We start from the raw sequence: 144,179 nt of genomic DNA on the forward strand, positions 1-144,179 counted from the left end.
GGGCCCTATTCTCAGTCCCTTCCTCGCAGACACTGTGGGCTGCCAGAGTTGCTGAGCCAATCTCCTCAGGCGCTCGGGGCGGGATGGGACATGGGGCAGGTTCTCCAGTGACCCCTCGGCGACACTCAAGGAGCAACTCGAATGGGCTTTGCAGGACATTGAGGCTTTCTCAGCAAAAGCGGGGTTTCCTGCGAGGAGGGGCTAGCGAGGGAGGAAACGGGGTGGCCCTTGGGGTCCCAGCACTGCCCGAGAGGCTCCTGTCTCTTCTCAGGAGAGGGGGCCAGAGAGGGGACAAAAGGCTGAGGAAACCTTAGCACCTGGGGAGGCTTTTGAAGAAAAGGGCTCAGCTCCCTCCACGCTCCCTCGGCACTGCCAGCCTCCCCCGGGGACAGACTGTTCCAGGGCAGCTGCCCGAGGGAAATATTCAATCCCAACAGGCTTTGTCCTTGTTCTTTGCAGACCCCCAGGGAGCACCCTTCCTCAGCCCCGCTCCATACCCTGCTGATGGCAGCCGTGAAGGGTCTGACAACACCCACCCTGCAGAGATTTAGAGCCGCAGAGGAAGAGCTGAGGGCCATCGTATCTCTCCACGGAGACAAGATGGAGAGAGTAAGAGACTCCCGCAATGGGGCAGGGGGATGCTGCGCAGAGAGGGGGATGGGAGAAGTTCCTCTCCTCGGAAACCATTCCTGGGACACTGGCATGGGATTGGAAGGTTGGCTCAGCCCCTTGCCATTCATCGCTTGGCCACGGGGATAGGTGACATTCAAGCCCTTCTCCAAAGACCGCCTGCCCGTGGCGCGGAAGTGCAGATTTATTCCCTTCCTGGGCTTTGGCTTTCCTGGAAACTCTGAGACTAATCAATGAACAGAATCCTCAGCCTGAACTTCCTCCCCAACTTGCCTGTTCCTCGGGTTTCCTGCAGGTCATCCCTGTCTCTGCCCGAGTTCCTTCTTTCCAACAGGTCCCAGCGGGAAGTTAACAAATGGCCCCTCAATCAGCAGATTGATTTGTGCAGGGCTCTAACTCCTGCTAGCAGAACAGGTCAACAGAATCCAGCCACCCGCCTTGTAGCTCCTGCTCCTTATTCGAGAGAGGAAAGAGCAATGACCATTTCCTCACGGAAGAGTCCTAGGGGGTGGCTTGTCCCTTTAGGGTCTGTCTCCCTGTGTTGCAAACTCTGCAGCAGGAGCCTGAAAGCCTGGCCTGATGGACTTGGGCTCCCAGGGCTGGCACTGAGGGGCCAAAACAGCAATGCAGACTCTTCTGGGCTGGGGCTGGAACTTGATCTCTGAAGCCTGGGGAGGAGGGTGGCTTCAGAGCCTGGGCTACAGCCCAAGTCACCTTGTCTACACTGCTCTTCTAAGTGCCATAGCATGAACCCGAGGTTAGAGACCCGGCTTCAAGATTTGTCGCGGAAGATTTTAAAATCCCACAGTGTGGAGGTTCTCCTTAGGGCTGGGGCCGGGAGCTGGCTAGCCCCACCCAACTAGCCCTGCTTCCCATCTCTGCCATGGGCTCTGGGATACATCAGTAGAACCAGCTGGGTCTGGAGCAGTGCTTCTCAACCTGTGGCCCGCTCAGCACAGAGCTGCGCCCCTTTGGGACATCCTCAGGGACAAACAGGTCGGATTGGATGTGCCCCACCATGGAACCTAGGTTGAGAACCACTGGTCTGGAGGAACGGATTGTGCAAGAAAGAGCTAAAAGGAAGTTGCAGAGATGGAGGAAAGGCTCCTGGAGGGAAGCCCTTGAGAGCAGGGCTGAGAGCCGTTTGCTACGGCAGGGAAGGCCCTGGGACATCAGGGGAGTTAGGACTGTGCCCACTCTAAGGTTTTGTGCGTGTTTTTGAGCTTGAAGGTGCTAACCCAGACCTCAGGAAGACTGGGGTTCCTGGACTTGTCAAAGTCTCTTAGGGAGCAGCCAAGATGGGCAACCGAGGTCAGAGGAGGCTTGCAGGGCTGCCAGGAGGGCTTCCCTGGGAGGAGGCCACTCATTGATAAATCCATCCCTCAACTTTCTGGCATTCTTCCAGGTTGGAGACGTTGTGGGAGGGATCTTAATCTGGCTCGACAACAGCTGTGATCCCAGAGCCAGAAGAGCAGTGCTCAGGGCCATGGCCTTGCTGGCTCGCTCCCACCCCCAGGACGTGGTTCTAACCTGTGTGGCTCACACGCTCTCATCGCACAGGTAGGGAGCTGCTTTGTTATCTCCTCAGTCCAGTAGTTCTCTTCCTGCTCCTACTGACAGGCCACAGGCCGGGAGGGGTCCATGGGGCTCACACACTTGGAGGGAGTCTCCTGCTGTGCAGAGAGCTGTCCACGCTTACTAAGAGGAGATGGCCAGGCCCAGCCACTGAGGAGCCAACCCCTCCTCCTACACTCCCCGGGATGGAGACATGCCACTTTTCTGGAGAATTCCAGCATTGTCCTGATTTCTATGGGTCACCCCACTTCCTCTCAGATCCAGCACAGGGCCAATCAATGATTTGGGGGCTCACTCAACATCCCCGGCTCATGAGGTCTGGCTGCTCCTTACTGCAGAAGAGAAGGCAGAGATGGAAAAGGCCCACGAGGCCCATCTGTCTATCCCCTGGAGACCAGTGCAGGATTCTTATCTGTCGTCAGACCCCCCACTTATTCCATGGCTGAGGAATTGGTGACAAAATGCACTCATCCTTATGGAGCTGTGGGGCAGAGGTCAATCTCTTAAGACAGACATTTCCAGCCCTTATTGATGCAAAAGAAAAGAAAAGAAAATCAACAAAAAAATCATCCCCACGTGACCAGAGCCTAAATGCAGTGCAGCGAGCAGACAGCCAGCATTAATAGCTCTGAGAGGGGGGAGTGCCTCTTTCCACCTCAATAGATTGTTAACTTTCAGTCCTGCTAGTTATTGCTGGTCACTTTGAAGAGTCAGCCAGCTGAGGGGTTTGTAACACAACCCCCATGTGCCTTGGGGCCATGAAACCCAGCTGAACCCTAGCCAGAGGTCAAAAGTCCAGCTTTCCTTGGCATCTTCTGCAATGCAGTTCTGCACTGACCTGAGCGAAATTTGTGTCACACTGCAGAGCAAATTGAAGAGCAGCAGGAAAGAAATGGAACTTCTTACCCAATTCAGTTATCAGAGGAATAGAGTGTTGGTTTTAAGATTTCTTTGAGTGTTTGATTTGTAAACCTTTCTGAATTTCAGAATCAGGTCTGAATTTCTTGGAACAGCCACAGTGCTTTCCAGGGGCTGTGCTCAGAAGTCACAGAAACTCGGCAGCATTGGCACAGAAATTCAGTCAAGCCTCCTGAAGACCTTGCTTCCAGGCCATTTGCTCTTGAGTTGTCCAACCTAGTTCTCAATGTCCTAGGGCTTGACCACCACCTCCGACCTTCCTCACCAAACTTGGAAGTCAAATGACTGGAAGTCTTTTGGATCCATCTGCAGTCTTCCTCTGCAGATGCCTGCGGGGACCAGCAGGACTTAGATCCGCAAGAATGGAGGAGGGGGATTTCAGTCCTACTTTCCTTCCATCTCTGTCACATTGGGCTTTACAATCTCCTCTTCCAAGCTCTTGAATCTTCTCAGATCAGGGCATGTGCTGACTCACTCTCTGACCCTGTCCACCACACTGCAGTAGAATTGAGCTGCTAAGAGACACTTGGCCAAACGCTGGGTCTTAGTTAGACCCCCAAACAGCCAGAGTAACTCCAGTGATGTCAGGCAAGTTTCTCGGGACTGACCCAAGTGTAACAGAGCAGAATTTTGCACAGTCTGCGGGTCACAGTTTGGTGGTCATTCTGCGGTCAGGACATGGTCACTGTCTTGGAAAGAGTGGGTTAGCTTTAGAAACAAGAACCCATGAGGGGAAAAGAATAAATAGAACTTTCTCTGAAGGGACTTGCCCTGCCTTAGCCTCCCTGCACCAGTGGCTGTCTCCTCTGGTATTCCAAGCCGCTCCCTGGGGAGGGCAAGAGATGGCCAAGCAGGAAAGCTCTGACGTGTGTTTCTGAATTTGCAGATGTGCCATTGAATTGTGGAAGGCCTTGGGTGAAGAACCACAGCTCACCAGGGAGGTGCTGCAGCAGCTGCTGGACAAGCTCCAGCAGAGACGCCGGGAGGAGAAGAGCAGCCATGTGTCTCTGGCTGTAAGTGAGATTTGAGATGTCACCTTGCGAACCCGCCAGAGGCACAGGGAATATGGTGCATCTGTGTGTGTGTGCGAGTTTCACCTCTTCTTAGCTTCAGGCCATGGCTCCACCACACATTGAAGCCGACCTAACTTAAATGGGCAGACAGCCGCCACAGCGATTCCAACCCTGGTGTGTGTCCGCACTTTGCTGCTTGTGTCGGCAGTGCACGTCCTCACCAGAAGGGCTTGTCTTGATTGTAGGGTCAGGGTGGGGCATTGTGGGAAGGCTCCTGAAAGCCAGTTGACGAAAGCGATGTGGTGTCTGCACTGACGCTGCATCGACCTAACTGCATCGACCTGGACTCTCTGCCACTTGTGGAGGTGGAGTTACGAATTTGGCACCAAGGGGCAGTTCTGACAACGGGAAGGAAATTCCATCCTTAGGGGGATGCAGAGTGAGCGGCCTTGCGTTGACCTAACTCTGGAGTGTAGACCAGGCCTTAGTGTGTCCTCGCCACTTCCAATCAAACCAAAGAGGTGTCAGTAAAGTTTCCCCCAGGTCAAAGTTACACATCTGAAGTGGTTTATCTGCTGGTACCCTGGCTCAATTGTCTTCTGCTCCAGATGGCCCTTTAGTGAGCAGGTGCAGTTCAGGTGTCTCTTGGAAGTCTCCAGCTTTCTGGCTCTGTAAACTGTGGCTAGAAATCTTCCCAACATGGCATCCTGAGAAGTCCAGTACTTTTGACTGGGCCAGAAACACTGGGCCTAGGAGAATGGATCTCCTCAGGATGGTTTCAGCCCTTCCAGTCATGGCTGGAAAGCCAAAGCACAGGCTCTGCACCAGAAAAAGAAATAATGGGGAATAACGTCATCCAGACTCTTCTCATCTTTCCATCCTGCTTCCGTTCCAGGAATGGGGGAAGGTTCAGGAGCCTCCAAATGTCACCACCCCTCTCAGAAGCCAATACTGTTTTGTAATACGCTGGAGAGGAAAGGAGACATGACAAAAGGACAACAGCGAATGGCAATAGGGGCAGGTGGCAGATTGGGAGAGCTGAGTGAAATTCTTTCCCCCCTCCAGGCAATGAAGACCATTTATGAGCTCCTTTTCCTACGGGGATACCGAGAAGCCATCCTGCAAATGTATCCCCAGCTGCTCATTCTCTGCGTCAGGCAAGTGCAGTACGTGCTGGATCTGCACTTGCCTGGGACCTACATGGCCAGGCAGACATCCAGCCCCGAGGAGGGATCCAGCTGCCTCAGCCCCCTAAGGTAATGACTGAAAGGAAAAGGAAGAACAGATTTGTTCGGCTAAACACATGGGGGCTGTTCATGGCCATCAGTTGTTCGGGTGCTGTCGTTAGCCCAGGCTCAGTTGGGAGCAGGTCTCTCTTGAGGGAAAAGGGTTGAGAGCCGTGCATTCTTGTGAGTCACACTCGCTCATCTGACGCCATCCACAGGCCAGGTGCTTTTCCTACACACTCAGGCAGCAGCCATGTTTGTGCATCCATCCACGTCTGCCACCCGCCAAAGGGTCAGTGCTTTCCTCAGTGCCTGCCGAGCAAACCCGTGGGCCTCTCTCCCCGAACGTGGATAGAGTCACACCGGCAGCACATGGGGACAGGCACCGCAGGACGTCAGCCTCACAGGCAGACAGGAGGAAGAGGGACCAGTTCATCTGGTTCTGTGGGCACAGTTAGGGGCTTCCATCTGCACGGGAAAGAGAGAGCGCCAGAAGACACCTCAGGTGGCGTAAACTGATCGAGCTTTGCTCGATTCCACCAACAAAGGATCTGGACCCACATGCCCGCTTGAGTCCTGTTACCTGTCAAAGTAAAGAATCAAGTATTCAACCATCGTGAGTGATGACACCAATCTTCTGAAGAAGCTACAGGGTCCCTAACTGGTTCCAAACTCAGTGAAACTGCAGTGTAGACAGGGTATCACACTGGATCGATCCTTGGGGAGGCTAGCTACTGCTGAGCATGCTGGGTGTCTCAGGACTTGTGCAGATTTGCCATGCTTGGGGCTGATCTCATTGTTTGACACTCTTTTTTGTTTGTTTGTTTGTTTGTTTTTGTCTTTAGCACCTCAGTGGAGGCTGTGAAGACGCTTTTCTCCATGCCCGGCTACTGGAAGGAATTTGCCAGCATCCAGTTTCATCGGGGTTGGGACATGATAGCCTCCCGATATCACTACTCGCAGGGGGTTGGCCTGATTGCAAGGTAGGAGCTCAAAGTTTCCTCTTCTTTGGGTCTCTCTTGGGAATGGGATTTCCGTGTGAAATATTCCTCAGTTCTAGGCTGCCAGCTCAGCCCAGCAACTTGAGCTGAACGCTCTCTCCCCCTTGAGAATCAAAAGGGACTTTCTGTTCCATGTTCCAGAGCCATGATCGAGTTTGAGAACCCTCAGCTCCCTGCAGTTTTCAGAGAGGCAATCACCATCGTCCAGAGTGGGAAGGAGGAGGAGCAGAGAACTATCGCCCTGGCTTTCTGCACTGAGGTGAGATTCATGAGTTGACAGGCAGAAGTGGGCTTTCTGGAGAGCAGCTCAGGACAGTAAGCTCTGGGCTACATTGTCAGCAGCTTAGCAGCCCTACCGCCAGCTAGCTCCTCTCCGCACATGGATGGTTGCGGGGCATGGCAAAGAGAGGGAGGGAGAGACAGGGTGAGATTGCTCCTGGCTGGATGTGCCTAGATGGGGTTATGGGACAAGAAGCCATGTTTCTCCAGTGCCCCAAGGCCATGCTTCTCTCCTCACCTTTTCCTGGGGTTCTGCTTTTCTTCTGCCCCACGGCTCTCTCCATGGCACTCAATGAGGTCTGGAGATTCCCCTTTCCCTGGGGGCTTATTTGTGACTTGTGCATTAGTCTAAATTTGGGGAAGGAACCAACTGAAACAGCAGCAATTGGCTCCCTACTCACCAGAGACTTTGCATAGGAGGAAGTGGCCCTTTGGGAAAGACGACTGTCCAGGGAACAGACCCCACAATAAGACCTCTGCTCCTCAACCTGATCTTCATTTGGCTCTTGCCAGTTTCTCCAGAGTCCTTCCATTGACACCATCCTGACAAGATCAGTCCTCCAGGCACAGCTCATGGACTGGACCAAAGATGCAAATTCCATCATACGGAGGCTCAGTCTGCGAGGCCTTGGCAGTATTGTGTTCCAGCCAGAAAAGGTGAGAGCCGGGGATTGCCCAGGGGACCCAGGAAGCCAATGTCCATCAAATAGCTCAGAAATGAGAGGGAGAGCCACACACAAGCCTTCTTGTTTAAAAGACAGCCCTCAAATGGTGGAGGTGCTTTCGGAGCAAATCAAGGCATGCCGTGCTCCCTGCTCCCGTGAACTGAGCCCTGATTGCAGATGGGATGCAATGGGGGAGGCGGGGTGAGCAAAGACAAAGGTGACAGTGAGCAACTGGCACAGAGTGACAGGAGAATGACTTTCTGCCCCGTTGGGGGGCTGTGCCCTCCGTGGTTTCTCGTCGGTGGCAGTGGTCCAGCATGTGCTCCAGGCTGTCACCTGGGAAAGTAATGAGCTGCCTTCTTCATTCCGGCAGGTGCAATTCTTACGGGCCCAGCTGCCAGCAATCCTCGCCGTCTTTTGTGACAGGGATGGAGGGCGTGTCCTGGAGGCCATGCATAAAGCTGCAGACATCATCCACCTCCTCAACAGGGAGGGGCTTGGCTCCATCTCCCAGGATATTGCAGTCAGCCTTCGCCCCTTCATTGATGATGTAAGGCTTGGAACCCCCTCAAAGAAGCCCACTCCCCCCCTCCACCTGTCTCTGATGCCCTTGTCTCTCTCTCCCCATCCCCTTCCTCCCGCCCCTCAGGCCTGCCATGGAGCCTCCAAGGAGTGCCCCCGCCATGGGTGGGGAATCTCCTGCTGAGCCACCTCCCTGTCAGAGCTCTTCTCTCCAAAGCTCAAGCTCAGTGCCATGCTCCCAGCCCCTGCTGCAGCCTGGCCTGGGGGAGAGGGGGCCTGGCCCTGGGCAGATGACCAGCTGTCTGGAGAACACAGGCTCCCAAAGAGGTGGAGATTCTCAGCAGGAAAGAGGTGGGTCGGGAATGGCCCGGCTCTCAGGGGCACCCAAGAGCAAAAGAAATGCTGTCTTTTGGAGCAGCCAGTCCCTGCCAGGCTCCAGCAGCTGCTTCTCCCCTTCCCCACACCAGTCTCCAGCAGCCTTCCTGCCCTCTCCCCTCATCTTCTCGGGTTCTAGGATCCTGTGCTCTCCAGACAGAAACTGCCTCTGGGACACCCTGGGCTGCACTGTCCCGCACAGGGTCTCAGGCCCTGCACAAGATGTCTATGGCGCTGGCCTGGTGGCCTCCCTGCTCCCGCCAGCCAAGGTAGTTCACACAGGGGGAACCGGAGCAGCGTGCGCATTACCACTCAGTGGCGTTATGCTCTGATGCTGCCTGGCTGTAACCGGGGGTCCCCACCCCCTGTGTGTCATTGCCAGGAGAAGGGCAGTGTGCGCTCAGCTGCCATTGTGCTGCTTGGCTAGGTGGTGAGCAGGGTGCAGGACCCCGACAAACCCTTGGTGCAGCAGGAAATCATCCACTGCTTGCTCCCCCTGCTGCTGCATCTTGAAGACCAGGAAGAGAGTGTGAAACTGGTAAGTGCCACGGTCATTATTGCCTTAAGAGCAAAGAGCCAGTATCCCCTGGGGCCCTCACTCCATTCATCGCCAGAGCCCCTTGCCCAAGGGGACTCTTCTCCTCCCTGCTTCACTCCATGCTGGAGCTAAGTGCCTCATCCATCCTCACAGCACACAGCACAATTGGGAAGAAAAGCCTTCTTCTGGGAAAGAGGAGGGGCATAGCGTAGCGGGGCCGGGAGGACTGCTGCTGGCCCCGGCATGGCCCAGGGCCTGCGTCCCCCTGAAGTGCGGGGCCCCCCAAAGCACGGGGCCCTGGGCAACCGCCCCAAACCATCCAAAGGACAGGACAGCTCTGGCTCTCTCCAGCCAACTCTCCCTTTCCTCTCCTCAGCACACTCCTGTGGAGAACAAATTACAGGAATCTCCACTGGCAGGAAAAGCAGGAGAACAAGGGACGGGGAAGGTTCCATGTCCCCCAGACTATCCCTCTCTCAGGGAGAACCCTCTTGGTCTCCTCTCCTCTTGCAGTCATGTAAACTGACGCTCTTCCGCTGCGCAGTCTTCCTCAGGTGGGCTCATTTGAAGACGCTCTTCCGCAGCATGGCCTGGGATGGCTCCTCACAGCTCTTGAAGTGTGTCTGGGTCTGCTTGGTAGGTGAATTCCTTGTGCCTTGAGAGTGCTGAATGGCAACTTGAGGAAGACCTTTCTAACCCCACCCTGAGTACCTATCCGCTTCGGTTGGGCTGCAGGACTCCATTCCAGGCTCTCTGCTGGCTCACTTCGGCAGGAGTTACAATCAGTTCACATTGTTGACATTTTTCTCCACAATTCTCCGACCTTCAAACTTTTGTCTTTTCAAATGAAAGCTGAGGTTCTGGAGAACACAATAGGAACTTCAGAGGGGTGCTGCTCTGGTGTATGGGTTCATATTGGCGGTTGCCATGGCCTGGCTATATGCTTTGGCTTTTCTGGACTATTCGCTGTGGAAAGAACATGTCATTTCTATATTGTGCATTTCTTCCTTCTTTCTTCCTAGATGCAGAACAACGAGAGCCACATCCCCAAATTCCTGTTCCAGGCCTTACAGTACCTGGAAAGCTCACAGACAACAATAAGACATTCAGCAGCCCGATTCATTGGTAAGCAGAGCAAATTCACTTGATCTTTTCTCAATGCTTCCTTCAGAGCCCTTTTCTGGACGGCTGCTCTGTTCCCTCCAACAGCACCAGAATCCTAAAATGGGGTGTGTGTGTGTGTGTGTGTGTGAGAATTAACATGTATTCCAAGATGAAGGGAGCAACTTAGCTGAATCAACTGCACCAACTTCTCCCACCCACAACAACTCTTTGGCTGTGCCTAGGGGAAACCAGCAGGATGTGAATTCAATCTCCTTTGGAAATCAGCCTCTCAGTAACTTCTGGGCATCTGATGCTTTCTCGAACGTGCTTTGTGAACAGATGTAAGGAATGTCTGGAATTTCCCAAGGGTGTCTTGGGGGAATGGCTGCATCATTAGAAGTTTTCAGCGAAGGATCTGAAAAGCCATGAGACCCATTGTATTCATTGTATGTCTAGGAAATACTATCCACCATTACTGCGATTTGTTGTCTGAAACAGTGAATGAAGATGGCATTTCCCGCCTGTATGAAGGTAAGGAAATACCTCTGTGTGTTTGGGCCTCTGTGGGAAGCACAGGGGTGCAGCACAGGGCCTGAACACAGCTTTGCATGTGTCCCTCTCAGTCTAAGGACAGCGCTGAAGGAAGAAGGGTGGTCATGCGAGCTTTCATCAAGGTCCCACAATCTGTGCACGGGAGCAGGGGAATTCCATCCCTAGCTCCTAGTGTAGACGTAGCCTTAGAGCTGTGTGGGGAGACTGTCTTCATCAAGGTCAGAAAGTCTCTAAAGGAAGGCCTGACCGAATTGAAAAGGGCTCTTGTTATTCAGGATGATGATGATGATGACGATTCCCCTCTGTAGGGAAAGATTCATCACCTGCCCTCCCTGGAATGGAGCGATTGCAGGCCAGGGACCTTCACTCCGAGATTGGTTATCAGCTCCTAGGAAATCCCATGAGGGCACATGGGTAACACTTTTCCCTGTGAGCTCTTCAGGAATGAAGGCACAGGGCCACAAAGGATTTCAGGAGACGTAGGAGCCGAAATCCCTTTGTGGATCTCGGCCTAAATGTTGGATGGTTTAACGTGGCTGCCGCTGTCACTTGCCTGTTCCATCCAAAGAACAAGTGCCCCCAACCGTCTGTGTGTATGGGTGTGTGGAGGAGTGTCTGCCAGCAGAGGGGGAAGTTAGGCAAGAATGGGGTCTCCTCTCTGTCCAGGGCTATTTTGGGAGGAGCCGAGTTGTTCTTGTGCCCTTAGAATCTTGGGGAGCGAATAGCAGGGGGCAATGGCCATCGGAAGGGGAGGTTTCCTAGGGGCCAGTCACATCAGCACCATGGGGTTTTCAACCCATTTCCTCTTGGTTTCAGCTTTTCACGAAGTGCCTTTGAAATGGGACAGGACTACGTGGTACATACTCAACAGATATTATAAATATTTGCAGCAGCTTGAAAATCTCGTGTTGGGTTCTGCATTCGACTAGGGAACCGGGACCGACACCGAAGAGCTCTTTGTCCTGCTATGGTAAATACAAAAGACGCTTCTCAACTTTTTGGTGTCCCTAGACTCTGTTTGCCAGAAGCTGGGAATGGGGGACAGGGGACTGATCACTAGATGATTGGCTGTCCCTTCATTCCCTCTGGCATTGGTCACTGTCGGAAGACAGGATACTGGGCTAGATGGACCTTTGCTGTGGCCTTTCTTATGTCCTTATGTTTGGAACCGGGGCTGAACAACAAGGTGGATATCAGCAGATGACCCAAAATTATGTCGATTAGTCAGGCCTAGAGAAGACTTGGAAGAAGTTCAAAGGGATCGAAGAAAGCCATGTCACTGGGCAGCACCATGGCAGATGAAAACCAGCGCTGACCAAGGCAGGGCCATACACAGGAAAGCAGTGAGGTGAACGACTCCTCCGTATCGCTGGTGTCAGAAGCCAAAGCACGGCTGGTTGGGCCCAGTGGTTGGAGCAGTGGCGCTGGGGCCTCGTGCTCAGAGTGGTGGAGGCCGAGCCGAGGGGAGCCAAGGGTTGGAGCCGGAGTCAGGAGTCAAGAGCAGGATTGGAACAGGCTGGGGAATAGAGCAAGGGCCGGATTAATGATCCCCGGCCAATGGGAGCTGCGGGGGAACTTAGCCTACAGGCAAGATCAGCTCCCGGGACAGAGGTTCCCGGTGTGGTGCTCGTCGCGCTGACATGGCTGGCGGGGGGAAAGGAACGGCAGCGTGCGGAGCCGCCTCGCCCCCACCCCAGCCAGGCAGGGGTTTAGTGGCTGCAGCCTGGGCCCCCCTTAGCCCTACTCCTTTCCTGAGTGCACCATTGCCCCACTTCTGCCCCATTCCCACACACTGGTACAGGGCAGAACCCTGGAGCTGATCTGTGAAATCTCTCTCACTAGAAGGAAGTCACTGCAAAGGCAGGACAACCCCACCTTTGGGCACCATGGAGGACATCTCATCCCACTGCACAGAGCCCTATATTCACACAGCTTCTCGCATGTGATTCCCTCACTCATCAAAGCCAGGCGGAGAGAGGAGAAATTCTCCCCGACTCCCTTTTACCATTGCCAGCCCACAGGGGAGCGGAGGTTGCGAGGGGTTGGGTGCTCTCTTTAAGAAATGCCAGCTCTCAGGGAAGTTGCCAATGAGCATCAGCAAAGTGGGGTGGGGTTGTGCCGTGGAAAACTACCCTGCTTGAAGGTTTTGTTCTTCTCATTTGGGTTCCTGCCCTTTCTCCCTCTTCCAGACATCGAGAGGCCAACAGCAGCCAATTGAGCCCACCACCGATCCCATCTCTTGTGAGATGGCAAAGCAGCTTTGCATGGGAAGGAGGAGACAGAAGAGGCCGAGCAGCATGTGCCGGGCTGAACCAGCCACACAGAACCCCATAGTCTAGGTGGAGAAAGCCAAGCCCCTCCCCAGCCCTGCCGGACATGCTCCAACTGGAGCACCAGAGTGTAAGGGAGCAGCTCAGCTCACGCTAGGCAGACCGCTGAAAATGGAGGATGCACACTGTAGGCTCCAGTCCAGAAACAGCTCAAGCCCCTGACTGCAGAGCTCCGAGGCGCCGAGACCCAGCCGCATCCCCGGGGGCCTGCAGACATGCAAGGGAGATCGGAGACTCTGGGAGTTTCCCACGCCGAGAATCCAGAGACCCCCAGCCCATGGCCTAGAGACATCTCCTAGGAAGTAACCTGGGTGAACTAGCCATTGTCATCCCCAGGCTGGATCCCCACTGACTCAATGGCAAACACATTGGCCACGGATGAGGCCCAGGGCGAGGAGCCGGTGGAGTAACGAGGGCCTGGGTCCACCTGCCCTGGCTGCCATCCATCCTTTGGTGGCTGCCCACGTCCCCATTAACCCACTAGACTGCACAGCCCCAAGAGGAAGGGCAACCATCTTGCCTCTGAACTCTCAGCCAAACAGCCCTGCACTGAAGGGCAGCTATACTGACTCCGGCCGTTGGGCCACACAGCATTGAGGGAGAAAGTAACCATATTGTCCATTGCCATCGGGCCACACGGGCGTAAGAGACAGGATAGACATATGGACTCTGAGCGTTGAGCCACACAGCTCCGACAAAGAGGGCAGCCGCACGGACCCTGGTCGCTGGGCTACACAGCCCCGACGGAGAGGACGGCTGCACGGACTCTGGTCGCTGGGCCACACAGCCCTGGACAGAGAGGGCAGCCGCACGGACTCTGGTCGCTGGGCCACACAGCCCCAACGGAGAGGACGGCCGCACGGACTCTGGTCGCTGGGCCACACAGCCCCAATGGAGAGGGCGGCCGCACGGACTGTAGTCGCTGGGCCACACAGCCCTGGACAGAGAGGGCAGCCGCACGGACTCTGGTCGCTGGGCCACACAGCCCCGACGGAGAGGGTGGCCGCATGGACTCTGGTCGCTGGGCCACACACCCCGACGGAGAGGGCGGCCGCACGGACTCTGGTCGCTGGGCCACACAGCCCCGACGGAGAGGGCGGCCGCACGGACTCTGGTCGCTGGGCCACACAGCCCTGGACAGAGAGGGCGGCCGCACGGACTCTGGTCGCTGGGCCACACAGCCCCGACGGAGAGGGTGGCCGCATGGACTCTGGTCGCTGGGCCACACAGCCCCGACGGAGAGGGCGGCCGCACATACTCTGGGCGTTGGGACACAGAACACTGCATGGGAGGGCAGCCATTTTGACACTGGCCATTTGGCCAAACTATCCTGAGGCTTAGGGAAGTTATTTGATGTCAACCATGGGACCTCGCCCCTTCACTCCTCAGACATCGCTCATCTGTCACCATGAGACCGACCCATGACATAAGACTTTTGGGGTCAAGATGCAAACAGGAGTAGAAGCAAGGAGTGCCATGTGACCCCTCTAAGAGATCCTCCCACTCCTTTACCAATCTGGGGGTGTTTTATCTCCATCCACCTGCCTCAGGAATGGATTTGAGCAATTGGGGAATGTTCTGGGGCAGAGTGACCCATTCGGAAGTGGGTCACGTGACCCTCCGAGAGCTCCTCCCACTTGGGGTGGGCCTCAGCCCCTTAGGACCAACCAGAGAGGGGATTTCACCAAACAGGGCAAGTGCCATGGTGGGGTGACCTGCCCGCAAGAGGGGTCCACCACCCCTCCATGAAATCCCCGCACCATCCTCTGCTAATCAGTCAGGGTTTCGCACACACGCTTTAGGCCATCCCAGAAGGAAAACGTAACGATCAGAATAGGCAGTGCCCGAAGGTCTAGGCCAGAAGCCGCCAATCTCTGGAGCTCCATGTTTGCGTGGCTGGCAGCATCGTCCTGGAAGTCGCAACACAACACTGCGGGGAAGAGCCCGTCTCGTTCCAAGGATGTCTTTTGAAGAAACCGTGGCCTAGACCTTCGGGCTATACCTGTTCTGGATTGGTACACATTTCCCTTCTGAGATGGCCTAAGGTGGGAGTGAAACCCTCACCAACTGCTAGAGGGTGGTGTGGGGACGTTTTAGAGGGACCATGGGATCCTGTTGCGGGCAGGTCACTCCACTGCAGCACTTCCCTTCTTTGGTCAAATCCCCTCTCGGGGTGGTCCTACGGGGCTGACGCCCACTTCAATTGGTAGAGGACACAGGGAGGAGTTCTCAGAGGGGATATACAACCCCCTTCTGCGTGGGTCACCCTGCCCTGCAACATCCCCTGATTGGTCAAATCCAGTCTCCGGGTGTGTAAAATGCTGGTTGCCCCTGCCAAATTTTCCTAAAAGAAGGGAAGAAAGGCATGTACCTTTTGGGTTATCTGTCAGGTGGCCATCTTGGACTTGGGAAAAGAATCTGGTGACCTTTAGCCATTTGCTAGATTAGTTTGGGTTGGAAAGCACACTCCCACGCACGGATTGAGTCCGCGTAGATAGGGTCTAACAACCAGGCAGAGACGACGCAAAGAGGGATAGGGAGGGTTTTTAGTTAGGTCTACTCACCCATTCCTGTGTCCATCATGGAGTCCCTCCCTGACGTCCAATGTCAAGAGAGCAGCAGCCGTCCATCGCTGTCCCTGCAAGAGAAGGGAGAGAGAACATCAACATGACCTCCTGGGTGTAATTGTTTGGGAGACTGGAGCACTTCCAGAGTTCAAGTTTTATTAATCCACCCCTTCTCTAGCCTAGCCTAGTCCTTTTCCCTCTCGTAAATAAAGTCTTGTTTGTGTGCTTACCACTGCCTGGCATTATTTTCTTGTGCTACGGCAAGCTCTGACAGACTGGCTTTACAAAGGGGACCATGTGGGAAGAATTGACTGTAAGATTCCCTGCATCTTCTGAATGGGGTTTGGGTTCTGCCCTTTTGAAAGGAAGGAAAAATCCTTCCAGGTGATCCTACGGGGCTGAAACCCACTGTGATTACTTAGTAATCTGTCCTCTTCACTACCATGTTTGTGACCCTCTGTGTCATAGGGAAGTAGCCCATGGCTCATTATGCATCTTTTGATTTAAAATGGACACGTGTGGGGTACAGATGAAGAAGGACAACTTTTCAAGTCCAGTGTGCACAGAAATGGGATGGACACTTCAAGGATTGAATACAATGCTTTGATCTTCCATCTGTTCATTAAACAAAGACAAAGGTGCAGATTTGGGAGGCTCGGCACTGACTTCCCCAGGATCATTCCTCTCCGCGTAATTCCCATGATAAATCTCCTCTCGAGGAAGAGCCTGAGGAAGTGTGATCAGGGGAACTACCCAGAGCACCAGATAAATCAGGGCCCTGCGCTGAGAAAAACCAAGCCTCAGCCAGTTCACATTAATTCAGCTGTCCTCAGCACAGACACCCCTGAAGCACCCGAGGATTACTTGAAAGGCTTTGAGAGGCTTGGCTCTGCAGAGCGAGAGATGAAGCCTATTACTGCAGGGAAATCAATGACAGAGCACTGTCCACACCAGCACTTAGGTCGGTGTAACTTGTCTCACTCAGCTTCTTCACACCCCTGAGTGACATACGTTCTACCGACACAAGGGGGAGTGTAGACGCAGCCTTAGCAGAGAAGCGATTTAGAAAACAGGTTTTGTTTTGGAGGAAATGCAGGAACCCCGGGTTTGTAATAACTCAAAGGAGAGTCCGACCCCACCAGTCACCCTCCCCACTTTGCCCTTGGCCCTGGGATAGTTGTTTTCTCTCAGCCTGTGCCCACTATCATGCCATGTGAAGGGGAAGGAGCCATGCACATGTCTAGGGTGCTTCTGACATCTGAGAGGGGAGAAAGGAAAAAAGAGGCTCAGTCCCACATGCTACTCACACAGGGGGTGGGAACTTTTGTGGTCATTTCAGTCGAGTCAAGGGGCTCCAAAAGAGTCAGAGCTGCTAACGTGACCCTGTCCCTGTTGTTGGGGACACTGGGGCATGGCCACTAGATAACTCGAGGGGATGGAAGACCACGAGTGTCGATGAAGCCCCCTCGCACTAGGCCCAAGTGTCCTTGGCCCCCCCGCCTGGAGGCACTCGCAGCAGTTATGCTGAGGATCTGCAACAATATGTTGCAGAGTCAGACTGCCTGAAACTAAACAAGGCCAAACAGGGCAGATATGGAAGAACAATGCTGAATCAAGCAGCTTTATGTATAGGTTAACAAATGATACAAAAAACAAGGGAACTAGCTGGGAACTGGATTGGCTGGCTATATGGATACTTAGGGCACCTTGCTATTGGATAAGTATGCTGAAGAAAGGATGTATAAAAGCCTGTGTAACTTCCTGCTCTGTGTGCAGGATTTGAGATTCTATTCTCCCTGGACCTTTTTGAAGCTTCAAATAAACTTTTCTGCTTCTCCACCCCGTTGTGATTATTGGGTGACGCACACCGGGTAATGAACCCCTCCCCCCTGCTGTTGTTTTGCCTCTCGGCACTGGGTGCCGGCAACACTGTACAACATTAAACAGGAGAAACAAGGCTGGCAGTTTGGGCTGCTGGACAGAACAAGCCTTCAGGCTGAAAAGCCAACAACCTTTCTCTCCATTTCAGCAAAAAACAGCATTCAACAAACCCCCACAAAAACAGGCACCTGAAAAAGTCCTGCCCCCGACTTCACCTTTCCAAGGTCTTCTCCGCACTCTCTCCCGCCCCGAGTGAGAATCCGACACCTTGACCAACACACCACAGTCAGACCCGAATGCAGCTCTCCCTCTGCAGGCAGGATGGTGGAGAAAAACACAGGTGAAAAAACCCTCCAGGCTCAGCTGCGCACGGAGCCTTGGCAAGGACGTGGTGGAAAGGTGATGCCGGGATCTCTCGCACGGTAAAGGAGACTCGTGCCCGACTCCGACAAACCCTCTAGGAACTCGAAGGAAGCCGCATCCCACAGGCGTTTCCACAGACCAGCCACCAGCCACACACCCAGGCCGGAGGGGCCGGGACACGAGAAGGGGCAGCAGCAAACGCCCCTCGGGGGAGTGCTGGGGCGGGAGCTGCAGCCAGGCCCCTGGACCCGCAGGGAGACGCAGACCCTGACAGCAACCAGCCACGTTTGCCCACGTGTGTGTGTGTGAGACACGTTTGTGTGTGTGTGATGTCTTGTGTGTGTGCTGTGTGTCTTGCAGAGTCTTGTGTTCAGTGTGTGTGTGTGCTGTGTTGTGTTTTGTGTTGTGTGTGGTGTGGTGTGTGTGTGTAGTGTTGTGTGACGTGTGTTGTGTTGTGTGTGTTGAGTTGTGTGCTGTTTTGTGTGTCATGTTGAGTGTGTGTTGTGTGGTTGTGGTGTCGTGAGACGTGTTGTGTGTGATGTGGTGTGTGTCGCACGCACAGACACAACACATTGTACGCCGCACGCACAACACGTCACGTGTAGCACGTCACACACACACGTCACACATCACACGCACAGCATGCTGCGTGTAGCATGCACACACACAAAACATTGCACGTCGCACGCACACACACAACACATCGACTGTTGCACGATGCACATCACACATAGCACGGACACACACAACACGTTGCGCGTCGCAAGCACAGCACGTCGCACCTCACACTCACAAACACGTCTCACACACGCACAACACGACAGACACCACATCACAGAGACAGAAAAAACTACACACATGTCACACATACAGAAACACACACAACACGACACACAACACGTCACATACACAGCACAACACACAAAACGGCACACAACATAACACAGGCAAACAACCTGACAGCCAACACATCACAGACACACACACACACACACAACACGACACACAACACGTCACACACACTCAACACAACACTCTAGACGAGACACAACACACAGAGAATGCGACACACAACACGTCACACACACACAACACGTCACACAACGCGTCTCACACACAACACGTCACACAAGACGTCACACACACACAAACACACAAGACGACACACAACATGACACACGCTTCACACAAAACACGTAACATGACACCACACACACAACACCATACACACACTGAACACGACACAAAATGGCCCACAATACAACACAAACACACATCACACACAACACATCACACACACACCACACCACAAAGACACACACAGTACATCACACACACACACTACACAAAACACGTCTCACACAGCCACACCCACCCACCATGTCACATGTCATCACAAACACACAACCACACACAATCCATACAACACTCTAGACCACACACAACACCCAACCCATCACACACACACACATAACACGACACACACAACATGAGACAAATACACACAAAAACATTTCCCACACACAACACGACACACAACCCCGTCTCACACACACACACACACATAACACAACATGACACAAACAACACAACACACACAGAAACAAATCGCATGTCCCACACAACATGTCACACGTTGCACGGATACACAGAACACATCGCATGCACACATGTATGCAAGTCGCACGACACACACACAGAAACACGTCACAGACAAACACACACGTGACACACAACATGACACACAACACATCACACACACAAACACCTCTCTCACACACACACAAGACGACACAGAACCCGTCTCACACAGACACACACAACACAACATGTAACACACAACATGACACACAACACGTCACACATACAACACAGTGCACGCCGCACATTGTACGGACACAACACAACACATCGCACGTCACATGTTGCACATCACACCTGCACACACAACACATCGCGCATCGCACATCACACACACAACATGTCGAATGTAGGACACACAACACGTCACACATCGCACGCAGACTCAGCACGGCACACGTCGCGCATTGCACGCCATACTTCGAACACACAACACGTCGCGTGTCGCACGTTACACACAAAAACGTTGCATGTCGCACACACATGTTGCACGTCGCACATCGCACACACAACACGTCGCACGTCGCACAAACACAGAATGCGTCACAAACACAACACATCACACACACAAACAGGTCTCTCACACACGCACAACATGAAACACAACACATCACACACACAACACAACACACAACACGTCACACAGACACAAACACACACAACATGACATACATGTCACACACACACCCTCACACGCCACAGGACACAACAAACACACCACACACACACAACACGTCACACACACACAAACACACAACCCGACACACAACACATCACACAGATAGGCACAAACACATACAACATGACACACAACATGACACACCCAAGACTACGCAAAACACATCTCTCACACACACACACACACACACACACCCCATGTCACATGACACCACAAACACAACATCACACACACACTCAACACAGCAAACAAGAAGACGCACATGTGAAGTGTGAGGTGCGATGTCTTCTGTTTCCATGTGCGACGTGCAACATGCAACGTGCAACGTGAGGCGTGTTGTGTGTGTGCGACGTGCAATGTTTTGTGTGTGTGACGTGCGATGTGCTCTGGGTGGGGTCTGTGTGTGTTTCTGCACAAGCTGATTGCGATGTCCGGAGGCCAACAGCAAAGAGGGTTCGGTGTCAGCTTTCTTGCCCTGCCGTCAGTCTGCCACCTGGCTGGGGTGACAGCGGCTGGGGACCCCAGGAGCTGCTGAGAGACGCGGAGGATACCTTGGAAGGGAGAAGACGACGTGAGAATCAGACTCTTCCAGCAACGAGCCACATTTGCCCAGTGCTGACGCTGTCAGGCCTCCGAATTTTGGGCCAGAAACCAACAGCCAAATCGAGCTGGAAAATTGAACCACTTGCAAATGGCCCTTCTAGCGTGTCACCAGACCGTAGGCGACCGTCTGGGGGTGAGCTGTGGGCTCCCGAGAGGTAGAATCCAGGGCCTGCCTCTTCGCTTCCCACGGCCAGGTATTTTCAGCCCCCAACAATTAGGGGAAGAACAGGGAGATGAAAAGCCAAAGAAAGTTTCAAGAGTTCTCCTTCCTGGCTGAGCTGGCTGCGCTGCCCAGGTCACGGATGGTCATTCTGGGGAGGGATGTGGGTCTGGTCCACTTTGAAGGCGGTTGATCTGGGGAAGGATGTTGGTCTCAGATATCTGGAGGATTGGCCCAGAGCCCAGTCCTGTGGGGGCACAGCTGGTGGTCCTCATCCTCCTCTGTCTGCCTCTCTTCTGCCAGAGAAGGCAAGCCAGGCGAGTACCAATAATGATGCTGTCAATAAAATGGAATCAAGTTGTGGATGTTTTTTCTTTTCAAAAATATTTTCACACTTTTCAATTGGCCCCTGGTAGTTCCGATGAGAAATGTGAAGGAGGAGATATTGGAACAGTTCCCTCTTCGTGGGAGCAACAGCTGGCTGGGGTTTTGGCTGCTCAGGCTTTTGTTCCCTGGTTTTACCCACTGGGGTTTCTTTTGCATGGATTTCATGTACCTGTGTGTAAGTTTTTGCCCAAAGGCACCCAGCTGTACAGGTTTTATCTACAATCTTTACAAGTTGAAGTTGCAGACGGAGGGAGCTCCCAGCAATGGCAGCCTTAAGGGGGTGGGCGGCTAGAAGCTGGGGGACTGGATCGGGACCCCCCCAACACGTACTGGTCTCTCTGCCTTGCAGTTTTAGTCCCCCAAGATTAGCCTGATTATCACAACAAAATTTTGTTTCTCCTGCTGCTAACAGCCCACCTTCATCGATTGGTCTCGTTAAGAGTTGCTATGGCAACCCCCATTTTCTCCTCTTCTCTGTATCGATATATCTATATCTATATCTTCCTGCTGTATTTTCCCCAGCATGCATCTGATGAAGTGGGCTTTAGCCCCTGAAAGCTTATGCTCAGATAAATTGGTTAGTCTCTAAGGTGCTACAAGTCCTCCTCATTAGCTTTTCCTGACTGATTATGCTGGGGGCTCTGCCTGGCTCCAGCACTCCAGTCCCTCAGCTACCAAGGCCACTTGGGAACCCTGATCGATTCCAGCTTCAAGGAGTGCTGAGATCCATCTGTCTCTTTCTGTGCCTCTGTCTCTCTCTAGGAATAGCCTCCTGACCCTGCCTCCTGTGATCTGTTATAGTTTGCTAGCCCCCCACCCCACCTCCATGGGTGTTTTTGGCTTCTCCGTGCACTCTGCAGCAACGCTCCTTGTACCCAAGCTAAAGATCCCTGCAGCCCCAAAAATCCTCGGGGGTTTGCTCAGCAAGTGGGTTACTAGCAGAATGGTTGTGGGGTGAAGGTGGGGACACCCCCACACACTCAGTGGTAGTGCAAGGGTTCAAGCAGGCGTTCTTTTTGGGGAGACTAACCCCCATTGCGCTGCCCAGGAGAAGGGGGAAGTGGGAGCCTGCAGCGCCATCTAGCGGCCAAAGGAGATATCGCCAGCTTCTGGACCTGTGTGCGCCCTTGGTTCGGTTCACATGGAAAGCTGTGTCACGCCAGGTTGGGAAAACGGGGTTCTGCTGCACGACATCATCCTCTGGAATGACTCAACCCGATAGGACACCTCCTACGATACACTGCTACGAGTGACGCTCTCAAACAGGTCCCCACAGCTCCCCAGCCTCCCCGCACCGGGAGGCAGGTGTGAGAGGATTGTTCTCCCCAACTGACAGAGGGAGAAACGAAGGCTGAGAAAGGCGAAGGGCCTTGTCTTACATCACACAACCTGTCGGGATAGAGTTGGGAACAGGGCCCGGGTGTCCTGACTTTCAAACTAACCATCATTCTATGATGAGATAACTGGCTCTGTGGATGAGGGGAAAGCAGTGGACGTGTTGTTCCTTGACTTTAGCAAACCTTTTGACACGGTCTCCCACAGTATTCTTGCCAGCAAGTTAAAGAAGTATGGATTGGATGAATGGACTATAAGGTGGATAGAAAGCTGGCTAGATTGTCGGGCGCAACGGGTAGTGATCAATGGCTCCATGTCTAGTTGGCAGCTGGTATCTAGTGAACTGCCCCAAGGGTCGGTCCTGGGGCCAGTTTTGTTCAATATCTTCATTAATGATCTGGAGGATGGTGTGGATTGCACCCTCAGCAAGTTTGCAGATGACACTAAACTGGGAGGAGAGGTAGATACGCTGGAGGGTAGGGATAGGATACAGAGGGCCCTAGACAAATTAGAGGATTGGGCCAAAAGAAATCTGATGAGGTTCAACAAGGACAAGTGCAGAGTCCTGCACTTAGGACAGAAGAATCCCATGCACCACTACAGACTAGGGACCGAATGGTTAGGCAGCAGTTCTGCAGAAAAGGACCTGGGGTTTCAGTGGACGAGGAGCTGGATATGAGTCAACAGTGTGCCCTTGTTGCCAAGAAGGCCAATGGCATTTTGGGATGAATAAGTGGAGGCACTGCCAGCACATCAAGGGACGTGATCGTTCCCCTCTATTTGACATTGGTGAGGCCTCATCTGGAGTATTGTGTCCAGTTTTGGGCCCCACACTACAAGAAGGATGTGGAAAAATTGGAAAGAGTCCAGCGGAGGGCAATAAAAATGATTAGCAGACTGGAGCACATGACTTATGAGGAGAGGCTGAGGGAACTGGGGATGTTTAATCTGCGGAAGAGAAGAATGAGGGGGCATTTGATAGATGTTTTCAACTACCTGAAAGGGGGTTTCAAAGAGGATGGATCTAGACTGTTCTCAGTGGTAGCTGATGACATTACAAGGAGTAATGGTCTCAAGTTGCAGTGGGGGAGGTTGAGGTTGGATATTAGGAAAAACTTTTTCACTGGGAGGGTGGTGAAACACTGGAATGCGTTACCTAGGGAGGTGGTGGAATCTCCTTCCTTAGAAGTTTTTAAGGTCAGGCTTGACAAAACCCTGGCTGGGATGATTTAGTTGGGGATCGGTCCTGCTTTGAGCAGGGGGCTGGACTAGATGACCTCCTGAGGTCCCTTCCAACCCTGATATTCTATGATTCTATGATCAGTCTGGAGTTTCACACACTGAATGATCAGAATAAAGTCACCTGCAATGAGCTACAGACCAACAACCATTCACACTGATTCTTCAGCAAGAGTTTTAGAAGCACGAGAACACCAGCGAGAACCAGGGATGGCTCAGAGACAATCAGCAGCGAGAAGGAGAACAATTCACCAAGCAGATGATTGGTTCTGGCTTATTTGCTGGGCCTTAAACGAGAACAACAAAGTCCTGAATCTCCTCCCTGCCACGAGACCCCCTGCTCAGCCAGTCAGCATGGAGACTCTGGCGGTGGGCTGAGGGTTCCCCAGATGGCCCAGGGATGGCTCAGGTCACCGGTGAGGATCACTCTCAGAGCACGCTTCCTGTCCCATCTCGTTGGGAGGCCTCCCACCATGAGGGCTACAGAGCAGGCCACTCCTCGCCACTGGAGGGAGGGAAGCAGGAAAAGGGAAACCAAAAAAGACAAACCCCAAGGATTCGAAGGGACAAAGGCCTAGCTGGGGGAAAATTGTCCCACCTTAACCTCCTGTTTTCCGTGCTGAGAATTTGGCCAGCACCGGGTGGATCAGGCTCCCTCGGTACCAAACCTCTCTGGGGCTCTTACTTTCTCCACAGGGACGTCTGTCTTCTCGCTCAATGAGCAGTGGGAAAGGAGAAAACTCCAGAGAGGCTCCACCTCGCGCTCACATACGAGAGCCTGAATTCTCTCTCAGTCCTCAAGGAGACACCTCAAGAAGGAGACTCCCTGCAGCAAAGCCCCGGGGGTCTCTGAGATCCCCCTGCCCTGCAGCCTGTCCTCCCTGGCCCTTGTCATGGACTCTCTGTGAAGTCACCGCCTCCCAACCTCCTTTGACCAATCAGCTGAGTGCTGCAAAAGGCCCTTGTGATGTCACTGCCATACCCACCCCTGCCTTGCAGGGCTCATGTCCTGCCCCGAGCCGGCTCCTGTGCGTGTTTGAGCTGCTCCCCCGGGTCACCCCCACACACTCAGTAGTCGTGCAAGAGTTCAAGCAGGCGAAACATGGAACCATCAGAGGATGCTCAATGTGCCACACTCGGTTTTGCAGAGATTTGGAGACTTGAAGGCCAGAAGAGACTGTTAGATCATCTCATCTGGCCCCCCTACACATCACAGGCCTCCTGTATGGCGCAGTAGCGAGTTTTGGACCAAAGCAGACTCCAGAAAGGCATCTCATCAAGGGATGGAGGAAGCACCACTTCCCTTGGGACTCTGGAGGAAATTGATGCTGTGGGGGGCAGGGCGACCCCAAGGCCACACTTGTGAGTCTGTATCATAACACACATGCACAACAGCACTGCGCGAAGTATGTACACGTCACCTTAACTCTGATGTTTCCTAACGTTTAAAGGCCTGGTCTCCAGGGTGTTCTTTGTGCTTATAGATCTATTGTGGGGAGAGATGCAATCATTTAGTTCAGAGTGGGAGCCGTGTTAGTCTGTATCAGCAAAAAACAAAACCAAAACGAGGAGTAGTTCTGGCACCTTAGAGACTAACAAATGTGTTTGGGCACATTTGATGGTGTGGCTGATGTGATTAGGTCCTAGGATGGTGTCCCTAGACTAGATATGTGGACAGAGTTGGCAATGGGTTTGTTGCAAGGATAGGTTCCTGGGTTAGTGTTTTTGTTGTGTGGTTTCTGGTGAGTATTTGCTTCAGGTTGGGGGGCTGTCTGTAAGCGAGGACTGGCCTGTCTCCCAAGATCTGTGAGATTGAGGGATCGTCCTTCAGAATAGATTGTAGATCCTTGATCCTGCCCTGGAGATCTTTTAGTTGGGGGCTGAAGGAGATGGCTGGTGGCGTTCTGTTCCTTTTTTGTTGGGCGGGTCCTGGAGTAGGTGACTTCTGGGTATTCTTCCTTTCAGCAGGTGGGGATTGTAGTTTGAAGAATGCTTGATAGAGATCCTGGAGGTGTTTTTTTCTCTGTCTGAGGGATTGGAGCAAACGCGGTTGTATCTTAAAGTTTGGCTGTAGACAACGGATCGTGTGATGTGGTCTGGATGAAAGCTGGAGGCATGTAGGTAAGTATAGCGGTCCAGGATAGGGTGGTGTTTATGTGACCATCGCTTATTAGCACTGTAGTATCCAGGAAGTGGGTGTCGTGTGTGGCCTCTCCTTCTGCCCCTCCACCCCCACCAACATGATGCAGTTCTGCGGTGACCTGGAATCCTACTTTCCACGTCTCTGACGGAAGGAATATTTCCAACACTCCTCTGAACAACACACTAATCCACAGAGACCTTCCTACCAACACGACAAAAAGAAGGATTCTGCGCAGACTCCTCCTGAAGGTCGAAACAGCAGACTGGACTTCAACTCGAGTGCTTCAGCCGACAAGCACGGGCTGAAGTGGTCGAAAAGCAGCATCACTTGGCCCATAACCTCAGCCGTGCAGAACACAACACCGTCCACAGCCTCAGGAACAACTCTGACATCCGAATCAAAAAGGCTGACAAAAGAGGTGCTGTCGTCATCATGAATAGGTTGGAATATGAACAAGAGACTGCTCGGCAGCTCTCCAACTCCACATCCTCCAGCCCATTCCCCTCTGATCCCACTCAGGGTGACCAAGAGAAACTGCACCATCTGCTCAAGAAACTCCCTGAAAAAGCACAAGAACAAATCTGCACAGACACGCCCCTGGCACCCCGACCAGGGGTCTTCTATCTGCTACCCAAGATCCATAAACCTGGAAATCCTGGACGCCCCGTCATCTCAGGCATTGGCTAGGGGTGCTGGTCGCGCAGGGCCTGAGGAGAGAGTCGACACAGCCAGATAATCTTGCTGTCAGGTTGCCAATGCCTGAGATGATTTCATCGCAGTCTCTGACGAGGGGGTTCAGGCTCCAGTGCTCTGCTCTGTTTTCCCAGCCCTGTGCAGGGGGTGGTTTCCAGTTTCAGAAATGGGGCAATGTTCACACACTCTCAATGGGTCTGTGCATAAATCAGGCCCTAAGCCAGGGGCAGGCAAATTTTTGGCCTGATGCCGGATCGGGTTTCAGAAATTGTATGGAGGGCCAGTTAGGGGAGGCTGGGCCTCCTCAAACAGCAAGGCATGGCCCGGCCCTCGCCCCCATCTGACCCCCGCTTCTCGCCCCCTGACGGCCGCCCGGGGCCTCCAGCCCCTTCCAACCCCTCTGTTCCCTGAGGGGTCCCAGATCCCCCCTCCCCTTAGAGCCCCCCACCACTCCATCCAACCCCCCCTCTCCTTCCTGTCTGCCCCCTGGACCTCCTGCCCCATCCAACCACCCCTTCTCCCTGACCGCCCCGGGACCTCCTGCCCCCATTCATCCCCCTGTCCCCCGCCCTCTCACTGCCCCGACCCCATCCAACTCCCAGCCTCTGACCCCCCCCCGAACTCCCCTGCCCTCTACCCCACCCCTCCCCCGCTCCCTGCTCCCTGACCGTGCTGCCTGGAGCCCGGGGGCTGGGGGCGGCTGCCCCAGGACCGCCTGCCGGGCCGTGCCGCACAGAGCCCCGGGGCCGGCCGGGCTCGTAGCCCCGCTGCCCGGAGCATGGGCCGGCGGCGCCGGGAGCGGAGGCTGCAGGGGGGGAACAGCAGGGGCGGGGCCAGGGGCTCTCCGGAGCTCGGGGCCGGGCGGAACGGCTCAGAGCCCCCAGCCCCCCTTCTCCCCCCTGCCACCCCACCCACCCCCTTCAGACACCCGCCCCCGCTGGTGCACTAGAGTTTCCCCAAGACCGACCAACAGCTGTGAATGGTGTGGAGGAGAAGGTGTTGGTATTCGGTTGTGTATTGGTATTATGTGTATGTGTCGAGGCCTGGGGGGGCTTTGTGCTGGGGGAGAAGCTGAGCCCTGATTCGGGGCCGGGGCTTCTCTGACTCGGGGTCCTAGAAAGGGAGCCAGCCAGTCAGGCCGTGGCACAGGAGCCAGCAAACAGGGGTGTAAACAGGGGAGTCTGAGGGGGAGTTTGTCTTGTGGTGCTTGTTGGGGGTTTGTTGTTGCTGGGGGGGTGGGGTTTGGGTGTTTCCCAGGTGAACAGGATTTCGGTGGGAAGGCGATGACAGACACAGAGGCAGCAGTGGGCGTGACTCATGTCGTGGAAGACACAATGGAGATGACTGGCCGTGGAAGCTGCCGTATGTCCATGATCCTGGAGGGGTACCTGGTAAGAGTTTTGTCTGCATGAAATGCTGTCTGCTCGAGCTGATGGAGAAGATCTGAGGTTTGGAGATGCAGGTGGCAAGTCTGGTTGAGTCTAGAAAGGGGTTTGAGCAGATGATGGAGCAAAGACATGAGGTATCTGAAGGGAAAAGCTCAGACTTGCAGATGGAAGCAGGACTGAGGAATTCTGAGGGGAGACTGCTGGGTGAGAAAAGTGGTCAGTGGAAGCATGTGACTACAAGAACCAGGCAGAGGAAAAGACGGGCTCATGAAGGAGAAATAGAGCTCAGGAATAGGTTTTGAGAGTTGGAAAATGAAGAAGGGGCTCAGCAGGTAGTCACTGAGGGTGAAGGGGCAAGGAAGAAGAGAAGAGCGGCTAGTCCTATTGGAAAAGGGGAAGAGTCAATGGAGACTACACCAAATATGAGCCCCAAAAGGTTACAGGATGGGTTGAAGAGGATTACAAGGGAGAGTAGGAATGGAAAGAACTTGCAGCCAGAGGGAACAGGGGATAGACTGGAGAATAGCATCGTCATCATGGAAAGGCAGGGCTACGTTATCGGGGACTCTTTACTGAGAAGACTAGACAGGCCTGTAACCAGAGCTGATCCAGAGAATAGAAGGGTGTGCTGTCTTCCAGGTGCTAAGATATGGGATGTAGATGTGAGGTTGAAAAGGATCCTAAAGGGAGCGGGAAAGAATCCCCTATTTATTCTTCATGTGGGAACAAATGATACGGCTAGATTCTCGCTGGAAAGGATTAAGGGAGACTGTGCTAGGCTGGGGAAGACGCTTAAGGAAATCGAGGCTCAGGTGATCTGTAGTGGGATTTTGCCTGTTCCTGGAGAAGGGCAACAAAGGTGTGACAAGATTATGACTATCAACAGATGGCTCAGGCAATGGTGCTAGAAGGAGGGCTTTGGGATGTCTGGCTACTGGGAGGCATTCCTGGACAGAGGACAGTTCTCTCGGGATGGACTTCATCTGAGTAGGGAAGGAAATAGACTTCTAGGGTAGAGGCTGGCACAACTGATTAAGAGAGCTTTGAACTAGGAATCTGGGGGAGATGGTTGGTTGGGGGATGTCCAGGTAATGTCCACGCCGGATTTTAGCATTGAGAGGGAAGAAAACAAAGTAAGAAAGGATACAGCCGTGGGTAGGAGAATGGCTATGAGGAGGAAGGGCAGTGTGGACACCAGTCTAATATTTTCTACTGGCTGTAGAATGACCGTGCCTCATTGGGTAAAGAACGTGAGCGAGGTCAAACAGCAAAAATGAAGATGTTTGTACACTAATGCGAGGAGCCTAGGTAACAAAATGGAGGAACTAGAGCTACTGGCGCAGGAAGTGAAACCAGATATTCTAGGGATAACAGAAACAGGGTGGAATAGTCGTCATGACTGGACTACGGGCATTGAAGGGTATGTGCTGTTTAGAAAAGACTGAAATAAAGGTAAAGGTGGTGGAGTAGCATTGTCTATCAATGAGGAGGTAGAATGTAAAGAAATCAGCGATGGAATGGATAAGACAGAGTCCGTCTGGGCAAAAATGACATTGGGGAAGAAAACTATTCGAGCCTCCCCTGGGATAGTGCTTGGAGTGTGCTAGAGACCGCCGGGATCTAATGTGGATATGGATCGAGCCCTCTTGAATGTTTTTAATGAAGTAAATACGAACGGAAACTGCGTGATCATGGGAGACGTTAACTTCCCAGATCTAGACTGGAGGACAAGTGCTAGTAATAATAATCGGGCTCAGATGTTCCTAGATGCTGTTAGATGGATTCCTTCATCAAGTAGTTGCTGAACCGACAAGAGGGGGTGCCATTCTAGATTTGGTTTTGGTGAGAAGTGAGGACCTCCTAGAAGAAATGGTTGTAGGGGACAAGCTTGGTTCGAGCGATCATGAGCTAATTCAGTTCCAACTGAACGGAAGGATCAACAAAAAATAAATCTGCAACTAGGGTTTTTGATTTCAAAAGGGCTGACTTTGAAAAATTAAGGAAATGAGTTAGGCAAGTGGATTGGTCTGAAGAACTTTAGGGATCTAAAGGCAGAGGAGGCCTGGGATTACTTTAAATCAAAGCTGCAGAAGCTATCAGAAGCCTGCATCCCAAGAAAGGGGGAAAAATTCATAGGCAGGAGTTGTAGACCAAGCTGGATGAGCAAGCATCTCGGAGAGGTGATTAAGAAAAAGGAGAAAGCATACAGGGAGTGGAAGATGGAGGTGATCAACAAGGAAAGCTACCTTCTTGAGGTCAGAACATGAAGGGATAAAGTGAGAAGGACCTTGCAAAGAGAATTAAAACCAATCGTAAAAGGTTCTATAGCCATGTCAATCAGAAGAAAACCAAGAAAGAAGAAGTGGGACCGCTAAGCACTGAGGATGGAGTGGAGGTCAAGGATAATCTAGGCATGGCCCAACATCGAAACAAATACTTTGCCTCAGTCTTTAATAAGGCTAACGAGGATCTTAGGGATAATGGTAGCATGACAAATGGGAAGGAGGAGATGGAGGTAGATATTACCATATCTGAGGTAGAAGCGAAACTCGAACAGCTTAATGGGACTAAATCGGGGGGCCCAGATAATCTTCATCCAAGAATATTAAAGGAACTGGCACATGAAATTGCAAGCCCATTAGCAAGAATTTGTAATGAATCTGTCAACTCAGGGGTTGTACCGTTTGATTGGAGAATTGCGAACATAGTTGCTATTTTTAAGAAAGGGGGGAAAAAAAGTGATCCGGGTAACTACAGGCCTGTTAGTTCGACATCTGTACTATGCAAGGTCTTGGAAAAAATTTTGAAGGAGAAAGTAGTTAAGGACATTGAGGTCAATGGTAAATGGGACAAAATACAAGATGGTTTTACAAAAGGTAGATCATGCCAAACCAACCTGATCTTCTTCTTTGAGAAAGTAACAGATTTTTTAGACAAAGGAAACGCAGTGGATCTAATTGACCAAGATTTCAGGAAGGTGTTTGATATGGTGCCACATGGGGAATTATTAGTTAAACTGGCAAAGATGGGGATCAATATGAAAATTGAAAGATGGATAGGGAAATGGTTAACAGGGAGATTATAGCGGGTCCTGCTGAAAGGTGAACTGTCAGGCTGGAGGGAGGTTACCAGTGGAGTTCCTCAGGGATCAATCTTTGGGACCAATCTTATTTCATCTCCCTCCCTCAGCTCAGTGATGGCCTGAATTGCCCCTTCTCCCGGCAGAGCCAGAGGATTGGAAGCAGCAACATCAAACCCCTATGTGGCTCGCAGGAATGAACACAAACACGCCCTTGTAGCTGGACAGATGGTTAGTTTTACCCCTGGGATACTACAAGGCTAAAGAGAAAGGTGGTGGCCCCACATCTAAGGAATGAATCACAACACAGTCATCATCGTTCTGCCCATCCTTGCCCCTTTATACTTCTACTGTCTCGCTCCCACCACCGTCGCCCTCTGTGGGTTCAGTGAGAGTGCCACCCTCAGTGCTTCCTACACACACAGACTCACACACACATCTTGCAAGGAAAACCTCACCACGGAGTCACATGCACCTGTTGCTTCCCTGCACCCCTGGTCTCCAGAATCCAATCCCAAGGAAAGCTTGTCGGGCCCAGAGCTGGCAGGGCGTCCGGTGCTGGAGTATTGAAACTACCGTGATGGCACTCAGAGGAAAGATGCTGAGAGAGTGCAAGTTAAGAATTGGCCGGTCAGGTTTCCAGTCCCCTCACGGGTCATTCCCTCACTCGAGCAAAGGGGCACATCTCAATTCTCAGCTGGCTCAGTCGAGCTGCATCGTTCTTGTTTCCACTCAGTCAGGTTTGAGGCCTCTTTCGCATCCTGTCTTTGAGAAGACAGCCAGAAACTACTCTCTGAAATAGCAAATGCAGGAGGACGTGTTATCGCTCCTGCCCCAACACAGACAGACAAAGAGAGAAATGTTCTCACTTTGAGGGTGGGACTCCCTGCCCTTGGCCAAAGACGAGCACTCTCTTTGACCTTTGAAACTTATTCAGCTTTTCTTTCAACAGGGAGCCCGAGAGCTGAGGTGCTGGAGCGCTGCGTTTGTCAGTGAAGCTCGGTGAGCTCCAATGTCACTCGGCTCTTCTACCAGCAAGTCAAAACACAGGAAGGATTTCCTCATTTGACAATACTGGGGTTGTCTGAGGGTCTGTCCACACTGCACACTGAGCCTGTCTCTATGTGGCCTGGGCTTGCTGACTTGTGTTGCCAAGCCGGTGTTTGAGCATCCAGACAGCAGGGGAAACTCAGGCCTCACACTGTGTCTGTCTGTCAAGGTTCCTTCCCCACTCTGAACGCTAGGGTACAGATGTGGGGACCTACAGGAAAACTTCCTAAGCTTACTTTTACCAGCTTAGGTTAAAACTTCCCCAAGGTACAAACTATTTTACCTTTTGCCCTTGGACTTTCGCTGCTACCACCAAAAGTCTAACCGGGTTAGACCCCCAAAAATCCCCACCAAAACATTGCACCCCCCTTCCTGGGGAAGGTTTGGTAAAAATCCTCGCCAATTTGCATAGGTGACCACAGACCCAGACCCTTGGATCTTAAGAACAATAAAAAAGCATTCAGTTTCTAAGAAGAAGAATTTTAATAGAAGAAAAAGTAAAAAGAATCACTTCTGTAAACTCAGGATGGTGAATACCTTACAGGGTAATTAGATTCAAAACATCGAGAATCCCTCTAGGCAAAACCTTAAGTTACAAAAAGACACAAAAAGAGGAATATCCATTCCATTCAGCACAGCTTATTTTCTCACCCATTTAAAGGAATCAGAATCTAACGCACATGTAGCTAGATTACTTACGAAGTTCTAAGACGCCATTCCTATTCTGTCCCCGGCAAAAGCATCACACAGACAGATCCAGACCCTTTGTTTCTTCCTCCCCCCAGCTTTTGAAAGTATCTTGTTTCCTCATTGGTCATTTTGGTGAGGTGCCAGTGAGGTTATCCTAGCTTCTTAACCCTTTACAGGTGAGAGGGTTTTTCCTCTGGCCAGGAGGGATTTCAAGGTGGTTAGCCTTCCCTTTCTATTTATGACTCTATCCTACCGCAGTAAGTCGTCCTAAGTTACGCTGCTCCAGCTGCGTGAATAACAGAGCTGGATTTGACGTCGCTTCGGTCGACTTACTGCTGTGTCTACACTGGGCTGGGTCGACGGGAGACGCTCTTCGGTCGACTTCCCTTCCTCCTGCCGTTCCCGGCGCAGTCCCAACGGCGACCGGAGAGCGCTCTGCTGTCAATTTCATGGGTCTTCACTCGACCCCCACGACATCAACCCCCAGTGGATCCACCGCAGCAAACAGAGCCTCCCAACCGTGCTGCCCCATCCACACGGCACGACTTAGACCCAAGTGGGAAATTCAGCTCCTGTGGGGTGTGTCACCCTCAGCCGCTGGAGATGCTCCTCGAGTCTCCAGGGATTCCTGCCCTAACTGCTCTCCAGCCAGTTTGTGTCCATACGCTCCCCGCGGGGAGGCTGTGAGTGGCCTGGTTACAAGCGCTGGTTGCTCAGGCCTGGCAGGGAAGGGAAGCTCCGGGCAGCACTGACAGTCTGGAGATCCCTCCGGGGAAGCACAGTCGGTGGGTGGAACAGGCGGGGAGGGGAAGCTGTGGGGTCCTGCGGACGCCCTGAAACCAGCTCACAGACCCCCGGGGGTCACGCTGCCCTACACGCTGTTGCAGTAATGTTTGTACAAGGTGTGACGCTGAAAGAGCAGCTTGTGTCAGAGTGTGTTCAGGCCAACGGATGTGTGTGTTAGTAGAGATCAAAGCGACTGTTCAATGTGCAACTCTATTGGGTGTTTAAACCTGCTGAAAACTCGTGGAATGTTGTTTGCACTGTTTTCACGTCTCTGTGTCCTGTTACGCTGGAGTAGCAAAGAGTTGCCTTGTGTAGACCCCTGTCACTAAATAACCCCTCAAAGGAGAATGAAGGTGTGTGGAATGCAAATGGAGAAAAGGTTCATTTCCAAAGAAGGGGTGGTAAGAAGCAGGATTCCTGGGCGGGGGGCAGGAGGGTGTGGTTTGCACTGTTGTTGCCCAGGGTGGGAATGGGGAACTGGGCTCTGGCTTAAAGCGGTGTCGGGCTTCGAGGGGCTGGGTTCAGAGCTGGAGGTTGGGGTTGGGGTGAGGGTTGGGCTCCAGTTTTGGTTCAGGGGTTTCGAGTTGGGGGGCAGGTTATGGGGTCAGGGTTCCAGTTGGGTTCCGGGTAGGGGGTGGGGTTTAGATTTGGGGGGAGGGTTTGGCCAGCAGCAGCATAGAAGTGCGGGTGGCAATGGGGTGCCAGCCAATAGTGGTAAGTCGGGGGTCTTTTAGGTGGTTTTAGTGTCAGAAGCACCCTAGGGAGGGGGTAGGGTCGTGTTTACGACAGGGGGCTAAAGTGTTGGGGAAGGGGGTGGCAAGTTGAGCCATCCCACTTCGCACTTCCCACGCGGACACGCACAATACGCCCAACGCGCGGACGCACACACGTCACACACACACGATGACACAAACGGCACACAACACGACACACAAAATTAACAGACGACACAGACACACACACACCACGACATGGAAAGCATCACACACAAAACATCACACACATGACCCACAATATGTCACACACACACCCACTCAACACAACACGACCCACAACACGTCACACTCACACACTCAACACGACCCACAACACATCTCACACTCAACAAAACACTGAAGACAACACACACACAACCACATCTCATACACACATGACACACAACGTCTCACACACAGAAACACGTCTCTCACACACGCCGACACACACTCACGCACGGCAAACGACGTCTCTCACACACGCCAACACACACACACACAACACATGCCCACACACAGACACACGACACATGATGTCGCACACACGCTGACACACACACACATGCCGACACACAACGTCTCTCACATGCCGACACACACACATGACGTCTCTCACATGCCGACAAACACACATGCCGACACACACACGCCGACACACGACATCTCTCACACACGATGTCTCACACACACACACCGACACACACAGACCACACACACGCCGACACATGACACTGACACACACACGACGTCTCATACACAATAGCGACTCACACACACGACGTCTCACACACAACACCGACACACACGACACATGATGTCTCACACAGACGACACTGACACACACGACACCGACACACACCACAGACGATGACTGACACACACACATGACACATGACGTCTCACACACACACTCACGACCTCTCTCACACACGCCCACTCACCACACGCCCACACATGCCCACACATACAACACACGCCCACACACACACCACACCCGCCCACACACACACCACACATGACATGACGCCCACACACACACACACTACACACAACACATGCCCACACACACACGCCCACACACAACACACAACACAACACACGCCCACACACATACACCACACACCACACACAACACACGCCCATGCCCACACACACCCACACACCCGCCCATACCCGCCGACACACACACCCGCCGGCACACGACGTCTCACACACACAGAGCTGGCACACGATGTCTCACACACACAGACACGACACACACGACGTCTCACACACACGACACTGACACACACAACGTCTCACACACACAGAGACGACACACACACCGACACACACGACATCTCACACGCCCACGACACCGACACCAAGACACACAACGTCTCACATACACACACACGACGTCTCACACACCCACGACACGACATACGACACGTCACACGACACACAAGACGGGAGAGGACACGACACCGAAATCACACACGACACCGACACGCGACACACACACAAGACGGCAGAGGACACGACACCGAAATCACAACCCTGGAGATGACCCCCAGCGGGTGCGAGAGCGGAGCGGGGACGGGCGGGGTGAACTCGGTCTCTGGGCGGCGCGTGGGGCCGGTGTGGACGGGAGGGAAGAGGGCGGCAGGGCCGAGGGCGAGATTCCCAGCCCCCGTCGAGCGCTGTGGAGCGAGGGCTCCGGCTCGGCTCTCGCAGCGGCTCTGGCGAGGAATGGTGCTGGAGCTCTCGCCGGAGGGGAACACGGCAGGAGGGGCCTGAGCCGCTTGGGCCTCTTTCCAAGGAGGCGGAACCAGGCCTTCGCTCTCTGCCTTCTGCAGACCTGGCTGCGAGGTCAGTGCTTCCAGTTCCTCGTCCGCACTCGCTGTCGTCCTCCTCACCGGCCGTGGGCATCCTCGCTGGGGACGGGGCTCGGGGGGGTTAAGCCTGGGGAGGGGCCAGAGTCTGCTGAGCAGAGTGACTCTGTGGGGTGCCGTTAGAAAAGGGGCTTTTTGGTTGTGATGCTCAAGGTGTAATGGGAGGAGAGTGGAGGGCGGATCCCCGCCGTGTGGGAGAGGCAAACAGAGGAGCCTACAAGACGTTGCCGACTGAGATGGTGACTTACTTGTTTTTTCCCCTTGTGCTGGGTTTAGTAACAAGGAAAAAGAAGTCAAGCCTCAGAGTCTACTGCCCTCATGCGACGGAAAGTGAGTGAGAGCAGTGAGCCTGTGACCGTTGGTGATGCCAGGCAAGAGGCCTCCATCTGGGAGCCGAGCAATCGCCAGTCTCGATGAGGTAAGTGTCTGGTTTGGTGAGGACTCTGCTCACGCCCCACCTAAGTCCGGGTAGGGAAGCCCCGTAAATTAGGGTTCGGTTTGTAAGAAAAGGTTCCTGATCAGCTGTGGTTATAAGGGAGAAAAGGTCCCCATTTTCAGAGGCTGCTCGTTTCTCTGGTCAGGAACGGTGTCTCCTCCGCAGCAGAAGGTTGGATCCAAGAGGATGACTCCAGGTGGTGAGTGGCTTGCCCTGCTCTCATGTTTCTCTGTCTTCTCTCGTGTGTTCGCCAACTCTCTCTCTCTCTTCTCTCCTCTTCTCTCCTCGTGCCGTGTCCCTTCACAGGACACGGGTAGGTGTGCATTCCCACAGGTGAGGTCTCAGGAGCCATGGAGAAGTCGGAGCTGAGGAAAATCATGCCGGGCAGTGGGTGCGAGGGTGGAGTGGTGACTGTCGGGGTTAACTCTGTCTCGGTTCATCGCGTGGGGCTGATGCGCGGATGAAGGCAAGATTTCCAGCACCAATGGAGCATTGTATAATGATAGCCTACGCGATGTGGCCCACTGAGATGGTAACTTATTTGTTTTTCCTCCTTGGTCTGGGTTTAGTACAAACAGTTGACTTCCCCTCATCGGATGGAAAGCGAGCGAGAGCGGTGAGCCCGCGAGCACTGTTGGTGCAGCCAGGAGTCATCCGGTTGGAAGCCGAGCAGTCGCGAATGTCAGTGAGATAAGTGTCTGGTTTGGTTAAGGCTTTGCTCACGGCCCGCCTGGCTCCAGGTAGGGACTCCCCATCAGCTGGGGCTGGGTTTGTAAGAAAAGGTTCCTGACCAGCTGTGGTTAGGAGAGAGACAAGGTCCCCATTTTCAGGGGCTGCTCATTTCTCTGGCCAGGAACGGTGTCTCCTTCGCAGGAGAAGGTGGCATCTAGGAGGATGACTCCAGCTGGTGAGTTGCTTGCCTTCCTCCCATATTTTTCTCTCTTCTCTTGTGTGTTGGCCAACTTTCTCAGTCTCTCTCTCCTCTGCTCTCCTGGTGCCGCCTCCCTTTGTAGGACACGGGTAGGTGTGCATTCCCACAGGTGAGGTCTCGGGAGCCATGGAAAAGTCGGAGCGGACGAAAATCATGCAGGGCAGTAGAAAGGCTGCTGAAAGTACCTGAAGAGACAAAGGAAATGAGAAGGGGGAAGTCCAGACTAAGACAGGAGTCTAGTCTGTAAAGAGAAACAACGGGAAGTCTAAGCTACAGAAACTCTTCAAGATGCCAAAAGACATTTAGGATGGGAAATTACTTCTTGAATCCAGTCTCTTTAAGATCTTAGGCTTAGTATGCGTGTGTATTTGTATTTGCTTAGTAATCTGCCTTCTTCTGTTTGCTATCCCTTATAATCACTGAAAATCTACCTTTTATAGTGAAACTATTTTTTGTTTATTATTATTATTAAACTCAGTTTGTGCAACTGGTGCTCCGTGAGGGAAATGCTTTGTGTATTACTCCAAGGGGCCGCCCGGTTTCACTCTTGCTCCATGAGGGAAATGATTTGAGCATGACCTGAATTGGCCACCCGGTGTCACTGTTGGTCCAGGAGGGAAATGATTTCTGCATTGCACTGACTGGCCACCCGGTGTCACTGTTGCTCCGTTAGGGAAATTATTTGTGCATTACCCTGAGTGGCCACCGAGTGTCACTGTTGCTCCATGAGGGAAATGCTTTGTGCAATCCCTGGATTAGCCACCCAGTGTCACTGTTGCGCCACGAGGGAAATTGTTGGTGCATTACCCTGAGTGGTGTGAAGGAAAAGTTAGCATATGTGACTCCATTTTGGTTTGAGGCCCACTATTGTCTAAAAGCAAGCACATCGTGCACCAGGAGGAGTGTTTCTTAGATACTGCATTCCTGTGAAAATCCTCCGCCCTCCGCGCCCTTGTCTCCAGCCTGTTTTATCTCCCGGTTTCTGTTCTTTGTCTGTTCCTAACTCCCTGCCTCCTGGCCTTGATGTGGGCCTCCCATCCTGATCAGAAAAGTTACTGGTGCATTGCTTTAGGACCATGCAATGTAGTTGAAGTCATGGTTTAGCACGGGGAATGTACCTAGCCGGGATAGGTGGTAGATAAGGGAAGGGTTTGTCTATTGGCTAAGGTTTCCGATGCACGAGGGCAACGTGCTTTGCTGAAAGGTCTATAAATCTTTGTATAACCTGCATGCGGGGTCCCCTCCTGATGAGCAGGGGGGCACCACGCTCGAGCGTAATAAACTTAGTCTTTTTGGGAACCCTGCCATTGTGGACTTCGTTCGTGTGCCTCAGCCTAGACTCGAACTGTGCGGGACCAATCAGGTATCATTCGCAGCAGTTCCTGTGCGTGACCTATCGGGTATAATTCGCAGCAGTTCCTGTGCGTGACCTATCGGGTATAATTCGTAACAGTGGCCACCCACTCTCACTGTTGCTCTGTGAGGGAAATGGTTTGTGCATTATCTGGATTGGCCACCTGGTGTCACTGTTTCTCCATGAGGGAAATGGTTTGTGCATTACCCTGAGTGGCCACCCGGTGTCACTGTTCCTGTAGGAGGGAAATGATTTGTGCACGATTTGAATTCGCCACCCGGGGTCACTGTTGCTCCGTGAGGGAAATGGTTTGTGCAGTACCCTGAGGGGCCACCTGGGGTCACTGTTGCTCCGTGAGGGAAATGGTTTGTGCAGTACCCTGAGGGGCCACCCGGGGTCACTGTTGCTCCATGAGGAAATGCTTTGTGCATGACCTGAATTGGCCACATACATCACTGTTGCTCCGGGGGGGGGGGGGGGGGATTGTTTGTGTGTTTCTCCTGAGTGGCCACGTTGTGTCACTCTTCCTCCATGAGGGGAATGCTTTGTGCATTACCCTGTGTGGCCACCCAAGACAACACACACATCACACACAAAACATCACACACACAAAACACGACAGACGACACTGACACACACACACACAACACGACACCGACACACAGAGAGAGAACACGTCACACACACAGAAACACGTCTCTCACACACACACAACACAGGACACCGACACACAAACAACATGACACACAAATAAAATGACACACAAAACAGCACACAACACGACACACAAAAATCACACAGAACACACGACACCGACACATACACACACACACACACACATGAGACGAGGCACAAAACGGCAGACAACGTGACACAGAAATCACACACGACACCGACACACACACACACACGAGACGAGGCACAAAACGGCAGACAACGTGACACAGAAATCACACACGACACCGACACACACACACACACGAGATGAGGCACAAAACGGCAGACAACGTGACAAAGAAATCACACACAACACCCACCCACCCACACACACACACACAAGACGACTCACAAAACGGCAGAAAAAGTGACACAGAAATCACACATGACACCGACACACACACACACACACGAGATGACGCACAAAACGGCAGACAACATGACACAGAAATCACACGACACCGACACCCACACACTGTAGTAGATAAAAGTTGGTAAACAAGAATATTAATCAACGTCATGCATTCCTTTGTTGTGTCTTTTTGCGGTAGGAGTATGCAATGTGTAGGGGGGAGAAATATAATAAAAGGGGAAGGTGGAAAGCTGGGGGCAGCAGCCCATTTCAGCTGACCAGCCTGCTTGCTTGCATAAAGCTGTGTTCTGTCTCATCATTGAACCGCCACAACACACAATATGACACACAACACCTCACATGACACACAAAACGGCACATGTGACACACACACACAACACGATGCACAAAACATCGCACACAGAATATCACACACCCACACACAACACGACACACACACAGACAACACGACACATGACACCGACACACGACACACAAAACGGCACACGACACGAGACACAAAAATCTCACACAACACATGACACCGACACACACAACATGCACACAAAACGGCACACAACACGGCACACACCGTCACATGCACACAACACAGCATACAGCAGGGCACACACACACACTCAACATGGACCACAACACGCACACATAAACACGTCTCACACACACAAAACGACACACAAGTCACACACACAACATGTCACACGACACATGCAACAGGACACACACAACACGTCACACAGCAGAAGGTTTCATCTAGGAGGAGGATGTCCCGGGGTCCCCGGGCAATGCTCTGGAACTGCTCCCCAGGAAGCCAGGCAGGACTCTGGGGAAGTCTCCTCGCGGGGAGCAGCCTGTCTGCAGGACACACAGCTCCCCCGGCTCCACCTTCCTGGCTCTGACCTCGGAGCCTTCAGCCTCCTCTGCCCCTCCCTGCGCTTCCCACAGCCAGTCCGCCCAGGCGGGGTCCTGGGGGAGCCACAGGGTCCTGCCCCCCAACTCCGCAGTCAGACGGGACTCTCAGCCAGCCAGGAAAACAGAGGTTTATTAGACGACAGGGACATGGTCTAACACAGAGCCCAGAGCTTGTAGGTGCAGAGAACAGGACCCCTCAGCCGGGTCCATTTTGGGGGGCAGTGAGCCAGACAACCCCGTCTGCCCTTCACTCCATGTCTCCAGCCAGCCCCCATCTGAAACTCCCCCCAGCCCCTCCTCCTCTGGGCTTTGTCCCTGTCCCCGGCCAGGAGGGCACCTGATTCCTTTGTTCTCCAACCCTTTAGCTCTCACCTTGCAGGGGGGAAGGGCCCAGGCCATCAGGTGACAGGAAAGAGGGTGTCGGCCATTCTCTGTGTCCAGACCCCTGCACACACCTGCCCTCCAGAGCTCTGCAACGATCATACACCCTTACCCCACCCCCTAGATCCTTAAGAACTGCATAGGGGAAACTGAGGCACCCCCACACGATTCAGAGGAAACATGAAGTCCCGCTTCATCACAGATGACTCCAGGAGGTGAGTTGCTTGCTATCCTACCATGTTTTTCTCTGTCTCTCCTCTAGTATGTTGGCCATCACACACACTCTGTCTCTGTCTCTCTCTCTCTGTCCTTGCCTTTCCCTGTGCTGTCTCCCTTCACAGGACACGGGCAGGCACGCTAGGTGTGCATCCCCGCAGGCTGTCTCGGAAGCCAAGAAGCAGTAGGAGGGGACGAAAATCATGCAGGGCAGTGGGTGCGAGAGTGGAGCGGTGACTGTCGGTGTTAACTCCGTCTCTGTGCGTCGAGTGGGGCTGATGTGGATGGGATGAAAGAGTGAGGCAGGGCTGAGGGCAAGATTTCCAGCACCCATGGAGCTTTGTGGAGTGATGGCTCATGCTTGGCTTTTGCAGCTGCTTTCGCAGAGGAATTGTCCAGGAGCCGGAGGAGAATATGGCAGGAGTGGACCTGTGTGTGTCCGTCTGCCGACAGTGGCCAGGGCCAGGTGCCCCAGAGGGAATGAACAGACAGGAATCATGCCGGGATCCATCCCTTGTCGCCCCATCCCCAGCTTCTGACAAACAGAGGTTAGGGACACCATCCTTGCCCATCCTGGCTAATCCCCATCGACGGAGTCTTGTTGTGTGTGTTTGTGTATGTGCGACGTGTGTAGCGTTTTCTGTCTGTGTGACATGGTGTGTGTCATGTTGTGCATGTGTGAGACATGTTTGTGAGTGTGATGTGCAATGTGCTGTGCGTGCGTGCGACGCGCAAGGTTTTGTGTGTGTGAAGTGCGATGTGCTGTGTGTATGACGTATGATGGAGTCTTGTGTTCAGTGTGTCTGTGTGTTGAGTTTTGTGCCGTTTTGTGTGTCATGTTGAGTGTGTGTTGTGTGGTTGTGGTGTCATGAGACGTGTTGTGTGTATGTCGTGTGTGTCGCACACACAGACACAACACATCACACACTGCACGCACAACACGTCGTGTGTAGCACGTCGCACACATGTCACACGCACACACACAGCACGTTGCACATCACACGCACAACATGTCGCATGTAGCACGCACACATACAAAACGCATACATACAAAACATTGCACGTCGCATGAACACACACAACACGTCGCCTGTCGCACGATGCACATCGCACATAGCGCAGCCACATACAACACGTCAAACATCGCACTCACAACATGTCGCATGTCGAACGTCATACACACAGCACATCGCACTTCACACACACAAAACCTTGCGCGTCGCACGCACGCACAGCACATCGCACGTCACACTCACAAACATGTCTCACACACGCACATGACACACACCATGTCACACAGACAGAAAACACTACACACGTCACACATACACAAACACACACAACACAACACACAACATGTCACATACACAGCACAACACACAAAAAAGCACACAACACAACACAAGCACACAAGGATCCCTCGGAAGGGAGAAGACGACGTGAGAATCAGACTCTTCCAGCAACGAGCCACATTTGCCCAGTGCTGACGCTGTCAGGCCTCCGAGTTTTGGGCCAGAAACCAACAGCCAAATCGAGCTGGAAAATTGAACCACTTGCAAATGGCCCTTCTAGCGTGTCACCAGACCGTAGGCGACCGTCTGGGGGTGAGCTGTGGGCTCCCGAGAGGTAGAATCCAGGGCCTGCCTCTTCGCTTCCCACGGCCAGGTATTTTCAGCCCCCAACAATTAGGGGAAGAACAGGGAGATGAAAAGCCAAAGAAAGTTTCAAGAGTTCTCCTTCCTGGCTGAGCTGGCTGCGCTGCCCAGGTCACGGATGGTCATTCTGGGGAGGGATGTGGGTCTGGTCCACTTTGAAGGCGGTTGATCTGGGGAAGGATGTTGGTCTCAGATATCTGGAGGATTGGCCCAGAGCCCAGTCCTGTGGGGGCACAGCTGGTGGTCCTCATCCTCCTCTGTCTGCCTCTCTTCTGCCAGAGAAGGCAAGCCAGGCGAGTACCAATAATGATGCTGTCAATAAAATGGAATCAAGTTGTGGATGTTTTTTCTTTTCAAAAATATTTTCACACTTTTCAATTGGCCCCTGGTAGTTCCGATGAGAAATGTGAAGGAGGAGATATTGGAACAGTTCCCTCTTCGTGGGAGCAACAGCTGGCTGGGGTTTTGGCTGCTCAGGCTTTTGTTCCCTGGTTTTACCCACTGGGGTTTCTTTTGCATGTTTTCTTTCATAACGTATTTGATGTACCTGTGTGTAACTTTTTGCCCTAAGGCACACAGCTGTACACGTTTTATCTACAATCTTTACAAGTTGAAGTTGCAGATGGAGGGGGCTCCCAGCAATGGCAGCCTTAAGGGGGTGGGCGGCTAGAAGCTGGGGACTAGATCGGGACCCCCCAACACTTACTGGTCTCTCTGCCCTGCAGTTTTAGTCCCCCCGGATTAGCCTGATTATCACAACAAAATTTTGTTTCTCCTGCTGCTAACAGCCCACCTTCATCGATTGGTCTTGTTAAGAGTTGCTATGGCAACCCCCATTTTCTCGTCTTCTCTGTATCGATATATCTATATCTATATCTTCCTGCTGTATTTTCCCCTGCATGCATCTGATGAAGTGGGCTTTAGCCCCTGAAAGCTTATGCTCAGATAAATTGGTTAGTCTCTAAGGTGCCACAAGTCCTCCTCATTCGCTTTTCCTGACTGATTGTGCTGGGTGCTCTGCTTGGCTCCAGCGCTTCGGTCCCTCAGCTACCAAGGCCACCTGGGAACCCTGATCGATTCCAGCTTCAAGGAGTGCTGAGATCCATCTGTCTCTTTCTGTGCCTCTGTCTCTCTCTAGGAATAGCCTCCTGACCCTGCCTCCTGTGATCTGTTATAGTTTGCTAGCCTCCCACCCCACCTCCATGGGTGTTTTTGGCTTCTCCATGCACTCTGCAGCAACGCTCCTTGTACCCAAGCTAAAGATCCCTGCAGCCCCAAAAGTCCTTGGGGATTTGCTCATCAAGTGGGTTACTAGCGGAATGGTTGTGGGGTGAAGGTGGGGATAGGGAGGTGCTGAACCTGGGGGCAGAGAAGGGTGGCAGATTAAGGTGTTGCTCAGCCCAGCCCGCTGAGTCCAAGGACATATGAGGGGACCAGGTTTAAATTGCTGTTCGATCCAGCCCACTGAGTCCCGGGACACATCTGGTGTCAGCTTGCGAGTGCTGATGACCCAGTCCTCTCTGACATGCCATGTTCATGTGTGTGTGCCTGTGTGTCTGTTCACGTTCATCAGATTTGGGGGCTGGAAGGCGTTCTTTTTTGGGGAGTGTCACCCCCGCACACACCCCCACACACTCAGTGGTAGTGCAAGGGTTCAAGCAGGCGTTCTTTTTGGGGAGACTAACCCCCATTGCGCTGCCCAGGAGAAGGGGGAAGTGGGAGCCTGCAGCGCCATCTAGCGGCCAAAGGAGAAATCGCCGGCTTCTGGACCTGTGTGCGCCCTTGGTTCGCTTCACATGCAAAGCTGTGTCACGCCAGGTTGGGAAAACGGGGTTCTGCTGCACAACATCATCCTCTGGAATGACTCAACCCGATAGGACACCTCCTACGATACACTGCTACGAGTGACACCCTCAAACAGGTCGCCACAACTCCCCAGCCTCCCCCCACCGGGAGGCAGGTGTGAGAGGATTGTTCTCCCCAACTGACAGAGGGAGAAACAAAGGCAGAGAAAGGTGAAGGGCCTTGTCTTCCGTCACACAACCTGTCGGGATAGAGTTGGGAACAGGACCCGGGTGTCCTGGCTTTCAAACGTAGCATCAGTCTGGAGTTTCACACACTGAATGATCAGAATAAAGTCACCTGCAATGAGCTACAGACCAACAACCATTCACACTGATTCTTCAGCAAGTGTTTTAGAAGCACGAGAACACCAGCGAGAACCAGGAACGGCTCAGAGACAATCAGCAGCGAGAAGGAGAACAATTCACCAAGCAGATGATTGGTTCTGCCTTATTTGCTGGGCCTTAAACGAGAACAACAAAGTCCTGAATCTCCTCCCTGCCACGAGACCCCCTGCTCAGCCAATCAGCATGGAGACTCTGGCGGTGGGCTGAGGGTTCCCCAGAGGGCCCAGGGATGGCTCAGATCACCGGTGAGGATCACTCTCAGAGCACGCTTCCTGTCCCATCTCTTTGGGAGGCCTCCCACCATGAGGGCTACAGAGCAGCCCCCTCCTCGCCAGTGGAGGGAGGGAAGCAGGAAAAGGGAAACCAAAAAAGACAAACCCCAAGGATTCGAAGGGACAAAGGCCTAGCTAGGGGAAAATTGTCCCACCTTAACCTCCTGTTTTCCGTGCTGAGAATTTGGCCAGCACCGGGTGGATCAGGCTCCCTCGGTACCAAACCTTTCTGGGGCTCTTACCTTCTCCACAGGGACGTCTGTCTTCTCGCTCAATGAGCAGTGGGAAAGGAGAAAACTCCAGAGAGGCTCACCTCGCGCTCACATACGAGAGCCTGAATTCTCTCTCCGTCCTCAAGGAGACACCTCAAGAAGGAGACTCCCTGCAGCAAAGCCCCGGGGGTCTCTGAGATCCCCCTGCCCTGCAGCCTGTCCTCCCTGGCCCTTGTCGTGGACTCTCTGTGAGGTCACCGCCTCCCAACCTCCTTTCGCCAATCAGCTGAGTGCTGCAAAAGGCCCTTGTGATGTCACTGCCAGCCCCACCCCTGCCCTGCAGGGCTCATGTCCTGCCCCGAGCCGGCTCCTGTACGTGTTTGAGCTGCTCTCCCTGGGTCATGTATGTGAGGGGGGGGACACCATCTATTCGGGGGCACCATCACAGGGCCTAATAACATCAGCCACACTATCAGAGGCTCGTTCACCTGCACATCCACCAATGTGATATATGCCATCATGTGCCAGCAATGCGCCTCTGCCATGTACATTGGTCAAACTGGACAGTCTCTACGTAAAAGAATAAATGGACACAAATCAGATGTCAAGAATTATAACATTCATAAACCAGTCGAAGAACACTTCAATATCTCTGGTCACGCGATTACAGACATGAAAGTTGCGATATTACAACAAAAAAACTTCAGTTCCAGACTCCAGCGAGAGACTGTTGAATTGGAATTCATTTGCAAATTGGATACAATTAACTTAGGCTTGAATAGAGACTGGGAGTGGCTAATTCATTATGCAAGGTAACCTATTTCCCCTTGTTTTTTCCTACCTTCCGCCCCCTCCTCAGACGTTCTTGTTAAACCCTGGATTTGTGCTGGAAATGGCCTACCTTGATTATCATACACATTGTAAGGAGAGTGGTCACTTTAGATAAGCTATTACCAACAGGAGAGTGGGTTTGTGTCTGTGTGTGGGGGGGGGGGGCGGGGGCGGGGAGAAAACCTGAATTTGTGCTGGAAATGGCCCAACTTGATTATCATACACATTATAAGGCGAGTGATCACTTTAGATAAGCTATTACCAGCAGGAGAGTGGGGTGGGGGGAGGTATTTTTTCATGCTTTGTGTGTATAAAAAGATCTTCTACTCTTTCCACAGTATGCATCCGATGAAGTGAGCTATAGCTCAGGAAAGCTTATGCTCAAATAAATTAGTTAGTCTCTAAGGTGCCACAAGTACTCCTTTTCTTTTTGCGAATACAGACTAACACGGCTGTTACTCTGAAACACTTCCCTTGGGAGTCTGGAGGAAATTGATGCTGTGGGGGGCAGGGAATTGACCCCAAGGCCACACTTGTGAGTCTGTATCATAACACACATGCACAACAGCACTGCGCGAAGTATGTACACGTCACCTTAACTCTGATGTTTCCTAACATTTAAAGGCCTGGTCTCCAGGGTGTTCTTTGTGCTTCTAGATCGATTTTGGGGAGAGATGCAATCATTTAGTTCAGAGTGGGAGCCGTGTTAGTCTGTATTAGCAAAAAACAAAAACAAAAACAAAACGAGGAGTAGTTCTGGCACCTTAGAGACTAACAAAGGTATTTGGGCACATTTGATGGTGTGGCTGACATGATTAGGTCCTAGGATGGTGTCCCTAGACTAGATATGTGGACAGAGTTGGCAATGGGTTTGTTGCAAGGATAGGTTCCTGGGTTAGTGTTTTTGTTGTGTGGTTTCTGGTGAGTATTTGCTTCAGGTTGGGGGACTGTCTGTAAGCGAGGACTGGCCTGTCTCCCAAGATCTGTGAGAGTGCGGGATCATCCTTCAGAATAGATTGTAGATCCTTGATCCTGCCCTGGAGATCTTTTAGTTGGGGGCTGAAGGTGATGGCTGGTGGCGTTCTGTTCCTTTCTTTGTTGGGCCTGTCCTGGAGTAGGTGACTTCTGGGTATTCTTCCTTTCAGCAGGTGGGGATTGTAGTTTGAAGAATGCTTGATAGAGATCCTGGAGGTGTTTTTTTCTCTGTCTGAGGGATTGGAGCAAATGCGGTGGTATTTTAGAGCTTGGCTGAAGACAACGGATCGTGTGATGTGGTCTGGATGAAAGCTGGAGGCATGTAGGTAAGCATAGCGGTCCAGGATAGGGTGGTGTTTATGTGACCATCGCTTATTAGCACTGTAGTATCCAGGAAGTGGGTATCTTGTGTGGCCTCTCCTTCTGCCCCTCCACCCCCACCAACATGATACAGTTCTGCGGTGACCTGGAATCCTACTTTCCACGTCTCCGACGGAAGGAATATTTCCAACACACCTCTGAACAACACTAATCCACAGAGACCTTCCTACCAACACGACAAAAAGAAGGATTCTGCCTGAAGGTCGAAACAGTAGACGGGACTTCAACTCGAGTGCTTCAGCCGACAAGCACGGGCTGAAGTGGTCGAAAAGCAGCATCACTTGGTCCATAACCTCAGCCGTGCAGAACACAACACCGTCCACAGCCTCAGGAACAACTCTGACATCCGAATCAAAAAGGCTGACAAAGGAGGTGCTGTCGTCATCCTGAATAGGTTGGAATATGAACAAGAGACTGCTCGGCAGCTCTCCAGCTCCACATTCTCCAGCCCATTCCCCTCTGATCCCACTCAGGGTGACCAAGAGAAACTGCACCATCTGCTCAAGAAACTCCCTGAAAAAGCACAAGAACAAATCTGCACAGACACGCCCCTGGCACCCCGACCAGGGGTCTTCTATCTGCTACCCAAGATCCATAAACCTGGAAATCCTGGACGCCCCGTCATCTCAGGCATCTCTGGCTAGGGGCGCTGGTCATGTAGGGCCTGAGGAGAGAGTCAACATAGCCAGATAATCCTGCTGTCTGGATGCCAATGCCTGAGATGATTTCATCGCAGTCTCTGACGAGGGGGTTCAGGCTCCAGTGCTCTGCTCTGTTTTCCCAGCCCTGTCCAGGGGGTTGTTTCCAGTTTCAGAAATGGGGCAATGTTCACACACTCCCAATGGGTCTTTGCATAAATTAGGCCCTAAGCCAGGGGCAGGCAAATTTTGGCCTGATGCTGGATCGGGTTTCAGAAATTGTAGGGAGGGACAGTTAGGGGAGGCTGGGCCTCCTCAAACAGCAAGGCATGGCCCGGCCCCCGCCCCCATCCGACCCCCACTTCTCGAGCCCGGACGGCTGCCCCGGGCCTCCGGCCCCATCCAACCCTTCTGTTCCCTGAGGGGCCCCCCAGGACCCTTGCCCCATCCAACCCGCCGTGCTCTCTGTCCCCTGACCACCCCCGGATTCCTCCACCCCTAATTGTCCCCCGCTGCCCCATCCATCCCCTCTTCTCCTTCCTGACTGCCCGCCCCCCCCGTGACCCATGCCCCATGCAACCACCTTTTCTCCCTGACTGGCCCGAGACTCTCCGCCTCAACTGACCCCTGCCCTAACTGCCCCCCATCGCCCCATCCAACCCCTCCTCTCCTTCCTGACTTGCCCCCGGGACCCCTGCCCCATCCAATCACCCCTTGTCTCTGACCGCCCCGGGAGCTCCTGCCCCTATTCAACCCCCTGTTCTCCGTTGTCTGATGGCCCCGACCCCTATCCACCCCCCAGCTTCTGACCACCCCCCGAACTCCCGTGCCCTCTATCCCACCCCTTGCCCACTCCCTGCCCCCTTACCGCGTTGCCTGGAGCACCAGTAGCTGGGGGGCGGCAGCCATGGCCTGGTGCCACCACACTACCCCTCCCCACAGCCCCGTGGGGCCGCCTCCCCACAAGTCCCCAGACCCCAGTGTGGCCGTGCCACTCCACAATCCCCCACCGACTGTCCTCCTCGCCCCAACCCAGGGTGCAGCCGCCCCATGCAGCTGAGCCACTCCACCCCACAGACCCCTCCCCTCCCTACAGCCCCCCACAGCCATGCTGTGTCCCCCTGGGGGCGGCCATGGTGCTGCCCCTCCCAACCCAACCGCCACAGCCATGCCATTGACCCAAGTCCCCGATCCAACTCCCCTATAGCCTCTCCCTCCCCCACATCCCTCCCAGACCCCGTCCCCATCCATTCAACCCAAATGCCCCCTGTCCACAACCCCCCTCTCCTCCTCCCACAGCACCAATCCATCCCCTACCCTCCCACAGCTCGCACCACACAGACCCCTCCACCTCCCAGCTGGGCCCCCTCCCCGCCCCCTGCCACCCCACCCACCCCGTCAGACAACCTCCCCCGCTGGTGCACCAGGGTTTCCCCAAGACCGACCAACAGCTATGAATTAAAAACCCCACACTGTTTGTTGGGGCCTTCTGGAGCCGTGGTCCCTACCTGGAGATGCTGAAATCTCACTCTTGTCTCTCTCCTCCTGCCTCCGGCTCCGAGCCAGGCTCCGGACAGTTATGTGGTGAAGAGATGAACTGATGATAGTGGAAGGAAAAAATCAAAAACCAAAAGTGAAGCCAAAAGCGCAAGCCAGGCAGGCAAGGCAAATCGCAAGCTGTTGCCATAGACTCGTCCTCCCCCTTCTCCAATAACCCACCCAAACCGGGACACCACAGACCCCATGGACCTCAAACCAACTACCTGGAAGCAGCAGCAAAAAGGAAGCAAGGACACAGGCCGACAGAGAGTGGAAGGAAAATCAAAAGGGAAAGAGCCCAGTCTCTGAAAGCTTTTTTAGTTCTCTGCACATGCTCCCAGAAGAGGATGGGGCAACCAACAGCCAATCATGCTCTCAAGCAGGGAAAGAAAATCTACTCCGGGACCAACAACAAAGGAAAAGGAGAAGGAACGGGACAGTAAGCGGGACAGAGAGATTTATTCACGTGAGATGGTAATTCATTAATTCCCTGGGTTACTTCCTGGCCATTTCTATGACTTTAGTGCCATTAAGAAAACTGTTCTCAAAATCTGTTGGTCTCCTTGCCCGACGCTGTGGTTATGAAAGGTCCTTCTCAGCTCCTTTTACTTTCCTGCTTTCCACTTACTGTAAATAAACCATTAACACAATTCTTCTTGTTTCTTCCACATTCATGTCCTAGTTCCAGTTGTTGGAGGCAGAGTCATGAGATGTGTTTGTGACACTCTACACCTTGGGGGAGCATCTTATGCTGATAAGAAGCACACGGGATCTTTTCAGGGGAAAAGGCAATATGCTGCATTTATTGAAAATACAACTGTAAACATACGCATTTCATCATACACACACACACACACACACAAACACACACACACACAGACACGTCCTGCAGATGGTTTTACAGTTACCAGTTTGCTGTAGCTCTTGTCAATCTAATGGCCAGTTAGATTGAACACAAGCGAGGAGCTGGGCTCTGTCGGTTGCGATCCCATGCTCCGAGGCTTTGCAGGACTGAACCCAGAGTCTTATGGCAAAACACCCCAGCTTTAGACTTGTAAATTCCCACTTTCGTTTACGGATTTTGCAATGTCATTCTGTAATCGTTAGTCCTTAAATGGGGTTAGTCTCCGGGTTTTCCGCTGTTATCATTTGGTGGTTTTGTTGGCTTCCCATCCTTAGCTCTTCTTTGTCTTGCATTCAGGGTGCCTGCCTCGCCTCTGAGGTCATCAGTGCTGCTAACATGTTTAGCGTCGGATAAAAGGGATGTTTTCTGATTGTCTCCTGATGTTTCCAAGTCTCTCATGTCTTCTTGACCATCTGGACATTTGTGATGGCTTTCCACCTTTATTTTGAACTATGCACACATTTTTCACTCACACCAAACAATTTGACGGAGACTTTCAGACAGGATAACATTTTAGAAAGGATGATATGGTTACTAAAGGGATTACAAAAGAACCTTAGGCAACTTAGTTTCCAACGCAGACAAGAAACACAACTTAATTTGTAATGCAGATAAGAAACAAGACCTTAGAGCAAATACCATAATGAAACCTTATCCTAAAACAAAAGGTGACCAGGACTGTTCTGGTCTATTCCTGCCTGAAATCAGCTTCAGACATCAGAATCTGGCTGATGCCTCTTTACCAATGGCACACGAGGCCGTTCCTTCCTGCTCTCAGAAAGGGTGGCGGGCAGAATATGGTCACATCCTACCATACATCAATCCATTTAATACATGATTATCCCTTCTCTTTCATTATGCAAAATGCAAACATCAAATCCTCCTCCTCTAGGTGCCCTGTAACCCCCATATTCCTCATCTTGTCTTGAATTGTGATATTACACGTAAACCAGGCCATGCAAGGGATCAGGGGAAAGGTGAGGAGCTGTCAAAAGTCACGCTTCTCTCTGTCTAGATGTGTGTCTCCTCAGTGCTTATGAAATGACAAGAATTGTTCGGTGTTCACTGAAACATGCTGTAAGTTGTGGGATCAGCCAAAAATTAGCTTCCCCAGAGGTAAGGAACGTCAGCAACCCCCGGGTGGGGTGTGAAACAGCCCATCAATAGCCATTGCCCAGCAAGGAAGCTCCCATTCAATGATTCACCTGCTAGAAAATCACAGGAACAACACGGATCCACCAAGCGGAGTTAGGTGCCTAAACTCCCCGTACAGCGCATGGGCCACACAGGCACCTTACAATACAACTCCCGAAATCCAGCTCACTGGGCAGGGAGCCAGCCAAGCCCTTGAATGGGAGAGACTGAGGAGGGGGAGGTGTCCAAGCCCGACCCTTCTCTCACAGCACGCACCTGGGCTGTGTCCAGCTGCCTAGCGTAGCTCGGGGCGTGAGAACCAACCTCAGGGCAGAGTGTTACACACCAGGGCACACACCCAATGGGGATTGGGAGCTCGATAGTTTGATTTCACCCACCAAGAGCCAACTCCCCAGGCAGGGCAACAGCCTGAAGAGGGAGTCCCAGACACTCCCCTTGGGCCCTCTGCTCTGTCCTGCCACGGAGGCAAGCCTGCCTTTGGGCTCGATCTGTGGCTCAGGGAGGCCTGAGCATGAGCTGGTGCTGCCAGCATCACCCCCCACTGTCTGCAAGGGAGGAAGGATTGAACCAGGGTCCCCATGTTTCAGGTCAGTGTGTGGAGCACGGTGCTGTGGTGGGGCTCTCTCCCGCGCTCCTGTGGAAGTTGGTTCCCTGCGGCTAAATAATGAAAGAGCTCGGGCCGGGGGATTGGATCACCGGGGTTTCCTAATTCCGACCTCTCGGGTGGGTTCCTGCTCCACTGGACAGTGTCATCCAAAGAACATTGTTAGGAAATCAATCATGAAAAGATGCGGAACGACAGCAAGCCAGGGGGTTTCAGGACAGGGAGACTAATTCAGGCAATCAGAACAGCAGATAGGACACATTTGGAGCTCCTATGAGGCTCCAAGCAGATGTTATAGAGACGGAAACGGGCCAGTAATTCTTGGAAACTGGGTTAACACTTATAAAAGTATCCATTTGCGTTATGATGAGGGGCTTTGGGCGTGGGTGTAAACTATTTCCCTGAATCAAGATTCCACTGGCAGCTCAGTCCACCATGTCAGCGAGAGAAGAGCTGCGGTACCTGGGCAATGGGCCCTCCGGGCCCTTTAACACCACAGTCCTAGGGAGGGGGTGCTGAGAGGGACTATCCAGTGAGGAACACAAGTCCTTCTACCATCCACCACACCCTCTTTTGGAACGGCTGCTGATGGCTCACCCCATCTGTGGGAACTGTTATCCCCTCTACCACCCTCTATCTGGGGGTTTTCTCTTCTGCGCCTATCTGGCAGGGCAGCCCCCCTGTCTGAACCCCTGATCCGCTCCCAGTTTTGTCCCTCTGCCCAGCCCTCCCCTCCAGTTTCCCCCCTTCAGGGGGATTTTCCCTGCCTTTGGTTGCAGGGAGCAGATGCTGGTGGTGAGTGAGGGCAGCAACTTGCAGATGTCACTGAGCAGGTGATAAGAACAGAAGAGCAAAGAACGGCCAGACGGAGTCAGACCAAAGGTCCATCTAGCCCAGTATCCGTCTGCCAACAGTGGCCAGTGCCAGGTGCCCCAGAGGGAATGAACAGACAGGAATCATGCCGGGATCCATCCCTTGTCGCCCCATCCCCAGCTTCTGACAAACAGAGGTTAGGGACACCATCCCTGCCCATCCTGGCTAATTGCCATCGATGGACCGAGCCGCCAGGAATCTCTCTAGTTCCCTGTCGAACCTTTTGATCCCAGGACCCTGCTCAGGAACGTAGAAAGTTCTAAGAAAGAAGCAGCTTCTGATACCAGGGGACTCCTCTTCCTCCTCCCCTCCCGTGGGGATGAGCAGCCCCCCCAGCTGTCTCTCTGCCCCGGCCCCCTATACCTCATCACCCCTTCAGCCTCCCTCCAAATGTTCCCTTCCCCCCATCACCTCTTCAGCCCCCCTTCAGCCTCCCCCAAGTGCCCCGGTCCCCTTCCCCTCATCGCCCCCCTCAACCTTCCCCCCATCCTAGGCTCCTCCCCAGCTGCCCTTTCTGTCTTTCCCCCCTACAGCCAACTGCCCTCCTTCAGCCTTACCCCCAAAGCCCTCACCTAGCTGCCCCACATACCCCCTTTAGCCTCCCTCCCCCGCAATTGCCCCTTCACCCCCTCACCCACTCCCCTCCCTCTGCCTCTCCCCAAATTCCCAGCTCCACCACGCTGAGGTTCCCTTCCCCACAACCATCCGCTTCCTTCCCATGGGGAACAGGAAATGCTTTTGAAAAAACCTCTTGTAAAGTAAAAAGTAAAACAATCCAAGCAAGCCCCTCCCATGCTTTGTGCTGGGCGCCCAGCTGTGGGTTTGTGTGTGTTCGGCTGAGGAGGGGTTGTTCTGAGCACACTCCCTTCACGGAAGGGGTGGAGTTGGCCAAAGGGGCACCTTGAATCCTTAGCAGAGAATTCCTTTCTCCACGATGTTAGTTGAGCGTTGCTGTTCAATGTCACCTGACGAATGCAGCATTTGAAACAATCTGACGGTAAATCCCTTGCCCTCTCAGTTGCTGGAGTTCTCACACCCTCTGCTCTTGGGAGCTCACCACAGGACACGGCGTCTTATTTCCAGAGCATCTTGGAGATTAGATGGAGGAACCTGCGCCCCAAACCCCTCATCCTCAACCCCACCCCAGAGCCCGCACCCCCAGCCGGACCCCTCACACTCTTGCACCCCAACCCTCTGCCCTAGCCCTGAGCCCCTCATCCCTGGCCCCACCCAACAGCCCACACCCCAACCCTCTGCCCCACCTGAGCCCCCTCCCACACGCCGAACCCTTCAGCCTACCACACACCATCCATGTGCAGAATGAAGTTTGGAATGTGCAGCAACGTACAGGGGAGGGGTCACCCCTCGTCTCCATATTGGTGCACAGAACAACATTCATTCCGCACGGTTACCCCCAAATCTCTGTCAGGAATAATAAGGAGGTGACATTTTCAACAGGTCCGACTCCTACCAGCATCTATCAACTGGGAGCATTAGAAAACTCTGTGCCTCCCACCCATGTTGCACTGAAATAAAGGATAGAAAGAATATAACCTTAAAGAGAAAGAAGATTTATTAAGAGATAGATACAACTGGGGGAAGATTCACTGTGGGGAACACTACAAATACCTACCCATAGATTCCAGCAAGGGGCATAAAGGACCCTTAAACTGTCCTTTGGTTAAACTAATAAATGCCCGAAAAATAATGACTCTCTCTCTCCAAGCTGCAGAAGGAGGACACCGACAAGGGATGGTCCGTCTCAGGATCTCTGGAGCATCGGAGGATCTGGCTCTCTACTGCCGAAGCAGGAGATCAACAGATCTGGGCCGACAGCAAAGCCTCCACTGGGGCCTTTGGTGGATGACAGGAGTCAGGTAAGTATCTGAGTCCTTGACAGATGTTAGTAGCCGGAGTCTTGATCCGATGCCACGCAAAGAGCCTGGCCGTGGCTGCCTCCATGGTGGACAGCGCCTGCGTCACCCCCGACCCTCCCTCGTACGCTCGCGGTGGCACACATTCCTGAGGCGCACGCTGACGGGCCCTGCCCCCACCGGGCCCAGCCAGTTCTCTGCCCCTCCGGTTCCCTCAGGGACACAGAGTTTTGGTGGGAAAATGCCAGGAAGAAAGGGTACCAAGATGGAGTTCAAACCCTTCCTATCATGTGCGCCATCTTGAATTTCTAAACTCCATTCTTAATTGCAGCAACATTCATCACAGAATATGACCATGTACCAAAATCACCTTCCATATCCCCTCCTTGACAGGTGTGAACATTTTAACAAACTTCTGGCATTATTGTTACATTAATACCATTGAACATTGAACCCATAATGAGGTTATGCAGGTTGACACATTACAAAAGGCATCACCGCCGAAGTTTAGCTTTAAATTTCTTTTTGCACACACATACACAGATATAATTACTAGAGATACGACCATAACCACCTGTCTGATCAGTATTACTCCAATTGGATGGAGCGGAATTTCCCAAGCCTTTTTATCTTCACCTGATCGAGCTGTAAAACGATCTTCCCACCAGCTGGATGATTTGGTTTCATCACCGATTCTTTTTAACACCTTTCTGATTTGACCCACAGAATGATGTACCGTGAGGAAAGTGTGAGCTCCATGCTGTTGAAGCTGTTTTAGGTGGTCAACCATGTCCTTATGGTGCATTAAATGTTTCAGTGCTTGGAGGTCTGCTCCGATATGAATAGGTGGAAGATGGTCATATGTAGTGTAAGATGCTAGTATGCTCCTCACTTCCACCTCTGACAGATTCATGTCTGTAGCGCAGCCCCTCACAGAAAAAACTGCACATAAACATCTCGTATCTCCTGCATCATGTTCAATATGATAAAAACCATTAATTAACACATTTACATAAAGTTCTTCTACACAAACAATGACTATCAATAACCACTATCGCTGAATTTTGAAAATGCATAGGATGGTGAAGCCGGTAGTTACATTTCCCTTCATGGGGATCTAAACAAAGGTGGGTCTCCTCCCATACCCCAGTGGTACAGGTGAAACCCACTTTCACTTCCTCCACACAAGCTTGTAAATGTAAAGAATAATATTGCTCTTCTCTTACATGCACCCATTTGGTATTTTCCGTAGGCAGCATTAGGGAATTGTTTACAAACATTCCCAAAGCAATCAGGGGGGTGAATTATTTCCTCTATGGCATCCCTTAAAGGAAGTATGGATGCCACAATAGTCTCATTAGCATGGTCATAGGTGAAATTCACCATTTTCCACCATTGCTGTTTTTCTTTCTCGAATTTGGTGGCATTAGACCAGAAAACGTGCTGAATTTCCTGCGGCACGTTCCCATTCTCACCAGCCCTGGTTCCAGCCTTTGCAATATCGAGAAGCAGCTGCTGCGCTTGCACCCATGCAAGTGCTTCTGTTCGACCAGGCTGCAGTGTCTCCCGTGCTCCTGTCACCTGCAGGTGATCCATTTCCTGCACTTCTAACCATGCTGGTCACGTGTTAGCAACACGAAAACCTAATTCACCCAAATCATTCCATGCTGCAGAGAGGGGATTGGCTAGTGAGGAGATATCATGTCCCACTTCACCTATACGTAATGCCAGGAACTGCTGATCCACCGCATTTAGCACTCCTAGTCCAGTCCCCACCCCTCCTAGGACCTTAGCAGCTAGATCTCTCTTAGTTCTGTGGGGAGATGGTTGTTGCAAGTCATTACCTTGCACCCATGCCATCCACCCCATTAGCAAAGGGGTCACATACCGGGCACATTCTGCATGGGACCTCAGAAGGTCATCTAGTCCAACCCTCTGCTCAAAGCAGGACCAGTCGCCAACTAAATCATCCCAGCCAGGGCTTTGTCAAGCCTGACCTTAAAAACTTCTATGGAAGGGGATTCCACCACCTCCCGAGGTAACGCATTCCAGTGTTTCACCACCCTCCTCGTGAAAAAGTTTTTTTTCCTAATATCCAACCTAAACCGCCCCCACTGCAACTTGAGACCATTACTCCTTGTTCTGTCATCTGCTACCACTGAGAACAGTCTAGATCCATCCTCTTTGGAACCCCCTTTCAGGTAGTTGAAAGCAGCTATCAAATCCCCCCTCCGTCTTCTCTTCTGCAGACGAAACAGTCCCAGTTCCCTCAGCCTCTCCTCATAAGTCATATGCTCCAGTCCCCTAATCATTTTTGTTGCCCTCCGCTGGACTCTTTCCAATTTTTCCACATCCTTCTTGTAGTGTGGGGCCCAAAACTGGACACAGTACTCCAGATGAGGCCTCACCAACGTTGAATAGCGGGGAACGAACACGTCCCTCGATCTGCTGGCAATGCCCCTACTTATACATCCCAAAATGCCATTGGCCTTCTTGGCAACAAGGGCACACTGTTGACTGATATCCAGCTTCTTGTCCACTGTAACCCCTAGGTCTTTTTCTGCAGAAATGCTGCCGAGCCATTCGGTCCCTAGTCTGTAGCGGTGCATGGGATTCTACCGTCTTAAGTGCAGGAATCTGCACTTGTCCTTGTTGAGCCTCATCAGATTTCTTTTGGACCAATCCTCTAATTTGTCTAGGGCCCTCTGTATCCTATCCCTACCCTCCAGCGTATCCACCTCTCCTCCCAGTTTAGTGTCATCTGCAAACTTGCTGAGGGTGCAATCCACACCATCCTCCAGATCATTTATGAAGATATTGAACAAAACCGGCCCCAGGACCGACCCTTGGGGCACTCCACTTGATACCGGCTGCCAACTGGACATGGAGCCATTGATCACTACCCGTTGAGCCCGACGATCTAGCCAACTTTCTATCCACCTTATCGTCCATTCATCCAGCCCATACTTCCTTAAGTTGCTGGCAAGAATACTGTGGGAGACTGTGTCAAAAGCTTTGCTAAAGTCAAGGAACAACACATCCACTGCTTTCCCCGCATCCACAGAGCCAGTTATCTTGTCACAGAAGGCAATTAGATTAGTCAGGCATGACTTGCCCTTGGTGAATCCATGCTGACTGTTCCTGATCACTTTCCTCTCCTCTAAGTGCTTCAGAATTGATTCCTTGAGGACCTGCTCCATGATTTTTCCAGGGACTGAGGTGAGGCTGACTGGCCTGTAGTTTCCAGGATCCTCCTTCTTCCCTTTTTTAAAGATGGGCACTACATTAGCCTTTTTCCAGTCGTCTGGGACTTCCCCCCATTGCCATGAGTTTTCAAAGATACTGGCCAATGGCTTTGCAATCACATCCGCCAACTCCTCTCGCACTCTCGGATGCAGCGCATCCGGTCCCATGGACTTGTGCACGTCCAGCTTTTCTAAATAGTCCCGAACCACTTCTTTCTCCAAAGAGGGCTGGTCACCTCCTCCCCATGCTGTGCTGCCCAGTGCAGTAGTCTGGGAGCTGACCTTGTTCGTGAAGACAGAGGCAAAAAAAGCATTGAGTACATTAGCTTTTTCCACATTCTCTCTCACTAGGTTGCCTCCCTCATTCAGTAAGGGGCCCACACGCTCCTTGACTTTCTTCTTGTCGCTAACATACATGAAGAAACCCTTCTTGTTACTCTTCACATCTCTTGCTAGCTGCAACTCCAGGTGTGATTTGGCCTTCCTGATTTCACTCCTGCATCCCCGAGCAATATTTTTATACTCTTCCCTGGTCCTTTGTCCAATCTTCCACTTCTTGTAAGCTTCTTTTTTGTATATAGATCAGCAAGGATGTCACTGTTAAGCCAAGCTGGCCGCCTGCCATATTTACTATTCTTTCTACACATCGGGATGGTTTGTCCCTGTAACCTCAATAAGGATTCTTTATAATACAGCCTGCTCTCTTGGACTTCTTTCCCCCTCATATTTTCTCCCAGGGGATCCTGCCCATCAGTTCCCTGAGGGAATCAAAGTCTGCTTTTCTGAAGTCCAGGGTCCGTATTCTGCTGCTCTCCTTTCTTCTTTGTGTCAGGATCCTGAACTCGACCATCTCATGGTCGCTGCCTCCTAGGTTCCCATCCACTTTTGCTTCCCCTACTAATTCTTCCCGGTTTGTGAGCCGCAGGTCAAGAAGAGCTCTGCCCCTAGTTGGTTCCTCCAGCACTTGCACCAGGAAATTGTCCCGTACACTTTCCAAAAACTTCCTGGATTGTCTGTGCCCGCTGTATTGCTCTCCCAGCAGATATCAGGGTGATTGAAGTCTCCCATGAGAACCAGGGCCTGCGATCTAGTAACTTCCGTGAGTTGCCGGAAGAAAGCCTCATCCACCTCATCCCCCTGGTCTGGTGGTCTATAGCAGACTCCCACCACGACATCACCCTTGTTGCTCACACTTCTAAACTTAATCCAGAGACTCTCAGGTTTTTCTGCAGTTTCATACTTGAGCTCTGAGCAGTCATGCTGCTCTCTTACATACAATGCAACTCCCCCACCTTTTCTGCCCTGCCTGTCCTTCCTGAACAGTTTATATCCATCCATGACAGTACTCCAGTCATGTGAGTTATCCCACCAAGTCTGTTATTCCAATCACATCATAATTCCTTGACTTTGCCAGAACTTCCAGTTCTCCCTGCTTGTTTCCCAGGCTTCTTGCATTTGTGTATAGGCACTTGAGATAACTCGCTGATCGTCCCTCTTTCTCAGTATGAGGCAGGATCCCTGCCCTCTCGCGCGCTCCTGCTTCCTCCCGGTAGCCCACTTCCCCACTTACCTCAGGGCTTTGGTCTCCTTCCCCTGGTGAACCTAGTTTAAAGCCCTCCTCACTAGGTTAGCCAGCCTGCTTGCAAAGATGCTCTTCCCTCTCTTCGTAAGATGGAGCCCATCTCTGCCTAGCACTCCTCCTTCTTGGAACACCATCCCATGGTCAAAGAATCCAAAGCCTTCTCTCCGACACCACCTGCGTAGCCAATTGTTGACTTCCACGATTCGACGGTCTCTATCCAGGCCTTTTCCTTCCACGGGGAGGATGGACGAGAACACCACATGCACCCTCAAACTCCTTTTATCCTTCTTCCCAGAGCCACATACTCTGCAGTGATCCGCTCAAGGTCATTCTTGGCAGTATCACTGGAGCCCACGTGGAGAAGCAGGAAGGGGTAGCGATCCGAGGGCTTGATGAGTCTCGGCAGTCTCTCCGTCACATCGTGAATCCTAGCTTCTGGCAAGCAGCAGACTTCTCAGTTTTCCCGGTCAGGGCGGCAGATAGATGACTCAGTCCCCCTGAGGAGAGAGTCCCCGACCACCACCACCCGCCTCCTTCTCTTGGGAGCAGTGGTTGTGGAACCCCCAACCCTAGGACAGTGCATCTCATGCCTTCCAATCAGCGGAGTCTCCTTCAGTTCCCTTCCCTCAGATGTATCATCCTGTCCACTCTCCGCATTAGTACCTGTGGAGAGAAAATGAAAACGGTTACTTACCTGTATCTGCGTTGCTGGTACATGGACACTCCCCTTTCTTCTTCTGGAGGTCACATGCTGCCAAATTTCTTCACCATCCTCCTGTCCCCGCTGCGCAGCCTGCTCTGAATCTTCAGAACATTGTGTCCGTAGAAGCATATCCTGACGTCTGTCCAGGAAATCTTCAGTTTCTCTTATGCAACGCAGGGTCGATACCTGTTGCTCCAGATCTTGAACCTTCTCTTCCAATATGGAGACCGGCTTGCACTTTGTACAGACAAAGTCGCTTCTGTCCTGTGGAAGAAAGACAGACATGGCACATCCAGTGCAGGTCACAACAGCTGAACACCCCTCATCCATATTATCTTCCTTCTACGACCTTCCTCAGGAGTTTTAGTAACTACTCAGAGAAGCCGGCAGGATGTAAGCCTCAGTGGGCTTTCCCCAGGCAAACTCCCAGGCAAACTCCCTCTGTTAGCCTCTCTGTTGTTCACTGCTCAGCTGGTTCGTAGCTGACTGGCTTTTTAGAACAGTCAGGCCCACTCAAGGCTCACCTGGAACAAAGCACTCCCAATTCACACTTTTCTAACAACCAATCAAGCACACGGTCAAATTGTCCCCACAACAGACGCTCAGATACTCACCAACAAAGCCTCCTTAATGCAGCCCTTAGCGTACCTCCTCTCAGGCAGATCCCAGGCAAACTCCCTCTGTAAGCCTCTCTGCTGTTCACTAAGCCAAAAGGACCTTTCAATTCCCAATTCCCAGTATCATTTACAGAAACATTTAGTTTTAACAAAGTGTGACATACTGCTCCCAAATTTCTAGGGTGTTCTTCCATTCCACCAAATGTTGATTTTACAAGCTCCTTAGGAGCCTTATTGCAATGAGCAGTACATTTTTGACATTTTAGTTCAATATGATCCATTTGATGACTAGGGAGGAAGACCTTTACATTTATTGAGGATACATTAGTGGGGGCAATACCCATTGTGATGGATATATTAAATGGACCTGATATATTAAATCACACCCAAACCTACTAAAAGCTTGTTCTACGAGGACTCTAGCGGTGGTATTTGCAGTGCAGTTCTCTGTGGGATAGGCCTCTATCCATTTGGTGAATGGCTCTATAAGCACTAAGCTGTATAGATTTCCTCGGCCTGTCCTTGGCAATGGACCTACAAAATCTGTTTGCACTTTGTCCAAGGGCCATTGATAGGCTGGTGAAGTAATGGTCCCTTTTAGATCCTTGAATCTGGGTTACACGTGGCACTTGGAAAACAGTTGTATGTCCGGATTCTACTTCCTTGACCATTGAAGGCCACCATCCTAAGGTGAGTAGGAGCTTTAAGGTTTTCTCCATTCCATAATGACCTTGCTCGTGGGCTAATTTAATTAACTCTTGGCAGAGATAGGATGGAATTACTAACACAGGGATGCCTTCGATGCCTTCTGGTTGGTTTTCTTTTCTTGCCAGAATTAATCCTGTCTGATCTGTGTAGATGGTAAATCCTTTGCACCGCTGCTTACTCAACAGCTCCATCACACTGGTATGCTTCTGCTGAAGCTGTCTTAAATCCTGATGTTGCAGGGTTTCAGTGGGATGGACAGTGTTCACAACATCTGTTGGTACATTCCATTCAGCTTCTACACCCAATAAAGCAGCTTGTTTCGCCAATTTATCCACAGCACTATTCAGGATGGAGATCTCGGACTGATTTTTCCTGTGAGCCTTGACCTTGAATAGAAAAGTTTTTTCTTGCCTTCCTTCTGCCAGCTTCCAAGCATACAGTAAATATGAAGCATGAGCTATTGGCCGTTGATCTGCCGAATCCATGTTTCTCTCCAGCCAAACTGCCATCCAATCGATGAATGCCCTCAGGACCCAGTCACAGTCTGTACACACTGTGATGTCCTTCTGTGGATCTGCTGATCTTAAAGCAGCTATCACTGCTGCGATTTCAGCCACGTGCGCTGAGTGATGGCGGATGGTGCCTTGCACTATCTTCCCTGAAGAAGCCTGCATAGCTGCAAAACCAGCAAGAGGGGATGTACTATGATGGGAACTGGATCCATCTACCACCCAAATTTCCTGAGAGTTTTCTTTAGCGTCCTCATATTTAACTTCAAGGAGAAATGGAGTCTTAAATGCTGGTGCATGCATATCAGGTACTGGACATTCATGAGCTTCTTCCGCAGACATTAAAGCATCGGGTACAGCAGCCAAGTGTTGAACCTTTTGCACTTCTATCTCCCTATTTAAAAGGGTTAAAGTCCACGCTGCCAGTCTTGGATTGCTGACCTTCCCTGAATTCGCCTTTCCTGACAAGATGTACTGTACAGCAGTGTGTGCTGTTTTGAGTAGTAACATTAACATTAGTTAATGTTACTACTCAAAACAGTTAGTTAACATTTTCAACAGGTCCGACTCCTACCAGCATCTATCAACTGGGAGCATTAGAAAACTCTGTGCCTCCCACCCATGTTGCACTGAAATAAAGGATAGAAAGAATATAACCTTAAAGAGAAAGAGGATTTATTAAGGCATAGATACAACTGGGGGAAGATTCACGATGGGGAACACTACAGATACCTACCCATAGATTCCAGCAAGGGGCATAAAGCCCAGACCCTTAAACTGTCCCTTAGTTAAACTAATAAATGCCCAAAAAATAATGACTCTCTCTCTCCAAGCTGCAGAAGGAGGACACCGACAACGGACAGTCCGTCTCAGGATCTCTGGAGCATCGGAGGATCTGGCTCTCTACTGCCGAAGCAGGAGATCAACAGATCTGGGCCGACAGCAAAGCCTCCACTGGGGCCTTTGGTGGATGACAGGAGTCAGGTAAGTATCCGAGTCCTTGATAGATGTTAGGAGCCGGAGTCTTGATCCGATGCCGCGCAAAGAACCTGGCCGTGGCTGCCTCCATGGTGGACAGCGCCTGCGTCACCCCGACCCTCCCTCGTACGCTCGCGCACATTCCTGAGGCGCACGCTGACGGGCCCTGCCCCCACCAGGCCCAGCCAGTTCTCTGCCCCTCCGGTTCCCTCAGGGACACAGAGTTTTGGTGGGAAAATGCCAGGAAGAAAGGGTACCAAGATGGAGTTCAAACCCGTCCAATCATGTGCGCCATCTTGAATTTCTAAACTCCATTCTTAATTGCAGCAACATTCAAAACAGAATATGACCATGTACCAAAATCGCCTTCCAGCACACGGACAAAACAAATTAGAGGAAACACTGCTCCTGACTTTCCACCTGTCTGTCACATCTTGAATTTCATACATTGACCGATGAGAATAAAGGGCTCTCAGGTGACCTACAGACCAACAGTTGTTCATAGGAATTATTCAGCAAGTATTTTAGAAGACCTGGAACACTGGAGGAAATCATCAACTGCTAAGAGACAATTAATGGAGAGAAGCAGCAAGAGGAATCCCATACTTTGGATTGGTTGTGTCTTATTTCCCTGATCTGAAAGAGACCAAAAGGACCTGAGTCTCCTCGCTGTGGATAGCCCCCTGCTCGGCCAGTCAGCATTGAGACGCTGAGGGGCGGGAGGCTGAGAGGTCTCACCAGATGTCTCAAAGGAGGGCCCTGATCACCATCAGAGGGGATCACTCTCAGATCCGGACCCACCCCTTTGGGAGGACCTCCCGCAATGCGAGCAACCCCCCCTTCCTCGCCCACACTCCACACACCCCCCTCCTTGGTAGAGGGAGGGAAGCAGGGAAAAGGGGGAAAGGAAGCAAGAGATGAGGAGAAAGAGGGAGGAAAGAGGAAAAGGGAAACCAAAAAGGATAAACCCCCAGGTCCCCAGTGATTCCAAGGGTCACAGTCCGAGGTAGGAAATCAAATTCTGCCCCCTTAAGCCAGTGTTTTCTGTGCCGAGAATTCTGCCTGCAGCAGGTGCATCAGGCCCAACAGGTTCCAAACCTCTCGGAGCCTCTGACCTTGTCCAAGGGAAGTTCCTTTTCTGGCACAACCAGGGGTAGGAAAGGAGAAAACTCCACAGAGGCTCCTCCTCATGCTCACAGTCATGAATCCTAATTCTCTCCCCGGCCTCGAGGGGAGACGTGGAAAAGGAGACGTGCGGCAGCAAAGCTGGGGGGGGTCTCAGAGACTGCCCTGGCCCTGCACCTCGGCCCTGCCTGGCTGATGTCGGGGTCTCTCTGCGAGGTCACCCCCTCCCCACCACCTTTGCCAAATGGGCTGAGTTCCTGCAAAAGGCCTTGGTGATGTCACTGCCCCACCCACCCCTCCCCTCCAAGCTGATGTCCTGCCCCTGCCCAGCCTCTTTGAAGGTTGGAGTTGTTGCCCCTGGATCTAGGGTTGCCAACTTCCACACCCAACAAAACTGAACACCCTTGCGCTCCCCTTCGCCGAGGTCCAGGCCCGCTCACGCCATCTCCCTCCCCTCTGTCGCTCCCTCTCCCCCACGCTCCCTCACTCGCTCATTGTCACCGCGCTGAGGAGGGCTGGGCAGGGTCCCTTTTGAACTGGGTGTTGTCGGGACGGACCTGGGAAGGAGGGCTGCCTGCCAAGCACCTTTGGGAGGAGGCGTCCCTCCCTGTCAGAAAATCATCTCCCTCCCTCAGCTCAGTGGTGGCCTGAATTGCCCCTTCTCCTGGCAGAGCCAAGGGGTTGGAAGCCCACTCATTGCCACACTCAGTGCTTCCTACACACACAGACTCACACACACATCTTGCAAGGAAAACCTCACCAAGGAGCCACATGCACCTGTGGCTTCCCTGCACCCCTGCTCTCCAGAATCCAATCACCAGGAAAGCTTGTCGGGCCCAGACCTGGCAGGGCGTCCGGTGCTGGAGTATTGAAGCTACAGTGACGGCACTCAGAGGAAAGATGCTGATTGAGTTAAAAATTGGCAGGTAAGGTTTCCAGTCCCCTCACAGGTCATTCCCTCACTCGAGCAAAGGGGCACATCTCAATTCTCAGCTGGCTCAGTCGAGCTGCATCGTTCTTCTTTCCTCTCAGTCAGGTTTGAGGCCTGTTTCGCACCCTATCTTTGAGAAGACAGTCAGAAACTAGTCTCTGAAATAGCAAATGCGGGAGGACATGTTATCGCTCCTGCCCCAACACAGACGGACAAAGAGAGAAATGTTCTCGCTTTGAGGGTGGGACTCCCTGCCCTTGGCCAAAGACGAGCACCTCTCCTTGACCTTGGTCGCTCCTTCAGCTTTTCTTTCAACAGGGAGCCCGAGAGCTCAGGTGCTGGAGCGCTGCGTTTGTCAGTGAAGCTTGGTGAGCTCCAATGTCACTCGGCTCTTCTACCAGCAAGTCAAAACACAGGAAGGATTTCCTCCTTTGACAATCCTGGGGTTGTCTGAGGGTGTGTCCACACTGCACACTGAGCCTGTCTCTATGTGGCCTGGGCTTGCTCCCTTGTGTTGCCAAGCCGGTGTTTGAGCATCCAGACAGCAGGGGAAACTCAGGCCTCACACTGTGTCTATCCTACCGCAGTAAGTCGTCCTAAGTTACGCTGCTCCCGCTGCGTGAATAACAGAGCTGGATTTGACGTCGCTTCGGTCGACTTACTACTGCGTCTACACTGGGCTGGGTCGACGGGAGACGCTCTTCGGTCGACTTCCCTTCCTCCTGCCGTTCCCGGCGCAGTCCCAACGGCGACCGGAGAGCGCTCTGCTGTCAATTTCGTGGGTCTTCACTTGACCCCCACGACATCAACCCCCAGTGGATCCACCGCAGCAAACAGAGCCTCCCAACCGTGCTGCCCCATCCACACGGCACGACTTAGACCCAAGTGGGAAATTCAGCTCCTGTGGGGTGTGTCACCCTCAGCCGCTGGAGATGCTCCTCGAGTCTCCAGGGATTCCTGCCCTAACTGCTCTCCAGCTGGTTTGTGTCCATACGCTCCCCGCGGGGAGGCTGTGAGTGGCCTGGTTACAAGCGCTGGTTGCTCAGGCCTGGCAGGGAAGGGAAGCTCCGGGCAGCACTGACAGTCTGGAGATCCCTCTGGGGAAGCACAGTCGGTGGGTGGAACAGGCGGGGAGGCGAAGCTGCGGGGTCCTGCGGACGCCCTGAAACCAGCTCACAGACCCCCGGGGGTCACGCTGCCCTACACGCTGTTGCAGTAATGTTTGTACAAGGTGTGACGCTGAAAGAGCAGCTTGTGTCAGAGTGTGTTCAGGCCAACGGATGTGTGTGTTAGTAGAGATCAAAGCGACTGTTCAATGTGCAACTGTATTGGGTGTTTAAACCTGCTGAAAACTCGTGGAATGTTGTTTGCACTGTTTTCACGTCTCTGTGTCCTGTTACGCTGGAGTAGCAAAGAGTTGCCTTGTGCAGACCCCTGTCACTAAATAACCCCTCAAAGGAGAATGAAGGTGTGTGGAATGCAAATGGAGAAAAGGTTCATTTCCAAAGAAGGGGTGGTAAGAAGCAGGATTCCTGGGCGGGGGGCAGGAGGGTGTGGTTTGCACTGTTGTTGCCCAGGGTGGGAATGGGGAACTGGGCTCTGGCTTAAAGCGGTGTCGGGCTTCGAGGGGCTGGGTTCAGAGCTGGAGGTTGGGGTTGGGGTGAGGGTTGGGCTCCAGTTTTGGTTCAGGGGTTTCGAGTTGGGGGGCAGGTTATGGGGTCAGGGTTCCAGTTGGGTTCCGGGTAGGGGGTGGGGTTTAGATTTGGGGGGAGGGTTTGGCCAGCAGCAGCATAGAAGTGCGGGTGGCAATGGGGTGCCAGCCAATAGTGGTAAGTCGGGGGTCTTTTAGGTGGTTTTAGTGTCAGAAGCACCCTAGGGAGGGGGTAGGGTCGTGTTTACGACAGGGGGCTAAAGTGTTGGGGAAGGGGGTGGCAAGTTGAGCCATCCCACTTCGCACTTCCCACACGGACACGCACAATACGCCCAACGCGCGGACGCACACACGTCACACACACACGATGACACAAACGGCACACAACACGACACACAAAATTAACACACGACACAGACACACACACACCACGACATGGAAAGCATCATACACAAAACATCATACACACGACCCACAACATTTCACACACACAAACACACTCAACACAACACGACCCACAACATGTCACACACACACACACAACACAACACGACCCACAACACGTCACACTCACACACTCAACACGACACACATGTCTCACACTCAACATGACCCACAACACGTCTCACACACACTCAACGACACACAGCACGTTGCACATATGTCGCACACACACAACGTCGCACACACAGTTTGTTGCATGTCGCACGTATCACGTCACGCACATGTCACACTGCGCACATGCATACGCACAGCACGTCATGCGCACGCACACACTACATGTCACACACACACACGACGCACACAACACGACACACGACACAAAATGGCACACGACACAAAATGGCACACATGACATTGAGACACACACAACACTGAGACACACACACACAACACTGACACGTTGCACGTGGAACACGCAGCACGTCGCACACACAGCATGTCGCACGTCACGCACAACACGTCACACTTTACAGGTCACACGCACAACACGTAGCACACAGGACTTCGAGCGTTGCTCGTGCATCGCACGTCGCAGGTTGTAGACCGCACGTTGCATGTTATACACACAACACATCGCACACAGCCTGTCGCACGTTGTAGACAGCACGTCACATGTCGCACACACAAGACATTGCGCGTCGCAGGCACGTTGCGCATCGCGCGTCGCACGTAAACAGCATGTCAGGCGTACACTGCACGTCGCACGCGCACTACACGTCGCACGTGTGCAGAACACGATACACAACCGGTCACACACACAAAAATCACACACAACACTGACACACAACACGTCACACACTGAACAAAACGCTCAAGACAACACACACACAACCATGTCTCACACACACAACACCACATGACACACAACGTCTCACACACAGAAACACGCCCACACACACACACACGACACATGATGTCGCACACACTCCGACACACACACACACGCCGACACACGACGTCTCTCACACATGACGTCACAGACACACACGCCGACACACACAGACCACACACACATGCCGACACACGACGTCTCTCACAGACGCCATCACAAACACACATGCCTGAACAAAACGCTCAAGACAACACACACACAACCATGTCTCACACACACGACACCACATGACACACACGACACATGATGTCGCACACACTCCGACACACACACACACGCCGACACACGACGTCTCTCACACATGACGTCACAGACACACACGCCGACACACACAGACCACACACACATGCCGACACACGACGTCTCTCACAGACGCCATCACAAACACACATGCCTGAACAAAACGCTCAAGACAACACACACACAACCATGTCTCACACACACGACACCACATGACACACAACGTCTCACACACAGAAACACGCCCACACACACACACACGACACATGATGTCGCACACACTCCGACACACACACACACGCCGACACACGACGTCTCTCACACATGACGTCACAGACACACACGCCGACACACACAGACCACACACACATGCCGACACACGACGTCTCTCACAGACGCCATCACAAACACACATGCCAACACACGACGTCTCACACACACACACCGACACACACAGACCACACACATGCCGACACACGACACTGACACACATGGAACCGATACACACGACACACACGACACTGACACACACAACACCAACTCACACACACGACGTCTCACACACGACACCGACACACACAACACATGACGTCTCACACACACGACGTCTTACACACGACACCGACACACACGACACACGACACCGACACACACGACACATGATGTCTCACACACACATGACACTGACACACATGACACCGACACACACCACAGACGACGACTGACACACACACACAAGACACACGACGTCTCACACACACACACACACACACGACATCTCACGCACACACACACAGTTCTCTCACATACGCCCACACACCACACTCCCACACAACACACACCCACACACGCCCACACAACACACACAGAACACACGCCCACACACATGACACATGCCCACACACACACGACACATGCCCACACACACAACACACGACACGACACACGCCCACACATACACCGTACACGACATGACACGCCCACACACACACAAAACACACAACACACAACACAACACATGCCCACGCCCAAAGACACACACCACACACCATACACAACACACACCCACTGACACACACACCCGCCGACTCACGACGTCTCACACACAGAGAGATGGCACACACACGACTTCTCACACACACGACGTCTCACATGCCCATGACACCGACACTTAGACACACGACGTCTCACATACACACACACGACGTCTCACACACACACGACACAACATACGACACGTCACATGACACACAAGACGGCAGACGACACGACACCGAAATCACACACGACACCGACACACGACACACACACAAGACGGCAGAGGACACGACACCGAAATCACAACCCTTGAGACGACGCCCAGCGGGTGCGAGAGCAGAGCTGGGACGGTCGGGGTGAACTCGGTCTCTGGGCGGCGCGTGGGGCCGGTGTGGACGGGAGGGAAGAGGGCGGCAGGGCCGAGGGCGAGATGTGGGAGAGGCAAACAGAGGAGCCTACGAGACGTTGCCGACTGAGATGGTAACTTACTTGTTTTTTCACCTTGTGCTGGGTTTAGTACGAAGGAAAAAGAAGTCAAGCCTCAGAGTCTACTGCCCTCATGCGACGGAAAGTGAGCGAGAGCAGCGAGCCTGTGACCGTTGGTGATGCCAGGCAAGAGGCCTCCATCTGGGAGCCGAGCAATCGCCAGTCTCATGGAGATAAGTGTCTGGTTTGGTGAGGACTCTGCTCACGCCCCACCTGAGTCCGGGCAGGGAAGCCCCGTAAATTAGGGTTCGGTTTGTAAGAAAAGGTTCCTGATCAGCTGTGGTTACGAGGGAGAAAAGGTCCCATTTTCAGAGGCTGCTTGTTTCTCTGGTCAGGAACGGTGTCTTCTCCGCAGCTGAAGGTTGGATCCAAGAGGATGACTCCAGGTGGTGAGTTGCTTGCCCTGCTCTCATGTTTCTCTGTCTTCTCTCATGTGTTCGCCAACTCTCTCTTTCTCTTCTCTCCTCTGCTCTCCTGGTACATTCCCACAGGTGAGGTCTCGGGAGCCATGGAAAAGTCGGAGCAGACGAAAATCATGCAGGGCAGTAGAAAGGCTGCTGAAAGTACCTGAAGAGACAAAGGAAATGAGAAGGGGGAAGTCCAGACTAAGACAGGAGTCTAGTCTGTAAAGAGAAACAACGGGAAGTCTAAGCTACAGAAACTCTTCAAGTTGCCGAAAGACATTTAGGATGGGAAATAACTTCTTGAATCCAGTCTCTTTAAGATCTTAGGCTTAGTATGCGTGTGTATTTGTATTTGCTTAGTAATCTGCCTTCTTCTGTTTGCTATCCCTTATAATCACTGAAAATCTACCTTTTATAGTGAAACTATTTTTTGTTTATTATTATTATTATTATTAAACTCAGTTTGTGCAACTGGTGCTCCATGAGGAAATGCTTTGTGTGTTACTCCAAGGGGCTGCCCGGTGTCACTCTTCCTCCATGAGGGAAATGATTTGTGCATTACACTGACTGGCCACCCGGTGTCACTGTTGCTCCGTTAGGGAAATTATTTGTGCATTACCCTGAGTGGCCACCGAGTGCCACTGTTGCTCCATGAGGGAAATGCTTTGTGCAATCCCTGGATTAGCCACCCGGTGTCACTGTTGGTCCAAGAGGGAAATTGTTGGTGCATTACCCTGAGTGGTGTGAAGGAAAAGTTAGCATATGTGACTCCATTTTGGTTTGAGGCCCACCATTGTCTAAAAGCAAGCACATCGTGCACCAGGAGGAGTGTTTCTTAGATACTGCATTCCTGGGAAAATCCTCCGCCCCCCCCCGCCCTTGTCTCCAGCCTGTTTTATCTCCCGGTTTCTGTTCTTTGTCTGTTCCTAACTCCCTGCCTCCTGGCCTTGATGTGGGCCTCCCATCCTGATCAGAAAAGTTACTGGTGCATTGCTTTAGGACCATGCAATGTAGTTGAAGTCATGGTTTAGCACGGGGAATGTACCTAGCCGGGATAGGTGGTAGATAAGGGAAGGGTTTGTCTATTGGCTAAGGTTTCCGATGCACGAGGGCAACGTGCTTTGCTGAAAGGTCTATAATCTTTGTATAACCTGCATGCGGGGTCCCCTTCTGATGAGCAGGGGGGCACCACGCTCGAGCGTAATAAACTTAGTCTTTTTGGGAACCCTGCCGTTGTGGACTTCGTTCGTGTGCCTCAGCCTAGACTTGAACTGTGCGGGACCAATCGGGTATCATTCGCAGCAGTTCCTGTGCGTGACCTATCGGGTATAATTCGCAGCAGTTCCTGTGCGTGACCTGTCAGGTATAATTCGTAACAGTGGCCACCCACTCTCACTGTTGCTCTGTGAGGGAAATGATTTGTGCATTATCTGGATTGGCCACCTGGTGTCACTGTTGCTCCGTGACGGAAGTGCTTTGTGCATTACCCTGTGTGGCCACCCAAGACAACACACACATCACACACAAAACAAGACAGACGACACTGACACACACACACACACACACACCATGACACCGACACACACACACAGAACACGTCACACATACAGAAACACGTCTCTCACACACACACAACACAGGACACCGACACACACAAATAAAATGACACACAAAACAGCACACAACACGACACACAAAAATCACACACAACACCGACACACACACATACACACACACACACGAGACGAGGCACAAAACAGCAGACAACGTGACACAGAAATCACACACGACACCGACACACACACACACACACACACGAAGACGCACAAAACAGAAGACAACGTGACACAGAAATCACACACGACACTGACACCCACACACAATATGACACACAACACCTCACATGACACACAAAATGGCACACAACATGACACACACACACAACACGATGCACAAAACATCGCACACAAAATATCACACACAACATGACACACACACAGATAACACGACACACGACACCGACACACACACAGACAACATGACACACGACACCGACACACGACACACAAAAAGACACACGACACGAGACACAAAAATCTCACACAACACATGACACCGACACACACAACATGCACACAAAACGGCACACAACACAGCACATGCACACAACATGGCATACAACATGGCACACACACACTCAACATGGACCACAACACGCACACATAAACACGTCTCACACACACAAAACAACACACAAGTCACACACACAACACGTCACACGACATATGCAACACGACACACACAACACGTCACACAGCAGAAGGTTTCATCTAGGAGGAGGATGTCCCGGGGTCCCCGGGCGATGCTCTGGAACTGCTCCCCTGGAAGCCAGGCAGGACTCTGGGGAAGTCTCCTCTCGGGGAGCAGCCTGTCTGCAGGACACACAGCTCCCCCGGCTCCACCTTCCTGGCTCTGACCTCGGAGCCTTCAGCCTCCTCTGCCCCTCCCTGCGCTTCCCACAGCCAGTCTGCCCAGGCGGGGTCCTGGGGGAGCCACAGGGTCCTGCCCCCCAACTCCGCAGTCAGACGGGACTCTCAGCCAGCCAGGAAAACAGAGGTTTATTAGACGACAGGGACATGGTCTAACACAGAGCTTGTAGGTGCAGAGAACAGGACCCCTCAGCCGGGTCCATTTTGGGAGGCAGTGAGCCAGACAACCCCGTCTGCCCTTCACTCCATGTCTCCAGCCAGCCCCCATCTGAAACTCCCCCCAGCCCCTCCTCCTCTGGGCTTTGTCCCTGTCCCCGGCCAGGAGGGCACCTGATTCCTTTGTTCTCCAACCCTTTAGTTCTCACCTTGCAGGGGGGAAGGGCCCAGGGCATCAGGTGCCAGGAAAGAGGGTGTCGGCCATTCTCTGTGTCCAGACCCCTGCACACACCTGCCCTCCAGAGCTCTGCAACGATCATACACCCTTACCCCACCCCCTAGATCCTTAAGAACTGCATAGGGGAAACTGAGGCACCCCCACACGATTCAGAGGAAACATGAAGTCCCGCTTCATCACAGATGACTCCAGGAGGTGAGTTGCTTGCTATCCTACCATGTTTTTCTCTGTCTCTCCTCTAGTATGTTGGCCATCACACACACTCTGTCTCTGTCTCTCTCTCTCTGTCCTTGCCTTTCCCTGTGCTGTCTCCCTTCACAGGACACGGGCAGGCACGCTAGGTGTGCATCCCCGCAGGCTGTCTCGGAAGCCAAGAAGCAGTAGGAGGGGACGAAAATCATGCAGGGCAGTGGGTGCGAGAGTGGAGCGGTGACTGTCGGTGTTAACTCCGTCTCTGTTCGTCGAGTGCGGCCGATGTGGGTGGGATGAAAGAGTGAGGCAGGGCTGAGGGCAAGATTTCCAGCACCAATCGAGCTTTGTGGAGTGATGGCTCATGCTTGGCTTTTGCAGCTGCTTTCGCAGAGGAATAGTCCAGGAGCCCTAGCCGGAGGAGAATATGGCAGGAGTGGACCTGAGCAGCTTGGACATCCTTCTAAGCAGACGTGAAGAGTCGTCAGCTTTCTGCCTCCCGCATAACTGGCTGTGAGTAAGCGGTCAGTGCTTACAATTCCTCATCTGTACTCCCTGTATTACTCTTCACAGGCCGCGGGCTTCCTTGTTGAGTACGAGGCTCTGGGATTAAGGCTGAGGAAGGGACCAGAGTCTCCTGAGCAAAGTGATGATTTTGGGTGCCGTTACAATGGACACCTTCTACTTGCAGTTGTAAAATAGGAATGCAAGATGGGTTGAGGGCGGAGCCATGGGATACGGGAGATGTGAAATGAAGAGACTATGCAACATTGCAGACGGAGATGCTCATAGTTTTTGTTTTCCCCCCCGTCTGCTGGGTTTAGTACCAAGGAAAAAGAAGTCAAGCCTCAGAGTCTACTGCCCTCATGCGATGGAAAGTGAGTGAGAGCAGCGAGCCTGTGACCGTTGTTGATGCCAGGCAAAAGCCCTCCATCTGGGAGCTGAGCCGCCGCCAGTCTCCGTGAGATAAGTGTCTGGTTTGGTGAGGGCTCTCTTCATGCCCCACCTAAGTCCAGGTAGAAAAGCTCCGTAAGGTAGGGCTGGGTTTCTAAGGAAAGGTTCCTGACTAGCTGTGGTTACGAGGGAGAAAAGGTCCCCATTTTCGGAGGCTGCTCATTTCTCTGGTCAGCACTGGAGTCGCGTCCGCAGCAGAAGGTTGCATCTGGGAGGATGACTCGAGGTGGTGAGTTGCTTGCTATCCGACCATGTTTTTCTTTCTCTCTCTCCTCTAGTATGTTGGCCAACACACACTGTCTCTGTCTCTCTCTCTCGCCTATCCTTGTGCTGTCTCCCTTCACAGGACACGGGCAGGCACCCTAGGTGTTCATCCCCACACGCTATGTCTCGAGAGCCATGGAGAAGTTGGAGGGGACGAAAATCGTGCAAGGTAGCGGGTGCGAGAGTGGAGCGGTGACTGTCGGTGTTCACTCGGTCTTTGTTCATGGAGTTGGGGCTGATGTGGATGGGATGAAAGAGTGAGGCAGGGCTGAGGGCAAGATTTCCAGCACCCATCGAGCTTTGTGTAGTGATGGCTCATGCTTGGCTTTTGCAGCTGCTCTTGCAGAGGAATTGTGCAGGAGCCCTAGCCAGAGGAGAAATGGCAGAGGTGGGCCTGAGCAGCTTGGACATCTTTCCAAGGAGACATAAACAAGCCACGTGTTTCTGCCTTCTGCATAACTGGCTGTGAGGTCAGTGCTTTCAATTCCTCATCTGTACTCCCTGTAGTACTGTTCACAGGCCGTGGGCTTCCTTGTTGAGTACGAGGCTCTGGGATTAAGGCTGAGGAAGGGACCAGTCTCCTGAGCAAAGTGACGATTTTGGGTGCCGTTACAATGGATGCCTTCTAGTTGCAGTTGTAAAGTAGTAACGGGAGATGGGTTGAGGGCGGAGCCGTGGGATACGGGAGATGTGAAATGAAGAGACTACACGACATTGCAGACGGAGATGGTAATTTTTTTGTTTTTCCCCCACTCTGCTGGCTTTAGTACGAAGGAAAAAGAAGTCAAGCCTCAGAGTCTACTGCCCTCATGCGATGGAAAGTGAGTGAGAGCAGCGAGCCTGTGACCGTTGGTGATGCCAGGCAAGAGCCCTCCATCTGGGAGCCGAGCAAGCGCCAGTCTTGGTGAGATAAGTGTCTGGTTTGGTGAGGGCTCTCTTCACGCCCCACCTGAGTCCAGGTAGAAAAGCCCTGTAAATTAGGGTTCGGTTTGTAAGAAAAGGTTCCTGATCAGCTGTGGTTACGAGGGAGAAAACATCCCCATTTTCAGAAGCTGCTCATTTCTCTGGTCAGAAACGGTGTCTCCTCCACAGCAGAAGGTTGGATCCAAGAGGATGACTCCAGGTGGTGAGTGGCTTGCCTTGCTCTCATGTTTCTCTGTCTTCTCTTGTGTGTTCGCCAGCTCTCTCTCTCTCTCTCTCTCCTCTCCTCTCCTGGTGCCGACGATGACCAGGCCCCGGGTGCCTGGGCCCCAGTGCCCTGCCTGTGCTCCATCTCTTCCTGTATCTGCCTCGCCCCTTCTCCCAGCCCACACTGCCCACCACTGCCTGGATGAGTTCCCCCTCTCCTCCACTGCACCCCCCTCTGTGGGGTCCCTGCCACTCACCGTCTGCCTCCTCTCCTCCACCCCCTCCCCCGTTTCCCCACGGGTCACTCCTGGGGCCGGTTTTCTTCACCATTTTCGTGCATTTTCTGGAGGATGGGATGGATTGCACCCGCAGCAAGTTCGCAGATGACACTAAGCTGGGGGGAGAGGGAGATATGCTGGAGGGTCGGGATAGGGTTCAGAGTGACTCAGACAAATTAGAGGATTGGGCCAAAAGAAATCTGATGAGGTTCAGCAAGGACAAGTGCTGAGCCCTGCACTTAGGAGAGAAGAATCCCATGCACTGCCCCAAGTATGCCATGTCCCCGCCCCTAACCGACCCTCCCGGAGCATCCTCAATTCCATGAAACAGCTGTTCTGGGGTGGGCAGGAAGTGCTGGGAAGGAGAGTGGGGAGTTGCTCAGTGGGGCCGCAGGCGGGCGAGACGCACTGCGGGGAGGGCAGAGCTTGGCTGCCACTGGGTGCTAAGCACCCACTAATATTTCCTCCTGGGTGATCCAGGCCCGGAGCACCCATGCAGTCGGCTCCTATGATCCCCCTCCCCCAAATCAAAATGCCTAGAGATTTGGGGGAGTCTCTCAGTCTTGTTCATGTTACTAACTTTTCTGGGGGTGTGTCTCTCTGGGTGGGGGTCTGTGTGTGTTTATGCACAAGCTGATTGTGATGTCACGGATGCCAACAGCAAAGAGTGTTCGGCGTCAGCATTCTTGCCCTGCCCTCAGTCTGCCAACTGGCTTGGCTGACAACGGCTGGTGAGCCAAGGAGCTGCTGAGAGACGCAGACCATCCCTCTGTCAACAGCTTCTTGAATCAGCTATTTTCACAGGTGTTTGAGGAACAAAAGGATGAGTTTTTACAGAAGGTAATTCCCAGATTCTTTCCCTGCTCATTAGATCGCACACGACAGGTCGGTGCCTCCTTCTCCTGGGGACGGGTGGGGGCTGGTGTGGCAACAGGCAGGTCTCAGCGTTCCGTTTTGATTTGAATGTGGCCATCTCTCAGGTCTCCTCCTGCTTCAGCCTGTCAGGTTCTTTGGAGGCAGATTTAGTTGATTTTATCTTTCAGCAGACTAGTCGGGGGGAATTTCCATGGATAGAACCAAAAGGGAAGATAACAAAACTCGTGTAGAAGTTAGATTGATATCTCCATCAATAGTATTTCCCTTGGAGTTGCCCCTAATGCACTCCTTGCCTTCAAGTTGTGAATAGAAACCCTTTGTCTCCTGTCATGACTGCCAAAGAAATGTGTATTGAGAGAATATCGATCTCAGAATTTACATGATTGAAATGCACATAAATGAGCTCAAATAATGCAGAAGAAATGAATCTTAAGATATTGAAAGTGATACAGCTCCACTCCCATCCCCTGGCTGTCATCTTGGTAGTTCTCTCAGAAAGAATCTCATGGCGATAGATCTCAAAACTCTCTACAAATTCTACTCTACCCCCTTGGGCTATAGAAAAGAGATGTGTCGACCCCCCTCCCCCCCCGCAATTCCTTTCCAGGAAAGGGGTTTCAATCAACTCTCGCCTACATTTGTCATGGGTCTCGCTGTGATTTCTTTGTCCTTGTTTTGGAGGCCTAACTTCTGACTGGATGTTGGAAATAATATGGGTCATTCTTCATTTCAAGTTGACTGATTCTTTCCCCCATGCTAATACATTCCAGATTTTCAAATAGTTGAGAAGAAGTCAACATATTTGCAGCTGCTAATTCATCCTTCCAGACCCTCAAACCCTCGAGATGACAATCTTTTCTTCCTTTTCCTGGCTTCTCTGGGAACAGAGCTTTCTTGGTTTTCAGCTTGGCCCGATCTGTTCCCAGAGTCCCAACATTCTGTGCACAAAGGAGTGGGGTTAAGAGGGAAGCATTTTTGCAACTAGGCCCAGGCAATGACCAAAGAACATAGAAACTGACCTTTTGCTCTTTCTATCCCTAGCCTCTGTTTGCCAGGTGCCAGGAATGAGCAACAGGAATGGATCGCTTGATGATTCCCTGTTCATTCCTTCTGGGACACTCAGCACTGGCTACTGTCAGAAGACAGAGTACTGGGCTAAATGGACCTTTGGTTTGACCCAGTCTGGGCGGTCTTGTGTTGCTTATCTTCTTGGTTGCAGCAACCAGTCCTGGCTATTAGAGGAGCAGATGGCTTCAAAAGACCACTCTCGTGGATCTGGGAATCCTGGGCAAACTAATTCCTTTCCTTTCGAGAAGGACAGAAAAACCCATTTCCTCCTTCTTTCTATTCCAGGCTTCGTTCCTTTTTCCAAAGACTCGCCTCTCGGGAGCACAGAGAGATCCATGTGCACAAAGTGCTCGTCCAACCTGCAGCCATTGAGGCATGCTCTGGCCTCAGCCCCCAAGAACAGGCCTTGCCAGAGAAGCCCCAGGGAAGAAAATGCTCATGGACCATCCTGTCAGGCATGAAAAGACTCTGTGTCTGTTGCCAATCCCACAGCGCGATGGCAGAGAGCAGTGAGGAGAGAACAGCTTCCTCTCCAAGAAGGTGGACGTACTTGTCCCTGAAGAAGAAAGCAGCTGAGACCCAGGTGGAGGCAGAGGAGGTGAAGCTGCAGGAGACGACAGACAAAGACGAAGTGGATCTTACAGGTGAGATGGTTCAATCCACATGGTTGGCGAGGAGCATGTGAGGAACACTCACACCAGTCACTCGACAAGCCTTCGACATCAGGGCTGTCTCATGGGACAGTGATGGGCACCTCCGGCTCTGGAATCCATTTAGAGGGTGGCAGAGGTCCATGGCTGAGGTGGGGAGAGCTGAATATGTCAGGTCACCCCCCTCTGGGGATCTGGCATGGTGGGGTGGGGACTACTAACATTGTTCCAGGCTGGAAGGAGAAGAGAGAGGCTGGACGTTGGAGGAAATCATTTCTTTTCTCCTCGATTGGGTCCCTTTCCTCAGGAAAATGCTCCAGAGGTCTCAGCAGGTCCCAGCTGGGAACCGTACCAGAGCTGAGTCATTCCTTCTTGGGGGGTTCAATGCAAAAGGAGGCCAGGTGCCCACCACTGACAGGAAAGGGGTGCAAGGGGAGGGGAAGATTAGACGACACCATTGAAAAGAAACTGGCCCCGAGGGAAGAGGAAGCCTTGTGTGGTCAAAGCCCCCAGCTAGGAGTCAGGAGAGCGGAGTTCTCTGCTGAGCTCTGCCAACAACCTTCAGTCTGACCCTGGGCAATTCGCTTCAGGGCTCTGGGCCCAACTTCCATCCTCTGTAAACTAGGGGGAAGATGTGGAAAAGCAAAATTTTAAGAATTTTTCTTTCTGCTGCAGGGACGAAGAAGGAGCCGTCTGACACGAAGGGGAAGTGGGAAAAAGGAAGCCCGGAAGAGCAGGAAGAAGAGCGCACTCCCAGCCCCTCATTAACAAGCAGCTCCCATATGACGATGGTAATGATGCTGTGTGGCCGTGCTCATGGAAAGCATCCCTTGCTGTGTGTAGGAATATCTCCCAGGGGCTGAAAAGAAACACTCGTCAAGGGTGATCAACTCCAGCCAGTCTTTATCTGGGTTGCTTGAACAAGGCCCGCTTTGACAAAGGGGTTTAGGCACCTAAAGAAGTCCAGAGGTGCTCTGTGGGATTGGCAGAAGTGCCTGACTCAGGTGCCCGATTCTGATGCACTTTCTATGGCACACAGGCACGGCTGAAAATCAGACCAGGCCCATCCCTGCCCTGGTCGGGGGAACCCACATATCTCCTGGCTGTGGGGTTCTGGCCCATCTCGTGGCACCAGGACCACTTCGAGACACAGAGAAAAGGAGTCTGCTCTAGAGCCTTAGCTAACAGCCTCTTGGCTTTTCGCTCCTGTGGTCGAGGCTCCTGCACTAAGCTCCAGAGGTCCCAGGTTCCCTCCCGCCTGCCAACATCTGGGCTCTGTCCGAATTATAAAAGCCTCTAGACACCTTTGTAACTCTTCCTCTTCGGGACAGAGCACCCTGCAGCGCATACAAAAGGCTGCAATTCTGGGAGCTTCTGACCCGCCAGGGGTCTGGAGTATGGAGGCGAGTGTGCCACTTCGCTGTGCTCTACTGCATCCTAGGATATCAGGGTTGGAAGGGACCTCAAGAGGTCATCTAGTCCACCCCCTTGCTCAAAGCAGGACCAAACCCCAATTTTTACCCTAGATCTCAAAATGGTCCCCTCAAGGATTGAACTCACAACCCTGGGTTTAGCGAATGCTCAAACCACTGAGCTACCCCTCAGCTGTTGGCAACCAGGACAGACGGTGCTAATCCAGCGTCATGCAGGCCAGCTGCAGGAATCCCCAGGGGGTGCCCTGAGACACCAGGGCAAAGGCCTCCAGCACCCCAGGCCCTGGGTTGAGGTGACCCTGGAACCAGGCCCCCTGGAGTAACATTGTGCCCAGTGAGTTCTCACCCCCAGGGCTCTGGCCCCCGAGGCCCACGCTTTGGGCTTCTCCTCAGCCAGGCAAACTTGCTTCTTCAGTCTCAGTTACTTTCTGTCCTGACGGCGATTCCTGCCTGTTTTCTGGCAGCCCCACAGGCTGCGAGGTGGGGAAGGAAGAGGGCGTTTCCGTTTGGGCCCTATTCTCAGTCCCTTCCTCGCAGACACTGTGGGCTGCCAGAGTTGCTGAGCCAATCTCCTCAGGCGCTCGGGGCGGGATGGGACATGGGGCAGGTTCTCCAGTGACCCCTCGGCGACACTCAAGGAGCAACTCGAATGGGCTTTGCAGGACATTGAGGCTTTCTCAGCAAAAGCGGGGTTTCCTGCGAGGAGGGGCTAGCGAGGGAGGAAACGGGGTGGCCCTTGGGGTCCCAGCACTGCCCGAGAGGCTCCTGTCTCTTCTCAGGAGAGGGGGCCAGAGAGGGGACAAAAGGCTGAGGAAACCTTAGCACCTGGGGAGGCTTTTGAAGAAAAGGGCTCAGCTCCCTCCACGCTCCCTCGGCACTGCCAGCCTCCCCCGGGGACAGACTGTTCCAGGGCAGCTGCCCGAGGGAAATATTCAATCCCAACAGGCTTTGTCCTTGTTCTTTGCAGACCCCCAGGGAGCACCCTTCCTCAGCCCCGCTCCATACCCTGCTGATGGCAGCCGTGAAGGGTCTGACAACACCCACCCTGCAGAGATTTAGAGCCGCAGAGGAAGAGCTGAGGGCCATCGTATCTCTCCACGGAGACAAGATGGAGAGAGTAAGAGACTCCCGCAATGGGGCAGGGGGATGCTGCGCAGAGAGGGGGATGGGAGAAGTTCCTCTCCTCGGAAACCATTCCTGGGACACTGGCATGGGATTGGAAGGTTGGCTCAGCCCCTTGCCATTCATCGCTTGGCCACGGGGATAGGTGACATTCAAGCCCTTCTCCAAAGACCGCCTGCCCGTGGCGCGGAAGTGCAGATTTATTCCCTTCCTGGGCTTTGGCTTTCCTGGAAACTCTGAGACTAATCAATGAACAGAATCCTCAGCCTGAACTTCCTCCCCAACTTGCCTGTTCCTCGGGTTTCCTGCAGGTCATCCCTGTCTCTGCCCGAGTTCCTTCTTTCCAACAGGTCCCAGCGGGAAGTTAACAAATGGCCCCTCAATCAGCAGATTGATTTGTGCAGGGCTCTAACTCCTGCTAGCAGAACAGGTCAACAGAATCCAGCCACCCGCCTTGTAGCTCCTGCTCCTTATTCGAGAGAGGAAAGAGCAATGACCATTTCCTCACGGAAGAGTCCTAGGGGGTGGCTTGTCCCTTTAGGGTCTGTCTCCCTGTGTTGCAAACTCTGCAGCAGGAGCCTGAAAGCCTGGCCTGATGGACTTGGGCTCCCAGGGCTGGCACTGAGGGGCCAAAACAGCAATGCAGACTCTTCTGGGCTGGGGCTGGAACTTGATCTCTGAAGCCTGGGGAGGAGGGTGGCTTCAGAGCCTGGGCTACAGCCCAAGTCACCTTGTCTACACTGCTCTTCTAAGTGCCATAGCATGAACCCGAGGTTAGAGACCCGGCTTCAAGATTTGTCGCGGAAGATTTTAAAATCCCACAGTGTGGAGGTTCTCCTTAGGGCTGGGGCCGGGAGCTGGCTAGCCCCACCCAACTAGCCCTGCTTCCCATCTCTGCCATGGGCTCTGGGATACATCAGTAGAACCAGCTGGGTCTGGAGCAGTGCTTCTCAACCTGTGGCCCGCTCAGCACAGAGCTGCGCCCCTTTGGGACATCCTCAGGGACAAACAGGTCGGATTGGATGTGCCCCACCATGGAACCTAGGTTGAGAACCACTGGTCTGGAGGAACGGATTGTGCAAGAAAGAGCTAAAAGGAAGTTGCAGAGATGGAGGAAAGGCTCCTGGAGGGAAGCCCTTGAGAGCAGGGCTGAGAGCCGTTTGCTACGGCAGGGAAGGCCCTGGGACATCAGGGGAGTTAGGACTGTGCCCACTCTAAGGTTTTGTGCGTGTTTTTGAGCTTGAAGGTGCTAACCCAGACCTCAGGAAGACTGGGGTTCCTGGACTTGTCAAAGTCTCTTAGGGAGCAGCCAAGATGGGCAACCGAGGTCAGAGGAGGCTTGCAGGGCTGCCAGGAGGGCTTCCCTGGGAGGAGGCCACTCATTGATAAATCCATCCCTCAACTTTCTGGCATTCTTCCAGGTTGGAGACGTTGTGGGAGGGATCTTAATCTGGCTCGACAACAGCTGTGATCCCAGAGCCAGAAGAGCAGTGCTCAGGGCCATGGCCTTGCTGGCTCGCTCCCACCCCCAGGACGTGGTTCTAACCTGTGTGGCTCACACGCTCTCATCGCACAGGTAGGGAGCTGCTTTGTTATCTCCTCAGTCCAGTAGTTCTCTTCCTGCTCCTACTGACAGGCCACAGGCCGGGAGGGGTCCATGGGGCTCACACACTTGGAGGGAGTCTCCTGCTGTGCAGAGAGCTGTCCACGCTTACTAAGAGGAGATGGCCAGGCCCAGCCACTGAGGAGCCAACCCCTCCTCCTACACTCCCCGGGATGGAGACATGCCACTTTTCTGGAGAATTCCAGCATTGTCCTGATTTCTATGGGTCACCCCACTTCCTCTCAGATCCAGCACAGGGCCAATCAATGATTTGGGGGCTCACTCAACATCCCCGGCTCATGAGGTCTGGCTGCTCCTTACTGCAGAAGAGAAGGCAGAGATGGAAAAGGCCCACGAGGCCCATCTGTCTATCCCCTGGAGACCAGTGCAGGATTCTTATCTGTCGTCAGACCCCCCACTTATTCCATGGCTGAGGAATTGGTGACAAAATGCACTCATCCTTATGGAGCTGTGGGGCAGAGGTCAATCTCTTAAGACAGACATTTCCAGCCCTTATTGATGCAAAAGAAAAGAAAAGAAAATCAACAAAAAAATCATCCCCACGTGACCAGAGCCTAAATGCAGTGCAGCGAGCAGACAGCCAGCATTAATAGCTCTGAGAGGGGGGAGTGCCTCTTTCCACCTCAATAGATTGTTAACTTTCAGTCCTGCTAGTTATTGCTGGTCACTTTGAAGAGTCAGCCAGCTGAGGGGTTTGTAACACAACCCCCATGTGCCTTGGGGCCATGAAACCCAGCTGAACCCTAGCCAGAGGTCAAAAGTCCAGCTTTCCTTGGCATCTTCTGCAATGCAGTTCTGCACTGACCTGAGCGAAATTTGTGTCACACTGCAGAGCAAATTGAAGAGCAGCAGGAAAGAAATGGAACTTCTTACCCAATTCAGTTATCAGAGGAATAGAGTGTTGGTTTTAAGATTTCTTTGAGTGTTTGATTTGTAAACCTTTCTGAATTTCAGAATCAGGTCTGAATTTCTTGGAACAGCCACAGTGCTTTCCAGGGGCTGTGCTCAGAAGTCACAGAAACTCGGCAGCATTGGCACAGAAATTCAGTCAAGCCTCCTGAAGACCTTGCTTCCAGGCCATTTGCTCTTGAGTTGTCCAACCTAGTTCTCAATGTCCTAGGGCTTGACCACCACCTCCGACCTTCCTCACCAAACTTGGAAGTCAAATGACTGGAAGTCTTTTGGATCCATCTGCAGTCTTCCTCTGCAGATGCCTGCGGGGACCAGCAGGACTTAGATCCGCAAGAATGGAGGAGGGGGATTTCAGTCCTACTTTCCTTCCATCTCTGTCACATTGGGCTTTACAATCTCCTCTTCCAAGCTCTTGAATCTTCTCAGATCAGGGCATGTGCTGACTCACTCTCTGACCCTGTCCACCACACTGCAGTAGAATTGAGCTGCTAAGAGACACTTGGCCAAACGCTGGGTCTCAGTTAGACCCCCAAACAGCCAGAGTAACTCCAGTGATGTCAGGCAAGTTTCTCGGGACTGACCCAAGTGTAACAGAGCAGAATTTTGCACAGTCTGCGGGTCACAGTTTGGTGGTCATTCTGCGGTCAGGACATGGTCACTGTCTTGGAAAGAGTGGGTTAGCTTTAGAAACAAGAACCCATGAGGGGAAAAGAATAAATAGAACTTTCTCTGAAGGGACTTGCCCTGCCTTAGCCTCCCTGCACCAGTGGCTGTCTCCTCTGGTATTCCAAGCCTCTCCCTGGGGAGGGCAAGAGATGGCCAAGCAGGAAAGCTCTGACGTGTGTTTCTGAATTTGCAGATGTGCCATTGAATTGTGGAAGGCCTTGGGTGAAGAACCACAGCTCACCAGGGAGGTGCTGCAGCAGCTGCTGGACAAGCTCCAGCAGAGACGCCGGGAGGAGAAGAGCAGCCATGTGTCTCTGGCTGTAAGTGAGATTTGAGATGTCACCTTGCGAACCCGCCAGAGGCACAGGGAATATGGTGCATCTGTGTGTGTGTGCGAGTTTCACCTCTTCTTAGCTTCAGGCCATGGCTCCACCACACATTGAAGCCGACCTAACTTAAATGGGCAGACAGCCGCCACAGCGATTCCAACCCTGGTGTGTGTCCGCACTTTGCTGCTTGTGTCGGCAGTGCACGTCCTCACCAGAAGGGCTTGTCTTGATTGTAGGGTCAGGGTGGGGCATTGTGGGAAGGCTCCTGAAAGCCAGTTGACGAAAGCGATGTGGTGTCTGCACTGACGCTGCATCGACCTAACTGCATCGACCTGGACTCTCTGCCACTTGTGGAGGTGGAGTTACGAATTTGGCACCAAGGGGCAGTTCTGACAACGGGAAGGAAATTCCATCCTTAGGGGGATGCAGAGTGAGCGGCCTTGCGTTGACCTAACTCTGGAGTGTAGACCAGGCCTTAGTGTGTCCTCGCCACTTCCAATCAAACCAAAGAGGTGTCAGTAAAGTTTCCCCCAGGTCAAAGTTACACATCTGAAGTGGTTTATCTGCTGGTACCCTGGCTCAATTGTCTTCTGCTCCAGATGGCCCTTTAGTGAGCAGGTGCAGTTCAGGTGTCTCTTGGAAGTCTCCAGCTTTCTGGCTCTGTAAACTGTGGCTAGAAATCTTCCCAACATGGCATCCTGAGAAGTCCAGTACTTTTGACTGGGCCAGAAACACTGGGCCTAGGAGAATGGATCTCCTCAGGATGGTTTCAGCCCTTCCAGTCATGGCTGGAAAGCCAAAGCACAGGCTCTGCACCAGAAAAAGAAATAATGGGGAATAACGTCATCCAGACTCTTCTCATCTTTCCATCCTGCTTCCGTTCCAGGAATGGGGGAAGGTTCAGGTGCCTCCAAATGTCACCACCCCTCTCAGAAGCCAATACTGTTTTGTAATACGCTGGAGAGGAAAGGAGACATGACAAAAGGACAACAGCGAATGGCAATAGGGGCAGGTGGCAGATTGGGAGAGCTGAGTGAAATTCTTTCCCCCCTCCAGGCAATGAAGACCATTTATGAGCTCCTTTTCCTACGGGGATACCGAGAAGCCATCCTGCAAATGTATCCCCAGCTGCTCATTCTCTGCGTCAGGCAAGTGCAGTACGTGCTGGATCTGCACTTGCCTGGGACCTACATGGCCAGGCAGACATCCAGCCCCGAGGAGGGATCCAGCTGCCTCAGCCCCCTAAGGTAATGACTGAAAGGAAAAGGAAGAACAGATTTGTTCGGCTAAACACATGGGGGCTGTTCATGGCCATCAGTTGTTCGGGTGCTGTCGTTAGCCCAGGCTCAGTTGGGAGCAGGTCTCTCTTGAGGGAAAAGGGTTGAGAGCCGTGCATTCTTGTGAGTCACACTCGCTCATCTGACGCCATCCACAGGCCAGGTGCTTTCCCTACACACTCAGGCAGCAGCCATGTTTGTGCATCCATCCACGTCTGCCACCCGCCAAAGGGTCAGTGCTTTCCTCAGTGCCTGCCGAGCAAACCCGTGGGCCTCTCTCCCCGAACGTGGATAGAGTCACACCGGCAGCACATGGGGACAGGCACCGCAGGACGTCAGCCTCACAGGCAGACAGGAGGAAGAGGGACCAGTTCATCTGGTTCTGTGGGCACAGTTAGGGGCTTCCATCTGCACGGGAAAGAGAGAGCGCCAGAAGACACCTCAGGTGGCGTAAACTGATCGAGCTTTGCTCGATTCCACCAACAAAGGATCTGGACCCACATGCCCGCTTGAGTCCTGTTACCTGTCAAAGTAAAGAATCAAGTATTCAACCATCGTGAGTGATGACACCAATCTTCTGAAGAAGCTACAGGGTCCCTAACTGGTTCCAAACTCAGTGAAACTGCAGTGTAGACAGGGTATCACACTGGATCGATCCTTGGGGAGGCTAGCTACTGCTGAGCATGCTGGGTGTCTCAGGACTTGTGCAGATTTGCCATGCTTGGGGCTGATCTCATTGTTTGACACTCTTTTTTGTTTGTTTGTTTGTTTGTTTTTGTCTTTAGCACCTCAGTGGAGGCTGTGAAGACGCTTTTCTCCATGCCCGGCTACTGGAAGGAATTTGCCAGCATCCAGTTTCATCGGGGTTGGGACATGATAGCCTCCCGATATCACTACTCGCAGGGGGTTGGCCTGATTGCAAGGTAGGAGCTCAAAGTTTCCTCTTCTTTGGGTCTCTCTTGGGAATGGGATTTCCGTGTGAAATATTCCTCAGTTCTAGGCTGCCAGCTCAGCCCAGCAACTTGAGCTGAACGCTCTCTCCCCCTTGAGAATCAAAAGGGACTTTCTGTTCCATGTTCCAGAGCCATGATCGAGTTTGAGAACCCTCAGCTCCCTGCAGTTTTCAGAGAGGCAATCACCATCGTCCAGAGTGGGAAGGAGGAGGAGCAGAGAACTATCGCCCTGGCTTTCTGCACTGAGGTGAGATTCATGAGTTGACAGGCAGAAGTGGGCTTTCTGGAGAGCAGCTCAGGACAGTAAGCTCTGGGCTACATTGTCAGCAGCTTAGCAGCCCTACCGCCAGCTAGCTCCTCTCCGCACATGGATGGTTGCGGGGCATGGCAAAGAGAGGGAGGGAGAGACAGGGTGAGATTGCTCCTGGCTGGATGTGCCTAGATGGGGTTATGGGACAAGAAGCCATGTTTCTCCAGTGCCCCAAGGCCATGCTTCTCTCCTCACCTTTTCCTGGGGTTCTGCTTTTCTTCTGCCCCACGGCTCTCTCCATGGCACTCAATGAGGTCTGGAGATTCCCCTTTCCCTGGGGGCTTATTTGTGACTTGTGCATTAGTCTAAATTTGGGGAAGGAACCAACTGAAACAGCAGCAATTGGCTCCCTACTCACCAGAGACTTTGCATAGGAGGAAGTGGCCCTTTGGGAAAGACGACTGTCCAGGGAACAGACCCCACAATAAGACCTCTGCTCCTCAACCTGATCTTCATTTGGCTCTTGCCAGTTTCTCCAGAGTCCTTCCATTGACACCATCCTGACAAGATCAGTCCTCCAGGCACAGCTCATGGACTGGACCAAAGATGCAAATTCCATCATACGGAGGCTCAGTCTGCGAGGCCTTGGCAGTATTGTGTTCCAGCCAGAAAAGGTGAGAGCCGGGGATTGCCCAGGGGACCCAGGAAGCCAATGTCCATCAAATAGCTCAGAAATGAGAGGGAGAGCCACACACAAGCCTTCTTGTTTAAAAGACAGCCCTCAAATGGTGGAGGTGCTTTCGGAGCAAATCAAGGCATGCCGTGCTCCCTGCTCCCGTGAACTGAGCCCTGATTGCAGATGGGATGCAATGGGGGAGGCGGGGTGAGCAAAGACAAAGGTGACAGTGAGCAACTGGCACAGAGTGACAGGAGAATGACTTTCTGCCCCGTTGGGGGGCTGTGCCCTCCGTGGTTTCTCGTCGGTGGCAGTGGTCCAGCATGTGCTCCAGGCTGTCACCTGGGAAAGTAATGAGCTGCCTTCTTCATTCCGGCAGGTGCAATTCTTACGGGCCCAGCTGCCAGCAATCCTCGCCGTCTTTTGTGACAGGGATGGAGGGCGTGTCCTGGAGGCCATGCATAAAGCTGCAGACATCATCCACCTCCTCAACAGGGAGGGGCTTGGCTCCATCTCCCAGGATATTGCAGTCAGCCTTCGCCCCTTCATTGATGATGTAAGGCTTGGAACCCCCTCAAAGAAGCCCACTCCCCCCCTCCACCTGTCTCTGATGCCCTTGTCTCTCTCTCCCCATCCCCTTCCTCCCGCCCCTCAGGCCTGCCATGGAGCCTCCAAGGAGTGCCCCCGCCATGGGTGGGGAATCTCCTGCTGAGCCACCTCCCTGTCAGAGCTCTTCTCTCCAAAGCTCAAGCTCAGTGCCATGCTCCCAGCCCCTGCTGCAGCCTGGCCTGGGGGAGAGGGGGCCTGGCCCTGGGCAGATGACCAGCTGTCTGGAGAACACAGGCTCCCAAAGAGGTGGAGATTCTCAGCAGGAAAGAGGTGGGTCGGGAATGGCCCGGCTCTCAGGGGCACCCAAGAGCAAAAGAAATGCTGTCTTTTGGAGCAGCCAGTCCCTGCCAGGCTCCAGCAGCTGCTTCTCCCCTTCCCCACACCAGTCTCCAGCAGCCTTCCTGCCCTCTCCCCTCATCTTCTCGGGTTCTAGGATCCTGTGCTCTCCAGACAGAAACTGCCTCTGGGACACCCTGGGCTGCACTGTCCCGCACAGGGTCTCAGGCCCTGCACAAGATGTCTATGGCGCTGGCCTGGTGGCCTCCCTGCTCCCGCCAGCCAAGGTAGTTCACACAGGGGGAACCGGAGCAGCGTGCGCATTACCACTCAGTGGCGTTATGCTCTGATGCTGCCTGGCTGTAACCGGGGGTCCCCACCCCCTGTGTGTCATTGCCAGGAGAAGGGCAGTGTGCGCTCAGCTGCCATTGTGCTGCTTGGCTAGGTGGTGAGCAGGGTGCAGGACCCCGACAAACCCTTGGTGCAGCAGGAAATCATCCACTGCTTGCTCCCCCTGCTGCTGCATCTTGAAGACCAGGAAGAGAGTGTGAAACTGGTAAGTGCCACGGTCATTATTGCCTTAAGAGCAAAGAGCCAGTATCCCCTGGGGCCCTCACTCCATTCATCGCCAGAGCCCCTTGCCCAAGGGGACTCTTCTCCTCCCTGCTTCACTCCATGCTGGAGCTAAGTGCCTCATCCATCCTCACAGCACACAGCACAATTGGGAAGAAAAGCCTTCTTCTGGGAAAGAGGAGGGGCATAGCGTAGCGGGGCCGGGAGGACTGCTGCTGGCCCCGGCATGGCCCAGGGCCTGCGTCCCCCTGAAGTGCGGGGCCCCCCAAAGCACGGGGCCCTGGGCAACCGCCCCAAACCATCCAAAGGACAGGACAGCTCTGGCTCTCTCCAGCCAACTCTCCCTTTCCTCTCCTCAGCACACTCCTGTGGAGAACAAATTACAGGAATCTCCACTGGCAGGAAAAGCAGGAGAACAAGGGACGGGGAAGGTTCCATGTCCCCCAGACTATCCCTCTCTCAGGGAGAACCCTCTTGGTCTCCTCTCCTCTTGCAGTCATGTAAACTGACGCTCTTCCGCTGCGCAGTCTTCCTCAGGTGGGCTCATTTGAAGACGCTCTTCCGCAGCATGGCCTGGGATGGCTCCTCACAGCTCTTGAAGTGTGTCTGGGTCTGCTTGGTAGGTGAATTCCTTGTGCCTTGAGAGTGCTGAATGGCAACTTGAGGAAGACCTTTCTAACCCCACCCTGAGTACCTATCCGCTTCGGTTGGGCTGCAGGACTCCATTCCAGGCTCTCTGCTGGCTCACTTCGGCAGGAGTTACAATCAGTTCACATTGTTGACATTTTTCTCCACAATTCTCCGACCTTCAAACTTTTGTCTTTTCAAATGAAAGCTGAGGTTCTGGAGAACACAATAGGAACTTCAGAGGGGTGCTGCTCTGGTGTATGGGTTCATATTGGCGGTTGCCATGGCCTGGCTATATGCTTTGGCTTTTCTGGACTATTCGCTGTGGAAAGAACATGTCATTTCTATATTGTGCATTTCTTCCTTCTTTCTTCCTAGATGCAGAACAACGAGAGCCACATCCCCAAATTCCTGTTCCAGGCCTTACAGTACCTGGAAAGCTCACAGACAACAATAAGACATTCAGCAGCCCGATTCATTGGTAAGCAGAGCAAATTCACTTGATCTTTTCTCAATGCTTCCTTCAGAGCCCTTTTCTGGACGGCTGCTCTGTTCCCTCCAACAGCACCAGAATCCTAAAATGGGGTGTGTGTGTGTGTGTGTGTGTGTGAATTAACATGTATTCCAAGATGAAGGGAGCAACTTAGCTGAATCAACTGCACCAACTTCTCCCACCCACAACAACTCTTTGGCTGTGCCTAGGGGAAACCAGCAGGATGTGAATTCAATCTCCTTTGGAAATCAGCCTCTCAGTAACTTCTGGGCATCTGATGCTTTCTCGAACGTGCTTTGTGAACAGATGTAAGGAATGTCTGGAATTTCCCAAGGGTGTCTTGGGGGAATGGCTGCATCATTAGAAGTTTTCAGCGAAGGATCTGAAAAGCCATGAGACCCATTGTATTCATTGTATGTCTAGGAAATACTATCCACCATTACTGCGATTTGTTGTCTGAAACAGTGAATGAAGATGGCATTTCCCGCCTGTATGAAGGTAAGGAAATACCTCTGTGTGTTTGGGCCTCTGTGGGAAGCACAGGGGTGCAGCACAGGGCCTGAACACAGCTTTGCATGTGTCCCTCTCAGTCTAAGGACAGCGCTGAAGGAAGAAGGGTGGTCATGCGAGCTTTCATCAAGGTCCCACAATCTGTGCACGGGAGCAGGGGAATTCCATCCCTAGCTCCTAGTGTAGACGTAGCCTTAGAGCTGTGTGGGGAGACTGTCTTCATCAAGGTCAGAAAGTCTCTAAAGGAAGGCCTGACCGAATTGAAAAGGGCTCTTGTTATTCAGGATGATGATGATGATGACGATTCCCCTCTGTAGGGAAAGATTCATCACCTGCCCTCCCTGGAATGGAGCGATTGCAGGCCAGGGACCTTCACTCCGAGATTGGTTATCAGCTCCTAGGAAATCCCATGAGGGCACATGGGTAACACTTTTCCCTGTGAGCTCTTCAGGAATGAAGGCACAGGGCCACAAAGGATTTCAGGAGACGTAGGAGCCGAAATCCCTTTGTGGATCTCGGCCTAAATGTTGGATGGTTTAACGTGGCTGCCGCTGTCACTTGCCTGTTCCATCCAAAGAACAAGTGCCCCCAACCGTCTGTGTGTATGGGTGTGTGGAGGAGTGTCTGCCAGCAGAGGGGGAAGTTAGGCAAGAATGGGGTCTCCTCTCTGTCCAGGGCTATTTTGGGAGGAGCCGAGTTGTTGTTCTTGTGCCCTTAGAATCTTGGGGAGCGAATAGCAGGGGGCAATGGCCATCGGAAGGGGAGGTTTCCTAGGGGCCAGTCACATCAGCACCATGGGGTTTTCAACCCATTTCCTCTTGGTTTCAGCTTTTCACGAAGTGCCTTTGAAATGGGACAGGACTACGTGGTACATACTCAACAGATATTATAAATATTTGCAGCAGCTTGAAAATCTCGTGTTGGGTTCTGCATTCGACTAGGGAACCGGGACCGACACCGAAGAGCTCTTTGTCCTGCTATGGTAAATACAAAAGACGCTTCTCAACTTTTTGGTGTCCCTAGACTCTGTTTGCCAGAAGCTGGGAATGGGGGACAGGGGACTGATCACTAGATGATTGGCTGTCCCTTCATTCCCTCTGGCATTGGTCACTGTCGGAAGACAGGATACTGGGCTAGATGGACCTTTGCTGTGGCCTTTCTTATGTCCTTATGTTTGGAACCGGGGCTGAACAACAAGGTGGATATCAGCAGATGACCCAAAATTATGTCGATTAGTCAGGCCTAGAGAAGACTTGGAAGAAGTTCAAAGGGATCGAAGAAAGCCATGTCACTGGGCAGCACCATGGCAGATGAAAACCAGCGCTGACCAAGGCAGGGCCATACACAGGAAAGCAGTGAGGTGAACGACTCCTCCGTATCGCTGGTGTCAGAAGCCAAAGCACGGCTGGTTGGGCCCAGTGGTTGGAGCAGTGGCGCTGGGGCCTCGTGCTCAGAGTGGTGGAGGCCGAGCCGAGGGGAGCCAAGGGTTGGAGCCGGAGTCAGGAGTCAAGAGCAGGATTGGAACAGGCTGGGGAATAGAGCAAGGGCCGGATTAATGATCCCCGGCCAATGGGAGCTGCGGGGGAACTTAGCCTACAGGCAAGATCAGCTCCCGGGACAGAGGTTCCCGGTGTGGTGCTCGTCGCGCTGACATGGCTGGCGGGGGGAAAGGAACGGCAGCGTGCGGAGCCGCCTCGCCCCCACCCCAGCCAGGCAGGGGTTTAGTGGCTGCAGCCTGGGCCCCCCTTAGCCCTACTCCTTTCCTGAGTGCACCATTGCCCCACTTCTGCCCCATTCCCACACACTGGTACAGGGCAGAACCCTGGAGCTGATCTGTGAAATCTCTCTCACTAGAAGGAAGTCACTGCAAAGGCAGGACAACCCCACCTTTGGGCACCATGGAGGACATCTCATCCCACTGCACAGAGCCCTATATTCACACAGCTTCTCGCATGTGATTCCCTCACTCATCAAAGCCAGGCGGAGAGAGGAGAAATTCTCCCCGACTCCCTTTTACCATTGCCAGCCCACAGGGGAGCGGAGGTTGCGAGGGGTTGGGTGCTCTCTTTAAGAAATGCCAGCTCTCAGGGAAGTTGCCAATGAGCATCAGCAAAGTGGGGTGGGGTTGTGCCGTGGAAAACTACCCTGCTTGAAGGTTTTGTTCTTCTCATTTGGGTTCCTGCCCTTTCTCCCTCTTCCAGACATCGAGAGGCCAACAGCAGCCAATTGAGCCCACCACCGATCCCATCTCTTGTGAGATGGCAAAGCAGCTTTGCATGGGAAGGAGGAGACAGAAGAGGCCGAGCAGCATGTGCCGGGCTGAACCAGCCACACAGAACCCCATAGTCTAGGTGGAGAAAGCCAAGCCCCTCCCCAGCCCTGCCGGACATGCTCCAACTGGAGCACCAGAGTGTAAGGGAGCAGCTCAGCTCACGCTAGGCAGACCGCTGAAAATGGAGGATGCACACTGTAGGCTCCAGTCCAGAAACAGCTCAAGCCCCTGACTGCAGAGCTCCGAGGCGCCGAGACCCAGCCGCATCCCCGGGGGCCTGCAGACATGCAAGGGAGATCGGAGACTCTGGGAGTTTCCCACGCCGGGAATCCAGAGACCCCCAGCCCATGGCCTAGAGACATCTCCTAGGAAGTAACCTGGGTGAACTAGCCATTGTCATCCCCAGGCTGGATCCCCACTGACTCAATGGCAAACACATTGGCCACGGATGAGGCCCAGGGCGAGGAGCCGGTGGAGTAACGAGGGCCTGGGTCCACCTGCCCTGGCTGCCATCCATCCTTTGGTGGCTGCCCACGTCCCCATTAACCCACTAGACTGCACAGCCCCAAGAGGAAGGGCAACCATCTTGCCTCTGAACTCTCAGCCAAACAGCCCTGCACTGAAGGGCAGCTATACTGACTCCGGCCGTTGGGCCACACAGCATTGAGGGAGAAAGTAACCATATTGTCCATTGCCATCGGGCCACACGGGCGTAAGAGACAGGATAGACATATGGACTCTGAGCGTTGAGCCACACAGCTCCGACAAAGAGGGCAGCCGCACGGACCCTGGTCGCTGGGCTACACAGCCCCGACGGAGAGGACGGCTGCACGGACTCTGGTCGCTGGGCCACACAGCCCTGGACAGAGAGGGCAGCCGCACGGACTCTGGTCGCTGGGCCACACAGCCCCAACGGAGAGGACGGCCGCACGGACTCTGGTCGCTGGGCCACACAGCCCCAATGGAGAGGGCGGCCGCACGGACTGTAGTCGCTGGGCCACACAGCCCTGGACAGAGAGGGCAGCCGCACGGACTCTGGTCGCTGGGCCACACAGCCCCGACGGAGAGGGTGGCCGCATGGACTCTGGTCGCTGGGCCACACAGCCCTGGACAGAGAGGGCAGCCGCACGGACTCTGGTCGCTGGGCCACACAGCCCCGACGGAGAGGGTGGCCGCACGGACTCTGGTCGCTGGGCCACACACCCCGACGGAGAGGGCGGCCGCACGGACTCTGGTCGCTGGGCCACACAGCCCCGACGGAGAGGGCGGCCGCACGGACTCTGGTCGCTGGGCCACACAGCCCTGGACAGAGAGGGCAGCCGCACGGACTCTGGTCGCTGGGCCACACAGCCCCGACGGAGAGGGTGGCCGCATGGACTCTGGTCGCTGGGCCACACAGCCCCGACGGAGAGGGCGGCCGCACATACTCTGGGCGTTGGGACACAGAACACTGCATGGGAGGGCAGCCATTTTGACACTGGCCATTTGGCCAAACTATCCTGAGGCTTAGGGAAGTTATTTGATGTCAACCATGGGACCTCGCCCCTTCACTCCTCAGACATCGCTCATCTGTCACCATGAGACCGACCCATGACATAAGACTTTTGGGGTCAAGATGCAAACAGGAGTAGAAGCAAGGAGTGCCATGTGACCCCTCTAAGAGATCCTCCCACTCCTTTACCAATCTGGGGGTGTTTTATCTCCATCCACCTGCCTCAGGAATGGATTTGAGCAATTGGGGAATGTTCTGGGGCAGAGTGACCCATTCGGAAGTGGGTCACGTGACCCTCCGAGAGCTCCTCCCACTTGGGGTGGGCCTCAGCCCCTTAGGACCAACCAGAGAGGGGATTTCACCAAACAGGGCAAGTGCCATGGTGGGGTGACCTGCCCGCAAGAGGGGTCCACCACCCCTCCATGAAATCCCCGCACCATCCTCTGCTAATCAGTCAGGGTTTCGCACACACGCTTTAGGCCATCCCAGAAGGAAAACGTAACGATCAGAATAGGCAGTGCCCGAAGGTCTAGGCCAGAAGCCGCCAATCTCTGGAGCTCCATGTTTGCGTGGCTGGCAGCATCGTCCTGGAAGTCGCAACACAACACTGCGGGGAAGAGCCCGTCTCGTTCCAAGGATGTCTTTTGAAGAAACCGTGGCCTAGACCTTCGGGCTATACCTGTTCTGGATTGGTACACATTTCCCTTCTGAGATGGCCTAAGGTGGGAGTGAAACCCTCGCCAACTGCTAGAGGGTGGTGTGGGGACGTTTTAGAGGGACCACGGGATCCTGTTGCGGGCAGGTCACTCCACTGCAGCACTTCCCTTCTTTGGTCAAATCCCCTCTCGGGGTGGTCCTATGGGGCTGCGCCCACTTCAATTGGTAGAGGACACAGGGAGGAGTTCTCAGAGGGGATATACAACCCCCTTCTGCATGGGTCACCCTGCCCCGCAACGTCCCCTGATTGGTCAAATCCAGTCTCCGGGTGTGTAAAATGCTGGTTGCCCCTGCCAAATTTTCCTAAAAGAAGGGAAGAAAGGCATGTACCTTTGGGTTATCTGTCAGGTGGCCATCTTAGACTTGGGAAAAGAATCTGGTGACCTTTAGCCATTTGCTAGATTAGTTTGGGTTGGGAAGCACACTCCCACGCACGGATTGAATCCGCGTAGATAGGGTCTAACATCCAGGCAGAGACGACGCAAAGAGGGAGAGGGAGGGTTTTTAGTTAGGTCTACTCACCCATTCCTGTGTCCATCATGGAGTCCCTCCCTGACGTCCAATGTCAAGAGAGCAGCAGCCGTCCATCGCTGTCCCTGCAAGAGAAGGGAGAGAGAACATCAACATGACCTCCTGGGTGTAATTGTTTGGGAGACTGGAGCACTTCCAGAGTTCAAGTTTTGTTAATCCACCCCTTCTCTAGCCTAGCCTAGTCCTTTTCCCTCTCGTAAATAAAGTCTTGTTTGTGTGCTTACCACTGCCTGGCGTTATTTTCTTGTGCTAAGGCAAGCTCTGACAGATGGGCTTTACAAAGGGGACCATGTGGGAAGAATTGACTGTAAGATTCCCTGCATCTTCTGAATGGGGTTTGGGTTCTGCCCTTTTGAAAGGAAGGAAAAATCCTTCCAGGTGATCCTACGGGGCTGAAACCCACTGTGATTACTTAGTAATCTGTCCTCTTCACTACCATGTTTGTGACCCTCTGTGTCATAGGGAAGTAGCCCATGGCTCATTATGCATCTTTTGATTTAAAATGGACACGTGTGGGGTACAGATGAAGAAGGACAACTTTTCAAGTCCAGTGTGCACAGAAATGGGATGGACACTTCAAGGATTGAATACAATGCTTTGATCTTCCATCTGTTCATTAAACAAAGACAAAGGTGCAGATTTGGGAGGCTCGGCACTGACTTCCCCAGGATCATTCCTCTCCGCGTAATTCCCATGATAAATCTCCTCTCAAGGAAGAGCCTGAGGAAGTGTGATCAGGGGAACTACCCAGAGCACCAGATAAATCAGGGCCCTGAGCTGAGAAAAACCAAGCCTCAGCCAGTTCACATTAATTCAGCTGTCCTCAGCACAGACACCCCTGAAGCACCCGAGGATTACTTGAAAGGCTTTGAGAGCCTTTTGGCTCTGCAGAGCGAGAGATGAAGCCTATTACTGCAGGGAAATCAATGACAGAGCATTGTCCACACCAGCACTTAGGTCGGTGTAACTTGTCTCACTCAGGGGGTGGCTTCTTCACACCCCTGAGCGACATACGTTCTACCGACACAAGGGGGAGTGTAGATGCAGCCTTAGCAGAGAAGCGATTTAGAAAACAGGTTTTGTTTTGGAGGAAATGCAGGAACCCCGGGTTTGTAATAACCCAAAGGAGAGTCCGACCCCACCAGTCCCTGTCCCTGTCCAACATTAAACAGGTGAAACAAGGCTGGCAGTTTGGGCTGCTGGACAGAACAAGCCTTCAGGCTGAAAAGCCAACAACCTTTCTCTCCATTTCAGCAAAAAACAACATTCAACAAACCCCCACAAAAACAGGCACCTGAAAAAGTCCTGCCCCAGATTTCACCTTTCCAAGGTCTTCTCCGCACTCTCTCCCGCCCCGAGTGAGAATCCGACACCTTGACCAACACACCACAGTCAGACCCGAATGCAGCTCTCCCTCTGCAGGCATGATGGTGGAGAAAAACACAGGTGAAAAAACCCTCCAGGCTCAGCTGCGCACGGAGCCTTGGCAAGGACGTGGATCTCTTGCACGGTAAAGGAGACTCGTGCCCGACTCCGACAAACCCTTTGGGAACTCGAAGGAAGCCGCATCCCACAGGCGTTTCCACAGACCAGCCACCAGCCACACACCCAGGCCGGAGGGGCCGGGACATGGGAAGGGGCAGCAGCAAACGCCCCCGGGGGGAGGGCTGGGGCAGGAGCTGCAGCCAGGCCCCTGGACCCGCAGGGAGACGCAGACCCTGACAGCAACCAGCCACGTTTGCCCACGTGTGTGTGTGAGAGACACGTTTGTGTGTGTGTGATGTCTTGTGTGTGTGCTGTGTGTCGTGCGGAGTCTTGTGTTCAGTGTGTGTGTGCTGTGTTGTGTTTCGTGTTGTGTGTGTGTGGTGTGGTGTGTGTGTGTAGTGTTGTGTGACGTGTTGTGTGTTGTCTTGTGTGTGTTGAGTTGTGTGCCGTTTTGTGTGTCATGTTGAGTGTGTGTTGTGGGGTTGTGGTATCATGAGACGTGTTGTGTGTGATGTGGTGTGTGTTGCACGCACAGACGCAACACATTCTACGCCGTACGCACAACACGTCACGTGTAGCACGTCACACACACATCGCACATCACACGCACACACACAAAACATTGCACGTCGCACGCACACACACAACACGTCGAATGTCGGACACACACAGCACGGCACACGTCGTGCATTGCACGCCACACTTCGAACACACAACACGTCGCGTGTCGCACGTTACACACAAAAACGTTGCATGTCGCACACACATGTTGCATGTCGCACATCACACACACAACACGTCGCACAAACAAACACACAATGCGTCACAAACACAACACATCACACACACACAAACAGGTCTCTCACACACGCACAACATGAAACACAACACATCACACACACACAACACGTCACACAGACACAAACGCACACAACATGACATACAACATGTCACACACACACCCCCACATGCCACATGACACCACAAACACACCACACACACACAACACGTCACACACACACAAACACACAACACGACACACAACACATCACACAGATAGGCACAAACACATATAACATGACACACACCACGACACACCCAAGACTACGCAAAACACATCTCTCACACACACACACACACCATGTCACATGACACCACAAACACAACATCACACACACACTCAACACGGCAAACAAGAAGACGCACATGTGAAGTGTGAGGTGCGATGTCTTCTGTTTGCGTGTGCGACGTGCAACATGCAACGTGCAACGTGAGGCGTGTTGTGTGTGTGTGACGTGCAATGTTTTGTGTGTGTGATGTGCGACGCAGGACGTGTTGTGTGTGTGACGTGCGATGTGCTCTGGGTGGGGTCTGTGTGTGTTTCTGCACAAGCTGATTGCGATGTCCCGGAGGCCAACAGCAAAGAGGGTTCGGCGTCAGCTTTCTTGCCCTGCCGTCAGTCTGCCACCTGGCTGGGGTGACAGCGGCTGGGGACCCCAGGAGCTGCTGAGAGACGCGGAGGATCCCTCGGAAGGGAGAAGACGACGTGAGAATCAGACTCTTCCAGCAACGAGCCACATTTGCCCAGTGCTGACGCTGTCAGGCCTCCGAGTTTTGGGCCAGAAACCAACAGCCAAATCGAGCTGGAAAATTGAATCACTTGCAAATGGCCCTTCTAGCGTGTCACCAGACCGTAGGCGACCGTCTGGGTGTGAGCTGTGGGCTCCCGAGAGGTAGAATCCAGGGCCTGCCTCTTCGCTTCCCACGGCCAGGTATTTTCAGCCCCCAACAATTAGGGGAAGAACAGGGAGATGAAAAGCCAAAGAAAGTTTCAAGAGTTCTCCTTCCTGGCTGAGCTGGCTGCGCTGCCCAGGTCACGGATGGTCATTCTGGGGAGGGATGTGGGTCTGGTCCACTTTGAAGGCTGTTGATCTGGGGAAAGATGTGGGTCTCAGATATCTGGAGGATTGGCCCGGAGCCCAGTCTTGTGGAGGCACAGCTGGTGGTCTTCATCCTCCTCTGTCTGCCTCTCTTCTGCCAGAGAAGGCAAGCCAGGCGAGTACCAATAATGATGCTGTCAATAAAATGGAATCAAGTTGTGGATGTTTTTTCTTTTCAAAAATATTTTCACACTTTTCAATCGGCCCCTGGTAGTTCCTAGGAGAAATGTGAAGGAGGAGATATTGGAACAGTTCCCTCTTCGTGGGAGCAACAGCTGGCTGGGGTTTTGGCTGCTCAGGCTTTTGTTCCCTGGTTTTACCCACTGGGGTTTCTTTTGCATGGCTTTCATGTACCTGTGTGTAAGTTTTTGCCCAAAGGCACCCAGCTGTACAGGTTTTATCTACAATCTTTACAAGTTGAAGTTGCAGATGGAGGGGGCTCCCAGCAATGGCAGCCTTAAGGGGGTGGGCGGCTAGAAGCTGGACGACTGGATCGGGACCCCCCAACACTTACTGGTCTCTCTGCCCTGCAGTTTTAGTCCCCCCAGATTAGCCTGATTATCACAACTAAATTTTGTTTCTCCTGCTGCTAACAGCCCACCTTCATCGATTGGTCTCGTTAAGAGTTGCTATGGCAACCCCCATTTTCTCCTCTTCTCTGTATCGATATATCTATATCTTCCTGCTGTATTTTCCCCAGCATGCATCTGATGAAGTGGGCTTTAGCCCATGAAAGCTTATGCTCAGATAAATTGGTTAGTCTCTAAGGTGCTACAAGTCCTCCTCATTCGCTTTTCCTGACTGATTGTGCTGGGGGCTCTGCCTGGCTCCAGCGCTCCGGTCCCTCAGCTACCAAGGCCACCTTGGGACACTGATTGATTCCAGCTTCAAGGAGTGCTGAGATCCATCTGTCTCTTTCTGTGCCTCTGTCTCTCTCTAGGAATAGCCTCCTGACCCTGCCTCCTGTGATCAGTTATAGTTTGCTAGCCCCCCACCCCACCTCCATGGGTGTTTTTGGCTTCTCCATGCACTCTGCAGCAACGCTCCTTGTACCCAAGCTAAAGATCCCTGCAGCCCCAAAAATCCTTGGGGGTTTGCTCAGCCAGTGGGTTACGAGCAGAATGGTTGTGGGGTGAAGGTGGGGATAGGGAGGTGCTGAACCTGGGGGTAGAGGAGGGTGGCAGATTAAGGTGTTGCTCAGCCCAGCCCGCTGAGTCCAGCTTTAAATTGCTGTTCGATCCAGCCCACTGAGTCCCGGGACACATCAGGGGTCAGATTGTGAGTGCTGATGACCCCGTTCTCTCTGACATGCTATGTTCATGTGTGTGCGTGTGTGTGTCTGTTCATGTTCATCACATTTCATAGAATCATAGAATCATAGAATATCAGGGTTGGAAGGGACCCCAGAAGGTCATCTAGTCCAACCCCCTGCTCGAAGCAGGACCAATTCCCAGTTAAATCATCCCAGCCAGGGCTTTGTCAAGCCTGACCTTAAAAACCTCTAAGGAAGGAGATTCTACCACCTCCCTAGGTAACGCATTCCAGTGTTTCACCACCCTCTTAGTGAAAAAGTTTTTCCTAATATCCAATCTAAACCTCCCCCATTGCAACTTGAGACCATTACTCCTCGTTCTGTCATCTGCTACCATTGAGAACAGTCTAGAGCCATCCTCTTTGGAACCCCCTTTCAGGTAGTTGAAAGCAGCTATCAAATCCCCCCTCATTCTTCTCTTCTGCAGACTAAACAATCCCAGCTCCCTCAGCCTCTCTTCATAAGTCATGTGCTCTAGACCCCTAATCATTTTTGTTGCCCTTCGCTGGACTCTCTCCAATTTATCCACATCCTTCTTGTAGTGTGGGGCCCAAAACTGGACACAGTACTCCAGATGAGGTCTCACCAGTGTCGAATAGAGGGGAACGATCACATCCCTCGATCTGCTCGCTATGCCCCTGCTTATACATCCCAAAATGCCATTGGCCTTCTTGGCAACAAGGGCACACTGTTGACTCATATCCAGCTTCTCGTCCACTGTCACCCCTAGGTCCTTTTCCGCAGAACTGCTGCCTAGCCATTCGGTCCCTAGTCTGTAGCGGTGCATTGGATTCTTCCATCCTAAGTGCAGGACCCTGCACTTATCCTTATTGAACCTCATCAGATTTCTTTTGGCCCAATCCTCCAATTTGTCTAGGTCCTTCTGTATCCTATCCCTCCCCTCCAGCGTACCTACCACTCCTCCCAGTTTAGTATCATCTGCAAATTTGCTGAGAGTGCAATCCACACCATCCTCCAGATCATTTATGAAGATATTGAACAAAACCGGCCCCAGGACCGACCCCTGGGGCACTCCACTTGACACCGGCTGCCAACTAGACATGGAGCCATTGATCACTACCCATTGAGCCCGACAATCTAGCCAGCTTTCTACCCACCTTATAGTGCATTCATCTAGCCCATACTTCCTTAACTTGCTGACAAGAATACTGTGGGAGACCGTGTCAAAAGCTTTGCTAAAGTCAAGAAACAATACATCCACTGCTTTCCCTTCATCCACAGAACCAGTAATCTCATCATAAAAGGCGATTAGATTAGTCAGGCATGACCTTCCCTTGGTGACATTTGGGGGCTGGAAGACCCCAGCCATGGGGAACCAAGGTCCTGCAGGGTAGCTCCATTGGGAGGGAACTTGCCGAAGGAAGGAGTAGCGCTCCATAGGAAAACACAAGTGACAAAAGCAGCACATTGACAGAATTGCAGAATCTCCCCCCACCAGAAGAGTAACCCTAATAAATGGGCGTACCCCAAGGTAAAGGGCAATTCTGGTAACAGCTCATTTGGGGCTTCTTTAGAAGGGGGATTGACGTCATTCTTGCGACAAGGAACCTGCTATGGCCAAAAACACTTTAGCGCTGTGCGCCCTTCCAGACAAGTCTTATGTCCCAAATACTTTGGGTCTTCTGGGATAAGTTCTTGAATAATAAAGGATCTTGACCAAAAAGGTCATCACGTCTAAAAAGGAAGAAAAATTGTCGTTGTGGAGACCATGAAACAAGCCCTGCAACTTTTGGACACGTATCCCGACAGTCCACAGGGTGAACATCAAGGAACGTTCAAAGCAAGACGGGCGTTCTTTTTGGGGAGACTAACCCCCTTTACACTGACCAGGAGAAGGGGGAAGTGGGAGCCTGCAGTGCCATCTAGCGGCCAAAGGAGAAATCGCCGGCTTCTGGACCTGTGTGCGCCGTTCGTTCGGTTCACATGCAAAGCTGTGTCACGCCAGGTTGGAAAACGGGGTTCTGCTGCACTACATCATCCTCTGGAATGACTCAGCCCGATAGGACACCTCCTACGATACACTGCTACGAGTGACACCCTCAAACAGGTCCCCACAGCTCCCCAGCCTCCCCCCACCGGGAGGCAGGTGTGAGAGGATTGTTCTCCCCAACTGACAGAGGGAGAAATGAAGGCTGAGAGAAGCGAAGGGCCTTGTCTTCCATCACACAACCTGTCGGGATAGATTTGGGAACAGGACCCGGGTGTCCTGACTTTCAAACGAACCATCCGTCTGGAGTTTCACACACTGAATGATCAGAATAAAGTCACCTGCAATGAGCTACAGACCAACAACCATTCACACTGATTCTTCAGCAAGTGTTTTAGAAGCACGAGAACACCAGCGAGAACCAGGAACGGCTCAGAGACAATCAGTAGCGAGAAGGAGAACAATTCACCAAGCAGATGATTGGTTCTGGCTTATTTGCTGGGCCTTAAACGAGAACAACAAAGTCCTGAATCTCCTCCCTGCCACGAAACCCCCTGCTCAGCCAAACAGCATTGAGACTCTGGCGGTGGGCTGAGAGTTCCCCAGATGGCCCAGGGATGGCTCAGGTCACCGGTGAGGATCACTCTCAGAGCACGCTTCCTGTCCCATCTCTTTGGGAGGCCTCCCACCATGAGGGCTACAGAGCAGCCCCCTCCTCGCCAGTGGAGGGAGGGAAGCAGGAAAAGGGAAACCAAAAAAGACAAACCCCAAGGACTCGAAGGAACAAAGGCCCAGCTGGGGGAAAATTGTCCCACCTTAACCTCCTGTTTTCCGTACCGAGAATTTGGCCAGCACCGGGCGGATCAGGCTGCCACGGTACCAAACCTCTCTGGGGCTCTTACCTTCTCCACAGGGATGTCTGTCTTCTCGCTCAATGAGCAGTGGGAAAGGAGAAAACTCCAGAGAGGCTCCACCTCACGCTCACATACGAGACCCTGAATTCTCTCTCAGTCCTCAAGGAGACACCTCAAGAAGGAGACTCCCTGCAGCAAAGCCCCGGGGGTCTCTGAGATCCCCCTGCCCTGCAGCCTGTCCTCCCTGGCCGTTGTCGTGGACTCTCTGTGAGGTCACCGCCTCCCAACCGCCTTTGACCAATCAGCTGAGTGCTGCAAAAGGCCCTTGTGATGTCACTGCCACCCCCACCCCTGCCCTGCAGGGCTCATGTCCTGCCCCGAGCTGGCTCCTGTGCGTGTTTGAGCTGCTCCCCCTGGGTCACCCCCACACACTCAGTAGGCGTGCAAGGGTTCACGCAGGCCACACGTGGAACCATCAGAGGATGCTTAATGTGCCGCACTCGGTTTTGCAGAGATTTGGAGACTTGAAGGCCAGAAGAGGCTGTTAGATCATCTCATCTGGCCCCCCTACACATCACAGGCCTCCTGCATGGTGCAGTAGCGAGTTTTGGACCAAAGCAGACTCGAGAAAGGCATCTCATCAAGGGATGGAGGAAGCACCACTTCCCTTGGGACTCTGGAGGAAATTGATGCTGTGGGGGGCAGGGAATTGACCCCAAGGCCACACTTGTGAGTCTGTATCATAACACACATGCATAACAGCACTACGAGGGAAGTATGTACACGTCACCTTAACTCTGATGTTTCCTAACGTTTAAAGGCCTGGTCTGCAGGGTGTTCTTTGTGCTTCTAGATCTATTGTGGGGAGAGATGCAATCATTTAGTTCAGAGTGGGAGCCGTATTAGTCTGTATCAGCAAAAAACAAAACAAAACGAGGAGTACTTGTGGCACCTTAGAAACTAACAAATGTATTTGGATATAAGCTTTCGTGGGCTAAAACCCACTTCATTGGAGTCATCCACTGGAAAATACAGTCGGAAGATATATATACACAGAGAACATGAAAAAATGGGGGTTGCCATACCAACTCTAACAGACGAATCAATTAAGGTGGGCTATTCTCAGCAGGAGGAAAAAAACATTTTGTTGTGAAAATCAGGATGGCCCATTTCAAAGAGTTGACAGGAAGGTGTGAGTAACAGCAGTGGGGAACTTAGCATAGGGAAATAGTTTTTACTTTGTGTAATAACCCACCCACTCCCAGTCTTTATTCAAGCCTAATTTAACAGTGTCCAGTTTGCAAATTAATTCCAATTCTGCAGTTTCTGGTTGGAGTCTGTTTTTTAAGTATTTTTATTGGAGAATTGTGACTTTTAGATCTGAAATTGAGTGACCAGGGAGGTTGAAGTGTTCTCCGACTGGTTTTTGAATGTTATAATTCTTGACGTCTGATTTGTGTCCATTTATTCTTTTGCATAGAGATTGTCCCAATGGTTTGGCCAATGTAGATGGCAGAGGGGCATTGCTGGCACATGATGGCAAACATCACATTGGTAGATGTGCAGGAGAACGAACCCATGATGGTGTGGCTGATGTGATTAGGTCCTATGATGGTGTCCCTGGAATCATAGAATCATAGATTCATAGAATATCAGGGTTGGAAGGGACCTCAGGAGGTCATCTAGTCCAACCCGCTGCTCAAAGCAGGACCGATCCCCAACTAAATCATCCCAGCCAGGGCTTTGTCAAGCCTGACCTTAAAAACTTCTAAGGAAGGAGATTCCACCACCTCCCTAGGGAAAGCATTCCAGTGTTTCACCACCCTCCTAGTGAAAAAGTTTTTCCTAATATCCAACCTAAACCTCCCCCACTACAATTTGAGACCATTACTCCTTGTTCTGTCATCCGTTACCACTGAGAACAGTCTAGATCCATCCTCTTTGGAACCCCCTTTCAGGTAGTTGAAAGTAGCTATCAAATCCTCCCTCAGTCTTCTCTTCTGCAGACTAAACAATCCCAGTTCCCTCAGCCTTTCCTCATAAGTCATATGTTGCAGTCCCCTAATCATTTTTCTTGCCCTCCGCTGGACTCTTTCCAATTTTTCCACTTCCTTCTTGTAGTGTGGGGCCCAAAACTGGACACAGTACTCCAGATGAGGCCTCACCAATGTCGAATAGAGGGGAACGATCACGTCCCTCGATCTGCTGGCAATGCCCCTACATGTGCATCCCAAAATGCCATTGGCCTTCTTGGCAACAAGGGCACACTGTTGACTCATATCCAGCTTCTCGTCCACTGTAACCCCTAGGTCCCTTTCTGCAGAACTGCTGCCTAGCCATTCGGTCCCTAGTCTGTAGCGGTGCATGGGATTCTTCCGTCCTAAGTGCAGGACTCTGCATTTGTCCTTGTTGAACCTCATCAGATTTCTTTTGGCCCAATCCTCTAATTTGTCTAGGTCCCTCTGTATCCTATCCCTACCCTCCAGGGTATCTACCACTCCTCTCAGTTTAGTGTCACCTGCAAATTTGCTGAGGGTGCAATCCACGCCATCCTCCAGATCATTAATGAAGATATTGAACAAAACCGGCCCCAGGACCGACCCTTGGGGCACTCCGCTAGATACCGGCTGCCAACTAGACATGGAGCCAAAATAGAAAGTATGGAATAATGATAGAATAGAAAGTAACATCAAATACTCTCTTAGGAATATATTAAACTGTAAATCATCATTCACAATAAAGAAGTTTTTCGACAATATGCTGTGTGACCCTGGGAGGGAGTCTATTCCTTCTCTCCCTGGCTGCAGAGTCAAGAGTCACCCCAGTTGTCCCACCTTTGCCTCTCTCCAGCGTGTGATGCTCCTTTCCTTTGATGCCGGCACCTCTTTCCAACAGAGAGAAAGAAGAGTAGCAAAGAGAGAAAATGCAGCTTCTGTTTTGGTGCTGCCTCTCGCTGGCAGCCTCACTGCGGAGAAACACAAGCCAGCCCATATTCTGATCAGCCACTCTGGAAAAATCACACCAGCAATGGGCTGTTTGGGGCATAGCTTTTAGCTGGCTCTTTGGTTGCAGGATCACAGCAGTGCTGCAAAATAAGCATTCTTGGCTAGCTAAGCCAGATTCTTATTAGACAGAAAGAAAAAGGAGAGAGACTGGAAGAAGAAGAAATAATATAGAGCAGGAAAAGGACGCATTGGTGGGGGCAGACATCACATTGCAGGTGGTGTTCAGGAGTCAGCCAGAGCTGGTGGATGTGGCATTGCCTTCTGGGTCCCTCTCTCTGGCCTGGTCTGGTCAGGACATCTCTCAGGATTAGGATGAAGAAGACCTGGGGTTCCAGGGGAGGGAGGAGTGGCAGCCATGATGGTGAAACTCACTCCTTCCCCTTTTTTCAGCCAGAATAGCAGTACCCTGCATGTGTTCAAATATATTCCCGCCAAAATCTTTTTTTTAAGAACCCCAAAATGGAGTGAGGGGTGGAATAGCCCGTCCGCTCATTATTTTGTCCACCATTTAGGCCTAATTTCTGACAAACTTTGTTTCACTGATTTCTGATCCCACACTTCTCTTGTTTACCAGGCATGATCTTAACACAGTCTTTGAGTTCTATCAGGAGACATTTTTGTTTGGACTAATTCAGTCTGTCTCCCTCCCCTTTTCACCCTTTCCCCTCCACATTCATTGTTATAGCTTATTGTGACATTTTGTGAGCTTTCACTCCTGTCTCACAGTCGAGCTCATAATTAGGGTAAATTTGGAGGACCAATTACTACAACAACACCCAAAACAGAGAGACACAAAGCTGGCTCAGGGTCTAACTGATCACCATATTTGGGGTCAGGAAGGACTTTTCCCCTGGGTCAGATTGGCAGAGACGCAAGGATTTTTTTGTTTTTTGGTGGGTTTTTTCCCTTTCTTCTGCAGCATGGGGCATGGGTCACTTGCAGGTTTAAATTAGTGTAAATGGCGGAGTCTTTGTGACCTGAACTCTTTAAAATCATGACCTGAGGACTCCAGTGACTCAGCCAGAGGTTCTGGGTCTGTTACAGGAGTGGGTGGGCGAGGCTCTGTGGCCTGCAATGTGCCGGAGGTCAGACTAGATGATCCTGATGGTCCCTTCTGGCCGTAAAGTCTGTGAGTTTAAGGCAGAGCAGCACAACTCTTCCCCTCCTTGTCTAGGCTGGCTCTTTGCACACTGGTTGCTGGAGATGTAAACAGCAAAGGGACAAAATTTGCAGATGTTACAAAATTACTCAAGAGAGTTAAGTCCAAAGCTCCCTGCAAAGAATTACAAAGGGATCTCACAAAACGGGCTGACTGGACAACAAAATGTCAGATGAAATTCGGTGTTGATAAATGCAAAGTAATGCACATTGGAAAGCATAATCCTAACTACACATACAAAATGATGGAGTTTGTATTAGCTGTTACCCCTCAGGAAAGAGATCGTGGAGTCATTGTGGAGCGTTCTCTGAAAACATCCACTCAATGTGCAGCGGCAGCCAAAAAAGTGAACAGAATCATTGGGAAAGGGATCGGTAATAAGACAGAAAATATTATACAGCCACTATATAAATCTCGGGTACGCCCGCATCTTGAATACTGTGTGCAGATCTGGTCACCCCATCTCAAAAAATATATTAGACTGGGAAAAGGACAACAAACAATGACGAGGGGTGCGGCACCGCTTTCCTAGGAGCAGGGATGAATAAGGCTGGGATTGTTCAGTTTAGAGAAGAGATGAGGACGTGGGGAGGGGATAGAATTCTATAAAATCATCAGTGGTTTAGAGACAGCAATTAAGGAAGGGTTATTTACCCTTTCACACACCACAAGAACCAGGGGTTACCGGGTAAAATTATTAGGCAGCAGGTTTAACCCAAACAAAAGGAAGCACTTCTTCGAACAATACAGAGTCACCCTGTGGAACTTGTTGCCAGGGGATGTCGTGAAGGCCAAAAATACACCTGGGTTCAAAAAAGAACTAGAGAAGTTCCTGGAGGACAGGTCCATCAATGGCCAGGATGGTCAGGGATTCAACCCCATGCTCTGGGTGTCCCTAAACCTCTGACTGCCAGAAGCTGGGACTTGACAGGGGATGGATCACTTGACAATTGGCCTGTTCCGTTCATTCCCTCTAAAGCCTCTGGCACTGACCACTGTTGGAAGAGAGGACAATGGACTAGCTGGACCACTGATCTGGCCATTCCTGTGTTCTCAGGCCCCAGATCACATACTGACACTTCCCTACAGGGTCCCCTAGCCTTCAAGCAGGACCAGGAGCCCCCTCACACTTAAGACAATAGCTTGTCATCTGAACACAGTCTCTAGCACCCCACAGTCAGCACTGCGTGACATGAGCCTCTGCGTGACAACAACGGGTTCCAACTGGCTCAGGCCAGATCCTCTGAAAGGTGCAGTTCACTGCTGCTAGGGGCTGTAACATCTTGTATGCTCTGTGGATTGACTCACAGGGGGACTTTTAACTCACACCGCCAGTGGGTTACACATCTAGTTGCAAAGAATCAAATCTAGTTCAACATGTTCTTGACTCTGATTCACTGTCAGCAGGAAGGAAGGTCTCTGCACCGCTCCGTATTTTCTAATCTCTGCGGTTTGCCCTTTCGTGAGTTGAACAGAGTTACATTATTATGGGTGATGTTACAAGAGAACTGGAGGCCCCATTATGCTGGACCGTGCAGAGACACATGGCACAAGGCCTGAAGGGCTAAATAGATAAGACAAAGGGTGGGAGGAAGGAAGTATCATTCTTCTTCGAGCAGTGTCCTGTGGGTACTTCACTGAAGCTGTATTTGTGCCCCCATGCCTCAGATCAGAGATTTTAGGTAGCAGCGTCTATTCAGCCCCCACAGATGCTGTCCCTGTCTCGGGCCCTGCATTAGGGCTATAGAGAGTTGCATGGGCAAACTGCCCTCAGCTCCTTCTCAACCACCTTGACCTGAGACAGGGCCTCAGCAGCCTCCGAGTTGAGAATACCTCATCTATATTTTACTTTCTGTTTTGAGTGATTAGTGTTTGTTCATGCATTTCAGTCAGTTTGTGTTCATACTCCCCTTCTGTTTCCTTTTTTCAAAAAAAAAAAGAAAAGGAACAATAAAATAATCCCCCCTCTTTATTTTGTTATAAGACTAGCGAACTCCCTGTCCTTAGTTCTTTCTTGCCTCCTCCCTCTGGGGAAGTGAAACCTGGACAGGGTATGCCTGGCTCTTCCAGGTTTAAGTGTTGTTTCTCCTGCCGAGAACCAATTCTAGTCAGTGATGTACATTCCCACTGCATTTGCTGTCTTGGAGAGTCACACGTGCCTTAAGAGTGTACTTTCTGCCTGAAATTAAAAGCTAGGAATAACCTTTAACTGAAACTATGACTACTAATGATGGAAAGTTTACTCAGATCAGCCTCTGACCCTGGCCCTGGGACACACACCCCCGTACAAGAGTCCCCAAAGTGGCCGATTCCATCTACTTCCTTGGCTCAACACACTATGACAGCTTGGAAGAGGAAATTTTTGGATTCCTCTCAAAAAGCCACAAAAAAGCAGGCTACAAGTCATTGGGTAGAGAATCTACCACAAAGAAATGATCCCTAACAAGATCAACCACCCTGGTACTGACTGATCTACAACTGGGTACCCACGAGACGACTGGCTCCTCAGCTACTGGTACCACCAGTGAGCCTAAAAACCCAAGGGGCACAGGCTATGGGAGTTTGGTACCATTGGGGGGAAAGGGGTGGTAGAGAGAGAACCAGCTCCTCTAGCTCATCTCTGATAGAGTGCTCTAGGGCCTCGATACCAAGTGCTTCGGCTCTTCAGAAGACCAGAACAACACTGCCGGCCATTTATCAGAGTGCAAAAGACTCCCACTACTGTCAGCTCCTTCTACATGAGCCACGTCTGCTCAGCTTACCTCAACAGTGCCACCCGCTATTCTGGTATCACAGGAATTTCATTTGCCTAAAGACTTGCTGGTTTCAGAGATGCCTGAGTCGCCCCGGTTCAGCACCGACACATTCTTGGTACTGACGACATCTCAGTGCCCAGACACACATGCAGTACCAATGGAGTCTCCCACAGCATCCATGACAGCTCCACCTCTTCAAAGTGACGAGGAGGAGGAGGAGGATGACAGATTCTCCTCAGTCTCCTTGGAAGGCTCTCTGTCCCACTACCAGGGAGTGAATCACCCAGAAACCTCTGCAGAACCAGCTTACCACCATGAGAGACATGACCCACACAGTTGGTATGGACACGCTTGGGTGCACCCATCAATGCCCTTTGCACCACCCCAGTGGCCATACTGGCCTATAGACCCCAATTCTTGAGGGCCCCTAATGTTGCTCATCAGGATAGGAGAAGGCAATCTCCTACTGCTTCTCTGTCTAGGTCTCCTGATCCACAGGAGGAGAACAGGCAGTGAGATGAGACAAAGCGATTACTCCAGTGACTAACATCTCTTCATCCTCTCCTGATGAAGCTGTTATGCCTCCCCCACCAACTCTGGCAAATGACTTCAAACCATTTCAAGACTTCATCAAGAGAGAAGTGGATTTTCTACAAATTCCACTGGAAGAAGTCAAGGTGTTACAACACAAGCTGTTTGACATCCTACACCCTTCATCATCAGCCTGTATTGCACTCACTATTAACAAGGTATTGCTGGACCCAGCCAAGACTATGTGGCACAGTACATCCCACATGCAAGAGAGCGGATAAAAATATTATGTTCCCTCTAAAGACTCGGATTTTTTGTTTTCCCACCCATTCCCAAAATCCCTTGTAATCGATGCTGTAAATGAATGTGGCAGACAGCACCACACTAAATCAACACCCTATGACAGAACTTAAAACAACTTGAAAATCATATTCTTAGGTGATCCTGCAATTTAAGATTGCTAATTACCAAGCTCTTATGGCAAAATACAAACATATCAATTATTCTACATTAAACACCTTCATTGACCATCTCCCATTAGTTTCAGGTGATCACTACTGAGGGTCAGCTTCTTGCCAGGACATTGTTGCAGGCCCCTCTCTAAACACCGCTGACACAGCTGCCTGCTTCATCTCAACAGCAGTGGGAATGCGGAGCTTCCTGGCTTCACCTTTCTGGCTTTCCAAGGAAAGTCCAGTCTACTGGGGAGGACCTTCCATTTGAAGGATCCAAATTATCTGAAGAAAAAATGGATGAATCCCTCCACATACTAAAAGACTCTAGAGCTACTTTGCATTCACTGAGAATTTATGCACCTGCACAAAAAAGAAGATATAATAAATCACAGATGACACAGAGATCCTGGCCTGATCAATTTTCTCCTCCCCAGAGGCATTATGAACCCCAACAGAAAACACAATGAATACAAAAGTGAAGATCAACTCCCCCACAGTCATCAACATCACAGCCATCTACATCTATGCACAATTTTTGATGTGTTGTTTGAGGACCCGAGTTACTACCCCCATTTTAATTTGCTGCAAAAACACAAACATCACCACTACTTTGGCAACTGCCTTACTCTTTTTCATCAAAACTGGGACTAAGAGGGTTTTGGAGATCATCTCCACAGGATATTCGATCCATTTTACCTCCCTCACTCCTGCCTACCGCTCCCCCACGACCCTCCTCAGGAACCCTTCTCATGAGCAGCTTTTACATCAGGAAACAAGCTATCTTCTGAAACTAGGTGCTGTAGAACCAGTTTCTACTCAACACAGTGGGAAGGGCTTCAACTCCAAGTACTTCCAGATACTGAAAAAGAATGGTGATTGGAGACACATTCAGGATCTAAGATCACTCAACAGATTTGCAAAGATACAACGCTTCAAGAAGGTTACTTTGGCAGCAATAATCCCATCTCTGGACCATGGGGACTGGTTCTCGACCCTTGACCTACAAGATGCTTACTTCCATATTGCGATCCGCAGAAGGTTTCTAGTATTCCTCTGGGACAAGACCTCTTTCATTGTCTGCACCCAGAGTGTTCTCAAAGGTCCTTTCTATGGTTGTGGTGCTCCTTCGCAAACAAAGAGTGATAATATTCCTGTATCTAGAAGATTGCCTGCTCAAAGCATGCTCCTTTGATGATGCCACAAAAGACTGTGGACCTATTCCTCCAACTGGCTCTAAAAGTAGACATCCAAAAGACCATATTAACTCCAATATAACATCTGGAATTTATAGGGGCCTACCTAGATGGAGCAGAGGCCAAAGCCTTCCTCCCCTTATGCAGGTTCAACACCTGAGACAACTTAATCTCAACAGGACAGTCCAACCCTCAAACCTTGGTCAGAAATAGTCTTCAACTACTGGGACACATGGTGGCAGGCACCTTTGTAATAAATCACGTGAGACTCCACACGTACTGCCTTCAGCAATGGCTCAGCACATAGCAAGCACACACAGTATAAACAAACTTCTATTGATGCCCTCAACAGTCAAAAACTCCCTCAACTGGTGGAAAGACCCTCACAATGTCTGCTCAGGAGTTCCCTTCACTCAACCACCCCCAATGTTAATAATAACAACAGATGCATACCTACTGGGATGGGGAGCCCTCCTGGACACCAACATTAGTCAAGGCAAATGGTTCCCCTTCGAATCCACATTGCATATCTACTTACTGGAACTCAGAGCAGTCAGGAAAGCTTGTTCACATTTCCTCCCACTGACTGGGGCAAGCATCTAAAGATTATGATAGACAACACTGCATGTATGTTTTACATAAATCACTAGGGAAGAGCAGGCTCAACTTCCCTTTGTACCAAGGCAGTGACACTCTGGACCTGGTGCATTCACCACCCCATAGAATGGCTTCCGTATGAGGAGAGATTAATCAGGCTGGGACTTTGCAGCTTGGAAAAGAGGTGACTAAGGGGGGATATGATAGAGGTCTTTGGGGCACCTGCCATTGGCCACTGTCGGAGGACAGGATACTGGGCTTGATGGACCTTTGGTCTGACCCAGTCTGTCCGTTCTTATGTTCTTATTTGTGGCAAGGCTTACTCATGCCCTGAGACATCATCTTGTTGTCGTCTTACGATGGAAGGGGGTGATGGCAGTGAGATGCACTTCCAGGGAGCATAGCGATAACCCTGACATTTTCAGTTCTAGGATGCAATCTACCACAAGTGGTAGTGGAGAGGATGTAGGGGTAACATGTTTCCAGTCACACCAGAGCTGGAATCTCTCCCACTATTGAGTAGACATGGTCTTTACTTACTCAGAGCAGGTCATTTCTAAGCGTTGGAAGCATTGAGTTGGAGAACCTGTCGATTGGGGTGATAGACCTTGCCAGTATCCTGAGAGGGGAGATGAGGAACAGCTGGTGAGTGATTGGCATGCAAATCGCCAGTTGAGTACGGCATGGGAATCACGTTTGTCATGGCCACAAGGGGTCTGTAAGTGTAACCCTGGCCCTTTCTTTTCTTTCCTCAAGCAAGACCTTTGACATTAGAGGAATTGGAGGAAAGGCATAGAGGAGACCTGTGTTCCAATGTAGGAGAAAGGCATCTCCGAGAGAGTGAGGACCCAGGACAGCTCCGAAGCAGAACTGGGAGCACTTCTTGTTTCTGGCTGTGGGGAATAAGTCTATCTTTGGGACTCCCCAACGTAGAAATATGCTGTGGAGAATGGAAAGATCTATTTCTCATTTGTGATCCTGGGAAAAGTTCCTGCTGAGAGTGTCCGCAGGAGTGTTCTGTGTGCCCAGGAGGTGAGCTGCTGAGATGTTGGTGTGAACATAAGAGCATAAGAACGGCCAGATGGGGTCAGACCAAAGGTCCATCTAGCCCAGTATCCTGCCTTCCGACAGTGGCCAATGGCAGGTGCCCCAAAGAGAATGAACAGACAGGTTATCCTCAAGTGGTCCATGCCCTGTCACCCAACCCCAGCTTCTGGCAAACAGAGGCTTGGGACACCATTCCTGCCCATCCTGGCTAATAGCTATTGATGGACCTAGCCACCATGAATCTATCTAGCTCCCTTTTGAACCCCGTTATAGTCTTGGCCTTCACAACACTCTGGTAAGGAGTGCCAGAGGTTGACAGTGCGTTGCATGAAAAAATACTTTCTTGTGTTTGTTTTAAACCCGCTACCTATTAATTTCATTTGGTGGCCCCTTGTTCTTGTATTATGAGAAGGAGTAAATAACACTTCCTTATTTACTTTCTCTATACCACTCATGATTTCATAGCCCTCTATCATATCCCCCCTTAGTCGCCTCTTTTCCAAGCTGAAAAGTCCCAGTCTTATTAATCTCTCCTCATACGGAAGCCGTTTTATACCCCTAATCATTTTTGTTGCCCTTTTCTGAACCTTTTCCAATTCCAATGTGTCTTTTTTGAGGTGGGGCTACCACATCTGCACAAAGTATTCAAGGTGTGGGTGAACCATGGATTTATATAGAGGCGATATGATATTTTCTGTCATATTATCGATCCCTTTCTTGATGATTCCCAACATTCTGTTTGCTTTTTTGACTGCCGCTGCACACTGAGTGGATGATTTCAGAAAACTATCCACAATGACTCCAAGATCTCTTTCTTGAGTGGCAACAGCTAATTTAGACCCCATCATTGTACATGTATAGTTAGGATTATGTTTTCCAATGTGCATTACTTTTCATTTATCAACATTTATCAAAATTTAATCTGCCATTTTGTTGCCCAGTCATCCAGCTTTGTGAGATCCTTTTGTAGCTCTTTGCAGTCTTCACAATCAGATGTTCTACACTGTCATGAGAACTCAACCACGTCCTTCAGTTTCTTATAAGACTTCCCTTCGAACCCATGGCCTCCTGCTCTCTTCTACACCTCTCTATGGAAACTACAATCCTAGTGGCCATTATGTGTGCACGGAGAGTGGGAGAGATAAGGGCTCTATTGGTATACCCCCTGTTTACAGTTGTTTTAGAAGATAAGGTTACATTATGACTGTACCCCACATTCCTACTGAAAATATCTTCACACTTCCACATAAACCGGTTTATCCATCTCCCCACTTTCTTTCCAAAACCACACCAGGATAAAAGGGAGGTGACACTACACACTCTCAATGTCAGGAGAGTCCTTTTATTTGGTGAGGATTAAGCCCTTCAGGAAATCTCGCAGACTACTTCTCTCCATTGCAGACAGATCTAAGGGAGCCTCAATCGCTAAACAAAGACTCTCGAGATGGATATCAGACTGCATTACCCATTGCTATCACAATTATGGCATTCCACCTTCCTGTACGGTTCAAACTCACTCCAGGAGATCTCTCTCCACTTACGCAGCCTTACTCAACAATGTTCCAATCACAGACATGTGCAGAGGAGAAACGTGGACATCTGCTCACACATTTGCTGAACATCATGCAGTCACCCACATCTCAGCAGAAGCACCTTAAAAGTGTGTGAGGGGCCCACAGGCACCTGAACTGTGGCTGCACCCCACATGCCATGCCCCGCCTGAGGCCCTGCCCCTTTCTCCCTGTGCTCACGCCACCCATTGCCCCCAAGGCCCTGACCTCACACTACCACTTCTCCCCAAGCCCCTGACCTTGCACCAACCCTTCCCCCAAAACCCCAGCATCACTCCCTCTTCCCCCCAAAACCCCGCCTGCTGCTCACTCCTCTCCCCACCGTCACTTGCCTTTACAGCTGGCAAAAAGTGGGGGGAGGGCCTGACCCCTTGATCCCCCCAGTTCCTGCACCCCTGCATCCTCTGCTATATTTTATTCCAGTGTCTGATGCTCAGGACTAGACTCGACTCTGAACCCCACCCCTCCGTTACGGGTACTGCTGCAGAGTTGCCGAGACACCCACAGAGACACCGCTGCAAGGAGGAGAAAGGGTGACTCACCTGGTGCCGTAACTGTGGCTCTCTGAGATGTGTCCCTGTGGCTGCTCCACTACTTGCCCTCCTTCCCCTCTGCTTTGGAGCTCTTACCTACGAGCTCTGTGGTAGAGAAGGAGCTGGGGGCAGTTTGTCTGCACAGCGCTATATTGACCTAATGCGGAGCACGAGATGGGGAGAGCGTATGTGTGGGCCGAACAGAAACGGCTACCTAAAATCTCCGATGTGAGGCGCAGGGCTGTGAATACACAGAGCATGGAGTAACACACACCTCGAAGAACTGCAGTTACTGCACAAGGCGAGGAACCCTTTCTTATCCCATTTCACACTCAGGGAACTGAGGCCCAGAGAGCTCAGGGCCCCAGTTCAGCTAGATACAGGCTTAACTTTACGTGTGTGAATAATCCCATTACTATAAGTCAGTCTCTCACTGTCAGGCATTTTTTCCAGCCCTCAAATAATTTTTGTGGCTCTTTTCTGCATCCTTTCCAGTTTTTTAACGTCTTTTTTCAAATGAGGTCAGCCAGTTGTTCAGACAGCCCCACAGCCAGCTGCACTGACTGCCAGCCACTGCTGGAGTGGCCCAGGGCAGCTGGCCCCGGGGACCACCTGACCAGCAGCCGGTGGGGCTGGCCCCACAGAGCGCCTGAGCAGTGGTCCCTCGGGCGGCTGAAGCAGCTGCTGCTCAGTGGCCCCTGGCAGCTGGTGCCACTGGCCCTGCTCCCGCTCCAGCAGCAGCCCCGCTAAGATTTACTTAGGGGTACTTATGGTATAAATCATGAACTGGTCACTGGTGCTGAATTGTTTTGTTTATTGTCCATGACCTGTCCACAACTTTCTCTAAAAATACCCGTGACTAAACTGTAACCTTAGGCCTGGTACAGCAGTGACTGAGTGAGGGTCTAAGGTCTGTGATGTACAGGAGGTCAGACTACAACCCTTCTGGCCCTGAACTCTGTGAATCTATGATTTTCTGTAAAATGGCAGCTCTTTGCTAGTATGAAAGGGGACCATTGCCCCCCAGAATCTCACCTCTTTCACTCTTCTTTCTTTAGAAAACCTGCGATTGAAAGTGGAGAAAGAGAGAGGTAAGTTCCTGGGACAAGTTCCCTGAAATAACAGTAGGAATAACCCAGTTAATGCAACAAGATGAAACCTCTCCTCTTTCTTCCTTTTCTCTTCCAGAGATTCTGTGCGCTGAGCTGGAGAACGAGAGAGGTAAATGTCTGGGCTCTCCGGAGGCTTGAACAAGTTTCTCTCACTGTACATCGTCAGACTGACTTTGGCTTTTGTCTCTGCAGTATCTGTTAGGAGAGGCTCTGGGAATCAAACGGATGGGGAGCTCTGACTAATCATAGAGTGGGGTAACTGCTCCATAGATAAGGTTGCTGTTCAGTTTCCATCATAAGCCTGATTTCAGCCCCTTCCTTTAAAATCTACACAGAGGGGAATGTCCATATCCAAAACTGGTGGGTCTGCCTGGGCCCATGTACCTTTTTGCTACTGAATTTAAAGGAATGGAGGGGTGTGGGGGATTCTGATGCCCTGGAAACAGGGGCTCAGCGCAGTCCCAAAGTCTCCTAGCACTCTCTGACCCTTTGAGGCACAAACTCAGTGAGAAGGAGCCAGCTAATGTTGCTGGGCCCATGAGCTGAGATCCAGTGTCCAGGGCCAAGGGTTAGCTCATTAAACCCTCACTTCCATGTTATCAGGGCCTAGCCCCTCACCAAGCTGCCTGGCACCTGGGGAGTGTGGACACTACACCACAGGTGAGCCCAGCTAGGGCAGGGCCATAGGAACCCAGCGAGGGTCAGATGACAAGAAGGGGGGTGTAATCGACAGTGCCCAAAGCCACTAAGAGCTCTATGAGGATGGAGCTCAGGCCAGGAGACCTGGGCAGAAAGAGGGCAGCAGAGAGCACAGTGGAGAGGGCAAAGTGGTCCTTTAAAGGCACATTCCCTAACCCAGGAGCTGTTGTAGAACTGACTGCATACCCATGTCTCTCTGTTTGCAGAGAAATCCCTGGCTGAACTTGGTAAGTGCCATGTGTCCCCTTTCCCCCACCCCAGATGACATTGTGTTTTATGCCGGCAGTCCGTGCTCCGGGGAGTGCTCACCTCTTGGTGTGTTTGATTTCAGGCTGGAGTAAAGTCAGCAAAAATGCAGGTAAGTGAAGCTGGTATTTTAATGTCAGACCCCCTGCACCACTCTGCTGCCCAGCAAACGCGCACATTCCAGAAGTCACAGGGAAAGAGCAATATGGTCAATGAAAATGCCAGATTCGTCCCCAATTTACTTGCATAAAACAAATGCTCACACTTAAGTATGGAGTCCCGAGCTCTCCAGTGTAACTGCAATAACTCAGTGTGCTCCTAAGGCCGGGAACTTACCTGCTGTCAATTCAGGGGGGTGGGTGCTCACAGCAGTTGGTAATTATGGTTCAGAGTTGGGGTTTTACTGGACACATATGGTGAATTCTCATGTGTTGTGTTGTTATTAATTAACTTCATGAACTAGAAGGGTTCTAGGAAACAGTGTAAATTACCTTAACTGGCTGCGGGTAATTGTCTTAATGCTTTTTGGACTCTGGTGAAATCTCTGTTTTTACGGAGTTGTCAATCAGTAGCCCTTTGGCCAATTCAGTTCAAACACGGTAGAAAAATTCTACCTCAGACCTGGACAAAATCTACCAAATTTGAGTCTGATACGACTTTGTGGGTATTAGAATAGAGGGCTCCCACTCAGGTGTAGATTGGAAACTCAGGTGCTGTCTTCGCTGTGGAGACATGGTAGCGGCCCCACAGCACAGATTTTGTGGTAGGTGACTACTGAGTTCTTTTAATGGTTGAAATGATGTCCATGTGTGTAACACCTGAGCTCGTTCCTTACTGGGGCCTCTGTAGAGGTTACAGAGGCCCAATGGGAGCTAGAGGCATCTCCAGCTCTTCCAGGGGAACTATTTGCCCCTATTGCCTGGGAGGAGAGCTGCAGTGAAATGCAGAGAAGCAGTTCCCTGGGAGTTAGAGGCGGGAAATCAGAGAGTGTCCTAGCCAAGACAGAGGTGGCGGGAGGATGGGAAACAGCCTCGATGGGCATAGGCACCAACTTCTGCTGGTGCCAGTGGGTGCTCGACCCCTCCTCTACCCCCAGCCCTGCCCTGACTCCACCCCTGCCCCGCCCCCATTCCAACCCCTTCCCCAAAGTCCCCCCCCCAACTCCGCCCCCTCCCTGCCCCTATTGGACTCCTTCCCCAAATCCCCTCCCCGGCTCCGCCTCCTCCCCTGAGTGTGCCACATTCCTGCTCCTCCCCCTCCCTCCCAGAGCTTGTTACACCGCGAAACAGCTGTTTTGTGGCTGCGAGCACTGGGAGCTAGGGGAAGCAGGGACACAGTGTGCTCAGGGGAGGAGGCAGAGGTTAGGTGAGGTGAGGTGAGGTGGGCGGCGGAGCTTGGCTGCCGGTGGGTGCAGAGCACCCACTAATTTTTCCCCGTGCGTGCTCCAGCCCTGTAGCACCCAGGGACTCAGCACCTATGCAGATGGGCTGGGCTCTGCTCCTGATGCTCTGCCCCATCTCTGCAGCAATGGTGAGTCTGGATCCGGACACGGCTCATCCCAGCCTCAAGGTCTCCGAGAATCGGCGATCTGTGAAATGGAGGGGCCTGCAGCAGGACGTGCCTGACAACCCTGAGAGATTTGACAGTGAAACCTGCGTGCTGGGCTCGGAAGGGTTTGCCTCGGGGAGACACTACTGGGAGTGTCTGATGAAGTGAGCTGTAGCTCACGAAAGCTTATGCTCAAATAAATTGGTTAGAGTCTAAGGTGCCACAAGTACTCCTTTTCTTTTTGCGAATACAGACTAACACGGCTGTTACTCTGAATACTGGGAGGTAGCGGTCAGAGGTGGTAGGGCCTAGGCTGTGGGGGTGGCCAAAGAATCTGTCAGGAGGAAGGGCTGGATCAGCTTTTCTCCTGAGGAGAGGATCTGGGCCATGGATCAGTTTGGGAGCCATTACCGGGCTTGCACCTCCCCAGAGACCCTCCTGTCCCTGACTGGGAGCCCTGGGAAGATCGGAGTGTATCTGGACTATGAGCGGGGCCTGGTGTCATTTTATCATCCTGGTATGGAGGCCCCAATCTACACTTTCACCACCTCTTTCACTGGGCAGCTCCACCCTTTCTTCTGGGTCTACTCCCCAATCATGCTGTGTCCCTGAGATATGGCATTGTGGGGATAGCACCTCTCACTGGTCAAAGACGTTTTTTGTTCTGTTGTTTTCCGAAATGGACTAATTTTTCATTTTTAAATATTTTCCATTATTTTTTTATTCTTCTCAAAACTTGGAATTTTCCAGAATGAATATTTTCAGTTTTGAAAATCCTACCATTTGACTAAGCTGAGGGCTCAAAATTGGCAAAGCAGAAGAAATCCTGATATTATGGTGATGAGTGTGGTGTAAGAAGCTACACAGAATAGAACAGATCCCAATAAACAATACATCATAGGACCCCTCCACCCAAATAAAAGTTTAAGTTGAAAATTTTGTAATAATGCAAAAAAAACCAAACAAACAAACAAACAAAAACCTCAAGAAAATCCAAATGTTTTCACAAAAAAAATCTCTTTTTGTAAACCGGCCAAATTTCCTCAAGATATTTTTTGAATGAAAACTTTTGTTCAGCTCTAATTAACACCTGTAATTGCACATAATCAATTAATGTTTCCTGATTCTTAGTACTGTAATTTATCAATTGATCATCATTGATGAGTGGAAGGGGTAAGAACATGTGTCAAACCCTGTCCCAAAACATCACATTGTCCAAACTGGATAAAAGGCTCCAAGAAAGCAGATTCCTAACCAGTAACCATGTTCTGTGACATTATTGGTGAAAGAAATGGAGTCAGAGGAATGGAGGGAGCTCCGGTTCTCTGGATGAGTGTTGATCATAGGGTTCACAGCATCCAGGAAGGCTTAACCTAAACCCAAAATGACAGGTATGTCCTATACCAGCTAAATTTAGAGTTTTAGGCCAGAAGGACCATGAGATCATCCAGTCAGACCTCCTCTATATCACAGGCCAGCACACTCACATCCAACACACCCAGCACGCTCACATCAAGCCCAACATCGAAGATTAAACCAAACTATTGCAGCCCACAGGAGACTAGACTCTTACATGCCAAAGCCATGGAGCCCCACCCAGCCTGAGCGGAACAAAGCATGGGGGCAAAAACTAGATCAGTCTCATAATACTTCCCCAGCCTCATAATACTGCCCTTGAGGGGGCGCTAGCCTTCGCCACCCCCACCCACCTCGGTTCCAGTGTCTCTGGTGTCTAAACAGGATTTCCTTAAATCAAAACAGCCGCCTTCTCCCATCTCCTGCTGCAGGATGAAAGGAAAGCAGTGCTTTCTTATGTTAGCCACAGGATCTGATCATCTCCTCCGTTAACTGGATGATTTAAGGAGCTGATGACCCAAACCAACATCATTGTTAACCCACTGACTTATGGAGTCAGTCTCAGTTGTGACCTGGATTTGATCATTGTTTTCACAGGTTCACAGATTCCAAGGCCAGAAGGGACTGTTGTGATCAGCTTGTCTGGACTCCTGTGTAACACAGGCCAGGGACCTGCCCCACAATAATTCCTGCTCGAACTAGAGCAGATATTTTTTTAAAAAATCATCTACTCTTGATTTAAAAATTGTCAGTGATGGAAAATCATCCACGAACCTGGGTAAATGGTTCCAATAGTTAATTACCCTCACTATTAAACATGTTTGAGAGGGATAGCCATGTTAGTCTGTTTCAGCAAAAACAATGAGGAATCCTGTGGTGCCTTAAAGACTAACAAATTTATTTGGACATAAGCTTTCATGGGCTGGAACCCACTTCATCAGATGCATGAAGTGGAAACTTCAAGTGGACAGATATATATACACATGGAAACAGAGGTACAAGGCCTGTCATGTACCCCTGGGAGATGGCAGGTTCCAGGGCTGCTACCAGCAGGTCAGGCTCCAGTACTAGAGCCGGCCTGGCTACAGAGCCTCCGGCTCAGAGAGACCACAGATGCTCCTGCCACAAGATCCTTTAATGCTCTGCCCAGCATGGCGGAGGTTAGAGGTCTGTTACACACAGCACCACCTAGTGGCTGAACTGTATAGTACAGTTTACCGTGCCATTACAAGCCCGGACACTGGAAGGGTTCACTCAGAGAGCCCAGAGAGGGGCCAGAGGTGCAGGTAACCCTGTAACCAGGACAGGTTCCCTCCCAGATCTGCCCCTTTACCATGGCCATGTGCTCTAATACCACCTGGCCACAAGCAGCCCCTACCCCCAGGACTGTGCAGCCTCTCCTGGGCACCAGTCCAGTGCAGCCACTCCAACCCATCTCCAAGTGCAGCTGGACAAACTCTGGAGGATGTGTGTGTGTGTGTGTGTGTGTGTGTGCGTGTGTAATTCCCACCCTTGTATTCCTCCCCACGGTGAATGCTGTGGAAAGGGTCTCGGTAAAGGTTGGACAGCTTTGGTCAAGCCCTTGCATGTTATTATCAGTCCATTACTGGTATTATTTGTTTACAGCACAGCAGTGCCTAGAGGCCCCAGTCAGGATCGGGGCCCTGTGGTGCTAGGAGCTCTACAGACAAAGAGCACAGACAGGTCCCTGCCCCTGGCGCGCTCAGTCTGACCAGAGAGCTGTATCCCGCAGCGGGAATGTTCTGTACTGTTGCATTGATGCCGGTGGGAGACAGAGGACTGTTCGCGCTCAGGGCAGGCTAAGAGACATGGGTGTGAATGTTACCTAGCTGAGACTAAATGGGTCACTGGGAAAAGACTGGCTGAGGCAAGCCCCAGTGTGAAGACAATGGCAAAGCCCATCACCAAGACATTGTTGCCTAGCAACCAATGACCCAGAGGAGATGGATTTCCCCACTTCACAACAGGGAAGCTGAGCAACATCCCCCAGCTCGAGAACAAAGATGGGAAAGGTGTGAGGTGGGGGATCAAAGCTCGTTGCTGGAAGGAGTCAGTCTTTCCCCTGGAGTCTGACCAAGAAGGTCAGTCTGAGAGACAGACAGAACTTGAGCAATGGGGTTCACTACAACGTGGCTGGGCTCTGGGCTAGCCAGAATGGACTTGAACTGTGCTTTAACCTTCAGTTCTCTGTGCCAACCTAAGGACGGCCTATGCTGAGTCCAGTTGATTAATAGACCCGACTGTTTTGACAACATGATGGGAGTGTCACTGCAAATGCTTGCTGAGGTGCATTAATCCCTGAGGAGCGACAAGTCTCTAAGAGGACGTAGTCTATCACAGTAGGATTTGCTGAACAGAAATCCCGCTGTGACCCAGCAGTGCCAAAGGTCCAATCGAAGGAGGCAGTGAAGCAGTGTTGCTTATCCTGCAGGCCGAGTGGGCCCCCTGGAGGGTCTGGTGGACTGACGGGGTTCCTCCTAGAGCCTGTTCCAAAGCTGGGGGTGTAGAACTGATCCCATGGATCCAGGACAGTTGGTGGCAGAGGTGGGATGCTGAATGCACCAGTAGTATTTTGCAATAAGTGACTTGCAGCAGTAAAATAAGGGTAGTCAAAGGAAACAACAAGAAAATGGCATATAACCTAGGCCCTCGTGCAGCGCTGGTTAGGCCACCTCCCTAGGAAGAGCATGACAAACCCTGTCCAGGGAGAGGGCTAAGCCTTCTGGAGACAGATGAAAGGACCAAGAAACAGGTTCCAGACCCAGGTGGGTTTTCCAGTGAGGCTTGAGAGCAACAGAGGCGGCAACAGGATGCCCCCAAGAGCCAGTTCCCCGTCCAGCAAGGTGCCCTCATGATTCAGGTCCCCTTTGATAGATTAGAAGAGGTGGGAGCTGCAGCTGAAGGCGAAGGAGCTGGCAGAGCATGAGGAGAAGCAGGAAAAGCATGAACTACAGCTAGAGAAGTGGAGGGGCAAGAGGACCCACAGAGGGGAAAGTGGGGAAAGACCCTGGGATGCCAAGTCCACAGGGAGCCTAGATCCTAAATGGTTGCTCCAGATAAGGAGGGGGGATATGGATGCCTACCTCATAGCCTTTGAGAAGGCATGTGATTTGAACCAGGTTGATCCTGAAGACAACTCTGCAGTCTCACTCCCTTCCTTGGCCCTAAAGGTACAGAGGCATACAGCCGAATGGATGGAGTTGATAGTGGTGGGGCTATGAACGGTTCAAAAAGGCTTTACTGATTAAGTATGACTTGGCACCTGGGGTTATAGGAAAAGGTCTTGGAGTGTGCAGAAGACCCTGGGTGTGACATATGTAGAAGCCACCATTCTGAGGAAGAGTATCTCCACAAATGAGGTAAGGGTGCAGGTGTCACTACACTGGAGGGTTTGTATAATCGGGCTGGTTTGGAACAACTCTATGAGCTCTGTCCCCACTAGCTTAAAAGATGGTTAGTGGACAAGAAGCCTCAGGCTCTGCGTTGTGCAGGCGGGTTGGCAGAAGAGTTTGTGGACAGTCGCTCTGGGTATCGAGAGAGACTCAAAGGGGACTGGGGAAAGGGAACCGATGGGGGCACCCCAGAAGTGGGACTCAGATAAACCCAAAGTGGGGGGAGCGGCTGATGCGGGGAGACCTCATCCAAGGGCTCTCAGAGACCTGACCTGTAATGTCTGCAGAAAACTAGGGCATAAGTGGGCAAAATGCTCAACGGGTTAACTCGGTGAGAGCCCAGCCAGAGGGAATGCCACCTCCTTGTGCCTCTGGGGCTGACAGGCAACCTGTAGCTCAACCTCAGAGCGTGAACTACGTGACTGAACATTTGGAGGAAAGCAGACTCCCAGCCAACTCCTCGGGACAGTGACGGAGGGGCTCCCAGGCCAGACACCGGTATACATGTGCTATTGTACTCTCTTGGGCTCACACACACAGCTGACCTCTCGTGGGAGCTGAAGGGGTGGATAATGGGAAGACATTCGGGGTGGAAAGATTCTGGGACAGAGAGACCCCTTGTCACACCCTGTGTGGTTCAACCGCATCAAGGCCTGGCCTGAAGGGCTGTGTAACATGCTTCTTGGTGCCGAGGGGAACTCTCGTGTCAGGACTCCACCCCTGCAGCTCCGGGCTGAGCGCTGCACAGGTCTCCAGGAAACTACACTTCAACCTCCCCACATTCGGTTCCCTCAGCCGTTCCTCCCAGCTCTGCAGCACTCTCCTGCCCCACCAGCCCATGCTAGTCAGCCAAGCCCAGACGTGGCACTCCACCCAGGGAAGCCACTCCAGGAAAATGTCATGCAGAGGTAACTTCCCAATTTCCTCCTCCTCCTCCAGCCATACATCCAGGGCATCACTGGGGGTGGCTCCCAACCCGTTCAAAGCTGTCTGGCTGTGTGACTGCCATGACACGTGGAGCAGCCTGTTTGTATCAACGACTGTGGGGATCGCACCACTCAGTGGTGTTTCCTTCATGCTGCCTGGCAGCTACCTAAGTTCCCTCTAAGCTGCATGGCTGTGCAGCAGGCTATCAAGGCCGTGCAGACGGGGAGAGGTGCCTCTCCCTTGGCCCGGGCTGCTGCACAGAGAGAGGGCTGGGGGGACTCCTCACTCCCCGCTGCAGCCTGTACCCCTCATCCCTGGCTCCACCCCAGAGCCTGCACCCCTAGCAGGAGCCCTCACTCCCTGCACCCCAACCCTCTGCCCCAGTCCTGAGCCCCTTCCTGCACCCCAAACCCCTCAGTCCCAACCCCACCCCAGACCCCACACCAACAGCTGGAGCCCTCTCCCCCAGCACTCCAACCCTCTGCCCCAGTCCTGAGCCCCCTCCTTATGTGGGCTGCATCCATACAACACAAATACTACCTGAATGCCCTGAGGATGTCACATGAGCCACAGCTGTGTGCTGACTGGGCTGCAAGTGGCCCACGGGTTCAGAACCACTGAGCTAAACCTTCTAGATCTAGGAATGCATGATACCTGTAGGGAATAAACAGCAGAGCCCTGCTAGACTCTGTAATTTAAAAGAAACACATCAAGAGACTTCCCTGAAGGTCCCATCTCACCCCATGAAGGCCCATTCTCACATTCGTCTCCTCTGCAGATGAATGAATCTGAGAAACTCAGACCCATGTTATTCCTCCTCCTTCACAGCAGGAAAGTCACAAATAAACCATCATCCCAAGGCCAAGCTCAGGACATTGCATTTCAAACCTCATGGAGACCATTACTGCTCCTGAATGTAACCATTTTATTAAATAACGTGCTATCAAGTAGAAATGAAAAGTTGGACCCTACCCCTATGCTGGATAGACAAACTGGAGGATTGGGCCAAAAGAAATCTGATGAGGTTCAACAAGGACAAGTGCAGAGTCCTGCACTTCCGTCCTGCAATTAGGACGGAAGAATCCAATGCACTGCTACAGACTAGGGACCGAATGGCTAGGCAGCAGTTCTGCAGAAAAGGATCTAGGGGTTATAGTGGATGAGAAGCTGGACATGAAGGCTAACAGCAAGAAGGCTAACGGCCTATTGGGCTGTACTAGTAGGGGCATTGCCAGCAGATCAAGGGAAATGATTCTTCCCCTCTCTTCAGCACTGGTGAGGCCACATCTGGAGTATTGCATCCAGTTTTGGTCCCCCCACTACAGAAGGGAGGTGGACAAGTTGGAGGGAGTCTAACAGAGGGCAATGAAAATGATTAGGGGGCTGGAACACATGACTTATGAGGAGAGGCTGAGGGAACTGGGGTTATTTAGTCTGCAGAAGAGAACAGTGAGGGGGGATTTGAGAGCAGCCTTCAACGACCTGAAGAGAATGGAGCTTGGCTGTTTTTAGTGGTGGCGGATGACAGAACAAGGAGCAATGGTCTCCAGTTGCAGTGGGGGAGGTCGAGATTGGATGTCAGGAAACACTATTTCACTAGGAGGGTGGTGAAGCACTGGAATGGGTTCTCTCGGGAGGTGGTGGAATCTCCTTCCTTCAAGGTGTTTAAGGCCCGGCTTGACCAAGGCCTGGCTGGGATGATTTAGTTGGGCTTGGTCCTGCTTCGAGCAAGCGGTTGGAGTCTAAGTTCCCTCTCAGTCGCGCGCTCGCACACCAGCGATGAAGGGCCACGCAGCAGGGGCCTGGAGGGGAGAGGGGTAGATGGGAGGGGAGCCAGCTGGGGATGAAGGGCTGCCACAGGCCTCTCTCCTGGCCCCGGAACTCACTGCTGCCAGCGCCCGGCATGGGAGAGGCCTCTTCCCCCCAGAGCACCGTGCTGCAGGTGGGGAGAAAGCTTGGGGGAGTCCTCTGACCTGAGTTCCTGCGCAGCCTCTTTGGGCCCAGGACTATTTGATTTTGTGGGTCCCAGGCTCCAGGATTTGGTGAAAAATGCAGGGTTCAGAGTGCAGGAGGGGCTGCAGGTTGAGGCAGGGGGGTGGGTGCGGAAGGTGGTGAGGGGGCCGACTGGGGGTGCGGGCTCTGGGGCAGGGCTGGGGATCAGGGGTTTGGAACGTGGGAGGGGGCTCAGGGCAGGAGGTTGGGGTGGGGGGTGGGGGTCTGAGAGGGAGTTAGGGTGCGGGAGGTGGCTCAGGGCAGGAGGTTGGGGTGGGGGTCTGGGAGGGAGTTAGGGTGCTGGAGGGGGCTCAGGGGAGGAGGTTGGGGTGGGGGTGGGCTGTGGAAGAGAGTTAGGGTACAAGAGGGGGCTCAGGGCAGGAGGTTTGGGTGGGGGTATGGGGTTTGAAAGGGAGTTAGGGTGCAGGAGGGGGCTCAGGGCAGGAGGTTGGGGTAGGGGTCTGGGAGAGAGTTAGGGTGCAGGAGGCAGCTCAGGGCAGGAGGTTGGGGTGGGGGTCTGGGAGAGAGTTCGGGTACAGGAGGGGGCTCAGGGCAGGAGGTTGGGGTGGGGGTGGGCTCTGGGAGGGAGTTAGGGTGCAGGAAAGGGCTCAGGGCAGGAGGTTGGGGTGGGGGTGGGGCTCTGGTAGGGAGTTCGGGTGCAGGAGGGGGCTCAGGGCAGGAGGTTGGGGTGGGGGTATGGGGTTTGAAAGGGACTTAGGGTGCAGGAGGGGGCTCAGAGCTGGGGCTTGAGGTGCGGGGTGCTTGCCTGGGGCAGCTCCCATTTGGTGGCGCACTGGGGTTGAGGCAGGCTCCTTGCCTGCCCTGGCCCTGCACTGTTCCTCCCGGGGTGACCCTGCAGCTGCGGGCACGGCAGGGATCATAGAATCATAGAATATCAGGGTTGGAAGGGACCCCAGAAGGTCATCTAGTCCAACCCCCTGCTCGAAGCAGGACCAATTCCCAGTTAAATCATCCCAGCCAGGGCTTTGTCAAGCCTCACCTTAAAAACCTCTAAGGAAGGAGATTCTACCACCTCCCTAGGTAACGCATTCCAGTGTTTCACCACCCTCTTAGTGAAAAAGTTTTTCCTAATATCCAATCTAAACCTCCCCCATTGCAACTTGAGACCATTACTCCTCGTTCTGTCATCTGCTACCATTGAGAACAGTCTAGAGCCATCCTCTTTGGAACCCCCTTTCAGGTAGTTGAAAGCAGCTATCAAATCCCCCCTCATTCTTCTCTTCTGCAGACTAAACAATCCCAGCTCCCTCAGCCTCTCCTCATAAGTCATGTGCTCTAGACCCCTAATCATTTTTGTTGCCCTTCGCTGGACTCTCTCCAATTTATCCACATCCTTCTTGTAGTGTGGGGCCCAAAACTGGACACAGTACTCCAGATGAGGCCTCACCAGTGTCGAATAGAGGGGAACGATCACGTCCCTCGATCTGCTCGCTATGCCCCTACTTATACATCCCAAAATGCCATTGGTCTTCTTGGCAACAAGGGCACACTGTTGACTCATATCCAGCTTCTCGTCCACTGTCACCCCTAGGTCCTTTTCCGCAGAACTGCTGCCTAGCCATTCGGTCCCTAGTCTGTAGCGGTGCATTGGATTCTTCCATCCTAAGTGCAGGACCCTGCACTTATCCTTATTGAACCTCATCAGATTTCTTTTGGCCCAATCCTCCAATTTGTCTAGGTCCTTCTGTATCCTATCCCTCCCCTCCAGCGTATCTACCACTCCTCCCAGTTTAGTATCATCTGCAAATTTGCTGAGAGTGCAATCCACACCATCCTCCAGATCATTTATGAAGATATTGAACAAAACCGGCCCCAGGACCGACCCCTGGGGCACTCCACTTGACACCGGCTGCCAACTAGACATGGAGCCATTTATCACTACCCGTTGAGCCCGACAATCTAGCCAGCTTTCTACCCACCTTATAGTGCATTCATCTAGCCCATACTTCCTTAACTTGCTGACAAGAATACTGTGGGAGACAGTGTCAAAAGCTTTGCTAAAGTCAAGAAACAATACATCCACTGCTTTCCCTTCATCCACAGAACCAGTAATCTCATCATAAAAGGCGATTAGATTAGTCAGGCATGACCTTCCCTTGGTGAATCCATGCTGACTGTTCCTGATCACTTTCCTCTCATGTAAGTGCTTCAGGATTGATTCTTTGAGGACCTGCTCCATGATTTTTCCAGGGACTGAGGTGAGGCTGACTGGCCTGTAGTTCCCAGGATCCTCCTTCTTCCCTTTTTTAAAGATTGGCACTACATTAGCCTTTTTCCAGTCATCCGGGACTTCCCCCGTTCGCCACGAGTTTTCAAAGATAATGGCCAAGGGCTCTGCAATCACAGCCGCCAATTCCTTCAGCACTCTCGGATGTAACTCGTCCGGCCCCATGGACTTGTGCACGTCCAGCTTTTCTAAATAGTCCCTAACCACCTCTATCTCCACAGAGGGCTGGCCATCTCTTCCCCATTCTGTGATGCCCAGCGCAGCAGTCTGGGAGCTGACCTTGTTAGTGAAAACAGAGGCAAAAAAAGCATTGAGTACATTAGCTTTTTCCACATCCTCTGTCACTAGGTTGCCTCCCTCATTCAGTAAGGGGCCCACACTTTCCTTGGCTTTCTTCTTGTTGCCAACATACCTGAAGAAACCCTTCTTGTTACTCTTGACATCTCTTGCTAGCTGCAGCTCCAGGTGCGATTTGGCCCTCCTGATATCTTTCCTACATGCCCGAGCAATATTTTTATACTCTTCCCTGGTCATATGTCCAACCTTCCACTTCTTGTAAGCTTCTTTTTTATGTTTAAGATCCGCTAGGATTTCACCATTAAGCCAAGCTGGTCGCTTGCCATGTTTACTATTCTTTCGGCTGCGGCTGGCTGCGGCCCCAGGGGGCAAGGTTGCTTCTTGCGCTGCCCTGCGTTTGCCTGCAGGCACCGCCCCCACAGATCCCATTGGCTGCGGTTCCCGGCCAATGGGAGCTGCGGGGGTGGAGCCTGCAGGCGAGGGCAGCGGGCGGGCGGAGCTTGCAGACACTCACAGCTCCAGCTCCAGCCCAGCACGGTGGGGGAGGGACAGCAGTGCACAAAGCTGCCTCCCGCTAGGAAGGGCTGGACCAGGTACGTTAGTGGCCGCAGCCCAGGGTCCCGGGCTAAGGGGGCCCCACAAAAAGATCTGCACTTCTGGCAGCCTGGAGATCTTTTTGCGTAGTTCCCCTTAGCCCAGGGCTGCAGCCCCTAAAGCTCCTGCATGAATCCTGCCCTGTCTGCACCCCAAACTCCTCATCCCCAGCCCCACCCCAGAGCCCGCAGCCCCCACACCTCCCAGCCACTGGGTCTCATGATTTATAAAATTGCTATATGCAAAAATCCAAATATTGAAAATTAATTCCCGGGTCCTGCAGACACTTAGACACAGAACTTTACTCACAGAAACAGCCCCGTGGTTCGAAGTTCAGTGAGCATTCGCCGCATCAGGGACTCCGTGTATTTTCATTAAGAACTTGTCATGTGGTGGCATAAAATCTGTCACTTCAAAAGTAAAACAATTTTGTTTTAACAATAAAAAGTTATTTAAACTCTCAGTAATTTACAATAGCAATTTTTTTATACAGGCCAAAGTTTTCAAAAAGTGGAGCCCAAAATTAGGCTCTTTCACCTGCCTTTAGCCACCTAAGGGAAGGGTTTTCAAGCATGCTCAGGGCACAAGTCCTATTGACTTCAACCTGCAAAACCTGATGGTTGAAGCATTTCAGCTCTTTACTTGTGGAAGTACAGTGTCCTGGCCAGAAATCCTCCCGCTCTTCCACGTCGCTTTAAACTAGTAGATCTCAAAGCTCTTGACCAAGGAGGCACAGAGCACAGGCTTCTTGATTTTCAATTCTGCATCTGTATAGTCTCATACTAGGGGATATTAATGAGGCCTTGGGCTTGTCTTTTTCAGCACAGACGAGCATTTTAAGTGTGAAACTTCTTAGTAGAAAAATATTGACATAAAATCCTAAATCTTATTAACACTTAGGAAACTAAAAAAAACAAACAAGTAGAAAACATCCACTTTGACAATTTCAGACCATAAAATGGAAGAGAAGAACTAGCAATATGTAGATAAGAAATTTGATTTAAATTTTCATAAAAACCCTATATTTAAATGTCATAATTTAAATAAAAACTTTAGTTGTGATTTTTAGCCACCCTAAGAAGGGGAGCTCCCAAAGTGTGCTGATGAAAATGTGGACAGGTAGGAGAAACACCAAAACAAAACCAAGACCTGTTGTTTGAAAACACAAGAACATAAGAATGTAAGAAGGGCCATATTGGGTCAGACCAAAGGTCCAGCCAGCCCAGTATCCTGTCTACCGACAGTGGCCAATGCCAGGTGCCCCAGAGGGAGTCAACCTAACAGGTAATGATCAAGTGATCTCTCTCCTGCCATCCAGCTCCATCCTCTGACAAACAGAGGCCAGGGACACCATTCCTTACCCATCCTGACTAATAGCCATTTATGGACTTAACCTCCAAGAATTTATCCAGTTCTCTTTCAAACCCTGTTACAGTCCTAACCTTCACAACCTCATCAGGCAAGGAGTTCCACAGGTTGACTGTGCACTGAGTGAAGAACTTCCTTTTATTTGTTTTAAACCTGCTGCCCATTAATTTCATTTGGTGGCCCCTAGTTCTTATATTATGGGAACAAGTAAATAACTTTTCCTTATTCGCTTTCTCCACACCACTCATGATTTTATAGAGCTCTATCATATCCCCCCTTAGTCTCCTCTTTTCCAAGCCAAAAAGTTCTAGCCTCTTTAATCTCTCCTCATATGGGACCCATTCCAAACTCCTAATCATTTTAGTTGTCCTTTTCTGAACTTTTTCTAATGCCAGTATATCTTTATTGAGATGAGAGGTCCACATCTGTATGCAGTATTCAAGATGTGGGCATACCATGGATTTATATAAGGGCAATAAGATATTCTCCGTCTTATTCTCTATCCCTTTTTTAATGATTCCTAACATCCCGTTTGCTTTTTTGACTGCCACTGCACACTGCGTGGACGTCTTCAGAGAACTATCCACAATGACTCCAAGATCTTTCTCCTGATTAGTTGTAGCTAAATTAGCCCCCCATCATATTGTATGTATAGTTGGGGTTATTTTTTTCAATGTGCATTACTTTACATTTATCCACATTACATTTTATTTGCCATTTTGTTGCCCAATCACTTAGTTTTGTGAGATCTTTTTGAAGTTCTTCACAGTCTGCTTTGGTCTTAATTATCTTGAGCAGTTTAGTATCACCTGCAAACTTTGCCACCTCATTGTTTACCCCTTTCTCCAGATCATTTATGAATAAGTTGAATAGGATTGGTCCTAGGACTCACCACTGGTTACCGCTCTCCGTTCTGGGAATTTACCATTTATTCCTACCCTTTGTTCCCTGTCTTTTAACCAGTTCTCAATCCATGAAAGGATCTTCCCTCTTATGCCATGACAACTTAATTTACATAAGAGCCTTTGGTGAGGCTTCAGAGTGATAGCCGTGTTAGTTTGTTTCAGCAGAAAGAACGAGGAGTACTTGTGGCACCTTAGAGATGAACAAATTTATTTGAGCATAAGCTTTCATGGGCTAAAACCCACTTCATCAGATTCATGCAGTGGAAAATAAGGTAGGAAGATTATATATACATAGAGAACATGAGAAAATGGGGGTTGCCATTCTAACTCTCAACAAGACCAATCGATTAAGGTATCACAACAAAAGTGTTTTTTTCTCTTGCTGCTAATAGCCCAATTAATTGATTGGTCTCGTTAAGAGCTGGTATGGAAACCCCCATTTTCTCATATTCTCTCTATACATATATATATCTTCCTTCTATATGTTCCACTCCATGCATCTGATGAAGTGGGCTTTCGCCCATGAAACTTATGCTCAGATAAATTGGTTAGTTTCTAAGGTGCCACAAGTCCTCCTCATTATCTTTTCCTGATTGATTGTGCTGGGGGCTCTGCCTGGCTCCAGCACTCTGGTCCCTCAGCTACCAAGGCCACCTGGGAACCCTGATCGATTCCAGCTTCAAGTAGTGCTGAGATCCATCTGTCTCTTTCTGTGCCTCTGTCTCTCTCTAGGTATAGCCTCCTGACCCTGCCTTACGTGATCAGTTATCATTTGCTAGCCCTAACTTTTGTAATCAAATTGAAGTTAGATTTAATCTTGGAACGGTTTTCTTTGTTTGGCTCCCCTTGTAAGGTTACTACCTGGAAATAAATAACTTTCATGGTTAAGCTGATTGCTCTCCCCCTTACCCCCCACCTCCATGGGTGTTTTTGGCTTCTCCATTCACTCTGCAGCAACGCTCCTTGTACCCAAGCTCAAGATCCCTGGAGCCCCAAAAATCCTCGGGGGTTTGCTCATCAAGTGGGTTACTAGCAGAATGGTTGTGGTGTGAAGGTGGGGATAGGGAGGTGCTGAACCTGGGCCATAGGAGGGTGGCAGATTAAGCTGTTGCTCAGCCCAGCCCCATGAGACCAAGGACATATGAGGATAACAGCTTTAAATTGCTGTTCAATCCAGCCGTCTGAGTCCAGGGACACATAAGGGGTCAGCTTGCGAGTGCTGATTACCCAATCCTCTCAGACATGCTATGTTCATGTGTGTGTGTGTGTATGTTCATCAGATTTGGGGGCTTCAAGACCCCAGCCCTGGGAATCGAGGTCCTGCAGGGTAGCTCCATTGGGAGGGAACTTGCAGAAGGAAGGAGTAGCGCTCCATAGGAAAACACAAGTGACACAAGCAGTACATTGACAGAATTGCAGAATCTCCCCCCACCAGAAGAGTAACCCTAATAAATGGGCGTACCCCAAGGTAAAGGGCAAATCTGGTAACAGTTCATTTTGGGCTTCTTTTGAAGGGGGATTGACGTCATTCTTGGGAGAAGTAACCTGCTATGGCCAAAAATACTTTAGAACTGTGCGCCCTTCCAGACAAGTCTTATGTCCCAAATACTTTGGGTCTTCCGGGATAAGTCCCTGAATAATCAAGGATCTTGACCAAAAAGGTCGTCACGTCTAAAAAGGAAGAAAGATTGTCATTGTGGAGACCATGAAACAAGCCCTGCAACTTTTTGACATGTATCCCGACAGTCCACAGGGTGAACATCAAGGAACGTTCAAAGCGAGAAGGGCGTTCTTTTTGGGAAGACTAACCCCCATTGCGCTGACCAGGAGAAGGGGGAAGTGGGAGCCTGCAGTGCCATCTAGCGGCCAAAGGAGAAATCGCCGGCTTCTGGACCTGTGTGCACGGTTGGTTCGGTTCCCATGCAAAGCTGTGTCATGCCGGGTTGGGAAAACGGGGTTCTGCTGCATGACATCATCCTCTGGAATGACTCAACCCGATAGGACACCTCCTACGATACAGTGCTATGAGTGACACTCTCAAACAGGTCCCCACAGATCCCCAGCCTCCCCCCACCGGGAGGCAGGTGTGAGAGGATTGTTCTCGAACTGACAGAGGGAGAAACGAAGGCCGAGAAAGGTGAAGGGCCTTGTCTTCCATCAAACAACCTGTCGGGATAGAGTTGGGAACAGGACCCAGGTGTCCTGACTTTCAAACTAATCATCATTCTATGACAAGATATCTGGCTCTGTGGATGAGGGGAAAGCAGTGGACGTGTTGTTCCTTGACTTTAGCAAAGCTTTTGACACTGTCTCCCACAGTATTCTTGCCAGCAAGTTAAAGATGTATGGGCTGGATGAATGGACTATAAGGTGGATAGAAAGCTGGCTAGATTGTCGGGCTCAACAGGTAGTGATCAATGGCTCCATGTCTAGTTGGCAGCTGGTATCTTGTAGAGTGCCCCCAGGGTCGGTCCTGGGGCCAGTTTTGTTCAATATCTTCATTAATGATCTGGAGGATGGTGTGGACTGCACCCTCAGCAAGTTTGCAGATGACACTAAACTGGGAGGAGAGGTAGATACACTGGAGGGTAGGGATAGGATACAGAGGGCCGTAGACAAATTAGAGGATTGGGCCAAAAGAAATCTGATGAGGTTCAACAAGGAGAAGTGCAGAGTGCTGCACTTAGGACGGAAGAATCCCATGCACCGCTACAGACTAGGGACCGAATTGCTAGGCAGCGGTTCTGGAGAAAAGGACCTAGGGGTTACAGTGGACGAGAAGCTGGATATGAGTCAACAGTATGCCCTTGCTGCCAAGAAGGCCAAAGGCATTTTGGGATGCACATGTAGGGGCATTGCCAGCAGATCAAGGGACATGATCGTTCCCCTCTATTTGACATTGGTGAGGCCTCATCTGGAGTACTGTGTCCAGTTTTGGGCCCCACACTACAAGAAGGATGTGGAAAAATTGGAAAGAGTCCAGTGGAGGGCAACAAAAATGATTAGCGGACTGGAGCACATGACTTATGAGGAGAGGCTGAGGGAACTGGGATTTTTTAGTCTGCGGAAGAGAAGAATGAGGGGGGATTTGATAGCTGTTTTCAGCTACCTGAAAGGGGGTTTCAAAGAGGATGGATCTAGACTGTTCTCAGTGGTAGCTGATGACATTACAAGGAGTAATGGTCTCAAGTTGCAGTGGAGGAGGTTTAGGTTGGATATTAGGAAAAACTTTTTCACTGGGAAGGTGGTGAAACACTGCAATGCGTTACCTAGGGAGGTGGTGGAATCTCCTTTCTTAGAAGTTTTTAAGGTCAGGCTTGACAAAGCCCTGGCTGGGACGATTTAGTTGGGGATCGGTCCTGCTTTGAGCAGGGGGTTGGACTAGATGACCTCCTGAGGTCCCTTCCAACCCTGATATTCTATGATTCTATGATCAGTCTGGAGTTTCACACACTGAATGATCAGAATAAATGGACCTGCAATGAGCTACAGACCAACAACCATTCACACTGATTCTTCAGCAAGTGTTTCAGAAGCACGAGAACACCAGCGAGAACCGGGGACGGCTCAGAGACAATCAGCAGTGAGAAGGAGAACAATTCACCAAGCAGATGATTGGTTCTGGCTTATTTGCTGGGCCTTAAACGAGAACAACAAAGTCCTGAGTCTCCTCCCTGCCACGAGACCCCCCTGCTCAGCCAATCAGCATTGAGACTCTGGCGGTGGGCTGAGGGTTCCCCAGATGGCCCAGGGATGGCTCAGGTCACCGGTGAGGATCACTCTCAGAGCACGCTTCCTGTCCCATCTCTTTGGGAGGCCTCCCACCATGAGGGCTACAGAGCAGCCCCCTCCTCGGCAGTGGAGGGGGGGAAGCAGGAAAAGGGAAACCAAAAAAGACAAATCCCAAGGACTCGAAGGGACAAAGGCCTAGCTGGGGGAAAACTGTCCCACCTTAACCTCCTGTTTTCCATGCCGAGAATTTGGCCAGCACTGGGTGGATCAGACTGCCTAGGTACCAAACCTCTCTGGGGCTCTTGCCTTCTCCACAGGGACGTCTGTCTTCTCGCTCAATGAGCAGTGGGAAAGGAGAAAACTCCAGAGAGGCTCCACCTCGCGCTCATATACGTGACCCTGAATTCTCTCTCAGTCCTCAAGGAGACACCTCAAGAAGGAGACTCCCTGCAGCAAAGCCCCGGGGGTCTCTGAGATCCCCCTGCCCTGCAGCTTGTCCTCCCTGGCCATTGTCATGGATTCTCTGTGAGGTCACTGCCTCCCAACCTCCTTTCACCAATCAGATGAGTGCTGCAAAAGGCCCTTTGTGATGTCACTGCCAGCCCCACCACTGCCCTGCAGGGCTCATGTCCTGCCCCGAGCCGGCTCCTGTGCATGTTTGAGCTGCTCCCCCTGGGTCACCCCCACACACTCAGTGGTCGTGCAAGGGTTCAAGCAGGCCACACGTGGAACCATAAGATGATGCTCAATGTGCTGCACTCGGTTTTGCAGAGATTTGGAGACTTGAAGGCCATAAGAGACTGTTAGATCATCTCATCTGGCCCCCCTACACATCACAGGCCTCCTGCATGGTGCAGTAGTGAGTTTTGGACCAAAGCAGACTCCAGAAAGGCATCTCATCAAGGGATGGAGGAAGCACCACTTCCCTTGGGACTCTGGAGGAAATTGATGCTGTGGGGGGCAGGGAATTGACCCCAAGGCCACACTTGTGAGTCTGTATCATAACACACATGCACAACAGCACTGCGCGAAGTATGTACACGTCACCTTAACTCTGATGTTTCCTAACGTTTACAGGCCTGGTCTCTATGGTGTTCTTTGTGCTTACAGATCTATTTTGGGAGAGATGCAATCATTTAGTTCAGAGTGGGAGCCATGGTAGTCTGTATCAGCAAAACAAACAAACAAAGCAAAACAAAACAAAAAAACGAGTAGTTCTGGCACCTTAGAGACTTACAAATGTATTTGGGCACATTTGATGGTGTGGCTGATGTGATTAGGTCCTAGGAAGGTGTCCCTAGAATAGATATGTGGACAGAGTTGGCAATGGGTTTGTTGCAAGGATAGGTTCCTGGGTTCATGTTTTTGTTGTGTGGTTTCTGGTGAGTATTTGCTTCAGGTTGGGGGGCTGTCTGTAACCGAGGACTGGCCTGTCTCCCAAGATCTGTGAGATTGAGGGATCATCCTTCAGAATAGATTGTAGATCCTTGATCGTGCCCTGGAGATCTGTTAGTTGGCGGCTGAAGGTGATGGCTGGTGGAGTTCTGTTCCTTTCTTTGTTGGGCCTGTCCTGGAGTAGGTGACTTCTGGGTATTCTTCCTTTCAGCAGGTGGGGATTGTAGTTTGAAGAATGCTTGATAGAGATCCTGGAGGTGTTTGTCTCTATCTGAGGGATTGCAGCCACAGCCTCAGGAACAACTCTGACATCAGAATCAAAAAGACTTACAACGGAGGTGCTGTCATCTTCATGAATAGGTTGGAATATGAACAAGAGGCTGCTACACAGCTCTCCAACTCCACATCCTCCAGCCCATTCCCCTCTGATCCCACTCAGGGTGACCAAGAGAAACTGCACCATCTGCTCAAGAAACTCCCTGAAAAAGCAGAAGAACAAATTTGCACAGACACGCCCCTGGAACCTCGACCAGGGGTCTTCTATCTGCTACCCAAGATCCATAAACCGGGAAATCCTGGATGCCCCGTCACCTCAGGCATTGGCTAGGGGTGCTGGTCAAGCAGGGCCTGAGGAGAGAGTCGACACAGCCAGATAATCCTGCTGTCAGGATGCCAATGCCTGGGAGGATTTCATCGCAGTCTCTGACAAGGGGGTTCAGGCTCCAGTGTTCTGCTCTGTTTTCCCAGCCCTGTCCAGGGGGTTGTTTCCAGTTTCAGAAATGGGGCAATGTTCACACACTCCCAATGGGTCTTTGCATAAATCAGGCCCTAAGCCAGGGGCAGGCAATCTTTTGGCCTGATGCCGGATCGGGTTTCAGAAATTGTATGGAGGGACAGTTAGGGGAGGCTGTGCCTCCTCAAACAGCAAGGCATAGCCCGACACCCGCCCCCATCCGACCCCCGCTTCTCACCCCCTGACGGCCGCCCCGGGCCTCCGGCTCCATCCAACCCCTCTGTTCCCTGAGGGGCCCCTGATCCCCCCACCCCTAACAGCCCCCCACCACCCCATCCAACCCCCCCCCTCCTTCCTGCCTGCCCCCCAAGATCCCTGCTCCCTTCAACCACCCCTTCTCCCTGCCCTCTGACCGCCCCTGGAACTCCCACCCCTGACTGCCCCCCACCGCCCCATCCACCCCCTCCTCTGCTTCCTGCCTGCCCCCCAGACCCCCTGCCCCATTCAACCGCCCCTTCTCCCTGACCGCTCTGGGACCTCCTGCCGCCAATCAACACTCTGTTCCCTGCCCTCTGACCACCCCGACCCCATCCGCCCCCCCGCCCCTGACCCCCCTTTGAACTCCCCTGCCCCCTACCGCACACCTCCCCCGCTCTCTGCCCCCTGAGCGCGCTGCCTGGAGCCCCGGGGGCTGGGGGCGGCTGCCCGGAGCATGGGCCGGCGGCGCCGGGAGCGGAGGCTGCGGGGGGGGAACAGCAGGGGCAGGGCCGGGGGCTCTCTGTAGCTCGGGGCCGGGCGGAGCAGCTCCGAGCCCCCGGCCCCCCTTCTGTCCCCGCTCCCCACATGTCACTGCCCCCCAACCCCGGGGAGCTGCCACAGCTTCCCTCTGCCCGGGGCAGGGACTCGCAGCCCCCTCACTGGGAGCAGCCTGGACCCCACCGCCCCGCACAGGCTGTCCCGGGATCAGATCCCTGGGGGGCAGGTCTCCCCTTCTCTCCCTGGGGGCACTGCCAGACCCCCCGTCCCCACTGGGACCCCCCACCTGAGATGCCCCAAGACCAACCCACAGCCATGGCCAGCTGCCACCCCACTTCCCCTCCCCACCAGCCCCCAGGCCCCAGTGTGGCTGAGCCCCTCCACCGTCCCCCCCGACTGTCCTCCTCGCCCCAAGCCAGGCTGCAGCCGCCCCACCCCACAGACCCCTCACCTCCCTACAGCCCCCCACAGCCATGCCGTGTCCCCCTGGGGGCGGCCCTGGTGCTGCCCCTCCCTCCCAACCCAATCGCCACAGCCATGCCATTGACCCAAGTCCCCGATCCAAGTCCCCTATAGCCTCTCCTCCCCCACAACCCTCCCAGACCCCAGCCCCATCCCTACAACCCAATCACCCCCTGTCCACAACCCCCCTCTCCTCCTCCTACAGCACCAATCCATCCCCTACCCTCCCACAGCTCCCACCACACAGACCCCTCCACCTCCCAGCTGGGATCCCTCCCCGCCCCCAGCCGCCCCACCCACCCCGTCAGACACCTGCCCCGCTGGTGCACCAGGGTTTCCCCAAGACCCACCAACAGCTGTGAATGGTGTGGAGGAGAAGGTGTTGGTATTCGGTTGTGTATTGGTATTATGTGTATGTGTCGAGGCCTGGGGGGGCTTTGTGCTGGGGGAGAAGCTGAGCCCTGATTCGGGGCCGGGGCTTCTCTGACTTGGGGTCCTATGAAGGGAGCCAGCCCATCAGGCCATGGCACAGGAGCCAGCAAACAGGGCTGTAAACAGGGGGGTCTGAGGGGGAGTTTGTCTTGTGGTGCTTGTTTGGGGTTTGTTGTTGCTGTGGGGGGTGGGGTTTGGGTGTTTCCCAGATGAACAGGATTTCGGTGGGAAGGCGATGACAGACACAGAGGCAGCAGAGGGAGTGACTCATGTTGTGGAAGACACAGTGAAGATGACTGGCTGTGGAAGCTGCTGTATGTCCATGATCCTGGAGGGGGGGCCTGGTAAGAGTTTTGTCTGCATGAAATGTCGTCTGCTCGAGCTGATGGAGGAGAAGATCGGAGGTTTGGAGGTGCAGGTGGAAAGTCTGGTTGAGTTTAGAAAGGGGTTTGAGCAGATGATGGAGCAAAGACATGAGGTATCTGAAGGGAAAAGCTCAGCCTTGCAGATGGAAGCAGGACTGGGGAATTCTGAGGGGAGACTGCTGGGTGAGGGAAGTGGTCAGTGGAAGCATGTGACTACAAGAACCAGGCAGAGGAAAAGACGGGCTAGTGAAGGAAAAATAGAGCTCAGGAATAGGTTTTGAGAGTTGGAAAATGAAGAAGGGGCTCAGCAAGTAGTCACTGAAGGTGGAGAGGCAAGGAAGAAGAGAAGAGCGGCTAGCCCTATAGGAAAAGGGGAAAAGTCAATGGAGACGACACCAAATATTAGCCCCAGGAGGATACAGGATGGATTGAAGAGGATTACAAGAAAGAATAGGAATGGAAAGAACTTGCAGTCAGAGGGAACAGGGGATAGACTGGAGAATAGCATTGTCACCAGGGAAAGGCAGGTCTACCTTATGGGGGACTCTTTACTGAGAAGAATAGACAGGCCTGTAACCAGGCCTGGAGAAGGGCAACAAAGGCGTGACAAGATTATGACTATCAATGGAGGGCTCAGGCAGTGGTGCTAGAAGGAGGGCTTTGGGATGTATGGCCACTGGGAGGCATTCCTGGACAGAGGACAGTTCTCTCGGGATGGACTTCATCTGAATAGGGAAGGAAATAAACTTCTAGGGTGGAGGCTGGCACAACTGATTAAGAGAGCTTTAAACTAGGAATCTGGGGGAGATGGTTGGTTGGGGGATGTCCAGGTAATGTCCACGCCGGATTTTAGCCTTGAGAGGGAAGAAAACAAAGTAAGAAAGGATACAGCCGTGGGTAGGAGAATGGCTGTAAGGAGGAAGGGCAGTGTGGACACCAGTCTAATATTTTCTACTGGCTGTAGAATGACCGTGCCTCATTGGGTAAAAAACGTGAGCGAGGCCACACAGCAAAAATGAAGATGTTTGTACACTAATGCGAGGAGCCTAGGTAACAAAATGGAGGAACTAGAGCTACTGGTGCAGGAAGTGAAACCATATGCTCTGTACCATATGACGAGAACTGAATCCTCGGGGCTTTCAGGAAGATTCCTTCTCAAATTTATCTGTCATACACATCAAAGATGAATTTCTCATTTTTCGTACATTTCAGGAACTGATCTCTTCCAAGTCAACAGGAGCGAATTGGAATGGACTAAGGAGGATCATTATGTGAGGAATGAATGACTACCACTAAGCCGTTCAGAATTTTTCATGTTTCAGAATTTTAGAGACTCGATCTCTAACAATCACCAGAAGCAATTCTGGAAGGATATTGGAGGATAATTCCATATGGAGTTAATGACTAGCAGTGATCAGTAATAACTGTCTCAATTTTAGTAATTTCCATGAACCGATCTCTACCAAAGGATCAGGAGAGAATCCGAATGGCTTTTCGAGGAAGAGTGCATGAGAGATCAACGGCTACATCTGATTAGTAAGGAATGTCTCATTTTTAGTAATTTACACAAACTATTTCAACCAAATAACCAGGAGAGTATCTAAAAGATCGTTGGAGGATGATGCCATGAGGTACTAATTACTAGCAGTGATCAGTAATAAATGTTTGATTTTTTAGTAATTTTCATGAACCAATCTCTACAAACTCACCAGGAGAGAATCTGGATTGCTAGAGTGCTAGGTACTTGTAAATATGGATTTTCTTACTTTGAGTAATTTGCACGAACCAATCTGTTCCAACACACCAAGAGAGAATGCAGTTGCCCTTCTGGTGGATGATTCCATGGGAAATTTATCAGAAGACGGATGAGGAATGAATTTTCTCATTCCTAGTCATTTTCAGGAACCGATTTTATTCGAAATCACCAGGAGCTAATTATCAAAGGATTTCGGAGGATGATTCCATGTGTAATTCATTACTAACATGGATCAGTAATAAGAGTCTCATTTTTATTAATTTCCACCAAATCATGAACTGATAGCTACCAAATCACAAGGAGCGATTCTGAAAGGCTTTTGGAGGATGATTCCATTTGTCATTGATTTCTAGCATTGATCAGTTATAACTTTCTCATTTTTAGCAATTTTCACCATAAATCTCTACCAAATGGCGAAGAGATAATAGACTTTTTTTTTGGTGGATGGTTCCATGAGAAATAGATCAGGATACCTGATTACGAATGACTTTCTCATCTGGAGTAATTTTCATGAACTGCTCTGTACCATATGACGAGAAGTGAATCCTCGGGGCTTTCAGGAAGATTCATTCTCAAATTTATCTGTCGCACACATCAAAGATGAATTTCTCATTTTTCATACATTTCAGGAACTGATTTCTTCCAAGTCAACAGGAGCGAATTGGAATGGACTAAGGAGGATCATTATGTGAGGAATGAATGACTACCACTAAGCCATTAAGAATTTCTCATTTTTCGGAATTTTCGAGCCT

The 144,179-nt window shown here is 51.9% G+C and overlaps 3 long non-coding RNA genes across 3 annotated transcripts; 2 read left to right on the forward strand and 1 right to left on the reverse strand.

Moving 5' to 3' along the window:
* Positions 1 to 10,301: 10,301 nt before the first annotated feature.
* Positions 10,302 to 12,946, forward strand: LOC141977895 (uncharacterized). The gene is made up of 3 exons (XR_012636302.1): positions 10,302 to 10,377; positions 11,215 to 11,368; positions 12,588 to 12,946. It is a non-coding gene; the product is annotated as an uncharacterized LOC141977895 (long non-coding RNA).
* Positions 12,947 to 37,155: 24,209 nt separating this feature from the next.
* Positions 37,156 to 98,163, reverse strand: LOC141977774 (uncharacterized). Its single transcript, XR_012636282.1, has 3 exons — positions 98,027 to 98,163; positions 96,697 to 96,770; positions 37,156 to 37,593 (listed from the first exon to the last, which is right to left on the reverse strand). It is a non-coding gene; the product is annotated as an uncharacterized LOC141977774 (long non-coding RNA).
* LOC141977893 (uncharacterized) lies at positions 91,606 to 94,322 on the forward strand. The gene is made up of 3 exons (XR_012636301.1): positions 91,606 to 91,681; positions 92,522 to 92,675; positions 93,895 to 94,322. It is a non-coding gene; the product is annotated as an uncharacterized LOC141977893 (long non-coding RNA).
* Positions 98,164 to 144,179: the final 46,016 nt, after the last annotated feature.

Source organism: Natator depressus, chromosome 25 (genome assembly GCF_965152275.1).
Source record: "Natator depressus isolate rNatDep1 chromosome 25, rNatDep2.hap1, whole genome shotgun sequence".
Taxonomy (NCBI): domain Eukaryota; kingdom Metazoa; phylum Chordata; order Testudines; family Cheloniidae; genus Natator; species Natator depressus.